Source organism: Oncorhynchus nerka, linkage group LG3 (assembly GCF_034236695.1).
Source record: "Oncorhynchus nerka isolate Pitt River linkage group LG3, Oner_Uvic_2.0, whole genome shotgun sequence".
Taxonomy (NCBI): Eukaryota; Metazoa; Chordata; class Actinopteri; order Salmoniformes; family Salmonidae; genus Oncorhynchus; species Oncorhynchus nerka.
The window spans coordinates 12371807-12515985 of record NC_088398.1 but is presented as its reverse complement, the minus strand read 5'-3'; the positions used below and the strand labels follow the sequence as shown (position 1 = coordinate 12515985).

The following is a 144179-nucleotide window of genomic DNA, read 5'->3' as shown; positions in this document are numbered from 1 at the left end:
GAAAATGTGTAGAATTGCAGAATACTTGCTTTAAAATGGTACCATTTTCTCTACGCCCCATTGTAAAATGTGTAAAATCGCATCATTTTTTTCTCTCTCACTTTGCTGTCTCGAGTGGCCCGCTAAAATATTTTGCTCGCAAGGTGCTGGGGGGGGTATCGATGTGGGTACGCAGACCCACGAGACACTGTGGTCCCATGAGATTAGTTCGGATTTTTTTGTGGCCCCTATCCCAATCAAAGTTGTCCATACCTGCCCTAGATGGATGAAAATGCACACTGGAAGTGACAAAGTGCAGGCTGGCAGGTCAATTAGACACTGGTTGTGACTTCAGATCAATCATTTGCATCAGAGCCAGTGTATTCAGCAATATACTTTAAATTTACTTCTCTCATCATTGTCAATCTCCTTCTGTCATTGCTCCAGATGACAATAGAGGAACCAGACTTGTAGTTGATCCACCATCTTATCTCTCCTGAAGAGTGGCGACCTGTCAATGACCTGTCCACTTATCAGTCTAATCACATCCCCTATCACAAACATACACAGTCACACACATGGGGAGGTGGCTGGTGCTGGTGCTGGTGGTTTCTTCATAAAGGAAACAGTATGTGGTATTACCCAAATGTTTTAGTACATTTCATTACCGGGCCATTTACAGTTACAATCCTAGTCCAGAGATCCATATGTCCACCCCAGTTCAGCTCACTCCCCTCTCTCCTCTTCTCTCTCAGGTCTCAACACTGACGTGACGTGGTGCTGAATGTAAATCAACATGCTGGACGTCTTCCTCATCTTGTGTTCCCTCATAGTCACTTATGGACACACAACTGCATTTGCACACGTGCACAAACACACGTGCACAAACACACACAAACATACACACACAAACACAGACACACACACGCTCAAATAAATCAACATTGAGAAAGATAAAACACAGCTACCTGTGAAACCCTTAATAACTGCAGAGAAGAAAATTCAGCACAACAACGAGAGAGAGAGAGAGAGAAACATTCACCCTGATAAATCCGTACAGCACAAAACATGACTACCTCAAGTAAAGTAACTTTAAGAAAATGTATAATCCAGAAGGAGAACATTCAGAACAAAAACATTGACCTTGAGAAAGAGGTACAGGGACACTTTGATTAGCCAAACCTCATGCATAACTGTTACCTCTTAAAGGGTTGTACCCTTTATTTTCCATTTTCGCCTAAAATGACATACCCAAATCTAACTGCCTGTAGCTCAGAACCTAAAGCAAGGATATGCATATTCTTGATACCATTTGAAAGGAACCACTTTGACGTTTGTGGAAATGTGAAATTAATGTAGGAGAATATAACACATTAGATCTGGTAAAAGATAATATAATCAAAAAAGCATGCGTTTTATTTTTTTGAAATGTAATCTTTGAAATGCAAGAGAAAGGTAATATAATCCGATAGGAGTTTAGGCGCAATTTAGATTTTGGCCACCAGATGGTAGCAAAGTGTGTGTGTGAAAATTTCAGATTGATTCAGTGAAGCATTACATTACTACTATATTTTGTATCAAGTCTGCCAGGAGTTTTTCCAAATGAGCCGAATTGGCCAATTGATACATTTTCAAGTACATAACCACAGAGAACATATAACAATGCTATGGTAAAAGAGACAGCAGCAGAGGTTCAAACTGTAGAACCCAATTCTTACATTTGAATATAAAAACAGATTTTATGAAGTAAAACTATGTTAAATTTTATCTCTGGGACCCCTAGGATGACAAATCAGAGCAAGATTACTGAATGTAAGTACCTCATTTACCTTCAGAGGTGAATGTATCAAATCAGTTGCCATGATAAAAGCTTTTTGTTGTTGTGCGCTCTCCTCAAACATGGTATTTTTTCACTGTAATAGCTTCTGTAAATTGGACAGTGCAGATAGATTAACAACAATTTAAGCTTCCTGTCCATATAAGACATGTCTATGTCCTGGAAAGTTCGCTGTTACTTACAACATGACACGTTTGCAACAATCGTCCCGGTTTAGGGAAACTGACCCCGTAGAGGTTAATGATTTAACTACATGTTTTCATAGAGTTGTCCAAGATAATCTATTAGGGTGACATCATCAACAATACAACAGCAGGCCTCTAGACTAAAGGAACACTTGATCTGTTCTTTCCCACTGCTCCTCTCATCCATAATGCTGTTTGCTGTTGCTCTTGAGAGGAGAGGCTGACCTGTCATTATGTGATCATTGGTATGATTATTAAACAAGGAGATTGTTATGACGATGAAATGACAATCTGCAATGCACTCTGGGAATTACAGCTTTTTCCAACTGCTATCACACAACATCTTTTCAAACGATTTTTGAAACCTCTCACTCAAAGTGCAAAACTACACATCAAATATCCAAAACCATAAGCTATTTCTCAGCCTTTGACTCAGTTGTCAATTGCATAAAAAACTTTTTTCAAAACACTACACACAATTCTCTACCAAGAAATACAAAAATCTAACAGGAAGTAACTTGCTTTCCTTTTCCAAACACAACCAATTAAAATGCTACACTTATTCACTCCTCACATGTGCAAACACTAATAGCTTAACTGATCACTAACCAATCACTGCTTTACTATAGTATAGACCTATAAATAGGTCAAAGGTCAGATTACCTGTTTTGAACAATGGATGCCAACAATGGACAGAGAGCAAGAGGAGTAGTAGGGAGAGGAAGAAGAGACGAGGGCAAAGAAGAGAAGGAAGGAGAGCCATCTCTGATGAGATTAGGGCAACACTTGTTGATCATGTGATCAACCACGGTTTGACCATGAGAGAGGCTGGACTGAGAGTACAGCCCAACTTGAGTCAATTTACAGTGGCGTCCATAATTCGAACCTTCAGAAATGAGAACAGGTATGCAACTATCTAATAACTATTTTAGCATTACAGTAATGTACTGTAAAATATGTATGACTGCATAGTATTGCATAAACATTTGTAACTCTAAGCCATCCATTTACTGCACTGCATTGAATGAATGAGGTTGGTTATCATGCTGTACTACATTTTTTTGTACATTGTTTACAGTTCCTATGCTGAACACATACGGTGTTTGAATTCTGTACAGAGTGGAAAGGCAAAGACATCATGGAGGACGAGGACACTTGTTTACAGATGTACAAGAGACTGCAATTATAAATATGGTTTTGGTCAACAATGCAATTAGGATTTGAGAGATAAGAGAGCATATCTTGAAGAATGACACCATAATTAACAACATCAATGCTGTAAGCCTGTCGACCATACAACGCATCCTCCAACGGCACCGAGTGACGATGAAACAACTTTACAAGGTGCCATTTGAGAGAAACTCTGACAGAGTCAAGAATATGCGACATGACTTTGTAGAGGTATGTATGCAACACTACTTCCAGTACTTCAGACATACCATATTTACTCATCTGTATATCACTTTTGTCTGTTACAGAGAGTATTGGAGCTGGATGCCCATGTAATTCGCCATGAATTTATTTATGTGGATGAGGTTGGCTTCAACCTCACCAAAACCAGGTGCCGCGGAAGAAATGTAATAGGACAGAGGGCAATTACCAATGTCCCTGGACAGCGTGGGGGTAATATAACTATGTGTGCTGCCATCACTCAAAACGGGGTCCTCCATCACAATGCCTCACTGGGTCCGTACAACACCGGCTATATGCTCACTTTTCTGGATGCAATCTACACAATGCTTGTCCCTGATCCAGATCAGGAGCCTGCTAGATTTGTGGTTTTATGGGACAATGTTAGTTTTCACCGGGCTGTTCTGGTCCAAAACTGGTTTGCCACCCATCCACAATTTGTAGTTTTGTACCTACCCCCATATTCACCTTTTCTAAATCCCATAGAGGAATTCTTCTCAGCCTGGCACTGGAAAGTGTATGATCGCCAACCCTATGCCCGCATGCCGCTTCTCCAGGCAATGGAGGACGCATGTGGGGACATAGAGGTTGCCTCTGTCCAAGGTTGGATACGCCATGCTAGGAGATACTTCCCTCGATGTTTGGCAAGAGAAAACGTATCTTGTAATGTGGATGAAGTATTGTGGCCAGACCCAGGCCGGAGAAGAGATGAAGCATAGCTTAGCACTGGTGACTGCCCCCCCCTACCAATTCCTGGACTGACCCCCACACACACAATTGTGTTCTTTACTTTATTCTAAAGAATATACTTTTGGTTTACATATGTTTATGGTTTTGTTGTATGCTACTGTATACAACAGTAATGTTTGGCCTAATAAATATTTTCTGTTTCTACATTGCATTGGTGTTTACAGTGTACTTGTTACCCCTCTCAGCAGATTGCTTTCACTGTAGAACAGTGTATTGAAATGTAGATATAAGCCTATGAAAGACCAAAGAGCTTTAGATTTAGAACAACAGTGTTTACAAGGTATATCCAAAAATGTACTTTAATGAAAGCAGTGTTTGCCATTTGATGCAAATGCTTCATTTTGACATGTGTTTATGGCATTTTGAATACAGTGTTACATTTTGAAGGAGATGAGGCATTTTGCATTTTGTGTGTGCAGTTTTGGGAATTGTGTGGAGTTTGAAAAGTTGTGTGTAGAGTTTTGAAAAAAAGGAGACCGTTTTGAAAACGTGTGTAAGCAGTTGGAAAAAAACTAAAAGGGCAACTGCACTTAAAAAAGACAACACACACAGGGACATCTTTCACGCTGTTTAAAATGGCATATGTTGACCACTATCTGCTGCTACCAACCTTTGGAAGTCTTCCAAATCAAGATAAGCTTTTGATTATACAAATGTATTACCACAGGGCCCACCGGTCTAACTGCTTACCGGCTGTACACTGTACTGCATGATTGTAGTGGGTTTACTAATGTGTTAGTTCTAGTAGCTATGTTGACTATGACGTTACGTTAACTAATATGGTGACAACGCTTTAGACTGTGTAGCAGTTAGAGTTTATGTTATGAAGGTTTAGCTTGGATTCTTTTTTTAGCCTGGTCACAGACAGCTGATGCGCATTGAAGTCCACAAGCGAAGGGAAAGGAGAGGGGAGAGTGCGTATACGTGAGAAGAAATACAACCGGCTGTTTGTATACGGTTGCTATGAAAGTGAACTGTGTTTACGTGTGATCAGGGGTGTATTCATTCCACTGATTCTGTTGAAAAAAAAATCTAAAACGAAAGCAAATTAAATGAAACGGAGATAAACATAACTGAATTCGTCCAACAGAAACTCTCGCTTGCATCTGCTGGACTAATGATTACACCCTAGATGAACTAGATGCAGGCAAGAGTGTGCCCATTTCTCTCGACCTATGTTGTAAACTTTAATTCATAGGCTAGGTTGTAGCAACCTCATGATGTGTATAGGGAAAATGTTTCTTGTAAGTAGCCTAAAGCTATCGATTTTACATTGAGCTGGGTGAATGGAATATGAATGACAGTCATCCAATATGGTGTAAAAGAAATAGGCTCATTACAAAAAATGGTACTGAGCACACTTCCAACCTCACACAATGCCGCTGGTCATCTGGAAGCAACGGGGGAATGAGGGAGAAAGAACATGGGAGGGAATGACTTACTTGACTTAATCGTCTTGGTCTTATTGGGAGCATAGGGCGTCCACGGCTATCAACCTCACTTTTCTCTGTGGGAAGGAATGTGTGACTGTACAGCTTCAGAACTGAGTTGGGCTCATCTGAACACTTAAGGGCCACTATTAGATTCGTGTTAGGTTGAGGCGCTGGAGTGCTGGAGTTCGGTGCAATGACAAAGCTCTCTCTCAGTGTGGTGCTCTCTCTCTCAATATGGCCGCCCATGCATCTATTGAGTTGCTCAGCTGTGGAAGAAGTAGACAGTGAGGAAAAGCAAGTCCAATTAATTGCTTCTTATTCAGGCCATCGATTTCATAAAGTGGTTCGGCTGAAAAGGCCATTTGGGAAAGCAATCCTGACAGTTACTTTGGCTCACCATTTGAAGCAATTTAGGACTGTTTAACATGCATCAATGATAGGCTAAATATATGTTTCTATATGAATTAATTGTGTGTTGTGGGTAGATCAGTATCTGCTTCAATGTGTCGTTTTTGAGTGTGTGTGTGTGTGTGTGTAGAGTCAGAAGACTTCAACACTGTATCAGGCACGCAAATTCATCCTCACATCAAACCTCTTTCTAAATCTCCCTTTTTCAATTACTTTCACACTTCCCTCTCTCTCCCTCTCTCTCCTATTTCTCTCTCTCCTGTTCTCTTTTCCCTGTTTTAAGGAGCAGACCTGAAAGACAATTCCTAGAGTGATTAGAGGCTGTTTAGCAGTGAGAGCTCTGCAGCTGATCTCACTTCATCTCTCTGACACTACTCTGCTTTTATGGACACATCATTATTCTAGAGGTGTTCTCTGGAACCGACGAGTAGAAGGGGAACTGGAGCCCTGAGGTCAGGTATGATGTCTAATCACACTGACAAAGACACTGGGACTACTGCAGTGAGGAGCCGGGGAGGGCCACCTTAACCCAATGGGATAGGCAGCGGCTGTTTGAGAGCTCTCCCTCCCCTTCTCTCTATCTCTCTCTCATTTCCTGCTTCACCATTTATTTGCCGTGCCTCTGTGAAGTGTCTGCCTTTTCCTGCTCCTTAGCCTGACAGTCCAGGAGGGCTATCTGGTACCAGTGTGCACCTTGCCCATCTGTCTAGCAGGAGCACCTGTGCCAGTCTGTGTCAGGCTGGATGAAATCACATCAAACAGAAGCCAGAGAGTAGATCAGGCCAATAAGAGGTTTGTCTGCTGGGGGCCTGACTGGTTAACTGGGGTAGGAAACTGTAGTTAGGGCTGGGTAGTCAGATTGTCAGTCAGTCAGTCAATCAGTCACTCACTCGCTCACTAATTTGTAATATTCTACAGTTGTCTGGAAGTATTTTGTTTGTGCCCTATAACAAAGAATGAGAGGGTAGGAAAGCAGGAGGAAAGAACGAAGGATAGGACAGATAGGAGATGGACCAATACGAGAGGGGGTAAAAAGGAGATAAGAGAAAGTGTGGAGAGTAGTGAGATAGGAAAGAGGGAGAATGACGGGAGGAGGGAGAGAAGTGTGTTTGCTCTTGCTTGCAAAGCTGAGAGAGAGAGAGAGAGAGCGAGAGAGAGAGATATGCTTGCTTGCTTGGAGTCTGTCTGCAAAGCTATATGGTTGTGAGTTGCTTTTAATCAGCAGAGAAATTGCGGCTGAATTGAATAAAACGTTATCTGAGGGGCCGGGAGGTGGAATTTATGGAGCATTATATTCCTTCAATAAACAAGCGCTCTTTGAATTTATTATCACAATACTCATTCATCACTCTACTGCTCAGAACACTCCTTTCTCTTCTAGGGCTCTCTCTGAATGGCCTGGAACACTGCCCAGTTTGATTTGGTCCTGAAATGGTACAGAATGGTTACAGAAGTTTAAAGCGAGGAAAAGCACTGTTCATCATCCAGCCGCCACCTGTTCATTTGGTTTTCTTCCTGTACTACTTCTTTGTACCTTTGTAGTGGTGCAGTTTGTTCAGTTATTGTTCATACACAATGAAAGACATACACACACATGCACACCGATGAACATACAGTGCATTCAGAAAGTGTTCAGACCCCTTTACTTTTTTCACATTTTGTTGCGTTACAGACTTATTCAAAAAATTGATTAAATTGGGGGGTTTTCTCATCAATCTACACACAATACCCATAATGACGAAGCAAAAACAGGTTTTTAGAAAGGTTTGCAAATATATTTAAAATTTAAAAAATCTATATGACATTTACAGAAGTATTCAGACCCTTTACTCAGTACTTTCTTGAAGCATTTTTGGCAGTTATCACAGCCTCGAGTCTTCTTGGGTATGACACAACAACAATTGGCACACCTGGTAGGTAGCCTAGTGGTTAGAGTGTTAGGCCATTAACTGAAAGGTTGCTGGATCAAATCCCTGAGCTGACAAGATAAAAATCTGTCATTCTGCCCCTGAACAAGGTATTTAACCCACTCTTCCCTGGTAGACTGTCATTGTAAAATAATAATTTGTTCTTAAGATTTGCCTGGTTAAATGTAAAAAAAAAATTGGGGTGGGGGTTTCTCCCATTCTTCTCTGCAGATGCTCTCAAGCTCAGTCAGATTGGATGGGGAGTGTTGCTGCACAGCTATTTTTTCAGGTGTTTGATCAGGTTCAAGTCTGGGCTCTGGCTGGGCCACTCAAGGACTTTCAGAGACTTGTCCCAAAGTCACTCCTGCGTTGTCTTGGCTGTGTGCTTAGGGTCATTGTCCTGTTGGAATGTCAACCTTGCCCCAGTCTGAGGTCCTGAGCACTGTACTTTGCTCTGTTCATCTTTTACCTGATCCTGACTAGTCTCCCAGTCCCTGCCGCTGAAAAACATCCCCACAGCATGATGCCATGCTTCACTGTAGGGATGGTGCCAGACAGCGGTGGATTTTGTTGCCCCCAGCGGCATCTTGCTGGGGGCAACATGGGCAGCCGCCCGGGGCGGCATCTTGCTGGGGGCAACATGGGCAGCCGCCCGGGGCGGCATCTTGCTGGGGGCAACATAGGCAGCCGCCCGGGGCGGCATCTTGCTGGGGGCAACATAGGCATCTTGCTGGGGGCGGTGACATGTGCGTGATCGTTTTTTTATCGCTCATTTGCACATCACGTCAATGATATCATGTCACCGTGTGGGACTGTGGGTCAATTAGACAGGCTACTGCCTGGGAAGGTCTCACACTCAGAACTACGAGATGGGGAGGGGGGCAGGGGTCGTTTAACCTCAGGTCTCCCCACTGGAAGCCCGAGGTAGGGGGAGCAATAATTAAGTTGTATTTTTATTTGTATTTATATACTACAACTTGTTTCTATTTGTCTTTGTTACATATTTTTTATATTTGTGAGTCTTATTTTTGTAGATATTTTTATATTTGTATAGTTTTAAATGTAATGATTATTTATTTGTGTTGTTCCAAATGTCTGAATAAAAATTACAGTTAATGGGGGGGGTGAAGGGGGAGGGGGGACTGAAGGGGGGTTCACCCAGGGAGCCATACAAGCTAGAACCGCCGCTGGTGCCAGGTTTCCTCCAGACAAGAAGCTTGGCATTCAGACGAAAGAGTTCAATCTTGGTTTCATCAGACCAGAGAATCTTGTTTCTCATGGACTGAGAGTTCTTTAGGTGCCTTTTAGCAAACTCCAAGCGGACTGTCATGTGCCTTTTACTGAGGAGTGGCTTCTGTCTGGCCACTCTACCATAAAGGCCTGTTTGGTGGAGTGTTGCAGAGATGGTTGTTCTTCTGGGAGGTTCTCCCATCTCCACAGAGGAACTCTGGAGCTCTGTCAGAGAGACCATCAGGTTCTTGATCACCTCCCTGACCAAGGCTCTTCTCCTCCGATTGCTCAGTTTGGCCGGGTGGTCAGCTCTAGGAAGGGTCTTGGTCGTTCCAAACTTCCTCCATTTAAGAATGAAGAAGGCCACTGTGTTCTTGAGAACCTTCAATGCTGCAGACATTTTTGGGACCCATCCCCAGATCTGTGCCTTCGACACAATCCTGTCTCAGAGCTCAGCGGACAATTCCTTCAATCTGGCTTGGTTATTGTTCTGACATGCCCTGTCAACTGTGGAACCTATATTGACAAGCATGTGCCTTTCAAAATCATGTCCAATCAATTGAATGTACCAAATGTGGACTCCAATCAAGTTGTAGAAACATCTTAAGGATGATCAATGGAAACATGATTTATCTGAGCTCAATTTTGAGTCTCATAGCAAACATTACTAAAAACCTGTTTTCACTTTGTCATTATTGGGTATTGTGTGTAGATTGATGAGGATAAAAAAATATTTAATCCATGTTAGGATAAGGCTGTAATGTTACAAAATGTGGAAAAAGTCAAGGGGTCTGAAAACTTTCAGAATGCACTGTACCTGCGTAAAAACACAGACACACACACTTTCGGGTAAATAGGCCACAGTTTCTTAGCAACAAAGTCCACACACCTGTAGCCATTTAAGAAACAAATGTGTGATGCTCACAAGTCTGCAGGTATTGTATTTAACAATAGCTTACACTGGGATGCCTTGGTTCATCGTCATTGGTCAATGATGGCACCTTGGGTCATTCTCATTGGTCATCTGTGGCACCTTAAGACATCCTCAGTTGTCAACCGTGGTACCTTGAGTCATCTTCATTGGACGCCTGGAGCCAGACACATCCTTTCATCCTGTCACTGTCCTTCCAGAAGGGCTGTGGGGCCTCTCTGTGTCTCCTCCTCAACGACAGACAGAGAGCCAATAGAACAGCTAAGTTGCCATTCCCCCAAACCGCCTGCAGTGTCAGTCTCACTCTTATCTGCCTCTCTCTCTTACCCCTGGGAAGGGACCACTGCTTTATTAATGTCTGCATCCTCCATCCTCAACACACCATGTTTGTCTTCACTTCATTTTCCTCCTGTTCTGCCTTTGTTTTCTTTTCTATTTTCAGCCCTGTTTTTGATTTCCTCTGTCTATCAGAGTGGGAAAGGTCACCTCTGTCCAGGGGCCATGTAATACTGGAGGCCCTGCAGTAATTGTGGGAGCAGAAACAAGATGTGGAGATGTGTGGAGGGTTTTTGTAACACAGTAGTGGATGTTCCATCAACAATACAAATAGTTCATGGCACCCAATGTGGGTCTCCCACAATTCATACTCCTTATCTGCTTTTGTTTAATCTTGGCGTCTGGAGATAGAGACTCACCTCTGTGGTTTTAGTCCTTTGACAGACAAAATGTAATATCCCATGGCTAAAGGGCAAACACGCATGCGCACACACACACACACACACACATTTATTTCTCCACTCCCAGGCTGTTATATCCTGAAACCTTTTGGCATAATTTTTGTTCTAAGGCAAGGTTCCGCCCAGAACAAATGGATGCATGCCCCGTGTTGGACAGTAAAATCAGACTCACTTCAGAAAGCAATCGCTTAAACTAATGTTAAAAGTGTGTGGCCTATGTTGAAAGAGGATGGAAAAGACGAGGGGTGTTAAGTCTTGATGGGATTCTTAGATCATTAAACTCACTGGATTTGATTAAGCAAGAGCTTCTGGAACAGACTGCTTTCATCTGCAATCTCCCTCTCATCTGTTATTCACTGCTGATGCAAAGATCTAAAATTGATTTAAGATGCATATTTCACTCTCAATGTGCCCACATAGGGAGAATTGAGTGTGTAGTGGTAGTGTATAGTGTTACGTGTGTGTGTGTGTGTGCGTGCGTGCGTGTGTGTGTGTGTGTGTGCATGCGTGTGTTTGTGTGTGTGTGTGTGCGTGCGTGCGTGTGTGTGTGTGTGTGTCAGCCCAGTCTGAGTACTCAGATCGAGGAAAATGCATGTTTTCAGACAAGACTAATCATTTATTTTCCCAAAAGTAGTGTAGCATTCACAACTCTAAATTCTCTTCATGCAGGCTTCTTAAGATGAGAACATTGTGCAGAGCAGGGTTCCAAAACAGGCGGCCCACAAGAGAAATTCAGCCCAGGGGTGATTTTATTTGGCCCCCCGGGTTTGCTGACAAGAAAAAAGAGTAACATAATTGTTGTTGTTGGATATAAAAGACTGCAAAATCAGCTCAAAGTGATTGTAATTAAGGATATCTGTTCCCAAGTATTCCCACGCACAAATGGAGATTAATATGTGATCGTTTCCCAATGTAATCAAAGTTTGAAATGATTTTGTTTTTGTCAAATAATATATCTGTTATTTGGGCTTCTTGCGGTCAATTTGCAGTGTAGAAATTATTTAGAACTGGGTATGGGCGTGCTGAGATTTTCTTTTGCCGATTTGGGAATGGGGGAATAGGGGACAGAGGGGGTGGGGTCTGAGCTGATACATTTTTTTGTGGCTATTACAGGACTAGTAAAGTGCACTACTTTTGTGAGAGAAAAAAAATATATATATATATACTGCATACATATACAGTGCATTCGAAAAGTATTCAGACCCCTTGACTTTTACCACATTGTCACCTTACAGCTTTATTCTAAAATTGATTCAGTTGTTTTTTCCCGTCGTCAATCTACTCACAATACCCCATAATGACAAGGTAAAAACGGGTTTTTAAGCGGTGAGGGAAAAAAGTATTTGATCCCCTGCTGATTTTGAACGTTTGTCCACTGACAAAGATATGATCAGTCTATCATTTTAATGGTGGGTTTATTTGAACAGTGAGAGACAGAATAACAACAAATAAATCCAGAAAAACGCATGTCAAAAATGTTATAAATTGATTTGCATTTTAATGAGGGAAATAAGTATTTGACCCCCTCTGCAAAACATGACTTAGTGCTTGGTGGCAAAACCCTTGTTGGCAATCACAGAGGTCAGACGTTTCTTGTAGTTGGCCACCAGGTTTGCACACATCTCAGGAGGGATTTTGTCCCACTCCTCCTTGCAGATCTTCTCCAAGTCATTAAGGTTTCGAGGCTGACGTTTGGCAACTCGAACCTTCAGCTCCCTCCACAGATTTTCTATGAGATTAAGGTCTGGAGACTGGCTAGGCCACTCCAGGACCTTAATGTGCTTCTTCTTGAGCCACTCCTTTGTTGCCTTGGCCGTGTGTTTTGGGTCATTGCCATGCTGGAATACCGATCCACGACCCATCTTCAATGCCCTGGCTAAGGGAAGGAGGTTCTCACCCATGATTTGACGGTACATGGCCCCGTCCATCGTCCCTTTGATGCGGTGAAGTTGTCCTGTCCCCTTAGCAGAAAAACACCCCCAAAGCATGTTTCCACCTCCATGTTTGACGATGGTGTTCTTGGGGTCATAGGCAGCATTCCTCCTCCTCCAAACACAGCGAGTTGAGTTGATGCCAAAGAGCTCCATTTTGGTCTCATCTGACCACAACACTTTCACCCAGTTGTCTTCTGAATCAATCATGTCGGTCTTCGCATCCCAGGTTGACATAATTTCTAGCTGCAGACTAGTAATTAGTATCTAAGATTTGATCTTATTCTGTCGGGATCGATAGTCTCAGAGTTGAACCATTTCCCGCTGTGTAGCCAATGCTCCACGTGGTATGGCAAGGAATTCAACAACCATTGAAACCTTAGCTTAGAGGTTTTTGTGGTCTAAAGAGGATTCCCTCAGGAGGGGTTTTGATTCATAACAATAGAAAAGGCAGTTCTATGGCATTCCCACCTTCTCACAAGTGGACACTGTTTCAAATTCCGGAGGTTTAGGAGTTCAGGAATTTATGGCCAGAGAAAACAGAACCTGGGTGTAGGAGAGAGTGAGAGAAAGAGGGGTATGCCATGATCTACACCCAGAAAGGGCCACATCATGGCAGTGTATTTGGGGAGTTTCTCCCATTCTTCTCTAACAGATCCTCTCATGCTCTGTCAGGATGAATGGGGGGCGTTGCTGCAAAGCTATTTTCAGGTCTTTCCAGAGATGTTCGATCGGGTTCAAGTCCGGGCTCTGGCTGGGCCAGTCAAGGATATTCAGAGACTTGTCCCAAAGCCACACTTGCATTGTCTTGGCTGTGTGCTTAGAGTGGTTGTCCTGTTGGAATGTGAACCTTCCCCCCAGTCTGAGGTCCTGAGTGCTCTGGAGCAGGTTTTCATCAAGGATCTCTCTGTAATTCTCACTGAATCTTGTTTCTCATGGTCTGAGAGTCCTTTAGGTGCCTTTTGGCAAACTACAAGCGGGCTGTCATGTGCCTTTTACTGAGGAGTGGCTTCCGTCTGGCCACTATCATAAAGGCCTGTTTGGTGGAGTGCTGCAGAGATGGTTGTCCTTCTGGAATGTTCTCCCATCTCTACAGAGAAACTCTGGAGCTCTGTCAGAGTGACCCTCGGGATCTTGGACACCTCCCTGACCAAGGCCCTTCTCCTCTTATTGCTCAGTTGCTCAGGACCTTCAATACTGAAGAAATGTTTTGGTACCCTTCCCCAGATCTATGCCTCGACACAATCCTGTCTCAAAGCTCATAGCAGGATTTCTGAATAATTACGTACACAAGGTATTTATTTTTTCTTTTTTTTATACATTTGCAAAAATGTCTGCAAACCTATTTTGCAGTTTTTGTGTAGTGCCTGTGAGCACTCCATTACTTCACGTTTCGTTATTGGGGCGGCAGAGTAGCCTAGTGGTTAGAGCGTTGGACTAGTAACCGAAAGGTTGCAAGTTCGAATCCCCGAGCTGACAAGGTACAAATCTGTCGTTCTGCCCCTGAACAGGCAGTTAACCCACTGTTCCTAGGCAGTCATTGAAAATAAGAATTTGTTCTTAACTGACTTGCCTAGTAAAATTAAAAAATTAAAAATTCAATTGTTCTGTATGGTTTTGGTGAGTTTCGTTATTAAACATGTGGAACTCTATGCACGCTGCACCTTGGTCCGATCATCATTATTACCAACAACGTGACACATTATGGGGTATTGTGTGTAGATTTGAGAATTTTTTTTTTTTAATCCATGTTAGAATAAGGCTGTAACGTAACAAAATGTGGAAAAGGGGTCTGAATACTTTCCGAATGCACTGTACCTGCATGCACACACAGACACAAACACACAGTGAAACTATGGGGTCTTTCGGAAACAGGCCGCAGTTTCTTAGCAACAAAGTCCACACACCTGTAGCCATTTAAAAAACAAATGTGTGATGCTCACTAGTCTGCAGGCATTGAAATAATACAATAGCTTACACTGGGATGCCTTGGGTCATCGTCATTGGTCAATGATGGCACTTTGGGTCATTCTCATTCATCCATTTTAGAATAAGGCTGTAACTGGTAAAAATGTGGAAAAAGTCAAGGGGTCTGAATACTTTCCGAATGCACTCCATATTCATTTTTTCATTTTATTCAGATTTTTTAGGGGGTTCAACACCCCTACTTCCTGTGGCTATGGTTAGAACCCTTTTGGTTCCAGGTGGAACCCTTTCCACATAGTGTTCTACATGGAACCAAAAAGGGTTCTCCTATAGGGATGCCAAAGAATCCTTTTGGAACCCTTATTTCAAAGAGTGTAGGCTACAAGAACGGATAACCAGATTGCGTTATTTCCCTCAAACACAGAATTATATATGCATGTTTAATTTGCAATTGGGTCAACTCGTTGTGTCAATTCGTCTTTAGGGATGAACCCATCACATTCAGCAGACTTGCTGGCTGGCGGATCAGTGGAGTAATGTCATGTTTATTTCCCTCTGCTTGCCTGCCTGGATGCCACTGCTGGAGCATGGCTAACACTGTTAGCATGCTGGAGGGCAACGTGGCCCAATGATACTTGCGAGCTACAACACAATAAAGCATGAGTAAATGTGAAATATATATGCACCTATTCCTGGCCCTGACTAGATCTCTGAAGACTTGGGCTTTCTCGTAATAATTAAATAGATACAAGTAGCCTGTCATCATCAAACCCTTACCGAGATGAGTCCAGATTCATAGCTCGGTCCAAAGTGTATTGTAATGCACATTTTATTATAAAAGTAACTGTCACTGTGAATGGGGGAGACTGTATTCTGCTTCTTAATCTTTGGTAATGAAAGTCCAACCCCAATGGGCTTGTAAAGTTATTGTAGTTTTTGTCTCAATTTTGATGTGATTTTATTAACTTCTCTCTTTTCATTATTTGAGGAGCAAATTTTCATAGTGAAATATAGAGCTGCGGTCGACAGGAAAGTCTCTCTGTTTTAGTCCCTATATTATATTGACAATCTCATTACATAGTGGGACCTCCTCCCTTAACTCATAACATTGTGTCTGAGTAAACTAATACAAGTGGTCAGAAACTCCCTGCTGATTCAGATTCCACAGAGAAATGGCTAATGGCCAGGTGACGTCAACACATGTTAATAAAGGATATATGAAATGTAGGGCTTCTAGGCAAGTCAATAGTCTCCAGTTAATGAAGGAATACTGGTAGAACTGTGATGAAATGTCTTACTATGTTTCCAGATAGAGAAGTTACAGCAGTTATTTTTACAACCCTAGCTTAGCTACTTCCCATATTGTAGTAATAGTTTCTCTAAAAACATATTGTAGGTAGTAGTTATTTCCTCTTTTCAGCAACCCCAGGTGTCCTCATCTCAATGCTCAGCTCACAGGAAACTCTCAAACCAAAAACATGTCCATGTGAAGCCTCCTCTTTGTGGCGTAGGTAATTGATACATGATTGGAAGATAAAGTCCTCCACACTTTCTGTTGGAGCACACAGCCAGTTACCCATTAGCTCTCTAAATAATACGACTCTCAGCATTTAATAGTTGTAGAGTTTCTACATGTGGATATAAATTGTGGATAGTGGTCAGTGTTTTCAAATGTATCCTGTTAAGTATGGATAGTAGAGTGAGGTCCATTACTGTAACAACACTGGAGAAGTAGAGCTACCATCACCACAGCTCTGATCAATGGAAAACTCAGGAACAAGATTGAAACGTGCCACTCCTACTCAGAGCCCCTTGTGTCTATATGAGAGTACCAGCTACTTTTATTTCCTGTAATAAACTCCCACTTAGAGCAGCATGGAAATGGCATCCACATTACACAGCTTCCACTTCAGCCATCAGCCCAGAGTGCTGTGGAAAAGCCGGTCCAATTAATCCACCACTCTATATTACAGGGGCTACAGACTCACCTGTGAGAGAGGGAAATGCTCCAGGAACATTGGATAGAGTCGTTTTGTTTAAAGACCTTGGAAAAATTCAACACGTTGAATTGCAAATAATTTAGTTTAGTTTTTTTTAACGTTTCCAGGATATTTCTGATATATTTATTTCTATTTGTAACATTCCATCTATGTCTTTGCTTTGATGACTCACTGTTGTGTTGTCAGATGGTGTTGTGATATTTATTTTATTTTACTTGGAGCTAAACCTAAAAGTGGGACTTAGGGGGTCATGGAACTGTCAATCCAATCTGATGCTGCTCATTACTTTTTGTTCTTGTTGGAGTTTTATATTGTATTTTTACAGACAGTTGATTTCCGCTCTACAAACTAATTCTACCCCTGCTTTGATTGGTAATGTCACTCAGACAGCGTTTGTTTAGCATGTCGTGTAACTGCTCAGTAAGGGCATGTTAGAAAAACAATGAATAACCTTTTCATAATGCATTATAAACATATGTATAACACCTTAAACTATATATAATGCATTATAAATGTATGTTCATGCAATTTTGACAGGGTATTCATAGAAACCTCTACATTGACACTAGACTGAGCTGTGCTGGCAATAAATAGCTATGTAATTGGTGATAATGATTGTGTGTGTGTGTGTGTGTGTGTGTGTGTGTGTGTGTGTGTGTGTGTGTGTGTGTGTGTGTGCGAGTGGAGGTCAATAATTGACGGAGAGGGGGAGGGGGATAAGGAGGGGTGTTGGGGTTGACTGGAGGGTTGCCAGCCATCCAGTCCTGTCGATTTTGTAGATAACACCAATGGGAGAAAACAAAAGCCGGATCTCATTGGGCAGAGCGGGAGGAGAAGGCCATAAAGAGTGAAATGAAGACTAATGGGGATATTATTGGCCCTGGAGATGGGACACAAATGAGAGGCTGCTGGGTGGGGTAAGAGGAGGCCGCGGGGCTGAGAGGAACAGGTAGGGACAGTGTAGGGGACAATGACTAATGACAGTCCTGTCCTATATTCAGGATACCCTCCTCCCTCAGTGAGCTACTGTAGGACGACCTCTCAGTCTGCTCCTCAGCTCGGATGGCCAACCCATCAACCACAGGCTCTACTAGCTTCCACAACAAGGCGGAGCACAAGGAGAAACCTCAGACGCAATGCTGTACACACACACACACATTTTTTACATTTACATTTTAGTCATTTAGCAGATTCTCTTATCCAGAGTGGCTTACAGTTAGTGCATTCATCTTAGCATAGCTAGGTGGGACAACCACATGCAGGCATAGAGAAAGTACATTTGTCCAAAGGTAGCTATCAGCAAAGTCAGAGGTAGTAAGAGGCAAAGTCAAGTGCAAGTGTTAGTTTGAGGGAGGTACTGTGGGATTATTTTAGAGGGTCTTTGCAGTCGGAGGGTATCAGATATTTTCATATGATGGGCAGGGACTCTGCTTTCCTAGCTTCACGCACGCACGCACGCACGCACGCGCACGCACACACACACACACACACACACACACACACACACACACACACACACACACACACACACACACACACACACACACACACACACACCCCTTCAAATAAGTCTGTAGGCACGCAACACACACTCTCTCAGAAATCTGTGGGACTGAAAGTGGGATTGTTTGAGACTGTGGCCTGGTCAGTGAGGACTATTATTGTCAGCTCAGGGTACTAGTCTGTTCTAACACAGAGAACCAGCCAGTGATCAGTACACTGAACACACCTCCACTCGGTCTCTCCAACCCACTGTTTTCATCACACTACTTAATTCTCCCCATCTGATGCAAATGCCCACAGTAAAATACCAACAAATGGATCTGAAATTGAGATTGTACATTTCATTATGCCTTTCTACTCTACATGCAGATGGAAGGGGGTTACAAGGGCAAATGGCACTTATTGTTTTCCAAGCATTCATTCTGTTTTTACTCTTCATTATGGGTATATTTGTTTGAAAGGTACAATTACAGTGTTTGTTTTGAGCGGTATGTGTTTTGGTCTCTGTTCTCACGGTGTCTGTGCTCTGAGGGGAATAAACACACAGAGAGAATGAACTAGGAGTGGCACAGCAATCTGCAGTGAAAACTTGAGGTCATTAGAAGTGGCCCTCATACATAAATTACCTCGTTAATGTACAGCTAATCATCCAGGCAGACTAAGGGCCGGGCCGTGAGGCCGGTGGGGATGAGGATTTGGATACATAAACAATCAGAGTACAGTAATAGAGGTGTCTGTCTCTCAAGAGAGAGAGAGGCTGCCACAGCTGAAGACTGAGAGCTCAAACCAAATGCATGACAATGTACACACTTAAACAACAGGTGATTAAGCACGGACACGCAAACGTATCCACACATAGCACAAACGTGTGCAAACACTCTCTTTTCTTATTCTGTGTACGAACAGGCACAGGGATAAGCGCAGGCAAACGCACAGGCAAACACACACGGGCGCACACACACAATATCCCCACAGGGATAATAGAGTCTTTATATTACACCTCATCATGCAGTGTGTGAATTCAGTGATGTATTCTGGATTCCTTATTGAGGATGACGTGTGCTGTAGATTTAATGTGGACCAATTTTGTTGAGGAAAAACACAGTGTAAATCAAGTGTGCAGGGCAAATTCCCAAAGTGCCTTCCCAACCCGCTGACACTGCAGTAAAGGGATGAGGTGCAGAGAGAGCCACGGGGTGCAGTGAAGGGATGAGGTACAGAGAGAGCCATGGGGTGCAGTGAAGGGATGAGGTACAGAGAGAGCCACGGGGTGCAGTGAAGGGATGAGGTACAGAGAGAGCCCTGGGGTGCAGTGAAGGGATGAGGTACAGAGAGAGCCACGGGGTGCAGTGAAGGGATGAGGTACAGAGAGATCCCCGGGGTGCAGTGAAGGGATGAGGTACAGAGAGAGCCACTGGGTGCAGTGAAGGGATGAGGTACAGAGAGAGCCCCGGGGTGCAGTGAAGGGATGAGGTATGAGGATGGCAGACTGTCAATAGCAGTGTCAAACTCTCTTATAGGGTAGTTTTTCCCACCAATCTGACGCGATGCAGACTCTCAACAGAGGAACTCAAAAGCCCAGATAGATGAGGCAGAGCCACAAAACTGCAACTGTAAATCTCTCACAGCTCTCTCTCTCTCTCTCTCTCTCTCTCTCTCTCTCTCATTCAAATATTTGGTGATTTGGACAATCAGTTGATGTTCACTAAATATGTTTTGGAAGAGATGGTTTCAGAATCACCTACATTTATTCACCTTATGCTTTCTGGTCACATAGTCAGGTAACCTGAGTGAAACACAGGCCTCGGGGTGAATGGGTTGTGTAGAAGCAACATCCAATCACAAAACCAATGTTTCACACAAAAAATGCCATTATGATTCCTCCTCTCTAGACTCTCTTCTCTGAAATGGAGGTTTGATAACATATACACACTCACTCTCATACTCACATAAACACACGCACACACACACACACATACACATACACATTTACACACACATTTTTCAGCGTCTCTCGTCCCATTTCCATGAATTATAATACTTAATACGTCTCTCTACCCATTCATTTAGCCATCCACTCTACCCATCCATTTAGCCATCCATTTATTATTAATCTGCTGTGCCCTCAACTTTGGAAGTATGGTAGGGATAATATATTTCTTATAGGCTATATGATGGTATAGGGAAGCAAATACATGAGAGAGAGAGAGAGAGAGAGAGAGAGAGAGAGAGAGAGAGAGAGAGAGAGAGAGAGAGAGAGGAGACAGAGAGATTAACACTCCATTTTTTTTTATTTTTTTATTTTATTACACCTTTATTTAACCAGGTAGACTAGTGTGACCTGGCCTAGATAAAGCGTAGCAATTCGACACATACAACAACACAGAGTTACACATGGAATAAACCAAACATACAGTCAATAATACAGTAGAACAAAAGAAAACAAAAAGTCTATATACAGTGAGTGCAAATGAGGTGAGTTAAGGAAATAAATAGGCCATGGTGGCGAAGTAATTACAATATAGCAATTAAACACTGGAATGGTAGATCGGCAGAAGATGAATGTGCAAGTAGAGATACTGGGGTGCAAAGGAGCAAAATAAATAAATACCAGTATGGGGATGAGGTAGGTAGATAGATGTTTACAGAGGTACAGGTGCAGTGATCTGTAAAATGCTCTGACAGCTGGTGCTTAAAGCTAGTGAGGGATATGTGAGTCTCCAGCTTCAGAGATTTTTGCAATTCGTTCCAGTCATGGGCAGCAGAGAACTGGAAGGAAAGACGACCAAAGGAGGAATTGGCATTGGGGGTGACCCGTGAGATATACCTGCTGGAGCGCGTGCTACGAGTGGGTGCTACTATGGTGACCAGTGAGCTGAGATAAGGCGGGGCTTTACCTAGCAGAGACTTGTAGATAACCTGTAGCCAGTGGGTTTGGCGACGAGTAGGAAGCGAGGGCCAACCAACGAGAGCGTACAGATCGCAATGGTGGGTAGTGTATGGGGCTTTGGTGACAACACGGAGGGCACTGTGATAGACTGCATCCAGTTTGTTGAGTAGAGTGTTGGAGGCTATTTTATAGATGACATCACTGAAGTCGAGGATCGGTAGGATGGTCAGTTTTACGAGGGTATGTTTGGTAGCATGAGTGAAGGATGCTTTGTTGCGATATAGGAAGCCGATTCTAGATTTAATTTTGGATTGGAGATGCTTAATGTGAGTCTGGAAGGAGAGTTTACAGTCTAACCAGACACCCAGGTATTTGTAGTTGTCCACGTATTCTAAGTCAGAGCCGTCCAGAGTAGTGATGCGGGACGGACGAGCAGGTGTGGGCAGCGATTGATTGAAAATCATGCATTTAGTTTTACTTGCGTTTAAGAGCAGTTGGAGGCCACTGAAGGAGAGTTGTATGGCATTGAAGCTCGTCTGGAGGTTAGTTAACACAGTGTCCAAAGAGGGGCCAGAAGTATACAGAATGGTGTCGTCTGCGTAGAGGTGGATCAGAGAATCACCAGCAGCAAGAGCAACATCATTGATGTATACAGAAAAGAGAGACAGCCCATAGAGGCACACCCATAGAGACTGTCAGAAGTCCAGACAACAGGCCCTCCGATTTGACACACTGAACTCTATCAGAGAAGTAGTTGGTAAACCAGGCGAGGCAATCATTTGAGAAACCAAGGCTGTCGAGTCTGCCAATAAGAATGTTGTGATTGACAGAGTCGAAAGCCTTGGCCAGGTCGATGAATACGGCTGCACAGTAATGTCTCTTATCGATGGCGGTTATGATGTCGTTTAGAACCTTGAGCGTGGCTGAGGTGCACCCATGACCAGCTCTGAAACCAGATTGCATAGCGGAGAAGGTATGGTGGGATTCAAAATGGTCAGTAATCTGTTTGTTACCTTTTTCGAAGACCTTAGTAAGACAGGGTAGGATAGATATAGGTCTGTAGCAGTTTGGGTCTAGAGTGTCACCCTATTTGAAGAGGGGGATGACCGCGGCAGCTTTCCAATCTTTGGGAATCTCAGACGATACAAAAGAGAGGTTGAACAGGCTAGTAATAGGGGTTGCAACAATTTCGGCAGATAATTTTAGAAAGAGAGGGTCCAGATTGTCTAGCCCGGCTGATTTGTAGGGATTTTGGAGCTCTTTCAGAACATCGGCTATCTGGATTTGGGTAAAGGAGAAATGGTGGGGGCTTTGGCGGGTTGCTGTGGAGGGTGCCGGGCAGTTGACCGGGGTAGGGGTAGCGATGTGGAAAGCATGGCCAGCCATAGAGAAATGCTTCTTGAAATTCTCAATTATAGCGGATTTATCGGTGGTGACAATGTTTCCTAGCCTCAGAGCAGTGGGCAGCTGGGAAGAGGTGCTCTTATTCTCCATGGACTTTACAGTGTCCCAGAACTTTTTTGAGTTTATACTACAGGATACAAATTTCTGTTTGAAAAAGCTTGCCTTAGCTTTTCTAACTGCCTGTGTATATTTGTTCCTAACTTCCCTGAAAAGTTGCATATCACAGGGGCTATTCAATGCTAATGCAGAACGACACAGGATGTTTTTGTGCTGGTCAAGGGCAGACAGGTCTGGTGTGAACCAAGGACTATATCTATTCCTAGTTCTACATTTTTTGAGAGGTGCATGCTTATTTAAGATGGCGAGGAATGCACTTTTAACGAACAGCCAGGCATCATCTACTGACGGGATGAGGTCAATGTCATTCCAGGATACCCCGGCCAGGTCGATTAGAAAGGCCTGCTCGCAGAAGTGTTTCAGGGAGCGTTTGACAGTGATGAGGGGTGGTCGGTTGGTCGCAGGCTCATTATGGATGCAGGCAATGAGGCGGTGATCGCTGAGATCTTGATTGAAAACAGCAGAGGTGTATTTGGAGGGCGAATTAGTTAGGATGACATCTATGAGGGTGCCCATGTTTACTGATTTGGGGTTGTACTTGGTAGGTTCATTGATAATTTGTGTGAGATTGAGGGCATCAAGCTTAGTCTGTAGGATGGCCAGGGTGTTAAGCATGTCCCAGTTTAGGTCACCTAGTAGCACGAGCTCAGAAGATAGATGGGGGGCATTCAGTTCACATGTAGTATCTAGGGCACAGCTGGGGGCAGAGGGAGGTCTATAGCAAGCAGCAACAGTGAGAGACTTGTTTCTGGAAAGGTGAATTTTTAGAAGTAGAAGCTCAAATTGTTTGGGTACAGACTTAGAAAGTAATACAGAACTCTGCAGGCTATCTTTGCAGTAAATTGCAACACCGCCCCCTTTGGCAGTTCTATCTTGGCGTGAAACGTTATAGTTAGCAATGGAGATTTCAGGGTTTTTGGTGGTTTTCCTAAGCCAGGATTCAGACACGGCTAAGACATCTGGGTTGGCAGAGTATGCTAAAGCAGTGAGTAAAACAAACTTGGGGAGTAGGCTTCTAATGTTAACATGCATGAAACCAAGGCTTTTACTTTTACAGAAGTCAACAAATGAGAGCACCTGGGGGGTGGGAGTGCAGCTAGGCACTGCAGGACCTGGATTAACCTCCACATCACCAGAGGAACAGAGGAGAAGTAGGATAAGGGTACGGCTAAAGACTATACGAACTGGCCGTCTAGCACGTTTAGAACAGAGAGTAAAAGAAGCAGGTTTCTGGGCACGATAGCGTAGGTTCAAGGCATAGTGTACAGACAAAGGTAAGGTAGGATGTGAGTACATTGGAGGTAAACCTAGGCATTGAGTAATGAAGAGAGATATATAGTCTCTAGAGATGTTTAAACCAGGTGATGTCATCGCATATGTAGGAGGTGGAACAACATGGTTGGTTGAGGCATATTGAGCAGGGCTAGAAGCTCTACAGTAAAATAAGAGAGTAGTCACTAACCAGGACAGTAATGGACAAGGCATATTGATATTAGAGAGAGGCATGCGTAGCCAAGTGAATTTAGCCATCCACTCTACCCATCCATTTAGCCATCCACTCTACCATCCACTCTACCCATCCATTTAGCCATCCACTCTACCCATCCATTTAGCCATCCACTCTACCCATCCATTTAGCCATCCACTCTATCACCCACTCTACCTATCCATTTAGCCATCCACTCTACCCATCCACTCTACCCATCCATTTAGACATCCACTCTACCCATCCACTCTACCCATCCATTTAGCCATCCACTCTATCACCCACTCTACCCATCCACTCTACCTATCCATTTAGCCATCCACTCTACCCATCCATTTAGACATCCACTCTACCCATCCACTCTACCCATCCATTTAGCCATCCACTCTACCCATCCACTCTACCAATCCACTCTAGCCATCCACTCTACCCATCCACTCTACCCATCCATTTAGCCATCCTCTCTACCCATCCATTTAGCCATCCACTCTAGCCATCCACTCTAGCCATCCACTCTAGCCATCCACTCTACCCATCCACTCTACCAATCCACTCTAGCCATCCACTCTAGCCATCCACTCTACCCATCCATTTAGCCATCCTCTCTACCCATCCAATCCACCTATCCATTTAGCCATCCACTCTACCCATCCACTCTACCCATCCATTTAGCCATCCACTCTACCATCCACTCTACCCATCCACTCTACCCATTCACTCTACCCATCCATTTAGCCATCCACTCTACCCATCCACTCTACCCATCCATTTAGCCATCCACTCTACCCATCCATTTAGCCATCCACTCTACCCATCCACTCTACCCATCCATTTAGCCTTCAACTCTATCATCCACTCTACCCATCCACTCTACCATCCACTCTACCCATCCATTTACCCATCCACTCTACCCATCCACTCTACCCATCCATTTAGCCTTCAACTCTATCATCCAGTCTACCCATCCACTCTACCATCCACTCTACCCATCCATTTACCCGTCCACTCTACCCATCCACTCTACCCATCCATTTAGCCATCCACTTTAGCCATCCACTCTACCCTTCCACTCTACCCATCCATTTAGCCATCCACTCTACCATCCACTCTACCCATCCATGTACCCATCCACTCTACCCTTCCACTCTACCCATCCATTTAGCCATCCACTCTACCATCCACTCTACCCATCCATGTACCCATCCACCCTACCCATCCTTTTAGCCATCCACGCTACCATCCACTCTACCCATCCACTGTACCCATCCAATCTACCCATCCATTTACCCATCCACTCTACTCATCCATTTAGCCATCCACTCTACCAATCCACTTAGCCATCCACTCTAGCAATCCACTCTAGCCATCCACTCTACCCATCCATTTAGCCATCCACTCTACTCATCCACTCTGCCCATCCATTTAGCCTTACACTATACCCATCCAATCTACCCATCCATTTACCCATCCACTCTACCCATCCATTTAGCCATACACTGTACCCATCCATTTACCCATCCACTTTACCTATCCACTCTACACATCCACTCTACCCATCCACTCTATCACCCACTCTACACACCCACTCTACCCATCCATTTAGCCATCCACTCTACCCATCCACTGCACCCATCCATTTATCCATCCATTTAGCCATCCACTCTACCCATCCACTCTACCCATCCATTCTACCCATCCACTCTACCCATCCATTTACCCATCCACTCTACCCATCCACTCTACCCATCCACTCTACCCATCCACTCTACCCATCCACTCTACCCATCCATTTACCCATCCACTCTACCCATCCACTCTACCCATCCACTTACCCATCCATTTACCCATCCATTTACCCATCCACTCTACCCATCCACTCTACCCATCCACTCTACCCATCCACTCTACCCATCCATTTACCCATCCACTGCACCCATCCATTTATCCATCCATTTAGCCATCCACTCTACCCATCCACTCTACCCATCCATTTACCCATCCACTATACCCATCCATTTACCCATCCACTCTACCCATCCATTTACCCATCCAATCTACCCATCCATTTACCCATCCACTCTACTCATCCATTTAGCCATCCACTCTACCATCCACTCTACCAATCCACTTAGCCATCCACTCTAGCAATCCACTCTAGCCATCCACTCTACCCATCCACTCTACCCATCCATTTAGCCATCCACTCTACCCATCCACTCCACCTATCCATTTAGCCATCCACTCTACCCATCCATTTAGCCATCCACTCTACTCATCCACTCTGCCCATCCATTTAGCCATACACTATACCCATCCAATCTACCCATCCATTTACCCATCCACTCTACCCATCCATTTAGCCATCCACTCTACCTATCCAATCTACCCATCCATTTACCCATCCACTCTACCCATCCATTTAGCCATACACTGTACCCATCCATTTACCCATCCACTTTACCTATCCACTCTACCCATCCACTCTACCCATCCACTCTATCTATCCACTCTACACACCCACTCTACCCATCCATTTATCCATCCACTCTACCCATCCATTTATCCATCCACTCTACCCATCCACTGCACCCATCCATTTATCCATCAATTTAGCCATCCACTCTACCCATCTACTCTACCCATCCACTCTACCCATCCACTCTACCCATCCACTCTACCCATCCACTCTACCCATCCATTTACCCATCCAATCTACCCATCCATTTACCCATCCACTCTACTCATCCATTTAGCCATCCACTCTACCATCCACTCTACCAATCCACTTAGCCATCCACTCTAGCAATCCACTCTAGCCATCCACTCTAGCCATCCACTCTACCCATCCATTTAGCCATCCACTCTACCCATCCACTCCACCTATCCATTTAGCCATCCACTCTACCCATCCATTTAGCCATCCACTCTACTCATCCACTCTGCCCATCCATTTAGCCATACACTGTACCCATCCAATCTACCCATCCATTTACCCATCCACTCTACCCATCAATTTAGCCATCCATTTACCCATCCACTCTACCAACCACTCTACCTATCCACTCTATCTATCCACTCTACACACCCACTCTACCCATCCATTTAGCCATCCACTCTACCCATCCACTGCACCCATCCATTTATCCATCCATTTAGCCATCCACTCTACCCATCCATTTACCCATCCACTCTACCCATCCATTTACCCATCCACTCTACCCATCCATTTACCCATCCACTCTACCCATCCACTCTACCCATCCATTTACCCATCCACTCTACCCATCCACTCTACCCATCCATTTACCCATCCATTTACCCATCCACTCTACCCATCCATTTAGCCATCCACTCTACCCATCCACTCTACCCATCCATTTAGCCATCCATTTAGCCATCCATTTACCCATCCACTCTACCCATCCACTCTACCCATCCACTCTACCCATCCATTTACCCATCCACTCTACCCATCCACTCTACCCATCCATTTACCCATCCACTCTACCCATCCACTCTACCCATCCACTCTACCCATCCATTTAGCCATCCATTTACCCATCCACTCTACCCATCCACTCTACCCATCCATTTAGCCATCCATTTACCCATCCACTCTACCCATCCACTCTACCCATCCACTCTACCCATCCATTTACCCATCCACTTTACCCATCCACTCTACCCATCCACTCTACCCATCCACTCTACCCATCCATTTACCCATCCATTTACCCATCCATTTAGCCATCCTCTCTACCCATCCACTCTACCCATCCATTTACCCATCCACTCTACCCATCCATTTAGCCATCCATTTACCCATCCACTCTACCCATCCACTCTACCCATCCATTTACCCATCCACTCTACCCATCCACTCTACCCATCCATTTACCCATCCACTCTACCCATCCATTTAGCCATCCTCTCTACCCATCCACTCTACCCATCCTCTCTACCCATCCACTCTACCCATCCATTTAGCCATCCTCTCTACCCATCCACTCTACCCATCCACTCTACCCATCCATTTACCCATCCATTTACCCATCCATTTAGCCATCCTCTCTACCCATCCACTCTACCCATCCATTTACCCATCCACTCTACCCATCCATTTAGCCATCCATTTACCCATCCACTCTACCCATCCACTCTACCCATCCACTCTACCCATCCACTCTACCCATCCACTCTACCCATCCATTTACCCATCCACTCTACCCATCCATTTAGCCATCCTCTCTACCCATCCACTCTACCCATCCACTCTACCCATCCATTTAGCCATCCTCTCTACCCATCCATTTACCCATCCACCCTACCCATCCGTTTAGCCATCTATTTATTATTAATCTGCTGTGCCCTCAACTTTGGAAGTATGGTAGGGATAATATATTTCTTATAGGCTACTGTATATGATAAATGGTATAGGGAAGCAAATACAGGAGAGAGAGAGAGAGAGAGAGAGAGAGAGAGAGAGAGAGAGATCAACACTCATCCATACACACAGTAAAGACATCGGTCGATGTTCCCTTTCATGTTTGTGTCAAAGGAGATTAACACTGGTAGAGAGAGCCTACTATAGCACCCTAAGCCCTGACATTCATTCACACAGCTGCACCGAACGTGTTACATAACATCATCACAAAGTACACCATGTAACTATGTTATTCTATGCTAACATTTAGAGCTCTGTTTCACCATGTCAATATAGCAGAACATCATCTCCTTATTGCAGCCTGCCTGGCTGTCTCCTTCAGAGAACCGCAGCTGATCCAGTGTAGTGATGTGTAACCTAGCAGAGTGGAGAGAGCTAGGCACTGCCTGGAGTCACGTGAACACATTCCATTTGAATCAAAGACAGCTCTAAGCACTGCAGAGCACTGAGCAGCAGCATAGCCTGTTGCCGTGGAGATTCGCTGTGCGGGCCCCTTCACTAGCGGATCAACGCAGAAGGGTAACATGGTTAAAGAAATAAAGAAATAAACACAGCAAAAAGAAACACAATTTTCTGTTAAATCTTTGCAAATGAAATGACCAATGCCTCCCTCTCTGTCCTTCTCCCTCTATGTATCTCTCCCTATTTATCTCTCTCTTCCTCCTTATCCCTCTCCCTCTCTCTACCCTCTCTCTAAGAGAAGCACTTGTTTGTACCGCTGGGATCATTTAAAAGTATAATTTATTGATAATGAAGTGGGGAAAGCTTTGATATCGCAGAGCAAGGCGGATTAAGCAGACAGAGGAGAGCATGCTGTGCCACATTTTCAGCGGCTCCAAGTGTTTACTATACTAAATCTCTCTCTCTCTCCCTCTCTCCCCCTCTCTCTCTCCCTTCTTCACACTCTCACTTCGTCCCTTTGGGATATTCATTCAGCTTTGTGTCAAAATGTAATAATAGAGAGAAACACAAGATATTTAATGAATAAAGCAAACAAGATAGTAATACAATGTCTGCAAGGAGACCATACGTAGATTCCAGTACACAAGGCAATGCAGGTTAGCATGCAGTGATTGCTTCATGTCAGACGTGCTCACTCACCAACCCCAGTCATGTTCTCTGTCCCCAGGGGAAAGTAGAATGCTACTCTGAGCCAGGTTGTTATGTGTTATCCAGTCTCACTGTTATCCACACTAACACATTTGTTTATTAATTAATAAATAAAATGCAAATTAGGAGGCCTATTATCAAGCCAAACAAACACAAATACAAACACGGGGCTGTATAAAACGCGATATTCACAAAGTCAATTCTAATCCCGTAGAATGGTACTTTGCCAGTAGTGTATAATTCCTCCAGTCCTTTGAAGGTGTTAGACAAAATGGAGTATGGCACCTGGAGAATGGGAGTGATTATACAGTAACCGAATGAAATGTCACTCATGAAAACCTGTAATCCACAGAATGGCTTTTTACTCTTTTCATCTATTATAACTGTTATGGAGACAGTCATAGGCCTACAGTACTATACACACTATGCTACTCTGTTTCTACACACTATGCTACTCTGTTTCTACACACTAGGCTACTCTGTTTCTACACACTAGGCTACTCTGTTTCCACACACTAGGCTACTCTGTTTCCACACACTAGGCTATTCTGTTTCTACACACTAGGCTACTCTGTTTCTACACACTAGGCTACTCTGTTTCTACACACTAGGCTACTCTGTTTCCACACACTAGGCTACTCTGTTTCCACACACTAGGCTACTCTGTTTCCACACACTAGGCTACTCTGTTTCCACACACTAGGCTACTCTGTTTCCACACACTAGGCTACTCTGTTTCTACACACTAGGCTACTCTGTTTCTACACACTAGGCTACTCTGTTTCTACACACTAGGCTACTCTGTTTCTACACACTAGGCTACTCTGTTTCTACACACTATGCTACTCTGTTTCTACACACTAGGCTACTCTGTTTCTACACACTAGGCTACTCTGTTTCCACACACTAGGCTACTCTGTTTCCACACACTAGGCTATTCTGTTTCTACACACTAGGCTACTCTGTTTCTACACACTAGGCTACTCTGTTTCTACACACTAGGCTACTCTGTTTCTACACACTAGGCTACTCTGTTTCCACACACTAGGCTACTCTGTTTCCACACACTAGGCTACTCTGTTTCTACACACTAGGCTACTCTGTTTCTACACACTAGGCTACTCTGTTTCTACACACTAGGCTACTCTGTTTCTACACACTAGGCTACTCTGTATCTACACACTAGGCTACTCTGTATCTACACACTAGGCTACTCTGTTTCTACACACTAGGCTACTCTGTATCTACACACTAGGCTACTCTGTTTCTACACACTAGGCTACTCTGTTTCTACACACTAGGCTACTCTGTTTCTACACACTAGGCTACTCTGTTTCTACACACTAGGCTACTCTGTTTCTACACACTAGGCTACTCTGTTTCTACACACTAGGCTACTCTGTATCTACACACTAGGCTACTCTGTATCTACACACTAGGCTACTCTGTTTCTACACACTAGGCTACTCTGTATCTACACACTAGGCTACTCTGTTTCTACACACTAGGCTACTCTGTTTCTACACACTAGGCTACTCTGTTTCTACACACTAGGCTACTCTGTTTCTACACACTAGGCTACTCTGTTTCTACACACTAGGCTACTCTGTTTCTACACACTAGGCTACTCTGTTTCTACACACTAGGCTACTCTGTTTCTACACACTAGGCTACTCTGTATCTACACACTAGGCTACTCTGTTTCTACACACTAGGCTACTCTGTATCTACACACTAGGCTACTCTGTTTCTACACACTAGGCTACTCTGTTTCTACACACTAGGCTACTCTGTTTCTACACACTAGGCTACTCTGTTTCTACACACTAGGCTACTCTGTTTCTACACACTAGGCTACTCTGTTTCTACACACTAGGCTACTCTGTTTCTACACACTAGGCTACTCTGTTTCTACACACTAGGCTACTCTGTATCTACTCTTCTCACTCTCTCTGCGTTAACCCCTTGAGTCCTTTCAAATAGAGGATGTTTATCAGTAGAAGTGAAAGAGGAAGTCCTGTAACGTTTGCGGCTGCATCCTGTGCCTTGATTTTCAACTCTTCTTAATAGATCCGGTTTCAAATGCTATTCGAAATAATTTCAAATATTTTAGATGTGCTTGTGATTGAGCTTGCCTGGCGCAATGGAACCTATAGAGTAGTCGCAAAAGTGCAAACCCTGCTCACCCAGCAATCCAGGCAGGCTTAAGCAAACTCTCATAATATCTGAAAGATTTTAATAGTATTTGAACTAGAGGTTGACCGATTAATCAGAATGGCCGATTAATTAGGGACGATTTCAAGTTTTCATAACAATCGGAAATCTGTATTTTCTTACACCTTTATTTAATCTTTATTTAGCTAGGCAAGTCAGTTAAGAACACTTTCTTATTTTCAATGACCGCCTAGGAAAGGTGGGTTAACTGCCTCGTTCATGGGCACAATGACAGATGTTCACCTTGTCAGCTCGGGGATCCAATCTTGCAACCGTACAGTTTACTAGTCCAGTGCTGTAACCACCTGCCTCTCATTGCACTCCACAAGGAGACTGCCTGTTACGCAAATGCAGTAAGCCAAGGTAAGTTGTTAGCTAGCATTAAACTTATCTTACAAAAAACAAACAATCAATCATAATCACTAGTTAACTACACATGGTTGATGATATTACTAGATTATCTAGCGTGTCCTGCGTTGCATATAATCTGACTGAGTATACAAGCATACAAGCATACAAGTATCTGACTGAACGGTGGTAGGCAGCAGCAGGCTCGTAAGCATTCATTCAAACAGCACTTTCATGCGTTTTGCCAGCAGCTCTTCATTGTGCGTCAAGCATTGAGCTGTTTATGACTTCAAGCCTATCAACTCCCGAGATGAGGCTGGTGTAACCGATGTGAAATGGCTAGCTAGTTAGCGGGGTGCGCGCTAATAGCGTTTGAAAAGTCAGTCGCTCTGAGACTTGGAGTGGTTGTTCCCCTTGCTCTGCATGGGTAACGCTGCTTCGAGGGTGGCTGTTGTTGAGCCCATGGAGGAGCAAGGAAAGGGACGGAAGCTATACTGTTACACTGGCAAAACTAAAGTGCCTATAAGAACATCCAATAGTCAAAGGTGTAAGGGTTTTCTTCTGGTGAAAGAGAGGCGGACCAAAATGCAGCGTGGTGGTTATTCATGTTTTTAATAAAGACAAGTATACATGAACAGACTAAACAAAACAAGAAAAGTGAAAACCTAAACAGTCCTATCTGGTGCAAACACAGAGACAGGAACAATCACCCACCAAACCCAACACAAAACAGGCTACCTAAATATGGTTCCCAATCAGAGACAATGACTAACACCTGCCTCTGATTGAGAACCATATCAGGCCAAACAGAAATAGACAAACCAGACACACAACATAGAATGCCCACCCAGCTCACGTCCTGACCAACACTAAAACAAGGAAAACACATACGAACGATGGTCAGAACGTGACAAAAGGTTAATGAAAAACAAATGGTATAGAGGGAAATAGTCCTATAATTCCTATAATAACTACAACCTAAAACTTCTTACCTGGGAATATTGAAGACTCATGTTAAAAGGAACCACCAGCTTTCATATGTTCTCATGTTCTGAGCAAGGAACTTAAACATTAGCTTTCTTACATGGCACATATTGCACTTTTACTTTCTTCTCCAACACTTTGTTTTTGCGTTATTTAAACCAAATAGAACATGTCTCATTATTTGTTGGAGGCTCATCGGTATCGGCCTTTTTTGGTCCTCCAATAATCGGTATCGGCGTTGAAAAATCATACTCGGTCGACCTCTAATTTGAACCCAGGTCTGCTTCTCATACAGTTAACATATTAATGCACTGTAAACATGAGCCCTGCCTCAAACACTCATGACAGAACCCGGTCTTACTCTGCTACAGTAAGGGTCAGGTGCAACTTTGCAACCAACACAGGCTTGTACCACAGCCTTTGAGCAGAGACCTGCAAGCTAAACCTACAGACTCATCCTATAGTGACATTGCAGGGTAAGGAGATTCTAGTGAACTTACTAGAGCAATAAAGAGATTCTAGTGAACTTACTAGAGCAATAAGGAGATTCTAGTGAACTTACTAGAACAATAAGGAGATTATAGTGAGCTTACTAGAGCAATAAGGAGATTCTAGTGAACTTACTAGAGCAATAAGGAGATTCTAGTGAACTTACTAGAGCAATAAGGAGATTCTAGTGAACTTACTAGAGCAATAAGGAGATTCTAGTGAACTTATTAGAGCAATAAGGAGATTCTAGTAAACTTACTAGAGCAATTGATACATTTTAGTGCTGATTTTAGTGCTGATAATCAAATGTTATCCGTTTTATGTATGATAAGCTGATTTTGTTACAATGTTTAGAAAGAATGTATAATATTTTACATGTAATCACTTGTCATAGATAACCCTTAACTGTTCAGCATGGCCAATCACATCAGTGTCCTGAGATGCATCCTGCTGCTGCTATTGGCCATCGCTCTAACCTCGGCTTTGAGAACATTGGACACGACCAAAGAGCTGGAGGGACCCCACCCCCTCGCCACGGCCTAGAAGTACTCCTCTGTTATGTCCAGACCTGCATCGACAACAACATGGTGTCTCTCTGTGACCCCAGGGAGGGAGCATACAGGTTCCATATGTTCAAGAACTACAAACTGTTACTCCCCAAACTGAAAGACCAGAACCTGTACATCTACTACACCATTGTTAACCTCCATTCCCACGGTGCAGAAAACCTGCCCTATGAAGTGAGGTGGTACTACGACAAGGACAACCTCCTCAGCAACCAGGACAGGGTGTTGGTGAAGTACAACCAGAACAACAATCACATCGACAAGATCTACATCTCAGAGCACTACAAGCAACGCAAGACGTACATGATCGGGCCCAATCTTCTCTCCTCTCTCAGACAGCCCAGCTGGCTTGCATTGATATGATAGTATGAATATCAAATCTGTACATTATGCTATTCACTGTTGTTTTTCTTGCCACAAACCTGATGGCATTACTAAACCTGTAATATGTCAACCTGACTTCATGGGTGATGTGTTTACTGTAACTTTCTGTTTCCTTTACAGACACACTATAGAAATGCATTTTTACAGACAGAACATTGTGATTCTGAGTGCACTGAAATCAAGTTAAATTAGGTCTGCTATAATGCAGGTCAGTTCAGCACATTGGCCAATGTCCTTGTTCAATCATTCCTATTGATGTTGATTCAACTGATGACTTACATGACTATAGAATGTGAACGTAATGTAACAGGGGGTATATTTTTGTTGCTGCTGCTTTCTAAATTGTTTCATACTAGTTCTTTACTTATACAATTGTAGAAGAGTTGATCACAGAGTGACAGTGTTCTCTATGCCAGTGGCGGTCGGTGCCGTTTAAGATGAGGGAGGACAATACTTAATGAGCATGGCCTTATTTCTATTACAGCATATTGAATGACTGTCATTTATATTCCATTCACCCAGCTCAATGTAACATCGGTAGGTTTAGGCTACGTACTACATGATACTCCATTTTTCCTTATACTCATCATGAGGTTGCTACAACCTAGCCTATGAATGAAAGTTTACAACGTAGGTGCACAGGTCGAGAGAAATTTGAATATTCAAGGTGACAGACATTCAATACCGCCTTGCACAATCTTGAGTGCATCTAGCTGATCTAGGGTGTAACCATTAGTCCAACAGTTGCAAATGAGAGTTTCTATTGGACAAATTCAGGTATGTTTATCCCTGTTCAGTTTCGTTTGCTTCCTTTTAAGAAATGTTTTTCAACAGAATCGGCAGAATGAATACGCCCCCGATCACACGCAAAAGCAGTTCACTTTCATAGCAGCCAGATCGTTGTATAAAGATCGTTGTATAATTCCATTTCTCCTCCGCTCACCTTTTCCCTTCTCTTGTGTACTTCAGTGCACAACACATCAGCTGTCTGTGACCAGATGAAAAAGCCTTTCCAAGCCAAACCTTCATATTATAAAAGCTAACCACTACACACAGCCTACATCGTTGTCGCCATATTAGCTAATGTCAAGTCAACACCATAGCTACGAGAACTAATGCATTAGTAAACCCACTACAATCATGAAGTACAGTGTAGCAAGAAGTTTAGCAGTTACATCGGTGGGCCCTGGTGGCAATAAATTAATACAACCAAAAGCTAACCTTGACTTAGCCATAGCCAGCTAGTTAACATAGCATCCTTCTCTGTTTGAGCCAAGTGTTTGAGTAGGCTAATCTAGCTAGCTAGCTGATTTTCTAGCAAACTAAGTGAAAGTGAAAGTGAACAAAAATAATAAATATAGCAATCTCTCTCTCACTTGCTTCTCCTTCATTTTTGAAGGAATTAATTTGTTCAAAACTGTTCAACTATTGTCTTTCTCTCTCCTATGGGGTCAACTACTCACCACATTTTATGCAGTGCAGTGCTAGCTAGCTGTAGCTTATGCTTTTAGTGCTTGATTCATTCTCTGATCCTTTGATTTGGTGAACAACATGTCAGTTCATGCTGAAAAAGCTCTGATAGTTCGGAGGATATCCTCTGGAAGTTGTCATAATTACTGTGTAAGTCTATGGAAGGGGGTGAGAACCACAAGCCTCCTAGGTTTTGTATTGAAGTCAATGTACCCAGAGGAGGACGGAAATTATCTGTCCTCCGGCTACACCATGGTGCTACCCTGCAGAGTGCTGTTGAGGCTACTGTAGTGTTTTAATCAATTATTTGGTGCCGCAAATATATGTAGCATAGTTGTATCTAAAAAGGATGACTTTTTAAATATTTCAGTTTTTATTTTTATGAAATTCACTGAGGACGGCGGTCCCCCCCTTCCTCCTCTGAGGAGCCTCCACTGCTCTGTGCTCACCCAAGCCTGACACCACCCTGAAGGGGAAGTTTTAGTGGTGTTGTCTTTTGCAGTATAATACCAGCTCCTTTGACATATACCACTTAAGTTTAAAATAAACACTTCTCTATTCACCACTTTCTCCACTCGCCCTAAGAATAATGGTCTTTCTCCAACATAGCTTAGAAAATCATCTGAGTGTGGCATTAGTTTATCTGTAGTACAGAGAGAGAGAGAGAGAGAGAGAGAGAGAGATAAGGATATAACAATTACTTGTTTATAGAGGATGAGAAATAGCATGTTTACTGAAATGAATAAGGATAGCAGGAGATACAACCATGAGTAATGGTTTTAGTGTGAGACCACATGTCCATATGACTGTTTTAATGTCCCAGTACACAATATGAAGTGTAATAGTCTACTCAGGTCTGTGGATTGCTATCATAATCTCAGTACAGACCTTTGACCATTATCCAAACAGATGAGTTAAGACATTGGCACAACTCTACATTTAACGTATTTCTGTATTTTACTAATAGACAACATTTGAGTTGTTTCCCAGTGAAGAAAGAAAATGCTATCCTAGTTTTATAGACTGCTATTACACAATACAAGAAAGACTGTAATTTGATAAATTGTAGAAAGAGGGAGAAACAGCCTTCTCTCTCTTGTAACTCTCTCTCTCTCTCTCTCTCCTCCCAAGCTCCCTACACTCCTACAGTGTCTCCAGACCTGAGAAAGCCAAGCTAAGCCAAGCCTCTACTTCTACTCATTCATCTTGAGCTCTGCTCTGTTGCCACAGGGAGGACAGCAATTTTGAAGGTGTACTTTTCCTTCAGGCCAAATTCAGATTTGATTTGATACTCCCACTGAGAATGTTATGGCGCTCCTGAAAAGAGCCATGGGAAAATAAGTCCAGTGTGGCCAGATAAGATAGATTTATAGGGGCTTCAGTGTATACAAAATGTTGAGGTGTTGATGGGGCAGTGTGTGTGTGTGTGTGTGTGTGTGTGTGTGTGTGTGTGTGTGTGTGTGTGTGTGTGTATGCATTGTGAATTATATTTATTGGTGAGATGTAATAGTCCACACCATAAACAAACCCGACAGAATTAAATACACACACACACACACACACACACACACACACACACACACACACACACACACACACACACGAGACAGATCAGTGATGTACTACATATTATATTCTTCTCTCATCGTCCCTGTGCCTCTGTCTCCCTTTTTGTTCTCTCTAAATGAGAATTAAATCAAGTCAGATTAAAGGCAGTGCTTGGAGGAGCTCTGATGTGTCTGTCCGTGCTTAACAGGAGACAGGTTTTTCTCTTTCTGCACTAGCTGCCTGGGCGGATGGGGGGAGTCCGTCTGACTCCGAGCAGCTCTTTGACAGAATTCTAAAGCGACGGAATGAACAGATGTCTCCCAATGATTAATGTGCCTTTCTTCTTCTCCTCTGAAGAGCAGCATGCCCGTGCATCTCTTACCCTCCTCTCTCTTCTCTATCTCCTCCTTCTTATAGTCACTCTGTAAAGCTAGTTTGCTCACTTACTTCTCTCTCTCTTTCTCTGCCCCCCTCTTGCTCTGTCTTTCCCCAAGTTCATCCTTCATAGAACTCTTATGCCTCTCTTTCTCTTAATCTTGTCTCACAGATATGAGGCCTATCAGAGGTGGGGTTATAGGGCCACGGAGTGATATACATGTTTTTTTTAATAGGTTAAATCATGGGTTAGAGTCCTGGAGAGTTAGGAGATGTGTGGTAGGATGATATGAGGTGAGAGAATAACATGGGCTGAGATGGCTGTGGATAGTCATGTAGGTTGAGACTGCTTTGTTGAATAGAAATACACTGGGATGATGGTATGTCAGATCTGCATACATTTCCATAGGAAGGGGTGAATGACATAATGGTGAGAGAGCTATCCCAAAGCTTCCAGAGAGAACAGCACTGGACTGCTTCACTTCATAGATGTAGTTATATGCACATAGCGTGTTGGGGATATGGGGGTAGGCAGGACGTGAAGGACAGAGGATAGGTGAGGGCTCTTGGAATAAGACTGGTTAGTGTGTACTGACGATTACACACGAAATCCAAGAAACAGAAACAAAAGAGGTAAGTCAGGCACTTCTCTCCTCAGAAAATAAAGTGCAGATTACCGGTGCAGGTAGGTTTGATGAGAGAAGTGTAACCCAGTGTAACCCTGTGTAACCCTGTCCCCTACTGATTGTAGAGCAGACCTCCTAGTAATTGGATCGCCATCTCTAAGACAGTTCCCTTTTTCATCTCCACATGAGAACTTTTTCCATTTTACAACCTTTTCCATTTTACAAGATGGCGCTGCAGTAGGACGTGTGTATCTGTCTTTGTCTTATCCCGTGTCGTATCCCATGTAAATAGCCAGTCTTTTTCGTATGTATCTTGTTCTCACTCTCTATCTACAAACTAAATATACTTTCCTGTAACCCGCTTCACCCAATATGGTACGGATCTGCTAATTTTATTCCTTATAACTGGAACTTCCATCAGGAGCTAGCCAGCTAACTAGCTACTAGTTTTTTTAGCCACGGCTAGCGGTCCTCTCCTTTTTCCCCGTCATCAGCCAGCCTTAGCTCGGACAACACCTGCCAGTCTGCACAGCGCGATATCAAGCCAGAGCATATCGGACTGCTTCTCTCTACCATATCACCAGATTCCTGCTGCTCTGGATCATTAGACCGGATCATTACTCCGGATCATCGCAGCTAGCTGCAAACAAGTGGCTACTGTTAGCTAACGCCTCTGTCCTGAAGCAAGCACCAGCTAGCCTCGAGCTAGGCCCATATACCTGCTAATTCTAGAGCTACAATACCTCCTTTGCCAATTGGCCTGGACCCTTTATTGTCGACATGGAGCTCCGCCAATCCATCACGACTGGACTGCTGACTTAATCGTCCGATGTGGTCTCAACAGGCTATTCTGTTACGATGTCGCCGAAGAACCATCTACTAGCCCCGGCCCACTAGCTTTTCTGAATGCTGTGTCCCCTGCTCGTCTTGCGTGGTAGTGACTACCGAACAGCACCCTGACTCACCTATTTCTGCTCTTTTGACCCTATATTCACTCGGCATCACAGCTGATGCCCCCTGGACTGTTTCAATAACACGGTACCTCATTTTGTTTACCTGTCGGCCCCAGCCTTGAACTCATCGCCATTTACCTGTTGTTGTCTTAGCTCTCCTGATCAAATCCATGATTGCTTTTTGCCTCTCTCTAATCTCAATATGCATTGTCTACTGCTGTCTTGGCTAGTTTTTCTGTTTTATTTCACTGTAGAGCCTTTTATTCTCTGTCCCCAACGCACTAGACGACAAGTTCTTATAGCCTTTAGTCATGCCTTTATCCTACTCCTCCTCTGTTCCTCTGCTGATGTAGATGTTAACCCAGGCCCTGAAGCCCCCAGTTCCACTCCTATTCCCCAGGCGCTATCATTTCTTGAATTCTGTAACCGTAAAAGCCTTGGTTTCATGGATGTTATCATCAGAAGCCTCCTCCCTAAGTTTGTTTTATTCACTGCTTTAGCACACTCCACCAACCCTGATGTCCTAGCTGTGTCTAAATCCTGGTTTAGGAAGGCCACCCTGCCTTATCTCAGCTCACTGGTCACCATAGCAGCACCCACCCGTAGCACGCGCTCCAGAAGGTATATTTCACTGGTCATCCCCAAAGCCAAATCCTCCTTTGGCCACCTTTCCTTCCAGTTCTCTGCTGCTAATGACTGGAACGAATTGCAAAAAGCACTGAAGCTGAAGACTTATATCTCCCTCACTAACTTTAAGCATCAGCTGTCAGAGCAGCTTACTGATCATTGCACCTGTTCACAGCCCATCTGTAAATAGCCCACCCTACTACCTCATACCCATATTGTTATTTACTTTTTTGCTCCGTTGCACCCCAGTATCTCTACTTACACATTCATCTTCTGCACATCTATCACTCCAGTGTTTAATAGCTCAATTGTAATTATTTCGCCACTATGGCCTATTTATTGCCTTACCTCCCTAATCTTACTACATTTGCACACACTGTATATAGACTTTTCTATTGTGTTATTGACTGTGCGTTTGTTTATCGTACTGCTTTGCTCTATCTTGGCCAGGTCGCAGTTGTAAATGAGAACTTCTTCTCAACTGGCCTACGTAGTTAAAATAAAGGTCAAATAAAAATAACAATGGAGCATTACTCAAACATGTTCTTTTTTTAAAGGGTTTCAGGCCTATTCAAATATTGTTATAATTTATGAGAGCAAAACACACATAGAGAGACACACACAGAAAGATGCACATATTGTAGCCTATTCTACACTTTACATCTCTCTCTCTTTCTCCCGTCTCACTTTCTATCCATCTCTTTTGAGGCAGGCCTCTCGCAGCAGACATTTGTCTCCCCCTGCAGGTCAGTCTGAGTATGAGAATGTCAACTACACCGTCTCCTGGGGTAAAGACCATTAAAACGCATACTGCTTGGTAATTAATACCAGCCTATGGTAAAGGGCTCACATTAAATATTTATACTGTGGTTAATATTTTATATGTCAATTTTGTATTTAAATTGGATTTAATATTTAATATAAATACAGTGCTAAGTGAGGATGACTATTTTCTAAACATCCGTCCAGACATCCTATATATGGTTGCAGGAGTAAATAGAGGTATGACGGGCATACTGCACAGGGGTGGAACACACACAGACATTCACACACGCACTCACATGGACATACACACACTGTGCAGGTGAGTGAATGTTTTGTTTCACAGTCCACTCGCTTTGAATGAAATGTGCCTATAGACACTGACAGATACATGGCGCCATAAAACAAAGCTCAGCGGTTCCTCAAATATTAAATACTAAGACCGGGTTTTCCGCTCAGAGCTTTCTTCTGGCTCTGTAACAAACAGCGGGAGACAATTGCTAAATCCTTTGATGAGATTCCAAAGACAGTTTTCTTGGAAAATGTACAAATGAGGGTGATTCTAGATATACAGTCGTGGCCGAAAGTTTTGAGAATGAAACAAATATTAGTTTTCACCAAGTCTGCTGCCTCAGTTTGTATGATGGCAATTTGCATATACTCCAGACTTTTATGAAGTGATCAGATGAATTGCAATTAATTGCAAAGTCCCTCTTTGCCATTCAAATGAACTGAATACCAAAAAAACATTTCCACTGCATTTCAGCCTTGCCACATAAGGAACAGCTGACATCATGTCAGTGATTCTCTCTTTAACACAAGTGTGAGTGTTGACGAGGTCAAGGCTGGAGATCACTCCGTCATGCTGATTGAGTTCGAATAACAGACTGGAAGCTTCAAAAGGAGGGTGGTGCTTGGAATCATTCTTCCTCTGTCAACCATGGTTACCTGCAAGGAAACATGTGCAGTCATCATTGCTTTGCACAAAAGGGCTTCACAGGCAAGGATATTGCTGCCAATAAGATTGCACCTAAATCAACCATTTATCGGATCATCAAGAACTTCAAGGAGAGCAGTTCAATTGTTGTGAACAATGCTTCAGGGCACCCAAGAAAGTCCAGCAAGCGCCAGGACCGTCTCCTGAAGTTGATTCAGCTGCGTGATCGGGGCACCACCAGGACAGAGTTTGCTCAGGAATGGCAGCAGGCAGGTGTGAGTGCATCTGCACGCACAGTGAGGCGAAAACTTTTGGAGGATGGCCTGGCTTCAAGAAGGGCAGCAAAGAAGCCACTTCTCTCCAGGAAAAACATCAGGGACAGACTGATATTCTGCAAAAGGTACAGGGATTGAACTGCTGAGGACTGGGGTAAAGTCATTTTCTCAGATGAATCCCCTTTCCGATTGTTTGGGGCATCCGGAAACAAACTTGACCAGAGAAGACAAGGTGAGCTCTACCATCAGTTCTGTGTCATGCCAACAGTAAAGCATCCTGAGACCATTCATGTGTGGGGTTGCTTCCCAGCCAAGGGAGTGGGCTCACTCACAATTTTGCCTAAGAACACAGCCATGAATAAAGAATGGTACCAACACATCCTCTGAGAGCAACTTCTGCCAACCATCCAGGAACAGTTTGGTGATGAACAATGCCTTTTCCAGCATGATGGAGCACCTTGCCATAAGGCAAAAGTGATAACTAAGTGGCTTGGGGAACAAAACATTGATATTTTGGGTCCATGGCCAGGAAACTCCCCAGACCTTAATCCCATTGAGAAATTGTGGTCAATCCTCAAGAGGCGGGTGAACAAACAAAACACCACCAATTCTGACAAACACCAAGCATTTATTATGCAAGAATGGGCTGCCATCAGTCAGGATGTGGACCAGAAGTTCATTGACAGCATGCAAGGGCGGATTGCAGACAGCTTGAAAAAGAAGGGTCAACAATGCAAATATTGACTCTTTGCATCAACTTCATGTAATTGTCAATAATAACATTTGACACTTATGAAATGCTTGTAATTATAGTTCAGTTTTCCATAGTTACATCTGACAAAAATATCTAAAGACACTGAGGCAGCAGACTTTTTGAAAAAGTATATTTGTGTCATTCTCAAAACTTTTGGCCACGACTGTACAGTATAGACTGTAGAGATTAGTACAGATTTATCTGAAGAAAAATGTCAGGACTCCAGAGATTGTCCTGGATTTGTGTGTGTGGCGATGGGGCGATGTGAAGGAGTGAGTAATGTGAGGATCTCTCATCATTACTATGTGGGTTGTAGAGTACAGTAGCAGTGGCTCAAACCTCTCCTCAGAGACCCGAGGACCCCGGAACTAACTCACCTGATTCACCTAGTCAAGGGCTTGATGATTAGTTGACAATTTGTTTCAGGTGTGCTAGCTATGGAATAAGTCAAATATATGGAACAGCTGGTGGTAGATGTTTGAGAACCCCTGCAGTACAGTGCAGGGGCAGGGGACGCCTCCCCTTTTTGATATACAGTAGGTAGGTGTGTGGGGCCCGGGTGTCTCTCCTACGTTTTGACCCTCTGTCATTACAAAGCTGGAGGGAGATCTCCATCTATTTATCACACTGGATCATCAGCCAGTCCTTTGTGTTTTCCTATACCCATCTTCTTCACAGTGATAGCAGTAGGCAGACATTATGCGGTGTGCCCAGAGGGAAAATGATGAAGAGAATCCGCCAGGCTTGAGTGTTCTCTGCCAAAGAGGATGGGCAGAGAGAGCTAATCAATCATGGCTTGTTCAGTTAGAACGAGGATAAAGGAGGTGACGTCTGGAGGGACCGTTAGCCTTCTCACTCTGACGAGGCTCATTACTCCACAGCACATGTGGCGGGTGTCACATGTTCCTCTTCACTCTTTATTTCAAAGCTCTATGTACATTACAATGTGGATACTAACATGCTGGCTTAATGTCTGCCTTCATTTACATTTAACTAGATTCCATGACATTCTGTATAAACCCATCCTGGAGAGTTTGGTTCTGGAATTTTGCTGATATGTTCTCTCTCATACTATGACAGGAGAGCAGATACAGACTTCACATATGGACGTTGTAATCGTGAGTCATTTTAAATGTATCATTCCAACGATGATATGATGGCTGCTATCAATATATGAGGGTTTTGATTTGTTAGAAAACACTTAAACCTCTCTGGGATATGTGGGACGGTAGCGTCCCACTTGGCCAAAAGCCAGAGAAAATGCAGAGTGCCAAATTCAAATCAATTCCTATTAAAATCAAACTTTCATGGAATCACACATGTAAGATGCCAAATTAAAGCTACACGTCTTGTGAATCCAGCCAACATGTCAGATTTCAAAAAGGCTTTTCGGCAAAAGCAAACGATGCTATTATCTGAGGATAGCACCTCCGTAAACAAAAGAGAGAAAACATATTTCAACCCTGAAGGCGCGACACAAAACGCAGAAATAAAATTATAAATCATGCCTTACCTTTGATGAGCTTCTTCTGTTGGCACTCCAATATGTCCCATAAACATCACAAATGGTCCTTTTGTTCGATTAATTCCGTCCATATATATTCAAAATGTCAATTTATTTGGCACGTTTGATCCAGAAAAACACTGGTTCCAACTTACACAACGTGACTACAAAATATCTCAAAAGTTAACTGTAAACTTTGCCAAAACATTTCAAACTACTTTTGTAATACAACGTTAGGTATTTTTTAAAGTAAATAATCAATAAAATTGAAGACGGGATGATCTGTGTTCAATACAGGAAGAAAACAAACTGATGCTAGCTTTCTGGTCATGCGCCTTTATCAAACAGTACACATGAAGTGACCCTCGTTCAAGATGGCAAAGAAATAACCTCAACCAATTTCTAAAGACTGGTGACATCCAGTGGAAGTGGTAGGATCTGCATGCAAGTCCCTTAGAAATCTGGATTCCCAATGAAAATCCATTGAAAAGAGAGTGACCTCAAAAAAAATAATCTGAATGGTTTGTCCTCGGGGTTTCGCCTGCTACATAAATTCTGTTATATACGCACAGACATGATTCAAACAGTTATAGAAACTTCAGAGTGTTGTCTATCCAAATCTACTGATAATATGCATCTTATCTTTTGAGGATGAGTAGCAGGCAGTTGAATTTGGGCATGCTTTTCATCCAAAATTCCAAATACTGCCCCCTATCCTAGAGATGTTTAACAAACAATACAACAAGGTGTGCTTGTATACCTTTGTGGGAGCGGAAGAAAGGAAATCCAATCTGTTTCCCTCTTTCTGGGATGACCACTGCAAAGTCTCTCCCTCTCTCTCTTTGCTCATAGGCGATTCTCACACTATCATTGTCTGGCCAACCTGGGGAAGTAACCAAAAGCCATCTCATTAATCAAATGTGCTCTGACCAGGGACAATCATGCAGGATTGAGGCATTGTAATCTCTCAAACTGCAAAGTTCTGGGGAAGCTAATAGATTCTCTGTGAATTGTAATTCCATAAGACAAAAACAGGAAGTGTGGGTAGAGAAAAATGACACTCTTAAAATGTAAGTGAAGGTCATTCCAATTATCTGTGATGGAACTAGTCCCTTACAACGCCTCACACCCTTCACATCCCCTTATCTAAAGAATCAACAGACTATGTATGAATCAGAATGAATATGGGTGGGGGGCATAGGGTGGCATGAGAGGGCAGTAGAAACGGTTGTGCAGTTAGTAGTGTGTCTCAGAGATGGAGAGAGATCCCAATGTCACCCAGTGACAGGAGAGGACAGCGCCTTCATTAGGGCGGTGAGTTGGCCTCGCATTTACATCAGAACCACGGCAGACAAGAGAGGAGAGCAGCCTCAGTAGTGCGCTAACCAGCATTCCCCTCCTAATCACTCACTCAGTTATCATAGTCAGACAGGTCCGGCGATTGTACTGAAGGCACATGGGATGTCTATGTCTGTGCATTAAGCATTCATTTAACTGACCAGGGGGAGAGTGATGAGCGTCACATACTCGCTTGCATGTTTACTTTCCCCTAATTTCTGGTCCATTCTTTTCTTACCCCTCCCTCTCAGTATTTATCAGGGCTGTCACGCAGCAGAGATGGCATGGCTGACGAGCGGGCTGAGAGGGAGGGACATGCCATGCGTCTCTGATTGCCTCCGGGGTTGCTAAGGTCATGTGTTATTGCATTGTTACCATAATATCATCTCTAATGTGACTCCCGGCCCCAGCATCTATAGTGAGACTCATCATTCAGGGCCACTTGATATTTCCACTCATGTCTATAGCCAAAGAGCAATATTATGACCTGATTCAAGTGCTGAAGCTTGAGTACCATCCTGTAAATCAACCATGTCACTTAAGCATTAATATGTCCCTTTAATAGGGACAAAAAAATAACATAGATCACACGCTATATACCTCTATTATACTAAATAAACCACTCCTAAGACTCTTTAGTTCTCTCCTCCTCAGAGTCCTGATATTGAGCACTGAGTTATCTCATCTACATGCAGAGACAGTATCCCCATCCCCAAAACCTTGCAATTCAAAGGCCCCAACTGCACTTAGCAATTTTAATTAAAAGTTATTTAATCCTTTCGGGACGTAATCACCTCAAATTAAGCTCTGTTTTTCTTTGTCTGAAATTGTCTTTGTCTCTGTTGGGTTGAGCAGTGAGAATACTTTGCCTCAGTAGAAGTATGTGTCAGTGAACCGTGGTGGGAGGGGAGGTGTTCCTGCCTTGCTCTCAGAAGACCTGTGTGTTAAGCATGGAAATGTCACTGAAACTAGAACAGGAAACGTGAAGGTTAGCATTTGCTATGGAATGACACATGTCATCCTGAAACACAACACCTGGTATCCTTGACAAAAGCAGAGAGAGAGAGAGAGAGAGAGAGAGAGAGAGAGAGAGAGAGAGAGAGAGAGAGAGAGAGAGAGAGAGAGAGAGAGAGATTAAATGGATCTGTCCTGACCTCTGAGAGAGAAAGGATAGTGAGGAGAGGAGGAAGGTGAGAACAGAGTTTAAATGGATCTGTCCTGACCTCTAAGGGAGTCTATTAGATTACCACTGATCTCTCATGGCGACAGCCCAGCCCATTCACAACTTCAGAGGACACACAGAGAAGTATTCACAGCTCAACACTGCCCTCCAATGGAGTGAACTAAGATCAAATACCTGGAAACATAGTAGGCCTTTTTCCCCCACTGACAATTAGGCTGGACTGCAATTTAGTCATCACTTTTCATTTATGATGCCAATTTACAATAGAGATTTACTTACCAGAGATTTGATTTAAAAAGTTCAACTCTATCCATTAATGCCTTGTTTCCAGGACAAATTTAATTCAGAATAGTCATCAAATATAATGTTTGTTGCTCCAACATACCTGTATCGGTGAGTTGCGTTTCATTGCTTTGGTTAATTGTTTGCCAGTGTCTGTTTGGCCTTTGGTTCTTAAAGATTCAGACATGTTCTTAGATGCCACTGTTGAAATGGATGCTGTTTGCCGTTCATATTGTAGCGACCTTAACCCAACACCTAGCAACCTCATCAAGAAATGCAGACCTCTTGCCGTAATGGTTAAGGTGTTGGTTTGACAGTTGTTAGACTAGGGTTCAAGTCCCATTTGGGGCTACCTCTGAATTTGCTATATTGGTGTTAGAAGTGGGATGGTGCAATTGAGGTGTAGAATTGGTATAGAGAAGTGTGCGGACACGCTCTCCCGGAGGAAAGTGGGTAATGTAGCGACCAACAACTAGCAACCTCGTCAAGGGGTTTGGACTTCTTGGCGTAACGGAAGTTGCATTGACAGTCGCTCTACCCAGGTTTGAGAGTCCAGGTCTGGGCTACCCCCCAAATCCGCTATAATGTTGTGTGTTATTAAGTACATTTTAGGAGTTTAACCAGGTGGAAGAATTGGCAGAGACCAAACAAACTGCCGCCAAAAATTTGCTGCAGCCATACCGGGAGAATTTTTTTTTTTTAATTGCCCGGAGACTGTAAAATAGCCATGCATCCAAATTACTATTTGAGCCAATCAGTGTTGTGACAGGGTAGGGTTGGTATACAAAAGATATCCCTATTTGACAAAAGACCAAGTCCATATTATGGCAAGAACAGCTCAAATAAGCAAAGAGAAATTACGGTCCATCATTACTTTAACACATGTAGATCAGTCAATCCGGAACATTTTAAGAAAAAATAACCATCAAACGCTATGATGAAACTGGCTGTCATGAGGAACGCCAAAGGAAAGGAAGACCCAGAGTTAGCTCTGCTGCAGAAGAAAATTTCATTAGAGTGACCAGCCTCAGAAAATGCAACCCAAATGCTTCACAGAGTTCAAGTAACAGACACATCTCAACATCAACTGTTCAGAGAAGACTGAGTGAATCAGTCCTTCTTGGTCGAATTGCTGCAAAGAAGCCACTACTAAAGGACACCAATAATAAGAAGAGACTTGCTTGGGCCAAGAAAAACGAGCAACGGACATTAGACCGGGGGAAATCTGTCATTTGGTCTGATGATTTTGGTCTGAGATTTTTGGTTCCAACTGCCGTGTCTTTGTGAGAAGCAGAGTAGGTGGACGGATGATCTCCACGTGTGTGGTTCCCATCGTGAAGCATGGAGGAGGAAGTGGGATGGTGTGGGGGTGCCTTGCTAGTGACTGTCAGTGATTTATTTAGAATTGAAGGCTTACTTAACCAGCATGGCTACCACAGCATTCTGCAGAGATACGCCATCCCATCTGGTTTGAGCTTAGTGGGACAATCAATTGTTTTTCTGCTGTATCAGAGGACCTGGCCTCCACAGTCACCTGATCTCAACCCAATTGAGATGGTTTGGGATTAATTGGACCGCAGAGTGAAGGAAAAGCAAGTGCATATATATATAGAGAGTGTGTATATACATACATTTTCCTTAATAATGTTACTGTCCCCACTACACCAACAAATGCTTTTCTATGCCTCTTAGCTAGCTAGCTATTAATGTGCTAGCCTATAACGTGGCTAGCAATTAACCAACGCCCCCCTCCTTTGCCAACCATGACACTGTTTTACTCAATGCGCATGCAAGAGCTGTCAAAGATAACAGTGACGGATGTACATCGTCTGGCTAAGACAAGTAGCAAAGCACCGACCTCCAAGTTGGAAAAAGAATTCAAACTTTGTCTCCAGTTACCTTTTCAACTATGAAGGTAGGCTACTTGGCTATACCTATCAGACCAGACAAGGACGTTTACTCAAAGCTGTAACGTAGTTTAAGACATGCTTTTTACAGTAGTTAGCTGACATTATGATTGCTCATTCTTTTTATTCCAAGCAGTTTCGAACAGGGACAAAGTGACAGGAGAAGTAAGCATAAGGGCTTGCTCCTACAGGTCCATGAGGAAAAATTAGAAACCACACAGTTTGAGTGTAGGGTGAAAAGTCAGCTGTTTGTGACACTACATGCTGGTTACACAGTCAGAGATGAAGCCTAGTCTACATTGACAAGGAGTTCCTGTCAATGTAGATCTGCATTAAGAGCCATTGCTTAGTCTAGGACAAGGCTTAACCCATGTCTATGAAACTGTTCTTAGTGTAGTATTTGTAGACATACTGAGGTGCAAAATAGCAAAAACATAAATAACAATATAGGGATGAAGTAGTTGGGTGTGCTATTTACAGATGGGCTGTGTATATGGACAGTGATCGGTAAGCTGCTCTGACAGCTGGTGCTTAAAGTTAGTGAGGGAGATATGAGTCTCAGCCTCCTGAGGTTGAAGAGGTGCTGCTGCACCTTCTTCACCATGCTGTCTGTGTGGGTGGACCATTTCAGTTTGTCCGTGATGTGTACGCAGAGGAACTTAAAATTTTCCACCTTCTCATCTACTGTTCCCTCGATGTTGATAGGTGGCTGCTCCCTCTGCTGTTTCCTGAAGTCCACGATCATCTCCTTTGTTTTGTTGACATTGAGTGTGAGGTTATTTTCCTGACACCACACTCTGAGGGCCCTCACCTCCTCCCTGTAGGCTGTCCCGTCGTTGTTGGTAATCAAGCCTACCACTGTAGTGTCGTCTGCAAACTTGATGATTGAGTTGGAGGCGTGCATGGCCACACGGTCATGGGTGAACAGGGAGTACAGGAGAGGGCTGAGAACGCACCCTTGTGGGGCCCCAGTGTTGAGGATCAGGGGGTGGAGTTGTTACCTACCCTCACCACCTGGGGGCGGCCCATAAGGAAGTCCAGGACCCAGTTGCACAGGGCGGGGTCAAGACCCAGGGTCTCAAGCTTAATGACGAGTTTGGAGGGTACTATGGTGTTAAATGAGCTGTAGTCGATGAACAGCATTCTCACATAGGTATTCCTCTTGTCCAGATGGGTTAGGGCAGTGTGCAGTGTGGTTGCGATTGCATTGTGGACCTATTTGGGCGGTAAGCAAATTGGAGTGGGTCTAGGGTGTCAGGTAGGGTGGAGGTGATATGGTCCTTGACTAGTCTCTCAAAGCACTTCATGATGACGGAAGTGAGTGCTACTGGGCGGTAGTCGTTTAGCTCAGTTACCTTAGCTTTCTTGGGAACAGGGACAATGGTGGCCCTCTTGAAGCATGTGGGAACAGCAGACTGGGATAAGGATTGATTGAATATGTCTGTAAACACACCAGCCAGCTGGTCTGCGCATGCTCCGAGGACGTGGCTGGGGATGCCGTCTGGGCTGGCAACCTTGCGAGGGTTAAGACGTTTACTCACGTTGGCTGCAGTGAAGGAGAGCCTGCAGGTTTTGGTTGCAGGCCGTGTCATTGGCACTGTGTTGTCCTCAAAGCGAGCAAAGAAGTTGTTTAGTTCGTCTGGGAGCAAGACATTGTGGTCCGCAACGGGGCTGGTTTTCCTTTTGTAGTCCGTGATTGACTGTAGACCCTGCCACATACCTCTCGTGTCTGAGCCGTTGAATTGCGACTCTCCTTTGTCTCTATACTGACACTTAGCTTGATTGATTGCCTTGCGGAGGGAATAGCTACACTGTTGTATTCGGTCATGTTTCTGATCACCTTGCCTTGATTAAAGGCAGTGGTTCGTGCTTTCAGTTTTGCGCGAAAGCTGCCATCAATCCACTGTTTCTGGTTGGGGAATGTTTTAATAGACGCTGTGGGTACAACATCACCGATGCACTTGCTAATAAACTCGCTCACCGAATCAGCGTATTCATCAATGTTATTGTCCGACGCTATGCGGAACATATCCCAGTCCACGTGATCGAAGCAATCTTGAAGCGTGGAATCCGATTGGTTGGACCAGCGATGAACAGACCTGAGCACAGACGCTTCCTGTTTTAGTTTCTGTCTATAGGCTGGGAGCAACGAAATGGAGTCGTGGTCAGATTTTCCGAAAGGAGGGTGGGGGAGGGCTTTATATGCATCGCGGAAGTTAGAATAACAATGATCCAGGGTTTTGCCAGCCCAGGTCACGCATTCAATATGCTGATAAGATTTTGGGAGCCTTGTTTTCAGATTAGGTCTATAATAGTTTTGGTCTAGTGTCTCCCGCTTTGAAGAGGGAGATTGCGGCAGCTGCATGGGTGGGCAATTTGCTGCGTGGGTGCAGAGCTGTTGGCCGGAGTAGGGGTAGCCAGGTGGAAAGCATAGCCAGCCGTAGAAAAATGCTTAATTTAAATTCTCGATTATCGTAGATTTATTGGTGGTGACTGTTTCCTAGCCTCAGTGCAGTCGGCAGCTGGGAGGAGGTATTCTTATTCTCCATGGACTTTAGTGTCCCAAAACATTTTGGAATTTGTTTATGTAATCACTGTTATGTTGGACGCATTAGATCACATTTAAACAAGGGCATATACCCTTAATAGAAAAGTTTAAACCCGTACTGCTGTAATGAAATGAGTTGCTGTTGCGCCAGTAACTTCTGTTTGCCGGTCATGATACATGTTGAGTGATTTTATAGTCTAATCATTTTCTTTTTATATCCCCATGTAGGTTGTAATGAAGCCCTCTGAGCCAGTAACAATTACACAACATCACTGTTCATGTGTTGATGGCAGTGCATTACTATTCCAGTCTGCACACTATTCCAAGATGGGAACACCAATCGTCCCACCTGTGCCCAGCTGGACAGATACCAAGCAGCAGTGGCATGCAGCCATGGACTAGGTTATGTTTATATAACTATACCACATATCAACATCATATGGTTATAATCACATCATAAAGCTAATAAATGATTTAATGAAAACTTAAATCGTCTCATGATTAGATTTAGATTAGTGCCCTTGTACTGTCTTTTTACAGGGTCTCCAACCTGGGCCCATAGGCAAAATGACCATCACCAAGCCCACCAAAGAGTGTATGGCAGAAATAGGGATTAGTTGAGTATTCCCTAATAGCCAGTATAGTAGGTGGTCTTGTCCTATTACACTTTGACTATATACAATTATTTAATTTCAGGTGGTGTCAAGTATTGTTTAGATTTGCTAACCACAGCGGCTGCTTTGCAGAAGTACACTCTACAGTGCCCTTCTTGGAACGTTCCCTAACCTCTCAGTTCTCCAGATAGAAGAGGCATACAAGAACTTTGACCCTCTATCCAAGCCATTGATCTGCTTTTAGTCAACTCCCACTTTGGAAAGGTACAGGTGGGGAGCCTCCTGTCTTACCAGCAGCCTCCAATCACTACGTGACCATAGTTCACCATAAGGAGACACCACCATTCCCTTCACTGCCCCTGGATGGCTACAGACTGGAGAGCAACTTTAAAGGCTGCACATTTGTGCTCAGTGAAGACCAGCTTCACAGTCTCTTCAGGTGAGAGAATACATAGAGACCCAGTGGTGTTCTCACTCATTAGAGAAGGGTGACTGGTACTACTTTTGTGTACATGCTAAATAAAGTTCTTAGGCAGGAAAGACTAAATAACAAGGGACAGGCTCCTTTATCTTTCAATTAATTTAAGAGAAACAAACTAATATCTGTCTTTGCAATTAATTAATCATTTAAAATATTCAGTTACATTTTTCTCTTCTCTTGTCACTGTAAATAAGAACTAACATTTTGTTTGGAGGATAAGCAGAGGTGTTTTATCAATAAATGGACTACAGGGTGTTAGACAATGTGGATGGTCACAGCAACAAAAAAAAAGGACAGAATCATTGCAGTAGTAGCTCATTGCTCCTTTGCCCATGCCTTCACAAGAGGCCCAGATGCAGTTGATGCTTCCCATCAGTGACATGAGGATCTCCTTGACATGGTAATATTCCACTGGAATAGCAAAGGTACTGCTCCCTTCTTCAGACGTCGAAGCCCACTAGAAGGTTCAATGAAATCTTATTTTCCTAACTTTCAATACAGATGCCGCACCAACTAATAACGTTAACGTCGTTAGCACTAACTTTTGCTAGCGAGCTAGCTAAAGAGACATAACACAATCGAATTACAAAAATCACTAACTGAACGGATAAACTGAATTTTCTACAAGAATGATAAACGCTATATAAATATGATTATATTAATATACTGAGGTAATGATAAAAACGAGGCTAGTACTGTACGGCTACAATCAGGCTTACAGGAAGCTATGTATCGGGTAGGAAGTTGAGCGGATGTGGGCGTTGCTACCTTGTTCAAAAGGTCTATTAGTTTAAACTTATATGTCTGCATATTAATGTTTTGCTCATTATCCTTCAGAAGGAACAAACTTTCAGATTGACAAAGCATTCCCGCGCTAAATAATAACTTTTCTGATGCGTTAATTAATTATGAATGGACGGATTTTAAAGGGGAAATCGATATACGAGCGATCAGAAGGATAATGGTGATTGGTCATTCCGTTGCGTCTCTGAATAGCCAACCAATGGGCTTAGAGGTCTCACCCGGTTGTTGTCGCGGGAACTTTATGGAGCTATGAACACAAAACACTTGTTAGCTGCTACTGTAGTATAACAGTTTGTAAACCACCAGCCATGCATGTGTAGCTAGTTATACATGCATCACACTGACTAAATATGTCGGTGGAGTGCAGATAAGATCGCTAGCTAGAAGACACTGTTGCCAGCTATAGCTAGGTGGCTTACGCTTACTTAACTAAAGCCAGCTAGCTAGCTAGCTAGGTGGCTAACGCTAACTAAAGCCAGTTAGCTAATCAGCTTAGATAGCTAGTTACCATGCTAGCTAGCTACAACCAAATCCTTTTTATAACTGCTACAACTGTCAAGGCTAGCTACCTAGCGAAATACACTAGCTAAATAAGCAAGCTCGACAATATTGTGAAAAACTACATCCATGTTGGTTGCCTAGGTAACTAGCTAGTTAGGAAGTTAATTAAAGGTTTAATCGCAAACGTCTCACTATTATTATCCTGCCACTGTTATCCTCCCATTTTTTTGAGGCAAGATACAGGTAGCTATCCTAGCTACTTACAGGTAGCTAGCTAGTTACCTATCATCTTTGACTGGAATCATGGCACATCGACTGACGAAAGATGAGCTTGATGAACAGTTCGAGCAGTTTTTGAAAGAGGTGAGTTTAAAGTTACTGCAGACACGATAGCAGCACTATGTCTGCAATTCTGTGTGTTCATAGCTAAAGTTACTCACTAATGACGGACCTTTATGGCCACACCAAAGATGCTGATAACCAGCCTTTTCATCTGTGCCCATACTACTATGTATTCACCCAACCAACTAGCTAGATGGCTACTTTAACCTAGTCACCATTGAATTATATTCAGTCTGTCTCAGATGACTCAGTGGATTTGGGTGGCAGTGCTATGCGCCCTAGTGTTCTGGACAGCTTGGGCAGAGCCTCTCAGAAACCACCACCAAAGAAGACATCAGCTGCCCCTGTGCCGTGGTGGCAGGAGGATGACAGCGAAGAGACACCTGGCAGAGGTAAGCAAAGCCAGGGATGTGTAGGTTGATGTGCTTCAGTTTAGTTAGGATTCTCTCTCTCTCTGTGCGTGTGTGCGTGTCATTGGTTCATTCTCTGTGTATGTGTCTTTGTGCTTGAGTGTTTCATGACATGCTGAAAGGTTATATCTTTAGAGGGACACTGTGACTATGTGCTGATTTCTCATCTGCTCTGTAATTCCTGGAACATCTGTTGCATTTAATTTCAGCATCATAACATGTCCATCATAACCTGTTCCCTGCTGCTACTCCCCTGATATTTATGGTTTGACCCCTTTCATGAGTTCATCTTTGATTGGTTTACATCAGTCGACTCTTCATGACGCATTTGTATATCAGTCTTGTTGTTCTCCAGCTGTCCCCCCCCCCCCCCCACCTTCTTCTCTCCTTTCTCTTACATCTCCTATTTCCTTCCACCTGTCCCCAGCAGAGGCTGCCAAACGCAGGTTCACTAAACCCAAAAAGCCCCAGCAGCAGGCTGTGGTGAAAACTCAGGAGGATGAGAGTGAGAGCAGCCCAATGAAAAGCACCCCTCAGGGTATAGGAATCACTACTGTAACCCCCTAGTTTCTTAGGGCCACCCAATGGCACATTGTCTCCCCATCATTGGTGTTAGTACAGTGACATGCTGCCAACCATCACTTTCTCTCATTAGCTTTAGTCCTGCCCTCTAACCTCTCCTTTGCTATATATATATATATATTTTTTTTTTTTTTTTTTGCCTTAGATCTTCTCTTCCTCCAAGCTAACCCTTAAATATTTCTAGCTCACATTTAGTAGTTCTCTCCTTTTGCCCACCTACTCTTTGAGGGTGTCCCTTTCACTGAGATCCTTTTATTTGTGTGTACAGAACATGATTCCTTTCCATGATCTACTCTCTTATCTTCCATTGGTTAGCTGTCACAGTGGAAGCCCCCACAAGGCCCACCCCCAAACCTCGCAGCAAAACTCTGGATAGGCTCAGTCAGCTGGACCTGGTCCCTGGAGCCAATCAGGATGCTTCTTCTCACATTGCTGCGGGGACGGAAAATAACAGCCCAGAACACGACTCCTCCCACTCTGCCAGGCAGGGGAGCCCTCCCATGAACGAGAGCTCCCTTAATGCATCAGGAGAGAGGAGTCCTGAGGAGAGTACCTCTCTCCGCGACACACCAGTGGACAGTCACAGCAGTGATAGTGACTCACAGAGTCTTGAAGAGGGTAAAGTCGTAGCAGCTAGACTAGATACAAATCCCCAAAACCCTGGTAGACTAGTAGTTAGACTAGTATGGTATAATGATAGTAGCTAGAGACAGATCCAAACCTGCTGCCCTGGCAGACTAGAAAGTAGAAGCTAGAAGTGGATATTCAACATCATATGACTGTAGTCTCGTGTTGCCACACTTCCCAGACCTGTATCCACATTACAAAGGTGGAAATCAAGGTTTTTATGACATTATCCATGATTTTTGTGTAATATGAATTTAAATAATTCTCTTTACTCTCTTTGTCTCCTTGTCACTCATTTTCATATTTATTCATTTTGTTTTCCTCTGCTAAGGGAACAGTGTAAATTAACAAATTAAATGCATAGCTTTGGAAAAAAATAAAGAACTTTCTGGACCTCAAGGGCAGGTGTTATGGTTACTGGTGCTAAATCCGGTCGTGTTCTGTCACCGCCAGACAATTCAGTGTGTCGAGGCGAGCTGTGAGCAAAGTATTTTACTGTTAGTTTCAGCGCTTCATTTGGGCAAATTCTTTCACTAGTAAAATGACTCCCAACTGCTTTTACTAGTCTAACTCTGGAGAGCCTGACATTAGCTCTTGTTTTTTTTGTTTTTACCATAACCAGCTCTTGTTTTCCATTCTGTAAATGTCACGATGATCATTCAGTGCTGAAATGGAAAAGTTAGGCATGTTTTGCCATGGTGAGACTTAGGAAAAGCTTCTTTTTTTTTTATCTTGACAGCTATTTGTATTCCAAAACCATTTGAATATTTATGAGGATATGGAGCTTTTCTATAGTACCCTCCCTCCAGTAGACTGACAGCAAGTGGTTGTGGAGCTGAGATCAAAGTTAGCTCTACTGCTCTGTCTTCTCTCTTCTGTGTGTGCTGTTCCCCTCTTAAATGGACTGCATGGCCTTTGAGGGGCTCTGCAGGCCTCTATACCCCAGGAAGTCAATCTCCTGTGAATGATAAAAGACAGAGCTAATGAGCTACATTACCATAGTGGAGTTTCAAACGGCCTGGAATATTGACAGCTTGGTGTCCACATGGATGGACTCCTTTTTTCTTTTCTTTTTAGCTCTTTAAAAAAATATATATTAGCTGTCTGCTGAGCTGTCTGACCACAATAAGGCCAATACAACAACCACAGGTCCTCTTTCAATTCAGGAAGTAGCCTAAAGCAAGAGCAATTTCTGTTTCCTGTAATTACCTGAATTGAATGGTCCATTATTTTGTTGTTTTCCAGGATTGCTGAGATCTGAGAAGACGTTCTGTAAGTCTCTGAGAAGATCCCAGCCCATCCAGGAGGAGGAAGAGGAGCTGCAGCATCAGGGAGTAGAGAGGGGTTCGGAGGAGGAGGAGGGGGCAGAGCCTGTCATCTTCAGCAGAGACAGTCTGGAGCCTGAGGGTGAGTCTGCTCAGGAGGGATAGATAGATACTCTCTCTATGATGTCACCAGATCTAGCTCAATCCATTGCTAATCTGACATCAGGGTAGTGACATGAAAGCAGCTGTACGTGCCAGCTTTAAAATATTTTACTTTAAACTCTTTGAAAGTAGCAATGGTTGAAACATGTTTGTCTGTGTCTGCCCGTGATTGTGTCTACCCAGACTCTGTGATGGCGTCCGGACCAGGTCAGAACGCTGCAGTGGGTCTTGGTCTGGGCATGGACAGCCTGGAGGAGGAAGAGGAGAAGGCCCGCTTCTTTGCCCACCTGGAGGGAGGTGTGTCCTCCACCATAGACTACTCCAGACTCAACAAAGATCTGGATTCCACCAGCGCCTCCACCACCGCTACCACCCTCAGGTATCTACCACACTCCACCGCGCTCAGGGGGATGTTGTCTCACAATGGTCTCAGATTGGTTTTGCGTTTCCACTTTCGAGTGGTTAAGGTTAGGACTTTGTGAAGACAAGCTGATCCTAGATCTGTAACTAGGGGCATCTTCACTCCGGAGCATGACGCTCCGAGTCGCCCCAGGCCTAGCTGTAGCTGCCTTTTGAAGCCACTGCTGGGGTTGTCCCAAGGAGACCCTCAGTGTTGCAGACAGTGGCTGGGTAAGGTCATTACTGTCACTCCCAGCGTGTGATCTGTGAATGACACTTGTTCTGCTGTTTCTCCAGGAAGGCGGCCGTGGCGGGGGTCGGTCAGAGAGAGGAGGAGAGAGCTATGGAGTCTGACCGACTCTCCCCAGGTAGGACAGATGATGCACTCATAGAATTAGGAATTATAATAATAATTTAATAGGATCTCTATGCTCACAGTACTCCAGACCTTGCTTGGTTCAATAGGTTTTGTTTTCTTTCAAATACTTTGAAGTTGGGGGGGGGGTTGCGCTTTTGGGACGATTCCATTGGTTCAATTGCAACATGCAAGCTCAATCAATTGCCGTTAAGGTATTTGAAAGGAAACAAATCCTATTTGAACCCAGGTCTGTTGTCATTTACAGTGGCACTCTGTCAGACAAGTACTTGCACATACCTCATCTGCATGATTGTAGCTCATCAGTGAATCTGTTATTCTGTCTGTGCCTGCTGCAGCCTCCCCCCACTACAGTGAGGATGAGGACTTTGAAGATGAGGTCATTGAGGAGGTGAGACTAGGTTTTCTGCGAGTCTGATTTGAAAATTGAGTCATTTAGTTCTAATAACGCTTTGTAAGGGAGTGATTTGAACCAGAGGTTTAAAGTTGGTTGTAATTGCATCATTTAGAATTGCCCCGTGATGAGTTGTAAGCAGGAGTCGTTTGTGCTGCTCACATGCTAATCACTCTGGGTTTATAAAGGTAATAAGGCATTCAGCAGTTATCCCAGCTCTCTCTCAAGAGGTAGAGTGAGAAGAAGGGGTCTTTAATGGCGGGTGTGCCAGGCCTTGTCTGTGATTGGCTGAATATGTGGTGAGTGACTGACTGCATGGCTCTTCTGTTTTGCTCATCTCGTTTGTTCTCTCTCCCTTTTTCTTTCAGGAGCCTAAAAGGCCTGCCATGCTCACCAAAGGTATTATAAACCAACATCAATTTTTCTTTTCTGGGTCAGAGTGGGTTTTTAATTCAGCACGAGTATGTGTTTCATGTTTTATTAGCCCTATGTACTGCATACACATGGTTTACACCGTCCAACTAAATGTTTACTTGCAGTTATCTTCTCGACAATGCAGCAACAATAATAAAATAGAAAAATATGAACCTAAAGTAAATGGCTCTGTAGAATAGAATGAACATTTTAGCATAAGTATAATACAGGAAGGCACAATATAGTCCAGTATTTACATGTGTTTGGGGGCAAGGGCCAATTGGGAAGCAAGTCTTTAGTGTGTGTGTGTGTGTTAGTGCTGCACGATATACGAAACTTCGGTACTTTTTCGATACTAGAATTCTTGTTACTTTCGGTACTTCTGTCAAATGTGTCTCACGACGTCTACTGATTGAAAGAGGAAAGTCTGTTCCTATCAGCACAGCCGATGATCCCTTGTAGCGCGAGAGCACTGTCCCTGCTCCTCTTACTCATTGCTAGCCTGTCCTGAGGAATCACTGCACTTACGCTGCACAGAAGGTAACACTTAAGTAATGCAACAAGGAGTTAACACTCAAATAATTTCAGTGTTGAAACGGTTAATTACTGTTCACAAAACAATGTCCATTACAGGCTAGAACACTTTTCAATGCAAGAAGATACCGGTAGCTTTCAGCTTTGTAGGCTAACTTGCCTTGCTAGCTTACAGCTGACGCTAACATCAATTCACTACCCTGGTACCTTGTTTGTGATATGAAAATATTGCTGGCTTCAAAGCTGATTCTCCCCAAAACGATCCATTCACGTCGTCTTCCCCACCTCACGTCTCTCCCAGTCAAGATCATTTTTGCTCGAGCCTTATGGAAAGCCTTCTGTGTCTTTGCGTGTCAAAAAAGATACACGTCAGATTTTGACACGCATTGACCCAAATGCCGTTCCATAGAGCCTCGAACTGACTGTGTGTGTGTGAATGACGTCATGGGTCTTAAAAGAGACAGCCCACACTTTTCTAAAAGAAATGCAAATGTTGTTGATCAGTACAATAAAATAAATCCCAAATGGAAGGGAAACGGATTGTTTTTCATCTGTAGCCCCATGAAATCAGCCAAAACAAGTTCAAATAACTTAATACATGCACACACACTTATTGCTTCATCTTATTGCTTATCCAGTTTAGTTTTCTGTGACTGGCTAATACGCCTTCTGTTTTTGCTGTGGTATCGACTATCGTGATTGTATCGAGCATTGTGATACTAGACCTTGTATCGTGACAAAACTAGTGTGTGTTGTGTACAGAGTATGTATATACAATGTCTCTGGTTCCTCTAACAGTACCCCTGTTTCGCAGGCATGTGATTTATTCCTGATGAATCATTTCCTGCTTTTATGACACCGTCCTCTGTTCATTCAGTATTGAAACTGACCTACCCCTAAAATCAATATTCTATTTGTCCTGATCACATAATTTCCTGGTGTAAGTGTCCCTCCATGATTCTCTGGACTCGACCGGTGAACTCCTGCCCCCTGGAGCGGACAGTGACACCAACGAGGAACCAGGGAGGAACCAGGGAGCAGAGTCCATCGAGACGGCACTACCAGGTGAGACCAGACTAGACAGACTATCAGTCAGGTCCTACTGGATGTAGCTATGTACCCCTAGACACTTATGTGGATTAGGTTTCATCTGTGTCAGTTTGGTGGTGGCGGATGATGGTGAACCTGGTGGTGTTCCTGTGTGGTCTGTGTAGCCCAGTCGTATGGCCAGAGTGGGGCCAGTGAGATGGAGGCTCTACAGGAGGCCTACAGACAGATCAGTGGCTCTCTGGAGGACTCAGACCATCATCACCACCCTTCATCATCAGTCAGGAGGGAGAGGAGGAGGAAGAGTAACCCTGTTCCTGTCTCTCCCTCTGTACCTGAACTCTCCAGAGGAACACTACTAGCACCAGTCTCCACCACAGAGTCAGGTTGGTCGGGTCTCCACCACAGTCAGGTTGGTCGGGTCTCCACCACAGTCAGGTTGGTCGGGTCTCCGCCACAGAGTCGGGTTGGTCGGGTCTCCGCCACAGAGTCGGGTTGGTCGGGTCTCCGCCACAGAGTCGGGTTGGTCGGGTCTCCGCCACAGAGTCGGGTTGGTCGGGTCCCCGCCACAGAGTCGGGTTGGTCGGGTCCCCGCCACAGAGTCGGGTTGGTCGGGTCCCCGCCACAGAGTCGGGTTGGTCGGGTCCCCGCCACAGAGTCGGGTTGGTCGGGTCCCCGCCACAGAGTCGGGTTGGTCGGGTCCCCGCCACAGAGTCGGGTTGGTCGGGTCCCCGCCACAGAGTCGGGTTGGTCGGGTCCCGCCACAGAGTCGGGTTGGTCGGGTCCCCGCCACAGAGTCGGGTTGGTCGGGTCCCCGCCACAGAGTCGGGTTGGTCGGGTCCCCGCCACAGAGTCGGGTTGGTCGGGTCCCCGCCACAGAGTCGGGTTGGTCGGGTCTCCGCCACAGAGTCGGGTTGGTCGGTTCTCCGCCACAGAGTCGGGTTGGTCGGTTCTCCGCCACAGAGTCGGGTTGGTCGGTTCTCCGCCACAGAGTCGGGTTGGTCGGTTCTCCGCCACAGAGTCGGGTTGGTCGGGTCTCCGCCACAGAGTCGGGTTGGTCGGGTCTCCGCCACAGAGTCGGGTTGGTCGGGTCTCCGCCACAGAGTCGGGTTGGTCGGGTCTCCGCCACAGAGTCGGGTTGGTCGGGTCTCCGCCACAGAGTCGGGTTGGTCGGGTCTCCGCCACAGAGTCGGGTTGGTCGGTCTCAAACACTGTCTGTGGTGAACCTATCAAGTAAATAGAATATGGTTTTCAATCGTAACTAACTGCAGATCCACACATGTCCATCCTTATTCATATCTGACATGATGGTACATTTGAAGTTGTAAGATTGTGTTGAGGTGTTACAAATGGACTTGAATTTCTGATTGATTCATGATTGATTGATTGATTAACTTCAGTGTGTTTTCTCAGAGCTGCCCACTGCAGAGGAGCTGATGCGTCCCATCCGACCAGACAGCATGGACGACACAAGAGGCTTCACTCTGCAACCTGCTAGGTGAGTCTACAGCTGTCTGTCACAGGGCTGTAGTAGGGAAGGACAACCGACACTCTCTGGAAGGTACAGAATGGAGTGGATAGACGTTAACATGAGCTGTGTGTTCACAGTGGGACCCAGTTCACCTCAGAGAAGACTGGCCAGTCCTTATGCCATAGATCCCGTGAGTCAAGCCCAAGACCCTCAGCAGAGCCAGACACTCCTCCGGCCTCCCCAGGCCCTCGTCCCAGAAGCATCAGAGAGGAGGTACAGAGGCTGATGAAGCAGGATCAGGACAGCTCCTCCCCTGACCTGACTTCCACTAACCCCAGCAACAAGAGAAGCCGGCAGGTAAGGGACAGGAACTGAACCCTTGTTAATAAGCACTAAACCCTACCATACATAACCACACTGATTCAGGCGTTCACACCTACCTGAACTGTTTCCACATTACATAGCCATTGCTCCAACATTGCTCATCCTAATATTTTATATATTTCTTAATTCCATTCTTTTACTTTTAGATTTGTGAATTGTTAGTGACTACTACACTGTTAGGAAGACAAGAATTTCACTACACCCGCAGTAACATCTGTTAAATATGTATATGTGACCAATAACATTTGATTTGCATCAAAGGTGATTATCATTTACAATGTAGACGGTGACATGGCAATGATTTGTATATTGACAATATATTTTGCATAGGTTCCTGGACGCTCTACGGTACCTGGTCCCTTCACATCCTCGTTCAGGAAGCCTTATGTTGCCCCTGGCAGAGGTAGAGTGGAGAGTAAACCATCAGCCGTGGCCACCAAGACCTCTGGAGCAAGGAAATCTGGTCCTACCAGACCTGGGGCTGTAGCCAAGCCCCCCTCTCCTCTAACCCAGAGGAAGCCTCTCAGCCAGACAACATACCAGAGCCTCAGCCCCCTCCTCTCAGAGACAGATAAAGGTAGGAGAAAAATAACTCCTCACACATTGACAACCAAAGCTAGTAGGTGTAGTGTAAGTGTGCTTAAAAAAAGATCTGTTGTAGAGTTAGAACTATATCTAAGTAGTATAGCACATAACAGTACTACAGTATAATACATAACACTAACATTTACCACATGTTGCTGTGTGGTTGTACTCCTGATCCAGACTAATGTTGCTGTGTGGTTGTACTCCTGATCCAGACTAATGTTGCTTTGTGGTTGTACTCCTGATCCAGACTAATGTTGCTGTGTGGTTGAACTCCTGATCCAGACTAATGTTGCTGTGTGGTTGTACTCCTGATCCAGACTAATGTTGCTGTGTGGTTGTACTCCTGATCCAGACTAATGTTGCTGTGTGGTTGTACTGCTGATCCAGACTAATGTTGCTGTGTGGTTGTACTGCTGATCCAGACTAATGTTGCTGTGTGGTTGTACTCGTGATCCAGACTAATGTTGCTGTGTGGTTGTACTCGTGATCCAGACTAATGTTGCTGTGAGGTTGTACTCGTGATCCAGACTTAATGTTGCTGTGAGGTTGTACTCGTGATCCAGACTTAATGTTGCTGTGTGGTTGTACTCCTGATCCAGACTAATGTTGCTGTGTGGTTGAACTCCTGATCCAGACTAATGTTGCTGTGTGGTTGAACTCCTGATCCAGACTAATGTTGCTGTGTGGTTGTACTCCTGATCCAGACTAATGTTGCTGTGTGGTTGTACTCGTGATCCAGACTAATGTTGCTGTGTGGTTGTACTCCTGATCCAGACTAATGTTGCTGTGTGGTTGTACTCGTGATCCAGACTAATGTTGCTGTGTGGTTGTACTCGTGATCCAGACTAATGTTGCTGTGTGGTTGTACTCGTGATCCAGACTAATGTTGCTGTGAGGTTGTACTCGTGATCCAGACTTAATGTTGCTGTGTGGTTGTACTCCTGATCCAGACTAATGTTGCTGTGTGGTTGAACTCCTGATCCAGACTAATGTTGCTGTGTGGTTGAACTCCTGATCCAGACTAATGTTGCTGTGTGGTTGTACTCTGATCCAGACTAATGTTGCTGTGTGGTTGTACTCCTGATCCAGACTAATGTTGCTGTGTGGTTGTACTCCTGATCCAGACTAATGTTGCTGTGTGGTTGTTGTAGACTAATGTTGCTGTGTGGTTGTACTCCTGATCCAGACTAATGTTGCTGTGTGGTTGTACTCGTGATCCAGACTAATGTTGCTGTGTGGTTGTACTCCTGATACAGACTAATGTTGCTGTGTGGTTGTACTCGTGATCCAGACTTAATGTTGCTGTGTGGTTGTACTCCTGATCCAGACTAATGTTGCTGTGTGGTTGTACTCCTGATCCAGACTAATGTTGATGTGTGGTTGTACTCCTGATCCAGACTGTGGTGGTCTGAGGGTGAGCAGTGAGCTGGTGGCAGGGGTTCAGTCCTTCGCTGCCTTCCTCCAGCAACAACATCGGATGGAGACGAGAGGTCGCCAGGATACCAGTCACACGGTCTCCTGGGAAACTAAAGGTCAACAGGAAGCCAGCCAGACTCAGACTGAGTGTCCATCAGAGAGGAAAGTAAGTCAACATACTGGAGTAGTTTTTCAGTCTGTGGTGCATCAGTGTGCTGCAATTTCTTTTCAGGTAAGTAGGGTATTTTTCTCCATTCACCTGATCATATGATAGGGGTGTGACTTCTACTTTGTTACGTTATCTAACTCAGCTGATTGCTGATTGCTCCTTGCTCTATCATAAGTCTGACTGATTTCAGTTTGGATCTTATGTAGTGTGTTCATACCTGGATGAATATAGCAGTCAATTTCTGTTGCCTTCTTGGTGCCGAATTTCACAACATCTTTGTTTGTGCAATATTTTGTCCTTCAATACACATTCAAGTGCTAGCAACTATCCATTATAAAAGACTCTGACCATGTGTTACCCCTCTGTCTGTCAGAGTGAGCCCAGGGAGGAGGGCAGGTCTGGGGAGGTGGAGGAGAGCCCCATAGTGTCCAGGCTGAGACTGCAGCTAGCCCAGAGGGGGAGAGAGCTCCACACCAGAGAGGAAGAGCTACTGCTGCAGCATGACACAGAGGTCAGCTCACTGAGACAGGAGAACTACCTCCTGCAGAGCAAGGTAGAGGGACACACACACACACACACACATTACATTCACATGGACAGTCATATCTCTAAAGAGCATAGTTCCATCTGTTTGGCCACTTGTGACTTCCTACATCCTTCTATTGTAACAGAAAATAACATGTTCTCCATGACTGTCGGAACAGTTTAAAACCCCTACGTCAGCACTCCTGTTGCTATGGCACTGCTCATTTTATTTAGCTGCTTTGTGTGTCTGGCTTTTGTAAGACTGTTATTCAAGCTATTGAATAAAGCAGTTTTGAAGGACCCAGCTGACACAGGAGCAAAATAAAATATTCCATTAAACAATAGCATGTTATCTAAGATATCTCTGCCATCCACTGAAGGCCAGTTAAATTAGCTCAAACTGTATTTTGTGAACTCAACTGTAGTAGATGCATACATCAGTCGTGTGTTATTTGTGATGTGTACTTGTGAGTCTTGTCCCTTGTGTTTCAGCTGCACAGTACAGAGGAGGCCAACAGCAGGAAGAAGGGCCGGTTGGGTCGCGGTCTGGACGGGCCCTTGGACCCCCTCACGGAGGACAAACTCAGACTGATAGAGAAGGAGGTGAAGGAACAGGAGACCATCATCCAGGGATACCAGCAGGTCTGTACACGTCTGTCTACTCTGTGATTGCTTGGCCGTCTCTCTTGGTCTTTACTCTTCCAGTCTGTGTTTTAAGGAAACAACACTTAAATGCACTGCATTTGTTCAGAGCCAAGCTGGCGGTGACTCATTGGCTTTGAATCCATCCCAATTACCCGGAGTCTCTGTGACTGCAGAGGTTATATGTATACAGGCCACTGTTCAGGGTAATGGAATTCCTCTGTTCACTGACTTAATTCCAGGAGGGGGTGTGGGTTTGTAGCAGGCAGCACAGTTTTTTCCTCCAGATTGTGACCAGCTTAGAGATGTGACACTGTGTGACAATAACACTGTCTGATAACCTCTCATAATCACAGAGCCTACAGCCAAGCTCCTAGAATCAGTGGCTACAGTACACACACCACCAAGGTGGAACTGTAGCCGTTCTTAATTAGGCATGCTGAATGCATTCCCTCATCTCACAGCTTCTAGTCATATTCCTTTCTAGTTTGATCTTATGTCGGTTAAATGCGTAGAACCGGTATTTCTGATCAAACTAATTTACCCAGATGGGCCTATAGTTGAGACAATGTGATTCTCTCTCCTTGCGGTGTGTGTCGGTAACAGGAGAATGAGAAGTTGTACCTGCAGATGAAGGCTCTTCAGGCTCAGAGTAAACTCAATGAAGAGTCCATGTTCACAGAGAACCAGAGGCTGTTAAACGAACTGGCCCTTACCAAGTGAGTTGACACATACATATGCACAGACACGTACCTATCCACGTCATTGAATGTTAACACTGACGCTTATTTATGCCCAGGGAGCAGATGAGCAACTCGCCGAGGACTGTGGGTAATGTAGGCTGTGTGGCCCATATTCAGCGCATCACACAGCTGCTGGGCCAGATGCAGGCAGCACAGGTGAGTGTTTAGTCACGTCACACAACCACCTCTAAAAGGAAGGCCTTGATGTTGCTTTGGAGATTAAACAATCAACTCATCTTAAAAGGGAAAGACCAGTCTCACCTGTGTGTGTGTGTGTGTGTGTGTGTGTGTGTGTGTGTGTGTGTGTGTGTGTGTGTGTGTGTGTGTGTGTGTGTGTGTGTGTGTGTGTGCGCGCACGCACAGAGGACTGAAGAGAGACTGGTGGAGGAGACACACAGGCTGAAGCAGGAGAAACAGGCCCTGGAGGTGGACCTTGAAATGATGAGGAAAGAGAGAGACCTGGCCAAAGCGCAGGTGGTCTACACCTCAGGTTAGTGCGTGAGAGACATGGAGGCTTGACTGGAATCAAACCTCTTGTTTCTACTCCCATAGGACAATGTTCCATGTTTCAAATCCAGTGACTTTTCCAGACGTGTGGTTTAAACCTCCTTTAAAACTTCCCATTGTTGTGGTTGACAGTCAAGTGGAGCTCTGACATGCTGTATTGTCCTTGTCTCTGCCAGGGGATAAGAGCTTTGAGCTGCAGGTGGCAGAGGACAGGCATAAGGAGGAGGTGTGTGGTCTGAAGAAGAGGCTCCAGTGGTATGCTGAGAACCAGGAGCTGCTGGACAGAGACTCTGCCAGACTGAGGGCTGCCACCGCAGACACACACAAACTCACAGAGCAGGTAGGACCCCAAAGCACAGAGCAGGTAGGACCCCAAAGCACAGAGCAGGTAGGACCCCAATCGCACAGAGCAGGTAGGACCCCAATCGCACAGAGCAGGTAGGACCCCAATCGCACAGAGCAGGTAGGACCCCAATCGCACAGAGCAGGTAGGACCAACTTGACCTTATTTGAGAGTGTGTATTGTATTACTGTCATTTCCTGTAGGTCAGTATTTTGAATGAACCGTTTGCTCCTCCAATCAGGTGGAAAAGCTGAAGATGGAGGTGGGGAAGAGAGCCAATCAGAGTAAGACTAAAGAGAGAGCTGGAGACGCTAAGAGGATACAGGACCTAGAACGACAGGTGAGTCAGTTGAGAAATATTTCCTGTGTGTGTGTGCGCATGCACGTATCCCTGAATAGCGGCCTACCTCTCCTTTCTCTCGTGACTCATGCCATATTTCTGTTCCCCCTCTCCCAGGTGAAGGAGATGGAGAAGATTCTCAGACAGAGGAACCCTAACTCCCTCCCAGCGCTCATCTACGCTGCAGCCAACGCACCTGCGGTGGATGAGGATGGAGGGGCCAAGAGCTCCCCGCCCACTCAGACCAGGGCCCTATTGGAGCGGCGCATCCAGAGGCTGGAGGCGGAGCTAGAGAGCCGTGACGACGAGGCCAAACGCAGCCTCCGAGCCATGGAACAGCAGTACCAGCGGATTAAGGTCTGTTCATACTCTCAGCTGAGTGGCATTGTTATGTACTCATACAACCTTGTGTTACCATTCCCTGTCACTAGCCCTCAGTTCTGTACCAATTAGCACTCTACACATACTTACAACGACTTAGTCACAACCGCTTCAAACTGCCACTTAGAACTACCTGAAGATGTTCATCCTCAACACAAAACACTCTGAATGTCCTCTCTCACACAAAGGAAAGGTAAGAACAGGGTGATCCTTGCTGTTCCCCCAGTTATCTTCATGTCTTTTCAGAGAGGGGTCAGAGGGCAAGTTCCAACAGCCTTGTACAACACTTGAATTGACAGTTCTGTCCAACTCACGGTGGAGACCTTGGGGATGTCAGTGATTCATCCTCCGTATAATAGTTGTCATCATTTCCAAATGTGTGATGTCATTAGTCTTAATGTTTCATTAGACCAACACTGACCAGGGGGGGGAGAAGATTTTTCTCAGGAGATGTGTTGTGAGATCAATAAATTGTATCAATGGAAATAAATCCCCTAAATATAAAAGTATACTAATTTACTGTGTGTGGTTGTAGCTCCAGTATGAGCAGCAGATCAGTGATCTGGAGCAGCGGTTAACCCAGAAACACCCGGTCCAGACCGGGTCACCTGGGGTCTGGCAGGCCCAGGTCTGCTCCCTGCAGCAGGAACTGGAGCTCCTGAAGGAGAACCATCAGAGTAGAGGGAGAACCCTACAGGCTGAGGTCCACTCCCTACAGGAGCAGCTCACACAACAGGCACAGGTAGGTCTACCTCTCTCTTGTCTACCTGCCTTCTTGTCTACTTAGCCCACCTAAGAGGAAATAAGTCTCAGTAATTCATCCTGGGTAATTGTTTTACATGTATGTAATGTTACCTGGAGCAGGTGTATTTTATTTAAATAAATCAATTAATCAGTCTACCACCGAGCCAGAGAGAGCCCCCCAACGCAGCCCGTCCCGACATCAGCGCCAAGCAGAGACGGCCCTGGGGGTCCGGATAGAGAGACTCAACCAGGAGCTGTCAGCCAAGACCCGCAGCGTCCAGGAGCTGAGCCGCACCGTGGAGAGACTCCAGAGGGAGAGGAAGACCATGCTGTGTGGCCCTGGCCCCAGATCAGAGGGCCGTGTTGGGCCTGGGGAGGCCAGGCGGCAGGCGGCCGGATCTAAAGGACCCATGGTGGTGGTGGTGGCTACCCCAGGGGAGAGGGGAGGCACGGTGGGAGAGACCGCAACGTTCCCTCCCACTCAGGATGAGAAGGACTACCAGCCCACAGCGTTCTCTGGGAGCCACATCTCAGAGGTGCTGCAGGAGAGCGAGGGGTTAAGGCTGCGTCTGGAGGAGCTGGAGCTGCAGAGGGACAAGGAGAGGGTGGTACTGCAAGCTGCAGCCGCACAGGCCCAGGCCGAGCTGCGCAGGTATGTAGACACACACACACACTCATTTTGAATGATTTATTTAGACCCACAATAAAACCTTTCAGTAAAAAGGAGTCCAGTAGTTCAGTGGTTGTACAGGTGCCTGACTCATTGGTAGAATGTTGTTCATTGATGGAGCTTCTATAAGGCTTTTCACAATTGTGTACGGACACAGTTTCCTCCATACAGACATACTGGAATATTCCTGCACAGCTTACAGCCATGTGCTCATTGTTGATCTTTGTAATATGAAGAAATAAAACTTGATAACGTTTTAAGCTAAACGGTCTGATCCGTTTCATCAGCCTCATTGCTTTTTAAATTATGTGCAGCGGTTGTATTTATTTTGGATCTATCTTACATTTCTGTCTGATACACTATGGTAAAGAAGGATGGTAATACATTTTGTTTTGTCAAGTAAAATGGTGTTACAGAGAGAAATTGGGGGGACAAGTAACCTAAGCTTTTGGACAAGTAAAAACATCTGTCTCACTTGTCCAAAGGACAAATGGCAAAAAAAGTTAATGTCAAGCCCTGCACCTAATGATCTGTTTTTCTCTGGCCGCCCTGCTGCAATCTGCAACCCACACTAATGCACTTGTCCGAGACCACCAAAAATAAACTCCCAAAAAGGGCTTTCTGATCCGAGGCTGGTGGTCATTTATAGCCGAAGCCTAAATATATAATTGCAACACACTCATGCACTCAGAGAGATTTCAACATGATTCTCAATCCCAAATAGACCCCTAATCCCTACACCCTAGGCATGCATTTGATACATGCTTTTGATGCCGTCCCATTCATCCATCCATTACATTGAAATAGTCCTCCGATTTTAAAGTCACACCAGCCTCCGCTGGTATGTAATATGCAACAGTGTATGGTGGTGTTTACAGGGGCCTCATTTTATAAACGTTGCTTTAATTTCGCAAGCCATTTCTGAAAAGAATGCGTACGTATACAAATATATATATATATATATACAAATATTGCGATTCATGATCTTGGCATAAGCCATACATACATACACATGCTTCCCAATAGAAATCAGACCAATCCTAAAACTGAACGCGTCGTGAACAAGCATTATAACTCTGCCTGGAAAACGCCAATCATTCACCTATTATGGTGACAATAACAGCCTTATTGTTCCAGTTCATTTGGAACTGTTGGAATTAGCCTAAAGTGGTTTCTAATAGAAATGGCAAACGTTTTGCATCTTATTATACTTTCCTGTTTTTTTTGTTTTTTTTTATGAGTGAGTGTCATCCCTTATTTGCATAAAATATTACTTGCCTCCTTGCAATGCATTACTTCAACCACTATAAATTGTGTGTACGCATGGTCTAAAGTTTACGAGGAGGTAAGCTCATTCTCACGTCAACTTTAATTTTGTAAATGGCAACTTTTTGTCTGAATGCATGTTTTGTGTTTTGTTGTAAATAAGGCCACAGGTGTGCTGACCACCAGAGGATTAGGGTTAGATGATATGTGAGGGTGTGTCATGTTTCTACCTATCCTGCAGGGATACTACATACCTGGTTTCAGGAGTTTGTGAGGTGACTTGTGTGAACTCAGGATAACCTGTACTGTGAATGTGGCCAGGTCCATTTCTAACGAACCTGCTCCAAGGCATTTATCCTGAATGAAGTGTCTGAGCCACGAGTTGAGGATGAATTCATTCAGATTCCCAACCTCTCGCAAAGAATACGTCATCCCCTTCGTTTGAGGAAGACGACTGATTAATCAAATATTTAATCCATGTTTTTTGTTTAAAATGCTTCACATTACACATTTAGTAATGACAGAATGCATTTGAAACTTCATGCACAGTACAAAAGTTGGTGATGCAATGATTTTATCAATAGGAGTGGGGGGGGTGCTCATGCATTGACAAGCACACCAAAGACGACATTAACGATAAATAATCAAATAAAGAAGGCACTTCTAAAAGGGTCCTACTAATCACCCCAAAACAACCCAAACGTGCCTGAAACCGCTCTGGTCAAAAGCCATGCACATTAAAGGGAATAGGTTGCCATTCAGAACACAGACAGCGTCCCTGGCCATTCAGAACACAGACAGCGTCCCTGGCCATTCAGAACACAGACAGCGTCCCTGGCCATTCAGAACACAGACAGCGTCCCTGGCCATTCAGAACACAGACAGCGTCCCTGGCCATTCAGAACACAGACAGCGTCCCTGGTCATTCAGAACACAGACAGCGTCCCTGGCCATTCAGAACACAGACAGCGTCCCTGGTCATTCAGAACACAGACAGCGTCCCTGGCCATTCAGAACACAGACAGCGTCCCTGGTCATCTGGTGTTGGCAGCACCTTGTACCAACATCTGTATGCGCCAACAGACAGGACACACTGATCTACATACTAATCACAGGTAATCTCATTGAAGGAGGATAATTGTTTCAGCTGGGTCGCAGAATTCGCATTATACAAGCTGAATTAAATGTAAAAGGCTTTGAAAATAAAATGTTTGGTATCTGCTCAGTGCTCTGTTGACGTTTTAGAGAGATGCTTGTTTTTGTGAGAGATCTGAGAACAGGATTTTCACATTTAATATGAAAAGCCTATACTAAAACGTGAAAATACTACATGTCATGTCTCAATCTATATCCATCTTACCTCCTATATTGTTTGATGTCCTGTGGATTTGAGAAAAAAAGATGACGAGTTCAATGGGAAAGTGTGTGTGTGTGTGTGTGTGTGTGTTACTGTTAGTAGGTCGTAGTGAATATGAAACCAGTTGTATTGTGCTGTATTGTGTTTAATGAGGAAGGGCAGCAGAGGTTTAGTAGCAGCTTGGCCTGGCTGTTTCATGACATCACCATATGAATTATAATCAGCGTCACTAAAATACAGTCGACCAAGCCATTATTGACATCGAAACGTGAACCTGAACTGATCATTTGGGTGGTTTTGTGTTGTTTTGGCTGCCAGTTTGTTGTTTTTGTGTATTTTTGGGTACCTGTTTGTGGTTGTTTTGTCTGATCGCATGTTTGTGGTAATTAGTAGCACCATTCTAAAAGCCTGTTTTACACCATATCCTGATGAATTTAGTTTCATTTTGATCTCTGCATAAATCAAATGTGGCACTGACTCGCCCATGGATTGATGTTTCAGCATTGTCTCAATGAAGAGTTCAGCGTTTGGCTAGCCACGTGCAATATGCACACAGTTACAAGCCTGCTAGAGTTGGTGGCAGGCGGACGAGCAATATTCGTCATACGGATTAATCAAATCAAATTATATAGCCCTTCTTACATCAGCTGATATCTCAAAGTGCTGTACAGAAACCCAGCCTAAAACCCCAAACATCAAGCAATGCAGGTGTAGAAGCACGGTGGCTAGGAAAAACTCCCCAGGAAGAGAGGAACCAGGCTATGAGGGGTGGTCAGTCCTCTTCTGGCTGTGCCGGGTGACGATTATAACAGAACATGGCCAAGATGTTCAAATGTTCATAAATGACCAGCATGGTCAAATAATAATAATCACAGTGGTTGTCGAGGGTGCAACAAGTCAGCACCTCAGGAGTAAATGTCAGTTGGCTTTTCATAGCCGATCATTAGGAGTATCTCTACCGCTCCTGCTGTCTCTAGAGAGTTGAAAACAGCAGGTCTGGGACAAGTAGCACATCCGGTGAACAGGTCAGGGTTCCATAGCCGCAGGCAGAACAGTTGAAACTGGAGCAGCAGCACGGCCAGGTGGACTGGGGACAGCAAGGAGTCATCATGCCAGGAAGCCTGAGCTGGAATGTGAAGCTGGCGAGCTTTAGAAAACCCTGAGTAAATCTAGCTAACATAGTAGTTACCCCTCTGGCGCGCTGGGTTAGAGGATGCTAGATGATTCATGGTGGTGTATCTACCTGTCCTGCAGGGTACAGCAGCATTCAGCAGAGCAGGTGTCCTCGCTCAGGGCTGACCATCAGAGGGAGCTGGAGAGCCTGCTTACCGGCCACGCCCTCGCCCACTCCTCCTCTAAAGTGGCCGAACTGACCAATCAGGTGACCGCGCAGGAGGTAAAGGCTCACAATGGACCAATCACATGTCAACTGAAAGTTATTGGTGGTGTTCCAGGTATAACGTATCAACTGGATAAATGGGTTTGTTTTTATGAACCTTCAGATCATGGTTCAGCATCTGCGTGACCAGGTGAAGGAACTGCAGGGGACCAAGGATGCTCTGGCTGTGTCCAAGCTGAGGGAGGACACCCTACAGAACCAGGTACTTGTGATAACATTTATCGTCCTCAACTTCATCAACACACTAGTGTTGTCACAATACTCATTATCACAGTACTTGAAGTGTCATAGCAAGGAAACAACACAAGGTGACTATTTCCTGGGGAAAGCACAACATTAATGCTTGTTTCATCTCTTTATAGCTGACAAGGCTGTTGGAGGAGCTGAAGCAGGCCAAGGAGTGCCACAGCCCAGCGCTCCGACACTTCACTAGCCTGGAGAGAAAGATCCACAGCATGGAGCTACGACACACTCAGAGGGAGAAAGAGCTCCAGCAGGTGAACACACACATATATACACACACACAGGGGAAAAAAGAGCTCCAGCAGGTGAACACACATACACAGAGGAAGAAAGAGCTCCAGCAGGTGAACACATATACACACACACACAGAGGAAGAAGGAGCTCCAGCAGGTGAACACATATACACACATACACAGAGGAAGAAAGAGCTCCAGCAGGTGAACACATATACACACATACACAGAGGAAGAAAGAGCTCCAGCAGGTGAACACATATACACACACACACAGAGGAAGAAGGAGCTCCAGCAGGTGAACACGCATACACAGAGGAAGAAAGAGCTCCAGCAGGTGAACACACATACACACAGAGGAAGAAGAGCTCCAGCAGGTGAACACACACACACACACACAGAGGAAGAAAGAGCTCCAGCAGGTGAACACACACACACACACACAGAGGAAGAAAGAGCTCCAGCAGGTGAACACACACACACACAGAGGAAGAAAGAGCTCCAGCAGGTGAACACACACACACACAGAGGAAGAAAGAGCTCCAGCAGGTGAACACACACACACACACACACACACAGAGGAAGAAAGAGCTCCAGCAGGTGAACACACACACACACACACAGAGGAAGAAAGAGCTCCAGCAGGTGAACACACACACACACACACAGAGGAAGAAAGAGCTCCAGCAGGTGAACACACACACACACACACAGAGGAAGAAAGAGCTCCAGCAGGTGAACACACACACACACACACACACAGAGGAAGAAAGAGCTCCAGCAGGTGAACACACACACAGAGGAAGAAAGAGCTCCAGCAGGTGAACACACACACACACACACAGAGGAAGAAAGAGCTCCAGCAGGTGAACACACACACACACAGAGGAAGAAAGAGCTCCAGCAGGTGAACACACACACACACACACAGAGGAAGAAAGAGCTCCAGCAGGTGAACACACACACACACACACACACACACACAGAGGAAGAAAGAGCTCCAGCAGGTGAACACACACACACACAGAGGAAGAAAGAGCCGCTGCAGGTAAATCCACCCACAGAAAGAACATTGAATAACACACAATGACCAAACACTGAACATTAACACATATGCCCACGGTGCCATCCTGCAGGTGATGGGTCAGACTCGGCTGGTGGTGGAGGCTGAGCAGCAGTCTGAGGTGGAGCGTTGGAGGAGGCTGGCTCAGGGGAAGACCCGGGAGCTGGAGGTCTTCCGTCTGGAACTGGACTCTATCCTGGACGTCTTGAGAGAACTTCAGAGACAGGGAGTGGTCATCCCTGCTCCGGACCAGGCTTCTGCTGTACCTTTCAGCTGGAGGACCTGAAACATGGGACATGCTCTTTCTAATTACTTACAAATCTGTCCTCATCTTGTCTGATCTGAAAGAATTGACTAGGCGAAAGCCAGCTTAATGATGAGCTTCCACTATTTAAGTTTTTTTTTGTTCAGTGCAGATAAAGGGGAGAGGGGGGATTTGTAAGCAATTGAGAGCCAACTCACACATCCTTTAGGAGAACCCATCATTGTGCTGAACAATCAGGTTATTTCTTTTTGTAGATTTGTATTTTTATACTTGATGATTTTAAATGTATTAAGTTATTCAATGTGTGTTACAAAATATTTTTCTATTTTGTATAATTTCTTCCTGTGTGTTTTGAATTTGTAACAAGTAAAGCACAAAGATAAAACATCTCAAAGGAGACTAACAAATTATTCAAATTCACACTTTGAAATTGGCCTATTGGCCTTTTTCCCCAAGATGACTGTTATTGGTGACTCCAATAACATGTATTACCATAAAATCTGACAAGAAATAGGTGGCTGTAGTTATTCATGGCAGCGAAGCATTTTGTTAACCCAGCCCAGGTGTCACAATAATGTTAGGTTTATTCTTCCCTGGTCGAATCCTTAAAATTAGAGGATTGAAACAGCATCAAACACATCAGGGATTTGAAAGTTCTATTCAAGTTTATTTTTCACCTGGAGAATCATGTCAGGATGAGCCTGCAGGAAGGGTACCACATGAGGGAGGATAATGTCTTCCCTGTAACATACAGCGTTAAGATTGTCTGCAATGACAACAAGCTCAGTCCGATGATGCTGTAACACACCGCCACAGACCATGACGGACCCTCTACCTCCAAATCGATCCCGCTCCAGAGTACAGGCCTCAGTGTAACGCTCATTCCTTCGACGATAAACGCAAATCTGACCATCACCCTTTTTTAATTTTTTTATTTCACCTTTATTTAACCAGGTAGGCTAGTTGAGAACAAGTTCTCATTTGCAACTGCGACCTGGCCAAGATAAAGCATAGCAGTGTGAACAGACAACACAGACAACACACATGGAGTAAACAATTAACAAGTCAATAATACAGTAGAAAAAAGGAGAATCTATATACATTGTGTGCAAAAGGCATGAGGTAGGCGAATAATTACAATTTTGCAGATTAACACTGGAGTGATAAATGATCAGATGGTCATGTACAGGTAGAGATATTGGTGTGCAAAAGAGCAGAAAATAAAATAAATAAAAACAGTATGGGGATGAGGTAGGTAAAAATGGGTGGGCTATTTACCGATAGACTATGTACAGCGGCAGCGATCGGTTAGCTGCTCAGATAGCAGATGTTTGACACAAAACCTCAACTCGTCAGTGAAGAGCACTTTTTGCCAGTCCTGTCTGGTCCAGGGACAGTGGGTTTGTGCCCATAGGTGACGTTGTTGCTGGTGATGTCTGGTGAGGACCTGCCTCAGAACAGGCCTACATTCCCTCAGTCCAGCCTCTCTCAGCCTATTGTGGACAGTCTGAGCACTGATGGAGGGATTGTGCGTTCCTGGTATAACTCGGGCAGTTGTTGTTAACAGTTGTTACCTATCCCGAAGGTGTGATGTTCGGATGTACCAATCCTGTGCAGGTGTTGTTACACGTGGTCTGCCACTACGAGGACGATCATCTGTCCATCCTGTCTCCCTGTAGTGCTGTCTTCTGCGTCTCACGGACATTGCAATTTATTGCCCTAGCCACATCTGCAGTTCTCATGCCTCCTTGCAGCAAGCCTAAGGCACGTTCACGCAGATGAGCAGGGACCCTGGGCATCTTTCTTTTGGTGCTTTTCAAAGTTAGTAGAAAGGCCTCTTTAGTGTCCCAAGTTTTCATAACTGTGACCTTAATTGCCTATCGTCTGTAAGCTGTTAGTGTCTTAAAACCTTTTATAACTAGGGGGCAGTATTTTCATTTTTGGATAAAAAAACGTTCCCGTTTTAAACGACAAGATGCTCGACTATGCATATAATTGACTGCTTTGGATAGAAAACACTGACGTTTCCAAAACTGAAAAGATATGGTCTGTGAGTGCAACAGAACTAATGTTACAGGTGAAATCCAGATAAAAATCCAACCAGGAAGTGCCCCATATTTTGAAAGCCCTGCATGCCAATGACTCCTTATATGGCTGTGAATGGGCTACGAATGAGCTTATGTTTTCTACGTATTCCCCAAGGTGTCTACAGCATTGTGACGTCTTTTTACGCATTTATGTTGAAGAATAGCCGTAAGGGACCACATTGAGCAAGTGGTCACATGATGGCTCCCGCAGAAAATCTTGCGTAAAGTACTGAGGTAGCCATTATTCCAATCGCTTCTAATGAGAAACCAATTGTCCTGACGGATATATTATCGAATAGATATGTGAGAAACACCTTGAGGATTGATTCTAAACAACGTTTGCCATGTTTATGTCGATATTATGGAGCTAATTTGGAAAAATATTCGGTGTTGTAGTGACCGCATTTTCCGGTCGATTTCTCAGCCAAACCGTGAAGAACAAACGGGAGCTATTTCGCCTACAAAAATAATATTTTTGGAAAAAAGGAACATTTGCTATCTAACTGGGAGTCTCCTGAGTGAAAACATCCGAAGTTCTTCAAAGGTAAATGATTTAATTTGATTGCTTTTCTTATTTTCGTGAAAATGTTGCCTGTTGCTAGCAGAGCCTAGCATAGCATTATGCCATGATACACAAATGCTTGTCTAGCGTTGGCAGTAAAGCATATTTTGAAAATCTGAGATGACAGTGTGATTAACAAAAGGCTAAGCTGTGTCTCAATATATTTCATTTGTGATTTTCATGAATAGGAAAATATTCTAGGGGTATTTATGTCCGCTGCGTTATGCTAATTAGTTTGAGGCGATGATCACGCTCCCGCATGCGGGATGGGTAGTATCAAGACGTTTAACGACCGTTCCACAGGTGCATGTTCATTAATTGTTTAAAGTTCATTGAACAAACATGGGTAACAGTGTTTAAACCCTTTACAATGAAGATCTGTGAGGTTATTTGGATTTTTACGAATTATCTTTGCTGAGTTTACTTTTATTTAGTCACAACCTTCTATAGACTTGGCAGATGAGACTGATGTGACATGTAGGTAAAGCATTGACAGGAGCAACACATGGTATATAAAATGATGTCTATGACAGTTTATAGTGAGGAACAAGTGTGCTACAATTAGTACTGAACAAGGACAACATTCAGACTGCTGTTGAATTGAAAACCCAAGAGAAGAGTCTTGCCTTTCTGGTGCATTTTGGTTGTTGTATCAAATTCTCCTTACCTCTTCTGTTGTCTCCATCCCTTTATCTGATTCCTGCAAGGCCTCCACCACTATACGGGGGGACCAAGTGGCACAGTGGTCTAAGGCACTGCATTGCAGTACTAGAGGCGTCACTACAGTTCCGGGTTCAATCCCGGGATGTATCACAACAGGCTGTCATCGGGGGTCCCATAGAGCGGCGCACAATTGGCCCAGCGTTGTCCGGGTTAGGGGAGGATTTGGCCGGGGTAGGCTGTCATTGTAAATAATATTTCTTTCTTAACTCACCTCCTAGTTAAATTTAAAAAATATTAAAACATTCTAATCAACTTGATGAAGCTGAACTTCCAGTTTAGCGTTGAGATGTGACGTCACGTTCTGGCTCTGCGTAGGCAACCTTGTTGACATAAAGATTATAAAAGTAGCGCATATCACATATGTATATTTAACATTAAATGTTTATATATTTTGACTGTACAGTATTTTAGCCTGAACCAAATCTGAACAGAATGAAAATGTCAGGAGGTACAGTTACACAGTGGAGATGGTGTGGGAAGCTGGAACCACAGCCTAATTAGGAGAGCTTGCACTGTACATGACTGGCACAACACAGAATATTAGATTAGGACTTATTTGAACCTCCATGAATTCGGATGACACGACTCTATATAAGGCCGTTGAGTCCTGTGATGTCCTCATAATTATCTATAATGTCCTAACGGAGGTGGGTGTGAGAAGTAAGCAGGACCATAGTCTATTGTGTGATAGACAGGACAGTCCATCTTCTGAAGGGCACTACATGGTCGATGACACTCCCCCTCTAGGATGATTGGTGGTTCCCCAGGAAGTAGAGGGGACCTTAGTCCACCATGTGATGTGCGCTGTGGGGCCGATGACACTCCCCCTCCATGATGATTGGCGGCTCCCCCAGCAGCAGATCGTCCACCCCCAGGGTGGAGCTGTGCTCGGAGTTCACAACGTTAGGGATGTTGAAGTGGGACAGGGACATTGCCTCTCTGTGGTCAGTCCGGATCCCCCCCGACATGGCAGCCCCTTGCAGGGCACAGCTGACACCTACTTCCATCCCCACCACTACCCCCTCCTCTGGGCTGCCTGACCTGCCTCGCCCCGGCCCCTGGACCAGACCTCCTCTGGGTGCTCCCACAGCTCCTGCCCCAGCTCCAGGCCTGGACACCCCCTGGGCCTGTTCCTCATTGATGTAGCAGTGGAAGAGGGAGCGGCTGAGAGAGGAGTCCAGTTGTAGGCATGGCCGGTTGTCAGGGTCTGCAGGGGAGCGGAGGTCCTCCACACAGCTGGTCAGACGAACACGCTTCTTACAGGGCTCAGCTCCTCTAGATGGGGGACATTTGAGGACCAGGAGTGTATTAGAAGAGAAATAGGTGTGACTACCTCACAATTAAAAGTGAAAAATAAGATGCCTTAATCAGAATCAAGGAGGATAGGGAGAGGGAAGAAAGAGACATGGATGGTAGGTAAGGGAGGAGAGGGAAGAAAGGACAGGGAGAGGGAAGAAAGAGACATTTTTTAATATTTTTTTAACCTTTATTTAACTAGGCAAGTCAGTTAAGAACAAATTCTTATTTACAATGACGGCCTAGGAACAGTGTGTCAACTGCCTGTTCAGGGGCAGAACGACAGATTTGTACCTTGTCAGCTCGGGGGTTTGAACTTGCAACCTTCCGGTTCCTAGTCCAACGCTCTAACCACTAGGCTACCCTGCCGCCCCCAACATGGCATGGATGGTAGGTAAGAGAGGATAGGGAAGAAAGAGACATGGGGAAAGGGAAGAAAGAGACATGGATGGTAGGTAAGAGAGGACAGGGAAAGGGAAGAAAGAGACATGGATGGTAGCTAAGAGAGGATAGGGAGAGGGAAGAAAGAGCCATGGATGGTAGGTAAGAGAGGACAGGGAGAGGGAAGAAAGAGATAGGGAGAGGGAAGAAAGAGACATGGATGGTAGCTAAGAGAGGATAGGGAGAGGGAAGAAAGAGCCATGGATGGTAGGTAAGAGAGGACAGGGAGAGGGAAGAAAGAGACATGGATGTAGGTAAGAGAGGATAGGGAGAGGGAAGAAAGAGACATGGATGTAGGTAAGAGAGGATAGGGAGAGGGAAGAAAGAGACATGGATGGTAGGTAAGAGAGGACAGGGAGAGGGAAGAAAGAGACATGGATGGTAGGTAGATGGTATCATGTATTCCCTTTTGGGGCGTATGACTCTTCATTCATGCTTAAACAAACAAGTCTGGATTGAATAATCAGTGCATGTTTGGAAAGAGCTGTGTGTTGCGTGTCCGTGCGCTAATTCTGTGTATGTTGGCGCTCCTGTGTATATTGGCTCAACACTATATTCCTATCCCCTTAGCGGGTGTCTTTATTTTTTGGCTTTAGCTAAGCTCAGTATATAGCTGCATTGAAGCAGGCAGAGAGAGAGAGAGAGAGAGAGAAAGCAGAGTAAATGGATGTCATGGCGTTGGACTAGAGCAGTGGAGCGCTGTGGTCAGCAGACCTGGGAGTTTAACAGGCTTGGCCCTGGTGGGGCCCCTTGAGGCCCCCTGACCTCCATTACTGAACACAGCAAGACAATTAGCTCCTCTACTCAGCAGCCAGCACTCATCAGCTCTCACATTCACTTAGGACCTAATAGGCTATGTTTAGACAGGCAGCCCAATTCAAACATTTTGCCCCAGTTATTGGCCTTTTGACCAATTATATCAGATCATTTCACATCAGATCTTATTCAGAGCTGGTCTAAATGATACAACTACCAATTAGTGAAAATAAGATCTCTCTGGCAGCAAATGAGAGAGCTGTGACAGCTGCCACGCACACAGTCACAGGGATAAGGGTGGTTCAGAGAGCAGCATAAAATGTTCACAGGGGAAAACTGAGCTTAAAGAGTCAGCTTAGAGAGAGTTGAAAAGGGAGAGTGGTAAGAGAGAGAGGGGATGAAGCTCCAAGAGAAATAGAACTCAGACACCGCATGCAAACAGACTGTATCATCAAATTGCCGTACGATAATTTCTATGCAATTGTTGCAATCTATGCACGGCATCACCACAATCAGAATCACACACCATGGAAGTGTTATTCATTATCTTCCAGCCACATGTCAGGTGTGTGTAACAACAGGCTACATCCCACAACTGTATTATAAATCAAATCACCAATAGCAATATAATACATAAAACATGATAGGTAACACTTTATTTGACACCCAGAGTCATAACAGGTTATGACAAGGTCATAACCATGTCATAATATGTAATAACAGCTGACATAACTTGTCATAACCTGGTATAATATGATCATAACACTGTCATGACAAAATGTATATAGACCTGTTGTGTTATTTTATGGCTGGTTATGACACATACACAAGAGTGTCAAAACCCACTAAACCTACCACACAAGGCAAAACATTCCATTATACCATATGCTACTTGTCAACAGTGTTTTTATGTTATATATACAGTACAGTACCAGTCAAAAGTTTGGACACACGTACTCATTCAAGGGTTTTTCTTTATTTTTACATTGTAGAATAATAGTGAAGACATCAAAACTATGAAATAACACATATGAATCATGTAGTAACCAAAAAAAATGTTTTACAAATCTAAATATATTTATATTTGAGATTCTTCAAAGTAGCCACCCTTTGCCTTGACAGCTTTGCACACTCTTGGCATTCTCTCAACCAGCTTCACCTGGAATGCTTTTCAAAGAGTCTTGAATGAGTTCCCACATATGCTGAGCACTTATTGGCTGCCTTTCCTTCACTCTGCAGTCCAACTCCTCCCAAACCATCTCAATTGGGATGAGGTTGGGTGATTGTGGAGTCCAGGTCATCTGATGCAGTACTCCATCACTCTCCTTGGTCAAATAGCCCTTACACAGCCTGGAGGTGTGTTGGGTCATTGTCCTGCTGAAAAACAAAATGATAGACCCACTAAGCGCAAAGCAGATGGGATGGCGTATTGCTGCAGAATGCTGTGGTAGCCATGCTGGTTAAGTGTGCCTTGCATTCTAAAGAAATCACTTACAGTGTCACCAGTAAAGCACCCCCACACCATCACACCTCCCCCTCCATGCTTCACGATGGGAACCACACATGCAAAGATCATCAGTCCACCTACTCTGCATCCCACAAAGACCAAAAATCACAAATTTGGACTCATCAGACCAAAGGACAGATTTCCACCGGTCTAATGTCCATTGCTCGTATTTCTTTGCCCAAGCAAGTCTCTTCTTCTTATTGGTGTCCTTTAGTAGTGGTTTCTTTGTAGCAATTGAACCATGAAGGCCTGATTCACGCAATCTCCTCTGAACAGTTGACATTGAGATGTGTCTGTTACTTGAACTCTGTGAAGCATTTATTTGGGCTGCAATTTGGGGTGCAGTTAACTCTAATGAACTTATCCTCTGCAGTAGAGGTAACTCTGGGTTTTACTTTCTTGTGGCGATCCTCATTATAGCCAGTTTCATCATAGCACTTGATGGTTTTTGCGACTGCTTTGAAGAAACTTTCAAAGTTCTTGAAATATTCCGGATTGTCGTTTCTCTTTGCTTATTTGAGCTGTTCTTGCCATAATATTATGGATGTGGTCTTTTACCAAATAGGGCTCTCTTCTGTATACCCCCCTAACTTGTCACAACATAACTGGCTCAAACGCATTAAGAAGGAAAGAAATTCCACAAATGAACTTTTAAGAAGGCACACCTGTTAATTGAATTGTATTCCAGTGACTACCTCATGAAGCTGGTTGAGAGAATGCCAAGTGTGTGCAAAGCTGTCATCAAGGAATAGGGTGGCAACTTTGAAGAATCTCAAATATAAAATATATTTGGATTTGTTTAACACTTTTTTGTTTACTACATGATTCCATATGTGTTTTTCATAGTTTTGATATCTTCACTATTATTCTACAATGTAGAAATTTGTAAAAAATAAATAAATAAAGAAAAACTCTTGAATGAGTAGGTGTATCCAAACTTTTGACTGGTACTGTATATAAATTTATTTCTTAACGTTGTTAAATTATTATTGTAATTGCACACACATTGATGTCAGACATGCACCTACCCCAATGCTCTGTTGTTGACAGGGATGAATGCAGGAGCAGATTTCAGGAGCAGGACAAGACACCCTCTTTTGGACTGATGACTGATATAAGGGCCTGTAAGTGATAGTCTTATCTGGCTTATATGACAATGATGATCATAATGCTTCTTGACTTTGTCGTAAAGTGTATTGTCTTAGTCCATGTAAAGTGACACAGGATGGTCATAATGCTTCATGACAGAGTCATAAAGTGTATTGTCTTAGTCCATGTAAAGTGACACAGGATGGTCATAATGCTTCATGACAGAGTCATAAAGTGTAGTGTCTTAGTCCATGTAAAGTGACACAGGATGGTCATAATGCTTCTTGACTTTGTCATAAAGTGTATTGTCTTAGTCCATGTAAAGTGACACAGGATGGTCATAATGCTTCATGACAGAGTCATAAAGTGTATTGTCTTAGTCCATGTAAAGTGACACAGGATGGTCATAATGCTTCTTGACAGAGTCATAAAGTGTATTTTCTACAAGTTATTTAAAATATGATGAAAAAAACATAACTGTAAAGAATTAATTACAACAAAAACAAAGGATATAAGAGACAAACTTTCAAATGAAAGGAAACTTTTTGGCAGGAAAAAAAACGAATTTGAATAAATGTAGGTTTTCACACTATTATGTAGGTGTCATAACCAGCCATAAAAAAACACAATATGTCACAACAGGTGTAAATATATGGGTCATGACAGTGGGCGTTACCACATAATTGCATAAATGTATAAACATCCTAAACTTTGATCTTGTAGTTTTTCAAGTAAATGTATTGACCTGTCAAAAAATGTCTTGATGCTTCCCATAAACACATAGTTGAAAGCTCTTGTTCTACAGATGAGCTGCAGCGGTGCGGCTCGCCTACCATTGAAATGATTGGACTTCCACCGGAACGCATACAGTTTACCGCAGTTTGTTTGCACAAGGCTAGAGAGAGAAACAGGGCTTTGTGGGAGGGGGACGAGAGGGAGGGACCACCAAGGGAGAGATCTCTGACTGAAAAGGAGAAGGAAAGAAGGATCAAAGCAGAGCAGAGCATAGCAGGAGAGAGAGAGAGAAAAACAAAAAAAGAGGGCTGCTGATAATTAGAATCCTTTACTAAGAAGTCATCAAACATCAGAGTGCACTGAGACTGGGAGGGATAATTGTCTCCTTTACATAGAGGAAAACCAAGAGACACTCTGAACCAGGCGCTCTCTGTGGTGCTGAAGAAGAACTAACCACAGCCTGTGTAAGGCTCTGCCACTAACATGCCTGGTGCTGTCCATGGTGCTGAAAAGAAAGTACCACAAAACTTGGAATATGAACAGCCACACTGCCAATGTTATTTGCCTGGTGTGATAAATAATTGTGCATGCTAAGAAACTGTCCATGCTGCTGAACCACCACTAATAAGCATGGTGCTATTCATGGTCCTAAAAGCACCAAAAAACTTGGAAACTTGGAACATGGACCAGTCACACTGTCTGCCATTTACCTACTGTGGAAAATAATTGTGCACATGTTAAGAGGCACTGGAAGTTGGTGGATTGCTAAGTAATTCATTTGATTGACATGTGATGGCTGGTTGATAAGGAGACTCACTCGGGATGTGGAGCTCCGGTCTTGGTGAGAAGCGTCAGGACAAAGAACATGAAGATGACAAAGACAGCCAGGCCCACCCAGAAGCCTATCACGATGGAGTCTGCAACACAACAAGACTTGATTGACAGCTCAAATATTTTTTTTTGTTCCAATGTATAGTAGGTCATTATATCAACAGCATGACAAAAACAACATTATTTTAAGCACAATGAGATGGAGAGGAGGGGGAGAGAGAGAGGGGAAGGCTATGAAAATGTATTATGTCTAGACGGGGTGACATTGATTGGTGTATGTTATTGTAGAGGAAAAATAAAGTTATTGATTGTGTATGTGTCTAATATTAAAAGGCTGACACACATACAGGCCTAAACACAGAACCCCCTTACTTAGACACTCAGCACTGACATGCTTATACTACTACTCTGCAGGGTTTACAGTCCAAGGCAGTTCCCCCCACCTCTCTCTCTCTATAGCTCTCATAAACCACACACACCCTCTACCTATTTGTCATTATGAAGAATATCTGCTATACTTAACTTTAACTTCTAGCCAGAAATATGAATATGATGCAATGAGCCATGACAATTCTCACGTACAAATACATGCACACATGATTTAATCACAGTTCACTTCTACAATAAAGTAATAGATGCGTAACGCAGAGAAGATGGGTGAAAGGGTGGAGGGGCAGCACAGGACTGTAAACTGAGATCCTGTACTTACATCGGTGCGCTTTCAGTCCCTCGAACGAAACAGGCTCATCATCGTCGTAATATTCATACGTCCACTTGTAGTCCGGGTCCGGAGCGTTTCCGCCTGATAGATTTGAGTGGTTAAACTCAGACATCTCCAAATAGATCAAAGAGCGCAGGCGGACTAAAGAAAAACAAAAAAGGTGAACGTTAAGTGAGACAGTTTTAATCCCCAACACCAATAAAATAAAATAAATCTCGCGAAGTAGGGGAGGATTTCTGGAATTGACTCTCCGTTCAATAACACGGTTATTATATGAGGCATAATAAACTTCACCACACGCAGCTATGTGTTTACACGGTGCGCGCTCTCTCTCTCTCTCTCTCTCTCTGGATTCGGAAGGAGGGTGCGCCTGTCCATTGACATCATCTTGAATTGCTTTCGGACTCGTGCGCTTGGCTTGAATGCGCAGAGCAATAATGAGTTGGAGGACGGTGAAATGGAGAGCGGTAGGTAGGATATGTGGCCTACACTTTTTTTTAGAAAAAAGGGACTGCGATGTGGAGTGATCTTATCCATCAATGAAAATATTTATGCAAAGGCACTAGTGGCTTTAAAGATGTTCTGGATCTGTGTTTTGGAATACTGTCAATAATCCATCATGTTCAAAGGTCAAACATATGCAATGTTATTGTCACGAAGCCAGAGTGAAATTAAAGCAGCAGAATCCAGGCTATTACTCATCTAAGGTGCAGCAGTTAATTAATCAGTGGATGTTTGAAAGGGATGATTTCAGAAGAGACATTTAATTCATCACTATTTGTTTATCATTGTCTTATTTAGGGATTAAATATTCCCCAGGCAGTGAAGTGCATCAATTCAGTTCATCAATACACTATACAAGCAAGGGCTTTTGGAGATATTAAGCTGAATATCTTGAGCTGAAAATGGAACAATCACTTTAACATTGGTGTGGGCCTATCATTGAAGCGCATGTAAAAGATGCACACAAAAAAATACAATTTGAAAAAGATCAATGTTGAAGAAAATCTGTTTACACTGGGTGAACTCACATGCAGTTACAGTAAGATAGCAATGTTCATTTTGAATGCTGAACCATAATGGCCTTGGGCTGATCATTATAGTACATTCTTAACCCTGGGGCAACTTGTCCATGCCTCTAGAGGGTCAAGACTAAAGAGAAATCCCTGTCTGAAATGATCAACAGCCTACATAAGCAACTTCTCAAAGATAATGAGGAGACATTTATCAAAGCAGCCACATATACAAACAGTTACTGTAGGCAACATGAAAGACACTTAGTAAATGATCCGGTCCCCTTTTAGAGTTCAAATATGCCAGCAGATTATAGACTATATCTGCCTAGCACGGCTATACTGGCTATTCTGTATGTGTGTAACCCTGTGTGATCTGCTGGTCAGGTGTGCTATTCTATTGAGTCATCCTTCCAGACCTGCAGGCCAGTGTTTAGCTCTTATTAACCAGAGCTCAGGGAACACAACACACACACACACACACACACTCTGCTACAGCTAATTGGACCACAGGACAACAGTCAGCCAGCCGACTTCAACTGGGTAAAGCCAGACACTCCATACCTTCCCTCGCATCTTATCTGCCAGGAAGTCATACTTTTGCTTCTTGTGCTGGTATGCTTCCACACACCTCTCTGAGGGCACTGTGAGTTCCACAGTCACCGGCTTTTTCTCCTTCACCGCCCATATGATGATGTCTGGACGGAGAGTGGTGACAACCATGTCAGGGAGGAAGATCAGCTTTCTGTCTAGGTCAGCACGCATCTACCACGATCTTGCATCTCCCACATTCTGGCTTGTTCCAGAATGCCGTCCTTCCTGGGTGTGGCTACTTCTGCTTCCCGTGGCCTGACTAAGTTGATGTGGTGGCCTTTGTTGGTGGGAGTCCTATTTTCCCTCTGTTGATTCTCGAGGATCATGGCCAGTTCCCTTAACTTGGTCGTGCCTCCATCTGAATTTGCCTAGGGAGAGGGCAAGAGTGCACTATGTTAAAACATTCTCCATGGTGCCAAGTTTGTTGCAGAGAGAGAGGTTTGGGTTTTCAGCGAGGCCCCACCTGTGTAAGTTAGTGAGGGACGGGAGCACGTCATAGACAGATCTGAACAGGATTCTGTCAGGATCCATCCTCCACAGCTCACCCAAAGAGACTCCAGGCTCCCAACCTCACTGCTTTGGCCCTTCTCTGATCCTTCATTTGCCTGACTTCCTGCTGCACCAGGTGCCTCCTTTCAGTGGTGTTGGCTTTGGCCCAGCATGTGGTCTTCGTTGTTTCAAGGCCCTGTCTATATCGGAAGATATTCCCCTCTTTTTGCCAGCAGCACACCACCTTGCATCCCACTGCTGGCTTGCCTCTGTAGCTAAGCAGGGTTGGTCCTGGCTGCAAGACCAGATGCTGGTGGAAGTGGTGTTGGAGGGCCAGTACGAGGCACTCTTTCCTCTTGTCTATTAAAATATCCCAATGTCTCTGGGCAGTGATTGGGGACATTGCCCTGTGTAGGGTGCAGTCTTTCGGATGGGACGTTAATCAAGTGTCCTGACTCACTAAAGATCCCATGGCACTCATTGTAAGAGAAGGGGTGTTAACCCCGGTGTCCTGGGTAAATTCCCAATCTGACCCTCATACCATCATGGCCACCTAATCATCCCCAGCTTCCAATTGGCTCATTCATCCCAGTAACTATTCCCCAGGGCATTGCTGTAAATGAGAATGTGTTCTCAGTCAACATACCTGGTAAAATAAGGGTTCAAAAAAAATACTACACAAATGTCACCGTGCTTCAGCCTGTTTGACGGCTTTGGTGGCAGACCACTTTCTTTGTGTCCTGAACTCAATAATGGCCCCTTGTATCTTCAGGTCTTTGGAGTCCCTGAGGATCATCACCAGTCGGTCTTTACCACTTTGAATTCTACCAGTGATGAGAGTGGTAGTTGTAGCTTTGCTATTCTACTGTACAGGCCCACACATGAGAAGCTGGGGGGCACGCCAAGCCATCTGCGTAGGTCTCAGTTCGCAATTCTCTCTAGTGCCTGTTGCTGATGAGGTGACCTCATACAGGGTTAGCGGCCAGGTAATTCGGGGGAGGACACTGTGCTGGTACATCCAGCACAGTGTACATGTGGTTCTTCTGTCCATTAGGGTCTAGTCAAATAACTTTCCCAGGCACTTGATGGGGTTATTGACGAATGATGGATTTTTTTCTCTCTCTGGATCGTCATGCTGAACCTGTCTGTCACCTTTCCTTATCACCATGCTTCTCGAATTGCAAGGTTTATTAATCAAAATTAAAACATTACATTTAGTAAAATATTTTAAGCATTCAGCGTAGTTAAACATGATTACTGTCAGTTGTGAATCATTCTTTGCAACACGATACATTCAATAAACTGTTGAAATGAGATTAATTTTGTTACTCAGGGTTCCTTTGTTTCTCTGCTACAGGAAGAACAACAGGAAAACCTGCTTTAGCTATAGACCCATCATTTTAAGTGTTCAGCAAAGCCTCTCTCCCTCTCCCGCTGGTCACAACTCCACTAAGCCAGAGGGGGAGTCATGTCATCAAAGACCTAACTCAGTGGGATGAGGCCTCAGGTGTAAACCTTTCTTGTCTCCTCTGATAAAAGCCACTTCTTTTGAAGATGAGGATGTGTACTGGGGCTAGGCTGCTGTTTTGTGGAACTCACACATGGAGGGGATTGCAATTAAAAGACAAATGAAGCAGGGATCAATCTCCACATCACTGGGGAGTGGTGGTCGTGTACTTCAAAATGATGAATAATTCTGTGTGTAAGAGCTCACATGAACTCATGTCCAAAGTGGATCAGACATCTCATTAAAGGAAGCAGCTCAATAAAACATGCATCTGGTCTAATGGATTCTCTCTAAAGATACTCTTCTCCACTATGTCACGTCAGCTGTACGTTGGAGTGGACGGATCTGGGGAGCACTAAGCTGAATGTTAAGCGGCCAGTATTGATTGATTGGCCAGTATTGATTGATTGATTTTCTCCATAACAAACTTCTCTCTAACCCAGAAAAACATATATAATTCACCATTTAAGTACCAGCCATACCAAAAGCTATATTTACATGTTCTTTGCTACATTGTTTCCACATTGCAGCAGCAGACAATGAGCCTACAAGGTTGACGCCTGGAGAAGTGATAAAAACACATTTTATATAAATTAGTTCTGAAAAATAAATTAGTCAAATTAAATAAAAAGGATATGAAGCACATAAAACAAAAAAGATGGCATATATAGGATATTGATAGGATATGTAGGATATTGATAGGATATATAGGATATTAATAGGATATGTAGGATATTGATAGGATATTGATAAGATACAGTGGGACAAAAAAGTATTTAGTCAGCCACCAATTGTGCAAGTTCTCCCACTTAAAAAGATGAGAGAGGCCTGTAATTTTCATCATAGGTACACTTCAACTATGACAGAGAAAATAAGATGAAAAAAAATCCAGAAAATCACATTGTAGGATTTTTAATGAATTTATTTGCAAATTATGGTGGGAAATAAGTATTTGGTCACCTACAAACAAGCAAGATTTCTGGCTCTCACAGACCTGTAACTTCTTCTTTAAGAGGCTCCTCTGTCCTCCACTCGTTACCTGTATTAATGGCACCTGTTTGAACTTGTTGTCAGTATAAAATACTTTCCACACCCTCAAACAGTCACACTCCAAACTCCACTATGGCCAAGACCAAAGAGCTGTCAAAGGACACCAGAAACAAAATTGTAAACCTGCACCAGGCTGGGAAGACTGAATCTGCAATAGGTAAGCAGCTTGGTTTGAAGAAATCAACTGTGGGAGCAATTATTAGGAAATGGAAGACATACAAGACCACTGATAATCTCCCTCGATCTGGGGCTCCACGCAAGATCTCACCCCGTGGGGTCAAAATGATCACAAGAACGGTGAGCAAAAATCCCAGAACCACACGGGGGGACCTAGTGAATGACCTGCAGAGAGCTGGGACCAAAGTAACAAAGCCTTCCATCAGTAACACACTATGCCGCCAGGGACTCAAATCCTGCAGTGCCAGACGTGTCCCCCTGCTTAAGCCAGTACATGTCCAGGCCCGTCTGAAGTTGGCTAGAAAGCATTTGGATGATCCAGAAGAAGATTGGGAGAATGTCATATGGTCAGATGAAACCAAAATATAACATTTTGGTAAAAACTCAACTCGTCATGTTTGGAGGACAAAGAATGCTGAGTTGCATCCAAAGAACACCATACCCACTGTGAAGCATGGTGGTGGAAACAAAATGCTTTGTGGCTGTTTTTCTGCAAAGGGACCAGGACGACTGATCCGTGTAAAGGAAAGAATGAATGGGGCCATGTATCGTGAGATTTTGAGTGAAAACCTCCTTCCATCAGCAAGGGCATTGAAGATGAAACGTGGCTGGGTCTTTCAGCATGACAATGATCCCAAACACACCGTCCGGGCAACGAAGGAGTGGCTTCGAAAGAAGCATTTCAAGGTCCTGGAGTGGCCTAGCCAGTCTCCAGATCTCAACCCCATAGAAAATCTTTGGAGGGAGTTGAAAGTCTGTGTTGCCCAGCAACAGCCCCAAAACATCACTGCTCTAGAGGAGATCTGCATGGAGGAATGGGCCAAAATACCAGCAACAGTGTGTGAAAACCTTGTGAAGACTTACAGAAAACGTTTGACCTCTGTCATTGCCAACAAAGGGTATATGACAAAGTATTGAGATAAACTTTTGTTATTGAACAAATACTTATTTTCCACCATAATTTGCAAATAAATTCATAAATCCTACAATGTGATTTTCTGGATTTTCTTTTCTAATTTTGTCTGTCATAGTTGAAGGGGCGGCAAGGTAGCCTATTGGTTAGAGTGTTGGACTAGTAACCGAAAGGTTGCAAGTTCAAATCCCCGAGCTGACAAGGAACAAATCTGTCGTTCTGCCCCTGAACAGGCAGTTAACCCACTGTTCCTAGGCCGTCATTGAAAATAAGAATTTGTTCTTAACTGACTTGCCTAGTTAAATAAAGGTAAAATAAATAAAAATAAAGTGTACCTATGATGAAAATTACAGGCCTTTCTCATCTTTTTAAGTGGGAGAACTTTTTTTGCCCCACTGTATATAGGATATTGATAGGATATGCAGGATACTGATAGGATATGCAGGATATGAATCAACAGACTCATTTGTATTTTCTTTCACCTTGTAATGCCCAAGCCAGATCAAGCTATGCAGCAGCAGCAGGTATTAGAGGTGGTGATGGTGAGTAATGTTAGTGGTGGAGGTGGCAGACGACAGATAGTGAGTGCCACTCCAGTCTCAAGCACCACTCTGTGTGTCAGGTACTGGTACTCCCCTCACCCCTACACAATTCTCCTCAGCTTTCAGTCAATCATAGAGCTGCTGCTGCCAGACTGGATAGGGGCTTTCTCACCTGTCTGGAACAACATGCTATTTGCACTACATATGTCATATAAGTAACACCAAATTCACTGAAATGTATCAGTAATGCCATTATAACAGATGTAGATAATGTGACCTCCTCTCTCCATTATTTCCCTTGAAAGCAGCATAGAACATGCCCTCGCCCTGCGAAGCAACTTCCCCTCCAATGATGCCAACTAGTCAGTCCACTTATAATCAAACTCTAAAGAGAATTCCTAATGCCAAAGCTATTACACTCCCATTGACAGACTCGCTCTCTACACCCCCTCCTGAAGGTAGATACCGTAAAGCTCATTGAGAATCAGAGCCAAACACAGTGTTTTTCATCTATGGTGACCTTTGATTTTCCATCTGCCAAGACATGCAATTTCATCGGATTGCCTTGTGGGTGGGGAACCTTTACTCCTATGGGGAAGGACTGGCCACCAACATGATGCCATTTCCTAAGATAACACTGTGTGTGTGTATATAGTCGGTCCGGAGTGCAGATGGGGGGGGGGGGGGGGGGGGGACAGACAGACACAGAGAGTGACTGCAAGGTTTTTTTCCTTGGATAATTACAGCTTTGCATATATATGTCTTTAATATCATATACTTCCTGGTGTGGTTGTGATATCGTTCCCTTGTACATTTGAATTGCCTCTTCCCTAAGGTGAAGTATTAATTAATGAACTGTAGTACATTTCAGCCAGAAACAACTGAACACAATACAACCAGGGCTCTGAATCTAAACACAACAAAAATGTTTAGTGCATCTTTTAATTTGCTTCAGGACAGCTCATATAACTGACATGTTACTTATAATGTGAATGATGTACAAAGCTGCATATGCATTCAAATAAGATGTGGTTAGATCAACATTAGATGAGCTACAAAACCAAGTGAAGCTCAATTTCTTTAAAAACCAGAACCCAACACATTTCAGTCATTGTTTCACCGGTCAAAAACAAACGGGTACTTTCATCAAGTACTTTTGATCCATAGAAGCTTGACTTATAGTATTGCACGTAGCATGGCATGTGTGTTACATTGACAGGTGTGATCTTTGAAATGGTTATGTTCAGTGGTAAGAAATGCTGAAATTCATTTTGTGTGAAAAAGGAACAAAATGACCATGACATGATGTACTTTGATGTTATTAAAAAGTAAATGCCACGCAGGGTTTGGTTTTTAAATGGCACCTTCCATACGATCTAGAGAGTACAAATTAGAGAAAAAAAACAGTGAAAAGTCCAAGATCGCATACATCTTTTCTAGATACCAATGTCCAATATAAAAGATTCTTCCTCCAAAACGACATTTCATGAAAATACAACTTCAATTTCATGGGACATTTTGTTCCTTTTTGACCCAGATTGAGTCAGTAATGACGTCTGAAAGGATACATCTAAAGAGGCAGATGGACTGACTGCAGCTGGAAACGGCCAGATGAGAGCCCCTCTTATTAGGTTAATAGAGGAGCTACATCAGAGGGAGCACTCATAGCATAAAACAACTCTGCAGGATTGACATAGTTCGGTCTGGCAGTTTGATGTTCCACGAGGAGAAATCACGACAGTTGGTGCCTTTACCAACCTCATGTATTTCACAAGAGTGAGAAAGAGTCAAGGACGCACGGTCAGGGTTCCCGGATGCAGTTTAGAATCATTTAACTGCATCAAACATCAAGCACTTAAAACAGATCACTGTGGGCTTGAGGTATTAATGAATTAAATACATGAATAAAATGATATTTTTATTATATTGAATACATTTACGTAGGTGTGTTATGTATTGTGTAATGTATTCCCATTGGTATTCGTCACCTACTGTGAGTACTACAACAACATCAACCTGTGAGAGAGAGTGGGGAGAAAGAGAGATAAAAGAGATAGATATAGATGGAGAAAGAGAGACTGTGAAGGTACTGAAGACTGGTCTGCTTAACTATCAGTCTCTCTGAAACAGAACCACAGGCTGCAGAACATACCAGATATAGCAGCAGCACAGCCAAAACAACTATCTGAATAATAATAACTCTCTGTAGGAGGGTATATGCCAACAGCAGGTTGGAAATTCTCATTACTTCTTCAACAAAAGAAAGATGTAATGATCAGAACTAAAAAATGAAACGCTCACAAATTCCTGCTTTTTGGGGTGGGGTGGGGGGGGGGGAGCGACAGCAAAAATAACATCACAATGTAGCGGATGTGTGGGACTGTGCAATAGATTGATATACAGTATGTAAGACATGGTAGTGACCTCTCATAAACAACCCCAGACCCCCCTCTCTCTCTCTCTCGTCAGAGCAGAGGAGAGCACAAGGACAGGACAGTTCAAAGAGTTCTGATACAGAGAGAGACAGACAGTGAGCTGATGATGTTGACCTGAGGGTTCAGTGCTGCTGGGTGACTGGCCATTCATCCTTTGTGTGTGATTCACCAGCAGTCACGTCCTTGGCGTCCAGAGAATGACTGTCCACCCATGTTTCAAAGCACCAGAGAGAGTAAGACGGAGACACACAGAAATAGAGAGAGACAGAGCTGCTAACCACAGAAGTCCATCAGTTCAGTCTACAGTGCATAGAAAGACATTGTTCCAAAAAACACATTGGCCGGCAGCCTAATAACATCTCTTCTCTCCCACACTCTCTCACAAATTGTGTCTCCTTTCTCTCAAACACACACACTTCTCTCTCTCACACACACACACACTTCTCTCTCTCTCTCACACACACACACACACACACACACGTTGTTCTCTCAATGTCCCGTTGGCACCTCAGGCTGTAATTTCTGAGACTGACACTCAGCCCTGGAAAACATGAATCTCCTCTTCACTGAAACAATGCTGTCTCACCAACCTGAGAAAGAGAGGAGGAAGGTGAGAAACAAGGAGAAGGTGAGAGGGGGAGTCAGACAAAGCCTAAATGTGGGAAAAGTTATCCAATGTTATACAAGTTAACTTCCTTGCACTACATAGCTTCAATCTACTAAATTAACATGAACATAAAAACATACAGCATGGCTTCTATATTTAGAAATGTTTTTCTATTTAACTGGGCAAGTCAGTTAAGAACAAATTCTTATTTTCAATGATGGCCTAGGAACAGTGGGTTAACTGCCTTGTTCAGGGGCAGAATGACAGATTTTTACCTTGTCAGCTCGGGGACTCGTTCTTGCAATCTTTCGGTTACTAGTCCAACACTCTAACCACTAGGCTACCTGCCGCCCGGCTAAATGCCTAACTGGAGTGTGTAGAGGGGTGTGGAGTGTCACTCACCCCACAGTCAGCTCGGTGAAGGCTGAGGGGCCACACACACACACAAAGACCTTTGACCCCTCAGGCCTAACCAGGAAGTCAGTCAGCATGGAGGCCTCAACCCGCCCCTTCCTGCCTGTCCACCCATCACACGGCTCTGACAGAATATACTCCACCTGGAACCTGGAACCATAGATTAGAGCAGAACAGAACCCATCACACGGCTCTGACAGAATATACTCCACTTGGAACGTGGAACCATAGATTAGAGCAGAACAGAACCCATCACACAGCTCTGACAGAATATACTCCACCTGGAACCGTAACAAACGAATGCATCTTCTGCCTTACCAATTGACAGACGGATCATCAGAACACACTGTACACTGAGTGAGCATAGAGATCAAGAGAGTGAACATTCTCTGTCTGCCTAGCAGCAAGACGACATGTCCAGTAACATGTATGTGTTAATGCTGCTTCACAGGTAATGGTTCACATGAGAATCTAGTCAATATGGTAATGATGGGGAGTGTTCACACACCATGAAGACATGCAATAATAGACATCTGAAGCGAGCAAGAACACACACACACACACGATCAGATTCACCACAGAGGGTGCGTCTTGCTGACATTAATGCAGCCAGCCTCATAACGACCACCCTCAATATGAATACACAGTAAAACACACACACACCTCTCATCTTCAGTTGCGAGGCCGTCAAGTTCAGAGTGCCACAGGATGTCTCTTTCCTGTCTGTTGAAGAACATCAGCTTGGTTTTCCTAGAACACACAAAGATCTAACGCCATCAGAATAACCTTGTCCTTTACAATGTATTCACATCCTCAGGAAGAGAACAATGACAGCCTTGTCCTTTACAATGTATTCACATCCTCAGAAAGAGAACAATGACAGCCTTGTCCTTTACAATGTATTCACATCCTCAGAAAGAGAACAATGACAGCCTTGTCCTTTACAATGTATTCACATCCTCAGGAAGAGAACAATGACAGCCTTGTCCTTTACAATGTATTCACATCCTCAGGAAGAGAACAATGACAGCCTTGTCCTTTACAATGTATCCACATCCTCAGGAAGAGAACAATGACAGCCTTGTCCTTTACAATGTATTCACATCCTCAGGAAGAGAGCAATGACAGCCTTGTCCTTTACAATGTATTCACATCCTCAGGAAGAGAACAATGACAGCCTTGTCCTTTACAATGTATTCACATCCTCAGAAAGAGAACAATGACAGCCTTGTCCTTTACAATGTATTCACATCCTCAGGAAGAGAACAATGACAGCCTTGTCCTTTACAATGTATTCACATCCTCAGGAAGAGAACAATGACAGCCTTGTCCTTTACAATGTATTCACATCCTCAGGAAGAGAACAATGACAGCCTTGTCCTTTACAGTGTATTCACATCCTCAGAAAGAGAACAATTACAGCCTTGTCCTTTACAATGTATACACATCCTCAGAAAGAGAACAATGACATCCTTGCAATAGCACAGCAGTCAGAGTACAGCCTCCTTCAGTTTCTATTCAGTCAAAAGTAGAAAGGAAATACTCTGCATGACATATCTGAAAGAATGGGATCAACAATACAGCAATATATTTGATTTGATAGGCAGAATATTTTCCATGCTGCTTATACCTATCCAAGCCTTTCATACATTGGGGCAAAAATGTATTTAGTCAGCCCCCAATTGTGCAAGTTCTCCCAATTAAAACGATGAGAGAGGCCTGTAATTGTCATCATAGGTACACTTCAACTATGACAGACAAAATGAGAAAAAATAATCCAGGAAATCACATTGTAGGATTTTTAATGAATTTATTTGCAAATTATGGTGGAAAATAAGTATTTGGTCAATAACAAAAGTTTATCTCAATACTTTGTTATATACCCTTTGTTGGCAATGACAAAGGTTTTCACACACTGTTGCTGGTATTTTGGCCCATTCCTCCATGCAGATCTCCTCTAGAGCAGTGATGTTTTGGGGCTGTTGCTGGGCAACACAGACTTTCAACTCCCCCCAAAGATTTTCTATGGGGTTGAGATCTGGAGACTGGCTAGGCCACTCCAGGACCTTGAAATGCTTCTTACGAAGCCACTACTTCGTTGCCCGGGCGGTGTGTTTGGGATCATTGTCATGCTGAAAGACCCAGCCACGTTTCATCTTCAATGCCCTTGCTGATGGAAGGAGGTTTTCACTCAAAATCTCACGATACATGGCCCCATTCATTCTTTCCTTTACACGGATCAGTCGTCCTGGTCCCTTTGCAGAAAAACAGCCCCAAAGCATGATGTTTCCACCCCCATGCTTCACAGTAGGTATGTTGTTCTTTGAATGCAAATCAGCATTCTTTGTCCTCCAAACACGACGAGTTGAGTTTTTACCAAAAAGTTATATTTTGGTTTCATCTGACCATATGACATTCTCCCAATCTTCTTCTGGATCATCCAAATGCTCTCTAGCAAACTTCAGACGGGCCTGGACATGTACTGGCTTAAGCAGGGGGACACGTCTGGCACTGCAGGATTTGAGTCCCTGGCGGCGTAGTGTGTTACTGATGGTAGGCTTTGTTACTTTGGTACCAGCTCTCTGCAGGTCATTCACTAGGTCCCCCCGTGTGGTTCTGGGATTTTTGCTCACCGCTCTTGTGATCATTTTGACCCCACGGGGTGAGATCTTGCGTGGAGCCCCAGATCGAGGGAGATTATCAGTGGTCTTGTATGTCTTCCATTTCCTAATAATTGCTCCCACAGTTGATTTCTTCAAGCCAAGCTGCTTACCTATTGCAGATTCAGTCTTCCCAGCCTGGTGCAGGTTTACAATTTTGTTTCTGGTGTCCTTTGACAGCTCTTTGGTCTTGGCCATAGTGGAGTTTGGAGTGTGACTGTTTGAGGTTGTGGACAGGTGTCTTTTATACTGATAACACGTTCAAACAGGTGCCATTAATACAGGTAACGACTGGAGGACAGAGGAGCCTCTTAAAGAAGAAGTTACAGGTCTGTGAGAGCCAGAAATCTTGCTTGTTTGTAGGTGACCAAATACTTATTTTCCACCATAATTTGCAAATAAATTCATTAAAAATCCTACAATCTAATTTTCTGGATTTAATTTTCTCATTTTCTCTGTCATAGTTGAAGTGTACCTATGATGAAAATTACAGGCCTCTCTCATCTTTTTAAGTGGGAGAACTTGCACAATTGATGGCTGACTAAAAACTTTTTTGCCCCACTGTATCTACATGAAGTGCTTAGGGGGAAGGGGCTGTACTAGGAGTTGTTTCTGGGTGGATCCATGACAGTGTATTTCACCTGAGTGAGCCCAGGTCCTGGAGAGCCAATCGGATCACCCGAGCCATCGGCGTGAACCCCGTGCCGGCTGCTAACAGGTAGAGGTGAGTGACCTCGCGCAGGAGGCGGAGACTGAACGGACCATCTGGGCTGCTGACAGACAGGTAGTCACCTAGGCAACCAGGGAAGAGGAGAGAAGAAAACCCATTAAGCTGATAAACCACAAACACAAAAATAAGCAAAAACAGATAATACATTAAAAAGACTTCATTATTCAAGCTATCCTGATTTGTAAACAGAACATTTCCTACCATCAGCTATCCATTTCCTCTTTCATGACGTTTCTCTTTGTACTGTACAGCTAGTCTTCGTTGTAAAGGAGAATGTTTTTCTTCTTTAACTGACTGACTGGGAAATAAACATCCTCCATCTGTCCCAATGTTGCAGCTGGGCCAGCATCGCCAGGCAACCACACACATCACTCAACACTAGCATATATTCAGGTAATGGGGGCCAGATGAGGACAATTACATAGCCTGAAGCCCTGTCAGTGAGCATAGTTTACACAGAAAGATAAAGAAAGAAGCCTCTATATTTCCTGTCCACTTCTGTGCAGATCGACTGGTAGGACAATTACTTTTCCAGGAAGAAGGTGATTCCACTGTTAAGAGGACAAGACACAAGACAAAGGCCAGGGAATCTGATTCATTGGAGGTAGAAAGGAAAGAAGGGTTATATTCTGGCACCCTGACTATGTAGAAGGCTGGACTCTGAGAAGAGGGGTCGAGATGATAGATGGGATAAAACAACCTGTTTATGAGCTTTTAAATAGAAACTAATTACACCATCAATCCTGTTTGGGGGCTGAGCAATCTCCCCCTGTAATTGATTTATCTGAATAGTGCCTGCTTCTGCTGATGTATGAATAAGAGAGGAGAGAGAGAGAGAGGCGAGAGAGAGCAAGAGAGGGGAGAGAAAGAGCGAGAGAGAGGAGAGAGAAAAGAGAAAGGGAGGTGACGAAATGATACAGGATGAGAGAGAGATGAGGAGAAAAGATAGGGTCTAACTAGGGCTGTGACGATTATAGAATTTTAGGTAACGAGTAATTGTCATGCAAATGACCACAGTTATTGTCATAATTGTCTTTTTTGTTGAAAAATGTTTTGAACTTGTACCGTATCTTTGAAAATGAGACTTACCTACTAAATACAACAGCATTGGTGACACCCCTATCTCAAAAACGAATGGTTTGGAAATACTGACGGTCATGTAAATGCAGTACCCGATCATAATCACAATCAATGCTTGTGTACTGCATTTTAAAGAATAAATGTTGTTAAAGGTTTTTTTACATTTTAATCGACACACAGTAATCAAGAACTTTGGTCACCCAGTCTACTTGTGTACGCAGCAGAAAAACATGTAAATGAGTTTATAGTAAACAAAAGGTCATCTAATCAATCCTGGTTGGAAGAAAAATAACCTTCCCTCTGGTTTCTGATGTGCTATTTTTTTCCTTCATGTTGTTGCCTACCTTGCTCACTTACCTGAGATATTAATATTCCACAGGGTGGCTAAACCACCTACAGACTGACGTATGCTGCTGTACATCTCACAAGCAAGCAGTGAAAAAAGAAAAGTTACGCCCATTGATTTTGTGTACCGCCTACGTCTACACATGGCGAGGTTGAAGTAGGAGCACGTTATAAAACAAATACAGTTGACCTCTACATATGAATATTCCACTTACATATGAACACACAGCACATGAACACACACGTACATTTACACACACAAAACGCACACAACCTACTCACTAACAACCTTACATTTCTTTACTTTACTCTTATTATTATATATCCGAATGCCGAGTCACTTTACTCTGCCTTCATGTATATATCAACCTCAAGTAGCTCGTACCTCTAAACATTGATGTGGTACTCCCTGTATATAGCTCCACATTGATGTGGTACTCCCTGTATATAGCTCCACATTGATGTGGTACTCCCTGTATATAGCTCCACATTGATGTGGTACTCCCTGTATATAGCTCCACATTGATGTGGTACTCCCTGTATATAGCTCCACATTGATGTGGTACTCCCTGTATATAGCTCCACATTGATGTAGTACTCCCTGTATATAGCTCCACATTGATGTGGTACTCCCTGTATATAGCTCCACATTGATGTGGTACTCCCTGTATATAGCTCCACATTGATGTGGTACTCCCTGTATATACCTCTCCACATTGATGTGATACTCCCTGTTTATAGCTCCACATTGATGTGGTAGTCCCTGTATATAGCTCCACATTGATGTGGTACTACCTGTATATAGCTCCACATTGATGTGGTAGTCCCTGTATATAGCTCCACATTGATGTGGTACTCCCTGTATATAGCTCCACATTGATGTGGTACTCCCTGTATATAGCTCCACATTGATGTCGTACTCCCTGTATATAGCTCCACATTGATGGTGGTACTCCCTGTAAGTCGCTCTGGATAAGAGCGTCTGCTAAATGACTTAAATGTAAATGTAAATATAGCTCCACATTGATGTGGTACTCCCTGTATATAGCTCCACATTGATCTGGTACTCCCTGTATATAGCTCCACATTGATGTGGTACTCCCTGTATATAGCTCCACATTGATGTCGTACTCCCTGTATATAGCTCCACATTGATGATGGTACTCCCTGTAAGTCGCTCTGGATAAGAGCGTCTGCTAAATGACTTAAATGTAAATGTAAATATAGCTCCACATTGATGTGGTACTCCCTGTATATAGCTCCACATTGATGTGGTACTCCCTGTATATAGCTCCACATTGATGTGGTACTACCTGTATATAGCTCCACATTGATGTGGTACTACCTGTATATAGCTCCACATTGATGTGGTACTCCCTGTATATAGCTCCACATTGATGTGGTACTCCCTGTATATAGCTCCACATTGATGTGGTACTCCCTGTATATAGCTCCACATTGATGTGGTACTCCCTGTATATAGCTCCACATTGATGTGGTACTCCCTGTATATAGCTCCACATTGATGTGGTACTCCCTGTATATAGCTCCACATTGATGTGGTACTCCCTGTATATAGCTCCACATTGATGTGGTACTCCCTGTATATAGCTCCACATTGATGTGGTACTCCCTGTATATAGCTCCACATTGATGTGGTACTCCCTGTATATAGCTCCACATTGATGTGGTACTCCCTGTATATAGCTCCACATTGATGTGGTACTACCTGTATATAGCTCCACATTGATCTGGTACTCCCTGTATATAGCTCCACATTGATGTGGTACTCCCTGTATATAGCTCCACATTGATGTCGTACTCCCTGTATATAGCTCCACATTGATGGTGTCCCTGTAAGTCGCTCTGGATAAGAGCGTCTGCTAAATGACTTAAATGTAAATGTAAATATAGCTCCACATTGATGTGGTACTCCCTGTATATAGCTCCACATTGATGTGGTACTCCCTGTACACATCTCCACATTGATGTGGTACTCCCTGTATATAGCGCTAAACATTGATGTGGTACTCCCTGTACATAGCTCCACATTGATGTGGTACTCCCTGTACACATCTCCACATTGATGTGGTACTCCCTGTATATAGCGCTAAACATTGATGTGGTACTACCTGTATATAGCTCCACATTGATGTGGTACTCCCTGTATATAGCTCTACACATTGATGTGGTACTCCCTGTATATAGCTCCACATTGATGTGGTACTCCCTGTATATAGCTCCACATTGATGTGGTATAGCTCCACATTGATGTGGTACTCCCTGTATATAGCTCCACATTGATGTGGTACTCCCTGTATATAGCTCCACATTGATGTGGTACTCCCTGTATATAGCTCCACATTGATGTGGTACTCCCTGTATATAGCTCCACATTGATGTGGTACTCCCTGTATATAGCTCCACATTGATGTGGTACTCCACACATTGATGTGGTACTCCTGTTATATAGCTCCACATTGATGTGGTACTCCCTGTATATAGCTCCACATTGATGTGGTACTCCCTGTATATAGCTCCACATTGATGTGGTACTCCTGTATATAGCTCCACATAGTGGTACTCTCCACATTGATGTGGTACTCCTGTATATAGCTCCACATTGATGTGGTACTCCTGTATATAGCTCCACATTGATGTGGTACTCCTGTATATAGCTCCACATTGATGTAGTACTCCTGTATATAGCTCCACATTGATGTGGTACTACCTGTATATAGCTCCACATTGATGTGGTACTCCCTGTTTATAGCTCCACATTGATGTGGTACTCCCTGTTTATAGCTCCACATTGATGTGGTACTCCCTGTATATAGCTCCACATTGATGTGGTACTACCTGTATATAGCTCCACATTGATGTGGTATTCCCTGTATATAGCTCCACATTGATCTAGTACTCCCTGTATATAGCTCCACATTGATGTGGTATTCCCTGTATATAGCTCCACATTGATGTGGTACTCCCTGTTTATAGCTCCACATTGATGTGGTACTCCCTGTATATAGCTCCACATTGATGTGGTACTCCCTGTATATAGCTCCACATTGATGTGGTACTACCTGTATATAGCTCCACATTGATGTGGTACTCCCTGTATATAGCTCCACATTGATGTGGTACTACCTGTATATAGCTCCACATTGATGTGGTACTCCCTGTTTATAGCTCCACATTGATGTGGTACTCCCTGTATATAGCTCCACATTGATGTGGTACTACCTGTATATAGCTCCACATTGATGTGGTACTCCCTGTATATAGCTCCACATTGATGTGGTACTCCCTGTTTATAGCTCCACATTGATGTGGTACTCCCTGTATATAGCTCCACATTGATGTGGTACTCCCTGTATATAGCTCCACATTGATGTGGTACTCCCTGTTTATAGCTCCACATTGATGTGGTACTCCCTGTATATAGCGCTAAACATTGATGTGGTACTCCCTGTATATAGCTCCACATTGATGTGGTACTACCTGTAAATAGCTCCACATTGATGTGGTACTCCCTGTTTATAGCTCCACATTGATGTGGTACTCCCTGTATATAGCTCCACATTGATGTGGTACTACCTGTATATAGCTCCACATTGATGTGGTACTCCCTGTTTATAGCTCTAAACATTGATGTGGTACTACCTGTATATAGCTCTAAACATTGATGTGGTACTACCTGTATATAGCTCCACATTGATGTGGTACTCCCTGTATATAGCTCCACATTGATGTGGTACTCCCTGTATATAGCTCTAAACATTGATGTGGTACTACCTGTATATAGCTCCACATTGATGTGGTACTCCCTGTATATAGCTCCACATTGATGTGGTACTCCCTGTATATAGCTCCACATTGATGTGGTACTCCCTGTATATAGCTCCACATTGATGTGGTACTACCTGTATATAGCTCCACATTGATGTGGTACTCCCTGTTTATAGCTCCACATTGATGTGGTACTACCTGTATATAGCTCCACATTGATGTGGTACTCCCTGTATATAGCTCCACATTGATGTGGTACTCCCTGTATATAGCTCCACATTGATGTGGTACTACCTGTATATAGCTCCACATTGATGTGGTACTCCCTGTATATAGCTCCACATTGATGTGGTACTACCTGTATATAGCTCTAAACATTGATGTGGTGCTACCTGTATATAGCTCCACATTGATGTGGTACTACCTGTATATAGCTCCACATTGATGTGGTACTACCTGTATATAGCTCCACATTGATGTGGTACTCCCTTTATATAGCTCCACATTGATGTGGTACTCCCTTTATATAGCTCCACATTGATGTGGTACTCCCTTTATATAGCTCCACATTGATGTGGTACTCCCTGTTTATAGCTCCACATTGATGTGGTACTCCCTGTATATAGCTCCACATTGATGTGGTACTCCCTGTATATACCTCTCCACATTGATGTGGTACTCCCTGTATATAGCTCCACATTGATGTGGTACTCCCTGTATATAGCTCCACATTGATGTGGTACTCCCTGTATATACCTCTCCACATTGATGTGGTACTCCCTGTATATAGCTCCACATTGATGTGGTACTCCCTGTATATAGCTCCACATTGATGTGGTACTCCCTGTATATAGCTCCACATTGATGTGGTACTCCCTGTATATAGCTCCACATTGATGTGGTACTCCCTGTATATAGCTCCACATTGATGTGGTACTCCCTGTATATAGCTCCACATTGATGTAGTACTCCCTGTATATAGCTCCACATTGATGTGGTACTCCCTGTTTATAGCTCCACATTGATGTGGTACTCCCTGTATATAGCTCCACATTGATGTGGTACTCCCTGTTTATAGCTCCACATTGATGTGGTACTCCCTGTTTATAGCTCCACATTGATGTGGTACTCCCTGTTTATAGCTCCATTCTTGCGTATTTTATTTTATTCGTCTTTTGATCGTTACTATTTAAAAACGATATCTATATATATAATAATAATTCAACTCTGCATCTTTGGAAATGGTTCAGAATGTCAATGTAAAGTCTACACCCGCTGTTATTTATCACATACACCGAATACATCTGAACAACCCACTTAGCTGTAACAGTGAGGTTTACTGGGGGCCTCAGACTTACCGATGTTGAGGTTGTTTAGGTGTGGAGTCAACACTCCATCTGGGTAGACTTTGATCATGAGGAAGATGTCCGTGGCTGCAGTCCCCTGTGTGGAGTCCAGTGTAGCTGGTACCAGTGTTTCCTCGACTGGCGTGTAGGGCTTCACCACCTCACTGTCTACACATATAGCATTAACATTAGCAATGAATTACATGGGATGCTATGTCTACACATTTCATAAGGCTTGTTTTTCTCTGGAGGCCAGGAAGGAGCTGGTACCATGTACATTACTGGCGGTTTTAGATTTTAGTGATGTTATATATATGCAGGCCTCAGCCACTACCCTGAGAGCAACTGATTCAGTGTAGCCTGCGGCCCTCAGGTTCATTAATAATCAGAAATGACTAACACATCATTGTGATCTCTACAGTGCTGTTGGCTGGTCGTCATTGACCTTGCGTAGACTTAAACACTGGTATACACTGATTTATAAGGCCATATTGTAGGCTTAAACACTGGTATACACTGATTTATAAGGCCATATTGTAGGCTTAGACACTGGTATACACTGATTTATAAGGCCATATTGGGTAAAATGCCATTTTATCTCTGTTCTTTTTAAAAAATCAGATCAGTTATGGTCCCATTCTCATTTGCTTTTAACAGTACCAAGAATTAGAACAGGTCATGGTAGAAGTTAGTAGTTAGTTTTTGTTACTCAGCTCTGTGGTCCTGGAATTCTCTCCTGAACATTTAACCATTTGATGATCTAGTCACGTTGGTGGAGTTTAAACACTTGGTCGATGTAAATATCATAGAAGCGTGTAATTGTCTTTAGAACGGCTGGTTTTTAGTTGCGACATTTGTGTTTCTTTACGTAATAGTTGTACTGTATATGTGTCTATAGTTTAGTTCAATGTTGTTTTGTCTGAAACGTTGTTCCCCCTGCTGCTGTTGGACCAGATCTCTCTTGAAAAATAGATTTTTATCTCAATGAGAAAAACCTGTATAAATAAAGGTTAAATAAAAAAATTAAATGTAGCATAGCATAAGCACGAGCAATGGACCGCATGGGCTGCTTTGGGATTAGCGCTTGCCTAGATGTAGCGTTAGCATTAGCATGGATCTAAAGGCTCGGCCTTACCTTGGATGAGGGACTTGAGGTAGATGTGTTTCCCAACCGGCACGTGCATGAGCGTCCCTAGAGGGAGTTGTAACCGGAACACCCAGGTGTCGTGTGTGACTGCTGTCTTAGAAACTAACACACACTCTCTGTAGAAGATGGCTACAGAGAGAGAGAGAGAGAGTGAATAACTAACATGTGATTTTGGTTAATAGGGGAATGTAATAAAATCAATTCAGAAGATAAGACAAATGGATAAACATCTCTTTGGATGTGTCTGAAATGGCATTCTGGCTCTTTCATGACTTCCTCTCTCCTTGCCTCCTCAAAACGCATTGGAGGTGAAAGTCCAAGGTCCATCCCCTCTTACATACTCCTCCAAAGCGTTTTGAGAAGAAGGTGAGGAGTGAGGCTGTGAGGAATCAAGGAAAGACATATTGGAAAAGAGCCCCTATTCATACCTCGATCTTTCTTCCTGAAAAGAGAATCATGGAATTCCAGTGGTTCACCAAGCTCCTCCCACTTTCCTTTGGCCGCTTTACGCATGCTGACCTGAATCTTCCCCACAGCACATGCTGTGTGGACTGTACCAGCATAGTGAGTGAGTGAGTGAGTGAGTGAGTGAGTGAGTGAGTGAGTGAGTGAGTGAGTGAGTGAGTGAGTGAAAGATGGGGAGGGAGGGATCGAGGGAGGGAGTTGGTAAACGTTAACAGTTAGTCCACTTTAGCTTATGAAAAGACACAGACCATAAATGTTCTCCTTACCAGCAACGCTTCCATCTACTTCTTGGGCTAGACCTGAAAAAGAGAGACGCCTAGTGAATTGTTTACCAGAAATGTATAGAAATCAAATTCATCACCCCATTTACAGAGATAGAGAAGGAAAGGGAGAGAGTAAGAGAGAGACAGATAGAGGGTTTAGTGGAACTGGGCACAGTGTTTATTTCCTCTGGTTGACACAGTCAATATTTCCCTCCAACATTAATAAGCCAGTGATAAACACTGGATACTAATTGTGTCAAGTCCTCCAGGCTGGAACACAGATGGAGAAATCAGCTCTGAAAGCACTCAATAATATAATTACAGCCGATAATGGACTAGGTCTGTGATGGTCATGGAATTCTGGATGACGATAATTGGCCAGTCAAAATGACCATGGTCACAGTAACAACCGTTCGAATAGCAAACAATAATAAGAAAAAACATTTTGACACACATTTTCTCCTACTCATCTCCGCTCCTGACTGTACATGCTGTGTAGTGCTGGGGGGTCATTGCCTAGGCAACCGAAGACTCATTTGCTACAACACCTTGCTTGTTTCAGCAAGGAGCAACAATGTTTCAACACGTTAATAGTCCATGTTACACCAGAAATGGACTCAACCGCACAAATGTCCGATCTTCTTTCAGCTGTTCGTCAACACCACAACAAAAAAATGTAATAGAAATGGTACATATATTTTTTAAGGGGGTCTACATCCGTTAAAGGGTAAAGGTAATTGTGCCAGCCCTAACTAGGGTACAGGATAGATAGCATTGTGACAAATGTCACAACAAAAACTGTAAAAAAAAATATATATATAAAAAAAAATATATATAAAAAAATTATATATATATATATAGTTTAAACGATAAGAGAAAATAAAATAATAAAACTATTCACAACGCAGATATGGTACTGCGTATGGCCGCTAGGGGGAAATGCAGTTCAAACTAACGCAGTCATGGCAACCCATGACCCATCTGACTTCACCCCATTGTTTCCTATGAGAATGCTCAGTGGCGTATTTGAAGATCAGGAAGTGTATTTTCAGCAAGTCACCATCTTGCTGGAGGTCTGACGAAGATGGCGGCTTGAACAGATGCTTTTTTTACCGAGCTCCGTACCAAACTTCAGAAAGATTGTGGAAAAAAAACAAGTTTACAGTCATTACCATTTTTATTTGATATAAGAACTTTCCTGTTACTGGAATAATAATTGGATCATTTATTTTGCTATGTCCATGCAAAGTCGTGACAAAAAAAGAAAGGAAGAAGTTACTCGTTCTATTGCTAATCAACAAGAGAGAAACGTGCTTATAGACAACTGCCGTAACTACGCTTGGCATATGGATAATATCATGCTTTCAAATGCTGTTGAAGATGGTGAATTCCCCTCTTTACCGGTTACTCCGTGCAAACCTCCACCCTCCAAAAAACCCAACATGAACTCTTGACATCGTGGCTACCCTCTCCTTACTCATCAACTCCAGGTCTGACGCCATTGACAAAATGGTAGGCGCGAACACCAAGGCTTGAAAAAGACTGGAGTTTGAATGTGGTGAAATCAAGGATGTGAAAACGAGAGTGGCAAAAGTTGAAAAAAGGTGGAAAAGAATAACGATGTCTCTACCATAGACGTCTCACTGATCTGGAACAATACACAAGAAGATGGAACCTGAGACTCTACGGCTTGCCAGAGGTGGAGAATGAAGATGGAACCTGAGACTCTACGGCTTGCCAGAGGTGGAGAATGAAGATGGAACCTGAGACTCTACGGCTTGCCAGAGGTGGAGAATGAAGATGGAACCTGAGACTCTACGGCTTGCCAGAGGTGGAGAATGAAGATGGAACCTGAGACTCTACGGCTTGCCAGAGGTGGAGAATGAAGATGGAACCTGAGACTCTACGGCTTGCCAGAGGTGGAGAATGAAGATGGAACCTGAGACTCTACGGCTTGCCAGAGGTGGAGAATGAAGATGGAACCTGAGACTCTACGGCTTGCCAGAGGTGGAGAATGAAGATGGAACCTGAGACTCTACGGCTTGCCAGAGGTGGAGAATGAAGATGTGTGAGGAGTGGCTATCCGCATCTGCCAAGAAGTTATGCCTGCAGAGAAGAACAAAGTTGGTGATGCCATCGACGTTGTGCATCGCCTCGGCAAGAACCAACAGCAAAACGATTCAAGACCAAGGGGTATCATCATCCTCTTCACTGCCAGATTCTACAGGGATGCTGTCTGGAAAGCTGCTAGGAAGAACTCCTTCCTCCAGAGCCATGGTATGTGTTTCGCCGAGCATCTCAGCCCAGAGGACATAGAAAGAAGGAAGAGGTTGTGGCCAACGATCAAGATGGCACGAAATGAGGGAAAGGCTGCTTACTTCGTCAGAGGACGAGGCTTCATCAACGGAAATCCATATTCCTCCCTAAAATCTCACCAGAAGGAACAGGTTGATGGTTTCAGCCATGGTATTCTCATTTTCCTTATGTTGTTTACCTAACAAGCATCAGGTGACTATTTTTCAAGGAATACTCAGGTACTTCAATTTATTAGTTTGTTCTTGTATGACCAGAAGACCTATTTTGTTTACAAACTTACGAAGAAGACTGAAAACAGTATTTATTTTGTATGTATACAGTAACTAAGATACTGTTTTAAAGGGCATACAGGTCTGCTCTGACTTTACACGGTTATTGTTCTATTTAGTTATTAATACTTATTTCCAAAAAAGGTCTTAGGAACATGAATATGTAAAATATTTTTAATTCAATTTTTTATGTTCAGTTTTCATATGCACTTAAAATAGTAGGTACCCTTTTATTTAAATTATTAATTTGTATTTTATTTCTCAGAATACTTCCTGATTACACTAAAGAGTGTTTTTATTCTCTCTTACTACAAGAACCCTTGGTTTGGTCTTGAACATAATGTTCAGTTGAGTTTCATTTCAAACCCGGATAACGTCTAGCTCAATGTTTATGGAATAAGCTATTTTCACTTTAAATTGACTTAAATGGTGCAGATCTCGGTTCCTTATCGTTTACTGCTCCTACGTCTTTGACTCGTCCTACTACAGTTTATACTTTTATATAATCTTTGTTGTTTTGTCTTTGTCTATCGTTTCTCTTAATGCTAGGGGGTTACAAAACAATGTGAAGCGCAAGGCCTTATTTTTATTTGCTAAACAATTTTGAACAGATTTTTGCTTTTTTCAAGAGTCTCACTCAATTTCGGGTGATGCCAACATCTGGAGGTCACAGTGGGGCAACGATATTTGGCTTTCCCATGGATCTGAACGCTCCGCTGGGGTCACTACAATGAAAAATACCTTTTGGTGGTAATATTCTACACTCGGAATGTGACCCCTTTGGTCACTTTATTTGTCTTGTGATCAGTTACAATGACATTACGCTCATTACTGTAAACTTCTACTGGTACAACACCAAACATGAGAATGATGAGTTGCTTGGATCTATAGAGAAACATATACTTCATTGGATTTGTTATTATTGATAGGAGGGGACTTTAACATTACTATAGATAATTCAACTGATAGATGGCCCCCAGGTAGGCCAACCAATCAGAATTTGGGTTTAATACTTTTTATGGAAAAGTTTGATGTTACTGATATATGGAGAGAGAGGTTTCCGGCCGACAGATCATTCACTTGGAGTAACAAAACGGGTTCAAGACAACCCAGAATAGATTTTTGGCTTATATCCAAATGTATTGATAGTGAGTGTGTTACTACAAATATTTGTACTACTCTCCTCACAGACCATAGGGCCATTTACATTGATATCAAAATATTTACCCCTGATACTAACCTTGGTAGAGCATCCTACTGAAAGCTAAATAGCTCATTATTAAATAATGATCTGTTCTCACACTTTTGGGAAAGAGCTTGTGAAGAAAAATCTTATTGCAAGAACTGGGAGCTCTTTAATCTGGAGGTGTCCAAATACCTTAGAAAATATGGTAGTAATCTTGCTAAGACCAGAAGAGCTGAGGAGGAAAACTTCCCTTTCTCAGAGGTCCCCAGCCGACCTCACGGGGGAGGAGAAGATGGAACTGATTGAGTTACAAATAAACTGGATAATATATATAAATTAAAAGCAGAAGGAGCCTTTATTAGATCTAGGAAACAATTGATTGAGGGAGAACAGAATTAATCCTATTTCTTTAGACTTGAGAAATTTCACTCTAAAAATAACATTATCCATAAGTTAAACATTGATGGTGTTATTACAGATGACCAAAAATGAATCACTAAATACTGTAGCAATTTTGACAGAAAATTGTATAGCTCTACGTACTGTCAGGAATCCACAGACATGTTTTTTAACTCACTGAATAATGTTCACTCTATCAGTGATATAGAATCTAAACAGTGTGATGAACCCATCAAAGTTGAAGAGATAGAGTCTATCAAACATCTAAAGAACAATAAATCACCAGGTGTTGATGGAATTACATTAGAATTTGACAAATTATTTTCTGAACAAGTAGCTCCCTTCCTATTTGAAGTCTTTTTAGAGAGTATTAAAAACAATGTTCTCCCTCCTACAATGACTCAGGGGTATTAGCCTTACTACTTGCAAAAATAATTAAAGAAGTCCTGGATGCAATCATTGATGAAACACAGTCTGGCTTCATGAGGAACAGATATATTTCTAACAATGTCAGACCTAATAGTATTAGTAGTAGTATTAGACATACTTGACTACTCACACCTAATAACCGAGAATAGCTTCATATTATTTTTAGATTTTTATAAAGCATTTGACACTGTAGAGCATCAGTTTCTCTTCCACTCCCTTGAGAGACTTGGCTTTTGGGGATTTTTTCTGTAAGGCTATTAAGACTCTCTATACAAATGGTAACAGCTCTATCAAATTGAATTATGGCACCTCACATAGATTTGAATTAAAGAAAGGAATTAGGCAAAGTTGTCCTCTCTCTCCATACCTGTTTTTATTAATCACCCAACTTCTTGCAAATTCTTTAAATAACAGTCCTGTACAAGGTATTTCCATAGCTGGTAAAGAAATTATTATAAGCCAGCTGGCTGATGATCCTACACTTTTTCTGAAAGACGCGAACCAAATTCCCATATCGATCAATGTGATACAATCCTTTTCCAAAGCGTCTGGTCTATATCTTAACATTAATAAATGTGAACTCATAGCTGTCAAAGATTGTGTGGCACCTTCATATTATGGTATTCCAGTAAAAGAAGAACTTACATATTTAGGCATAACCATTACAAAGGATCAGAAGTTTAGAGGCTTACTAAATGTTAACCCTCTTATTAAAAACCCCCAGAAGAAGCTAAATCAATGGCTACAGAGGGACTTATCTTTAAAAGGTAGAGTCCTAATAACCAAGGCTGAAGGTTTCTTTAGACTAACATATGGCGCTCTATCTTTATATCTTGACAGTAAAATAAGCAAGGAGATAGACCAGATGCTTTTCAACTTTCTGTGGAGAAACCGCACCCATTATATTAGGAAAACTGTTGTAATGAACACTTATGAGAATGGTGGGCTGAATTTTCTGGACTTTACTACTTTAAATAATAATTAAGATCAATTGGATAAAACAATTCCTAAGAAGACCCACTTCTATCTGGAATTTTCTACTTTTGGTGGCCTTAACTTCATTTTGTTTTGCAATTATAATATTGACAAAATTCCAGTGAAACTTTCTGCTTTTCCATCAGCAGGTTTTCTAGACATGGTCCTTAATTTATAAACACAATTTTTCTCCACACAGATATTACATATGGAATAATCGGGATATATTGTATAAAAATACTTCTTTATTTTTAGAATATTGGTTCCGAAATAATATCCTATTGGTGAGCCAACTGGTAAATGCAGAGGGTCTTTTACTCAGTTATAAGGAATTCTTATCACTTTACAAGGTCCCTGTAACACCTAAAGATTTTGCAATTGTTTTAGACGCCATTCCCTCAGATGCTGCTCTGTTATTCAGGAACGTGTCAAGACCTGATCCTCAGAACCTACCTTCTATTGACCCTGTTGACTCATCAGTAGGAAAGATTGGTTTCTCTTTTGGTCCATTCAACAACAGAGCGATACGAACCTTGTTTCAGCAGGATGTTGTATCTATACTTTATGTCATTCCTTATTGGAATGGATTTATTGATAATATCAGTTGGAAAAAAGTTTGGATGTTGCCACACACATACCTACTTGTTAACTAAATTAAGGGAGTTTCCTTTAAAATTATTCATAAATATTATCCTGCCAACCACTATATGAAGAAGTTTAAGGAAAACATAAACTCAAATTGCTCCTTTTGTAATGACCACCCAGAAACAGTGTTGCATCTTTTTTGGCATTGTATGCATGTAATAAAACTGTGGAAATATAATTGAACACATTTATGAAGATTTTACACTATTGTGGAGAGAATAACTGCTTGGATTCTTTACATACGATAGAAATAAGCTGAAACATTTTTATGTAATTAATTTCATTATTCTTTTGGCCAAATTTCATATACACAAATGTAAATTTACAAACAAAAAAACATTTACTTACCCGACAAAAAGAAATTGAACTGTATTTTAAGAGAGTTAAATAATCAACTAACAAAAAAGCTGTTAGAATTGTAAGCGTATGTATGTCCCTTAAGGTCCTTGTGTAATTGTAATGTGATATTGTACCCCCTAGCTCGATTGTCCATTGTTAATAATTTAAATATACTTGTGTTCCTTCATGTACTTTCTGTATTGATTTGTTGTTAATAAAAATAAAAAACGTTAAAAAAACATCTTGCTTCATGGAGGAGTTTTTGGAAACATAGCCTGCAACGTCAACTGCGCAATGCAATCTCAATGCTGCCTCCTCTCAATAAGTATCTCAAGTTGAAGGCGGCCAATAGCAACTAAATTATCCTTCTAACTAGTCTGTGTGCAATTTTAAAGTAATCGGTTCAAGGACATACATCTGGTGAAATAGAAGCAATTATTGGTACCATGGTCGTGTTTTATATTTTTATAACCATGAAAAATGACCAGAAAGATCGCCATTTTCCCATTCACTATAATGGGGATACTGTTTTCTGGAAACAATGCCTACAGTAGTATCGCGGTCGGCCTTTAACATGAAATCCTCAATGCGAGGGGGCCTCCCCTGTGGCTACCAGACAGCCCTCACCTTACTGCTGCACCCACTCAGCAGTGGTAGTAGTTTATGCCATTTGTAGGTTCTCTGCTGTGTGCCTCCATGTTCTCAGTAGTCAGTACATGGGGCTTCATTTCAGGGCTGGGCGATATGGCCAAAATATCATATCACATTTGACGGTACGCAGTTATTTTATGTTTGTGAATAATACAAATTGTAAATATGCTTTATGAATAGTTCCTAGGGTGGCAACACAAATGATAAGTGATTCAATGGGTCTTTCTCCATTCTGAATGTTTTATACTGTTCAATGCAACTTCAAACAAAAATAATGTTCAGCTTTTTCATACATTTCTGCATTTCCTGCACTTTTGTTATAATTTCCACACTGTGCCATGCAAGGCTGCATTATATGGGCAAAACAATATAGACCTAGTTAATTGGTGAACTCCTGGAATAGAATGATGATAGTTGAAATTAGAGGTCGACTGATTAATCGGAATGGCCGATTAATTAGGGCCAATTTCAAGTTTTCATAACAATTGGAAATCGGTAATTTTGGACGCCAATTTTTTTATTTATTTTTTTACACCTTTATTTAACCTTTATTTAACTAGGCAAGTCAGTTAAGAACACATTCTTATTTTCAATGACGGCCTAGGAACAGTGGGTTAACTGCCTTGTTCAGAGGCAGAACAACAGATTTTTACCTTGTCAGCTCAGGGATTCAATCTTGCAACCTTACGGTTAACTAGTCCAACGCTCTTAACCACCTGCCTCACGAGGAGCCTGCCTGTTACCCGAATGCAGTAAGAAGCCAAGGTAAGTTGCTAGCTAGCATTAAACTTAATCAATCATAATCACTAGTTATAACTACACATGGTTGATGATATTTATTACTAGTTTATCTAGCGTGTCCTGCGTTGTATATAATCGATGCAGTGCGCATTCGCGAAAAAGGACTGTCGTTGCTCCAATGTGTACCTAACCATAAACACCAATGCCCTTCTTAAAATCAATAGACAGAAGTATATATTTTTAAACCTGCATTTTTAGCGAAAAGAAATCCAGGTTAGCAGGCAATATAACAAGGTGAAATTGTGTCATTTCTCTTGCGTTCCTTGCACGCAGTCAGGGTATATGCAACAGTTTGAGCCGTCTGGCTCATTGCGAACTAATTTGCCAGAATGTTACGTAATTATGACATAACATTGAAGGTTGTACAATGTAACAGGAATATTTAGACTGATGGATGCCACCCGTCAGATAAAATATGGAACAGTTCCGTACTTCACTGAAAGAATAGACGTCTCGTTTTCAAGATGATAGTTTCCGTATTCCACCATATTAATGGTTTTGCCAGCAGGTCTGCTGTTTATGACTTCAAGCCTATCAACACCCGCGATTAGGCTGGTGTAACGATGTGATGTGAAATGGCTAGCTAGTTAACGGGGTGTGCGCTAATAGCGTTTCAAACGTCACTCGCTCTGAGACTTGGAGTAGTTGTTCCCCTTGCTCTGCATGGGTAATGCTGCTTCGAGGGTGGCTGTTGTCGTTGTGTTCCTGGTTCGAGCCCAGGTAGGAGCGAGGAGAGGTACGGAAGCTATACTGTTACACTGGCAATACAAAAGTGCCTATAAGAACATCCAATAGTCAAAGGTATATGAAATAGCAAGAAAGTGTTTGTGACTCATGTGGTCGAGCAACTGCTCTCTCCTTGACTGACAGGGGTCAGGGCTTGGTGTGGGAAGCGGCATGTATCAGGAGGGAGAAAAATGGCTCAAGTAGAAAACGATCAAAACTGACAGTACACGCGCCAGAGTTTCCCATCACATTTAAAAAACCAAACACTGAAATACCGTTATAGAAGGTAAAGTAAAAAATCCAAACCGGTCCGTGCATATGGTATACCGCCCATCCCTACCTTATGTCCCACTTCTCATCAACGTGGTGTTTCATTTCAGTGATGATGTAAGACAGCGTGTTCATACAGTAGATGTCCAACAATGTATTTCGCTGCGCCTGTGATAACTTCTGCAAATCTGTGTACGCGACCAATACACTTTGATTTGATATTGTTAATGCCACGGTTAATGCCACGTATGAGGTGTTTGACTTTGAGAGCTTGCGTTTTGTACTTGCAGAGCAATCATTGTACAATTTCTCCATCTGAGCCATCACAGTTGTTCGATATGGCATCTTGTAGTCTGGTTCTAGATATGCCATTAGTGCATTGAAGCCGATATCCTCTACCATTGAAAACGGCTGCATATCAACTTCAATCATTTCTGTAATCAGCGCTGTGATTTTCTCACTCCGTCCAATATCGCACTTCTTTCGTGTGAAGACTGAAGAGCCTGTCTAATGACTGTTGTTTGGGGCCTGCGCTGCTGCTGCCAGCAACGGTTCGGGTGTTAATTGGCGCACCGATCCCTTTAGCGGGATCATTTTCGTCAACATCCGCTGAATTGCAGAGCGCCAAATTCAAATTAAATTACTAGCTTTTTCAATAGGAGAGAGAGAGAAAAGTTCTGCTCCAAGCTGCTCGCGCATGCAAAACTCTGGGGACACACAGCTATCCACTGACGCGATGTGATCATTCTCGCTCATTTTTCAGAATAAAAGACTGAAACTATGTCTAAAGACTGTTCACACCATGTGGAAGCCACAGGGAAAGGAATCTGGTTGATATCCCTTAAAATGGAGGGTAGTCATGCAATGGAACAAAGAGATTTCAGAATAACAGCACTTCCTGGTTAGATTTTCCTCAGGTTTTCTTTCACCTGCAATATCAGTTCTGTTATACTCACAGACAATATTTTGACAGTTTTGGAAACTTTAGAGTGTTTTCTATCCTAATCTGCAATGTATATGCATATTCTAGCTTCTGGGCCTGAGAAATAGGCAGTTTCATTTGGGCACGGTTTTCATCCAAAAATCAAAATACTGCCCCCTAGTCTCAAGAGGTTTTAAGGTGCCTCCCTTTCAGACGGTTAAGCATTGCACCTGTACTGCCACTGTTGCTCAATTCCACCTCGCAAAGTTTGCATTTCATCACCTTCTCAAAGTATTGCCAAACAGGACTTTGCTGCTGTCACATCCCTGTCATTTTTCCAACTGTTAACGACGATGAAGTTCAGAGCGCTTTATATCCGTGGCAAATCATTTGAAAGATGCATCTCCACCTTCTAACATTACAGCATTTTTGCGTTAGGTATGTTCCCTTTATGATGATGATCGGGAGCTGTTAGTGCTAGGTGTGATAACTGCACTGTGATTTACATTTTATGGGAGGAAATAAGAAAAATCTATAATAATAAACATAGTTTTTCAGTTAACAATGCCAATTTGGTTTAAACGTTCACACCCCTAGTACAGGATGGTTAGGGAGAAAGAGAGAGAGTATGGCTGTAATAGATGGATAAAAGAAAGGAGATTGAAAGAGGCGGCTACGATAACGCATGTCAGAAAACAGCTCCCTGGCATAGTGGACAGTCACAATGTTGTATCAAAGGAAGCTGTGACTTACGTTGACGCAGTATGTAGGACATTTTCCCCAGAAGAACTTCCACCCGTAGAACACCATCTTGCAGGTCAACTATGGTACAGCCAGAGCTGGGGAGCTGCGAGAGGAGAGAACATAAGGGAGAAGAAGGAAAGAGGGGGGAGAAAAGAGGGGGGGGGGTTAAAGAACAACTACTGCCCATTCTGGCTCACATTTCACTCAAATCTTGGCATTTTAAAATTGCAAAGTGGGGATGTTTACCTTCCGTTTGGTGTAAACCACAATATTGACTGTGACATCAGTTTGAAACCAGTCATACCTAAAAACAAATATATGTACAGATACAGTATGTTCATTACCTTCTCACATCTATCTATCATACCTCACATCATCCAGTCTGTCACCATTCTCAATATCATAACAGTTGTTCTTGTTGTTTTGTGAGTGTACCTGGGCCGGGCATCTTTGGGTTGGGTTGGTGGCGGGGCGGCTGAGGGTTGCAGTGATGAGGAGGGTGAGGGAGGGGTAAGGAAAGCAGGAGGGAGCATGGAGGTGGGCGGAGGAGGGGGGGCTAGACCTGAGGAGAGAGAGAGACTAGAGTAAAGACTCTGATTTCAGCCACACGGGATATAGAACACTCACACACAAACACCAGACAGTACAGAACAATTGTGGGGGGGTTTCTGCACTATTCTTATTGTTATTTTGTACATTACCATTTAAATGAGTGATGCTGTCCTTTATCACAGACTGAGCTGTGGAGACAAATTAGAAAGGGTCAAAAAAACATCCTGCATGAAAGAGAGACTACGGTGCATTCAAGTCCTGAGACAGAGGGATTGTGTGTTACTGTACCTTTGAGAGCAGTGCTGACCTTCAGAGCCATCCTCCCTACCAGACACTCCTTTAACATGGACTCATAGTTCACCCACCGGTGGACCTGCTCATATGGCCACAGATTCAGGGACAAAGGGAGAAAGTGAGCAAAAGAGCTTAGACACGCACGGCATCATAACACACATGTGCGTTAATGTTTTGAACTTGTGTGTTTTAACATGTGAACTTCCCAGGTAGTCCTTTAACTCGGGAGAGTCCAATGAGAGCTGACCTGGTCAAAAAGGTCTGTTCCGTCTATCCCAGCTGCCTTCATCAGTTCCTCTTCTCCTCCAGGGTGGAAATCCATGTAGGGGCTCACATTATAAACCATGCCTGAGACACACACAGGAAATAACAGTATTTATTCACTAAATACTCACAAAGGGCAAAAAAAATAGCTAACTCGTGTAAGAAATTACCAGCATTGGAGGGATGGTGGCTCCCAAAAGTCTTCACCCAAAAGCCTAACTGAAGTATAAGATGTAATACTGTAAGAGGTGTGACAAGTTAGCGCCCTCTGCTGACAGAAACTAATGTCCAGTCTTATACATGGAGTATACCAAACATTAGGAACACCTTCCTTAAATTGAGTTGCAACATTTTGCCCTCAGCACAGCCTCAATTTGTCGGGGCATGGACTCTAGAAGGTGTCGAAAGCGTTCCACAGGGATGCTGGCCCATGTTGACTCCAATGCTTCCCACAGTTGTGTCAAGTTGGCTGGATGTCCTTTGGGTGGTGGACCATTCTTGATACACACGGAAACTGTTGAGCGTGAAAAATCCAGCAGCGTTGCAGTTCTTGGCACAAACCGGTGCGCCTGGCACTGACTACCATAACCAGTTCAAAGGCACTTACATTTTTTGTATTTTCCATTTAACCTCAATGGCACAAAGACAGTCCATGTCTCAATCGTCTCAAGGCTTAAAAATCCTTCTTTAACCTGTCTCCCCTTTATCTACACCGATTGAAGTGGTTTTACAAGTGACATCCATAAGGGATCATAGCTGTCACCTGGTCAGTCTATGTCATGGAAAGAGCAGGTGTTCTTAATGTTTTGTATACTCAGTGTACAGTCAGTCTACATGTATGTGGGCCCACTCACAACGACAAATATAACAGTGAATTCAGCCAATACATTCAAATAAATGGTTATGAATGATTAAACTATGATTGAACACTTCAACACATTGTAATGTATGGTGTTGAGGGGGAGTTGAAGGCTGTGCCCAGCCTCCAATTCTTTCTATAGAAAGCCTTCTCACAACAAAGACACATACCCTACTCAAAGACATTATCCCAACAAACACAACATTATCCCAACAAACACAACAGTATCCCAACAAACACAACATTATCCTCTCAACAAAAAGTCATTATCCCACCAAATACAACATTATCATCCCCAACAGAGACATTATCCCAACAAACACAGCACTATCCTCCCAACACAAAGACATGGCCACGCTGTAGCTGGGTGACTTACTGACCCTGAAAAAAGAAAGGGTGGCAGGGAAACACTGTGTATGAGAGGAGAAGGTATGTACACCACAGGGAACCTTCATTTGTGTATACAATCGCCAATAACTGTCTTATAGCCTACTGATGTTAAATTGGTTAGCTAATGCCTTCATCACACATCCCTATGGGAGTGCTGATGAGTGCGATCAACAAATCTGAAAACATGAATAATAATGAGGCATGATGATAATGTTATCAGCATACGGTTGTGTAATTACATATTTCTTCTCTACAACCTAATGCTGCTGCTGGGTGTTGTCATTTGTTTGTCAACTAAGTCCAAAAAGGTTCTTCCTGTGTATCAAGCATATGTGGGTGTATGGGTTTGGGTAAGAGAGAGAGGTATAGGGAGGGAAGAGAGAAAGAGAGGCACACAAAGGGAGGGAGGGCACCCCTGTTCTGCTCTGAATAAGAAGAAGTGGACAGAGTCCTAGACACTAAAGCCTGCATAATCTTCCTTCATAGCAAATGCAATTAAGCTTTATTACTCAATGTCCTTGGACAAATGAACCCACTCCATGACTACCAATGAGTGCATTTAATCTCAATGACGCACATGTGGAAACGAGAGGATGAAATGTGTTAGATTCCTTACGAAAGTGATTCCTCACGAAACCCAGACAAAAGAAGACCATGATTTGGGGGATTTTCACTCTATGTAATCCATATACAGTGCCTTCGGAAAGTATTCAGACCCCTTGAGTTATTCCACATTTTGGTACGTTACAGCCTTGTTCTAAAATGGATTACATGTTTTTTTTCCCTCATCAATCTACACACAATACCAGATAATTACAAAAACAGGTTTGTAGAAATGTTTGCAAATGTATTACAAATAAAAAACTGAAATATAACATTTACATAAGTATTCAGACCCTTTACTCAGTACTTTGTTGTAGAACCTTTGGCAGCGATTACAGCCTCGAGTCTTCTTGGGTATGACACTACAAGCTTGGCACACCTGTATTTGGGGGGTTTCTCAAGCTCTGTCTGTCAGGTTGGATGTGGAGCAACGATGCACAGCTATTTTCAGGTCTTTCCAGAGATGTTTGATCGGGTTCAAGTCCGGGCTCTGGCTGGGCCACTCAAGGACAGTCAGAGACTGTCCACGTCTGCATTGTCTTGGCTGTGTGCTTAGGGTCTTTGTCCTGTTGGAAGGTCAACCTTCGCCGCAGTCTGAAGTCCTGAGCGCTCTGAAGTCCTGAGTGACCATCAGGTTCTTGTCATCTCCCGGACCAAGGCCCTTCTCCTCCGATTGCTTAGTTTGGCCGGACGGTCAGCTGTAGGAAGAGTCTTGGTGGTTCCAAACTTCTTCTATTTAAGAATGATGGAGGCCACTGTGTTCTTAGGGAACTTTAATGCTGCAGATTGTTTTTGGTACCAATCCTCAGATCTGTGCCTCGACACAATCCTGTCTCGGAGCTTCACAGACAATTCCCTTCGACCTCATGGCTTAGTTTTTGCTCTGACATGCACTGTCAACAGTGGGACCTTATATAGACAGGTGTGTGCCTTTCCAAATCATGTCCAATCAATTGAATTTACCACAGGTGGACTCCAATCAAGTTGTAGAAACATCTCAAGGATGATCAATGGTAACAGGATGCACCCAAGCTCAATTTTGAGACTCATAGGAAAGGGTCTGAATACTTACGTAAATAAGATCTGTTTTTTGTTATTTTTTATAAATTTGCAAACATTTCTACAAACCTATTTTCACTTTGTCATTATAGGGCATTGTGTGTAGATTGATGAGGGGGAAAAAACAATGTAATCCATTCTAGAATAAGGCTGTAACGTAACAAAACACACTGTAATAGTTCTTTGGAGGAAGAATTGTTGACATATATTTGACATTTGTATTTAAAACCATAATTGAGAAATGATTTATTAAAGTTGGCATATTATGACATTTTGTCCTAACTTAGGCTTCCTTTAAGACTCCATAATGTTACTTCTGTAGGTGCTACAAAGCAAAAATTGATGTCATATGAAGCTATACTGCCTTCTCTGTAAAATTAGTAGTATTTTTATTTCAATAACTTTTTCTTTACATTAACTTATGAATATTGAAAAATATAAACATGATATTGAAATTGGCACATGTTTTAATATATGGTTGAACATTATATACTCTACAGACTTAGCAAAGTTCCAGAGTGGGACCTCTGCTACTAGTTATGACCCAGGGCGGCAGGGTAGCCTAGTGGTTAGAGCGTTGGACTAGTAACCAAAAGGTTGCAAGTTCAAGTTCAAATCCCCGAGCTGACAAGGTACAAATCTGTCGTTCTGCCCCTGAACAGGCAGTTAAGTTAACCCACTGTTCCTAGGCCGTCATTGAAAATAAGAATTTGTTCTTAACTGACCTGCCTAGATAATTTTTTAAATTTTTTTTTAATTAATTTTTTTTAAGCATTAACAAAAGAGTGAATGTGAAGATTTGATTCAAAATAGTGAATTGCAGAATGTGCAATGATACAAGTAGAAGGAGGGCTGTGATTGGTTACATTGCTGAACTATGCCAATTTAAAAAAGGGGCCATAACTTTAAAACTTGCAGAGATCCCAGTCTGGAACTTTGATAAGCCCGTAGAGTATATAATAATATATTGCATTTTTAAACATGTTTTCTATATTCATGTTGTGTGATTAAATATTCATAAATTAATGTAAGACATTTTTTGTGAAATCAAAATACTACTTATATTACAGAGCAAGTGGTAAAGCCTCATATGAAACACATTTTTGCTTTGTATTGCAGCATCTACAGGTTAAACATTATTGGCTATTAAAGGAGGCCTAGGTAAGGCAAAATGTAATAAATATGCCACCTTTGATGAACTATTTCTCAATTATGCTTTTAGATACAAATATCAAATACAATCTTTCCCTGAAAGGACTATTCTATGGATTACATTTAATGAAAATCCCCAAAATCATGTCATTTGTTTTGACTGGGTATCGTGGGGAATCACTCAATTAGGACTAGGGAAGGTGGAGAGAAGAATTGTGTACAGATAGTATGCGGCTATTGTGTGTATGTGTACTTTTCACATTTATTTCCCTGAACAATTTAAGTAATACCACAGTTTCTCCAACTCTAGCCCTGGAAAGGCATTGAGCCCTTGACTAGTTAAATCTAGTGTGTTAGTACTGGGCTGAAACAAAAACCTGAAAAACGCCAGGACCAGTATTGTGTGTGTGTACAGTATAGGGCTAACTTGTGTAACCTCGTATGCAGGTCCAGCAGTCATCACGTGTGTTGTGTTTTTGCAGCTCCTCCTCCGTGACGTCTATAAGTCTGCCTCTCAGCCCTGTCAGGTCCCGGCCACTCTTAGCCACACGGATCCAGTCCATCAGACTGTGGCCAGGCTTCAATGCTACCTGAAACAATATGGAAGAACAGCCCTCACTGTCAGAAAAGGTGGTATCATGATAACACAGCCTTACACTTACAGTTCAGTAAAGTGGTGTCAAAGGGTGTGGCATGATGACAATCAATTTAAGGTTGACTTTGCATACAGGGTCTTCTAACTCAATATAAAATTGGACTACAGAACGTTCACATGGTAAGACCACAATAGTCTAATCCATTGATGGAACATCAACATTATGTATGATATATAGGCATGACTCTCACACAACAATCATGTCGTCAACTACCGGTACAGTACCTTGTTCCTGCCGGACTGACCGGCTGGAGCAACACGCTGCTGAGAGCTGGCTGCAGGGAACGACTGGGATGGGACGTTCAGCATCGCGACTCTTCGAAAGCAGGCCAAATTCCGGAGGAATCCTGTATAAGACGGGTCTTCGATTAACACGACAATAAAGGACCAACTCTTGGAGGTGTGAACCACTGTGAAATTAGGTTTCCGTTGTGTCACAAGAAACACATTTCCCTGAAGTGACACTAGTTGAGTAATTTAGCTAACTATCTAGCTGACTGGCTAGCACCCCGGAAGAGCAAATTCACAACAAAACGCCCAAATATGTCCATAATATCAGACGTATGAAATAACCGGTGACCTAGATCTCGACCGAACCAAATGACACTTCCAAAACATTGTTCGTTCAAAAATATTTGACTATGTAAACAACACCTATTTGGCGTTGTCACTGTTAAAAACTACATTCCCCCGGTAGCTGCAGATGGTGTCGCAATATGATGACGAAATTGTTAAAACACTTAAAGTAAAACTATCCAAAATACCTAGAGCGCCATCTACTGTAAGGATAAATCTCAACAGTCGCTCTGATACGGTACAAAGCGCTCTGAAAAATTCGGAAGACGATGTAAATAAAGGTAAAATAGGACTCATATTTATGTTTTATAGGGTATATTTTTGGCAATATAAATGTGAGTATTTGGAAATGCTAAATTATAACTTAGTACACGTAGCCTACCTGGTATGAAACCAGAGAAAAAAATGGTCACATTAGAAACATATTTCGCTCTTCCTCCATCTCCCTCCTCCTCGTCCTCTTCTGAATCTTCGTTGGAATGATTTAACATTCCAATATGTTAATCATTTCCATAGGACTACAGTTATTTTGTCACAATTCAGAAATGTGACTATCCCATGTATCACATGAGCCTTGTACGTACAATGGCCTACTGAAAAACAATATAAAAAGACGGTTTGAATGTATTTCTATGACCAACCAGCGTCAGTGCAGGGATAGTTCTATGTCCCTACATAATCTGATTAGTCAAATCTCACTAAGAGGATTCCTAGATGGGAATAGTTTCTTCTTGACACGTGACTTCAAAATAAAAGCGCTGTGGGTTATAGGTTTGATGTGCGTCAGAAATTCAACAACCTGCATAATAATCAATCTCAGATTAAAAATGTATTGTGGCAACCATGAGCGAGAAAGTTAATCTGGGAAACAGGCCTGTGTTTGATCATCTTCAACAATGTGTGAGCTGCTCCCATCACTTAACAGCCTGATACAATCATTCATAGCTGACCACGGTGTGTTGTGCTCAAAGCTCCAAACACAAACACACACACACACACACACACATTCGGTAGATGCGTGAGAGAGCTGCTGAATGGCCAGTTGGGCAGTAATGGAGGGAAGCTTGTGCTGACGAGAGCAACACCTGGACACAGCAGGAGTTCAGGAAGGACGGACATGGGATGGGTAACAGACAGACTCGGCCAGGCCAACCGAAACCAGTTTCTCACACACACACACACACACACACACACACACACACACACACACACACACACACACACACACACACACAAACAAACACATGCAAGCTTGCTGTGCCTTTTGTCAGGTTTTATATAGTTAATACATTTTAGTTTATAGTTAATAGACTGTTCATTTTGGGTAAGAAGTGTAGCTAATAGGTACGCTGTGCATACTTTTTTATTAGTGGTAGTTGGCTAATATTAAACCATGGCCATAGTAATCCATAAGGTGGCAGTGCAACCATGAGCCTGAGTCTCTCTGCTGGTACACTGTTCTGTAATGTGTTCTGTAGGTGGCAGTGCAACCATGAGCCTGAGTCTCTCTGCTGGTACACTGTTCTGTAAGGTGTTCTCTAGGTGGCAGTAGATACTCACAGTGACAGGACACTATGGTTGACTAGCTGTTATGAAATCCTTTTCCTTTTTGTCACAAACATCTTGTTCTGAACATGAACATTCCGACAATATTCAGCTAAAGCAGATGACTTGATTTGGTGTAGGCCTAAAGGAGCAGTTGAGTTCTGTTTTTAGGTATTTTCCCAGGTAAAGGCCTATAGCATAAAACATTGTTGCTTAAAGAGAATGTGGTTTCAGATGGTTTCATCAGATACTGTAATCTCCGATTAGGACATGTCCATGTTTGCACCACGAATACACTTTTTACCCAGCCAGTGCAATATCTTTACCCATGATCCTCTCCTAAATTACATGATGCTCTTAGACTGTAAATGCTCTTGATTGGACAAATAAACTCCCCACTAGAGATGACAGACGGAGAGACACCTGAGAGTATAAGTGCAAAGTAGAGGTGATTGTGATAGGTATTTATTTGTCTGCTTCAAATGTGCCACAGTATTTTTCTGTTCCACCCCTTCTCTGTCTCTGTCTCTGTCTCCCTGTCTCCCTGTCTCTCTGTCTCCCTGTCTCCCTGTCTCTCTGTCTCTCTGTCTCTGTCTCACTGTCTCTCTGCCTCTGTCTCTGTCTCTGTCCCTCTCCCTCTCTCTCTCTCTCTCTCTCTCTCTCTCTCTCTCTCTCTCTGTCTCTCTGTCTCCCTGTCTCTCTGTCTCTCTGTCTCTCTGTCTCTGTCTCTGTCTCTGTCTCTGTCTCTCTCTCTCTCTCTCTCTCTCTCTCTCTCTCTCTCTCTCTCTCTCTCTCTCTCTCTCTCTCTCTCTCTCTCTCCCACCCCATCCCCCACACCCGTCTCTGTCTCTACCACCCAGACCCGACCCAAGCGTAGCATCACAGGGCAGATAATTACAATTTCAAAACCATTAGCCAGATCATTACCAGCTAATCCCCTGTTTGGTCTGATGAGTCACGCATTACATTTTCGACCATGCAGGCTGGACAGACAGCTTAGGGTCTCTCTCTCCCCAACATGGGCCCTTCGCGTGTCTGTCTGTCTTCCGGGCCCTTTGCTAAGAGGCCAAAGGGTCAAGGGTCCTCAGAGACACAGACAGGGAACCTAGAGCTAGATCTACAAGAATTAACATTCAAACTGTGAAAACCCCACCATACAAAATGATGTTTCCCTCTTCATTGGTTCATTCTCCTCTATTGAACATACTAATGTATGTTGTTGAGCAACAAAGACGTGCCATGCTATATGGTAGAATATATACAGCAGCAGGCAGTTAGCAGAAAGCCTAGCGATGCACCCATCAGACCGTGTGGTGCCATCATCAGCAACGGGACCCAGCTAGCTAGTGCCGAGACTAGGGTTTCCATGGCAACACTGCCAAGTGACCGAGGTGGATTTCCAAGATTGGCGGCTGCTTTGCGCCAGTGTCCAAATATGGATAAACATACTGTCACTCATTGCTTCATTGTCTTTATCTGGTGAAAGGTGAAAAACAGATCACTTTTTCCCCCTATGTGTTCTGACTGTACGATGTCATTCTCAATCTAACGCTGTCATTGATATTTGCAAACTATCGTAAGCATTGACGGTGATGTGTGAAGGGTACATTTCAGTGTGGGGAAAGATGTGGCTGTATGAGAAGACAGCACTGTTTCGTTAGATAGGTTAACACAGCATTGTAGTCGTATAATTACACATAGAATCCTGGGATTTCTATGATTGCAGTTCACTGATTTTGATGAGAAATGTCTCCTTTCTGACAGTGGTGTTAATGTGGCAGAGTGAAGGGGTGAGAGCAGAATCTTCATTTGATATTGGATTAACCTGTTCTACCTGTAAATCTACCTAAAATGTATTTATATAGACAACTGGGTAGCTCTTTTTGTATAGTACAGAAATTCACAAGTATTCACTAAAAAAATACTTGTTAAAATGTTAATGACATTTCCCAACAGAAACAATCAGAAACAAATATACTATATGACATAGAGCAGTGATTCCCAAACTTTTTATAGTCCCGTACCCCTTCAAACATTCAACCTCCAGCTGCGTACCCCCTCTAGCACCAGGGTCAGCACACTCTCAAATGTTGTTTTTTGCCATCATTGTGAGCCTGCCACACACACACACGATACAATATATTTATTAAACATAAGAATGAGTGTGAGTTTTTGTCACAACCCGGCTCATGGGAAGTGACAAAGTGCTCTTATAGGACCAGTGCACAAATAATAATAATATAATAATAATAATATCATAATATATAATTTTTTTCTTTATTTAGCAATCTTGCATATAAAACTTTATTTTGTTCATCGAAAATTGTGAATAACTCACCACAGGTTAATGAGAAGGGTGTGCTTGAAATGATGCACATACCTTTGCAATGTTGGGTTGTATTGGAGAAGGTCTCAGTCATAAATCATTTTCCACACACAGTCTGTGCCTGTATTTAGTTTTCATGCTAGTGAGGGCCGAGAATCCACTCTCACATAGGTACGTGGTTGCAAAGGGCATCCGTGTCTTAACAGCGCGATTTGCCAAGGCAGTGGCAGTGGCTTCTGATTAAATAACATTTTCACAAAACCGCTTGTTGCAATTTCTACGAGACTCTCTTGTTCAGATATTGGTAAGTGGGCTGGAGGAAAGGCATGAAAGGGATAACGAGGGCCTCCCGAGTGGCGCAGTGGTCTAAGGCACTGCATCGCAGTACTCGTCGTGCCACTAGATATTCTGGGTTTGAGTCCAGGCTCTTTCGCAGCAGGCTGTGACTGAGTTAGGGGAGGGTTTGGCCGGCAGGGATGTCCTTGTCCCATTGAGCACTAGCAATTCCTGTGGCGGGCCGGGCGCAGTGCACGCTGACACGGACACCAGGTGTACGGTGTTTCCTCCGACACATTGGTGTGGCTGGCTTCCGGGTTAAGTGGGCATTGTGTCAAGAAGCAGTATGGCTTGGTTGGGTCGTGTTTCAGATGAATCATGGCTCTTGACCTTCGCCTCTCCCGAGTCCGTATGCGAGTTGCAGTGATGAGACAAGACTGTAACTACCAATTGGATACCACGTAATTGGGGAGAAAAAGGGGTAAAAAAAGATTAAAACAGAAAGGGATAATGAAACCAGCTGTTTGTGTCATCCGTTTCGGGAAAGTACCTGCATAATTGTGCACCCAACTCACTCAGGTGCTTCGCTGTATCAAATTTGAGATTGTCCGTAAGCTTGAGCTCATTTGAACACAAAAAAATCATACCATGATGGAAAGACCTGTGTGTTGTCCTTGTTAATGCAGACAGAGAAGAGCTCCAACTTCTTAATCATAGCCTTAATTTTGTCCCGCACATTGAATATAGTTGCAGAGAGTCCCTGTAATCCTATACTCAGATCATTCAGGTGAGAAAAAACATCACCCAGATAGGCCAGTGATGTGAGAAACTTGTCATCATGCAAGTGGCCAGACAAGTGAAAATTATGGTCAGTAAAGAAAACAGCAAGAGCCTCTCGGTGGATGCTGCAGTGTACCCAAGAGCCTCTCGGTGGATGCTGCAGTGCACCCAAGAGCCTCTCGGTGGATGCTGCAGTGTACCCAAGAGCCTCTCGGTGGATGCTGCAGTGTACCCAAGAGCCTCTCGGTGGATGCTGCAGTGTACCCAAGAGCCTCTCGGTGGATGCTGCAGTGGACCCAAGAGCCTCTCGTTGGATGCTGCAGTGGACCCAAGAGCCTCTCGGTGGATGCTGCAGTGGACCCAAGAGCCTCTCGGTGGATGCTGCAGTGTACCCAAGAGCCTCTCGGTGGATGCTGCAGTGGACCCAAGAGCCTCCCGGTGGATGCTGCAGTGTACCCAAGAGCCTCTCGGTGGATGCTGCAGTGTACCCAAGAGCCTCTCGGTGGATGCTGCAGTGGACCCAATAGCCTCTCGGTGGATGCTGCAGTGGACCCAAGAGCCTCTCGGTGGATGCTGCAGTGGACCCAAGAGCCTCTCGGTGGATGCTGCAGTGTACCCAAGAGCCTCTCGGTGGATGCTGCAGTGGACCCAATAGCCTCTCGGTGGATGCTGCAGTGGACCCAAGAGCCTCTCGGTGGATGCTGCAGTGTACCCAAGAGCCTCTCGGTGGATGCTGCAGTGGACCCAATAGCCTCTCGGTGGATGCTGCAGTGTACCCAAGAGCCTCTCGGTGGATGCTGCAGTGTACCCAAGAGCCTCTCGGTGGATGCTGAAGTGGACCCAAGAGCCTCCCGGTGGATGCTGCAGTGGACCCAAGAGCCTCCCGGTGGATGCTGCAGTGTACCCAAGAGCCTCTCGGTGGATGCTGCAGTGGACCCAAGAGCCTCTCGGTGGATGCTGCAGTGGACCCAATAGCCTCTCGGTGGATGCTGCAGTGTACCCAAGAGCCTCCCGGTGGATGCTGCAGTGGACCCAAGAGCCTCCCGGTGGATGCTGCAGTGTATCCAAGAGCCTCTCGGTGGATGCTGCAGTGGACCCAAGAGCCTCTCGGTGGATGCTGCAGTGGACCCAATAGCCTCTCGGTGGATGCTGCAGTGGACCCAAAAGCCTCCCGGTGGATGCTGCAGTGGACCCAAGTGGTGTCGGGAGCAACTGCTTGTACGTGTGTTACCACTCCACTATGTCTCCCCGTCATGGCTTTTGCACCATCAGTACAGATACCAAAACATCTTGACCACCAAAGTCTGATGAATTTGATGTCACAAAGCTGTCCAGTACTTTAAATATATCCTCTCCTGTTGTCCTGGTTTCCAGTGGTTTGCAGAAGGTGATGTCTTCCTTAATTTAGCCCCCATAAACGTAACAGACATATACCAGGAGCTGTGCCAGGCCAGCCACATCTGTTGACTCATCCAGCTGTAACGCATAGAATTCACTAGCTTGTATGCGAAGCAGTAATTGTTTCAAAACATCTCCTGCCATGTCACTGAAGCGTCGTGAAACAGTGTTGTTTGATGAAGACATTGTCTGACTAGTTTTTTGAGCCTTTTCTCCCAGAATTGTCCCAGCCATATCCGGGGAAGCAGGAAGAATTAAGTCCACAATAGTATGGGGCTTGCCTGTCCTAGCCACTCGGTAGCTCACCATATAAGACGCTTCTAGCCCCTTCTTATTAATGGTATCTGTTGATTTTATACATGTCTTACTACTCAAAGTCGTTTTAATTGTTGCTCAAAAAACTCCCACGGCTTATTTTTAAAATTGGCATGTTTTGTTTCCAAATGTCTGTGCAAGAGTGAAGGTTTCATTGAGTTGTGAGATAGTTATTTTGCACATATAACACACTGTGGCTGAGGAAAGGCACCACTCCAAATATAAATCCCAAATCAATATAGTTTACATTTACATTTACATTTAAGTCATTTAGCATTTGCACCTCTTTGATGGTCCAATGTCCCTGTTTGTTGTTTGGTGCTTTCCCGGGTTAGGGGACGGTAGCTCTTCGGCTGCATCAGATTCACAACTGTCAGTGTCCATGCTAGCTGGGCTAACAACAAATGTAGAATTACTGATGCTAGCATTGGATGTGTTCGTGGAAGCAGAACAACTTGTGTTGTCAACAGGTGCAGAACTGCTGGTAGTAACAGTACTACCAGTAGAGCTGGTATGTGTCTCTATGGACGCAGGCCTTACTTTTTTTGAACCATTTATCAGTTTTCAAGGAAATTGAATGAGCAGCAGCTAAGTTTGGCTACATACAGTACGGACCGTTAGTGTAATTCCCGCAAGAGAGTAACGGTTAATGTGACTGGATGTTAATTATTTGACAAGGCTACCTGTATTTGACAATTGTGTTATTTCGCTGAACACTAGATGGTTTAATTTTATTTTGGGCAGAGAAACGAGGCTACTCAGGTGAGATATAAACCCTCAGCCAAATGTATAGCCTGTTGGAAAATATAAATGGACTGTTTGAATTTTTTTTAAACATTTTTAATCACATTTTTATTTGGTGTATCCCCGACGGCATTGCGCGTACATGGGAATACCTGACCTAGAGGATATGCATAGTGAGAAATACTGAAAAATGTTGATTTCTCTTTTGATAGATCTCTCAGAGCCAGAAACCTGTCCGGATGTTTCATTGGCTCTCCTGTGCCCTGACTCTGATGGACTGCTGGCTGACTAGAACCTTTGAAGTGATTGTGTTCAGTCTGATTGGCCGATTGGCCATGTCCAACATGGATTCATGGTTACACCAGGTCAACTCTCCATGAATCATCTCACAGAGTCGCGACCTATGACCTTCCACTGCCCAGCCAATGGCTTTGACCACAGCCCACTTAATCAGTTGCCATTCATTTATACATACATTTCTATTCATCCGATATGTGGGTTTTATGTGTGGCTAAATCATGTCTTTGGTTATTTGTGTTGTTTGGCAGTGTTAGAATGACTATCTGTCAATGGAAATTAAGGTTCACTTTGTTTTTTTGTGTTTTTTTTCTTTTTTTTCTTTTGTAACAGTGTTTTTATTGGAATTTCACAATTTTCACCCATACAGATACAACAACAGAGACAAAGCACACAATTTTTAAAAATTTTTAAAACAGCACTCACTTACACATACCTATGCATATATATATATATATACATACACACACATACATATACATACACACATGCATATACACATATATACACGTACACACATACATACACATACATACATACCACACACACCCATACATACGTACACCATTTTCCTCTTCCCGCTCGGTGCTTCTCTCACCCCATCCCCATCATTGCGTCTCTCAATACATACAAGGTTCACTTTGTTAATAAACCATATTTGTCACGTATGAATGTTCAAGTTTCTTAAAAAAAAAACATGAACATTCATATGTTCACGTTCCATTTACCAGTCAAACAGAATCCCAAGGCCAGGAAGGAATGCATCTCACCATTGCTCCAGGGACCCAGTGATGTCACAGTGTCCTAATTGGCTTGACAATCCTCGTCCATCTTAGTAGGCCGAGGGGGAGTGGGGGAGGGAGAGAGTGAGAGAGAGTGAGGGGAGGAAAGAAAGAAAAAAGAAAGACAGAAAGAAAGAGAAGAAATGCCCCATGTCAGGATCCAGGACTGACAGAACAGAAACATCCCCCTGAGAAAGACTTGGTTGGACTAAACCAACTGAGACCCCCATACCTACTCCATTCCACATCTAATGTTTGGTGTCTACCAGTGGGAGGGCTAGGGCCTGTCAGTCAAAACATTGAGGACATGCCGCTGTTTCAAAACATGTGCTTAAAGGGTGTGAAGTTTAACTGCAGTGGGGCTGGATGCAGCAGTAAAAGTCTCCTTGAAATTTAAGAGACAGACCTGCATCTAGCCCCCTCTCCTCTCTGGTACTGCAGGGGGCTGGATGTTTCTAATAGACAGACCTGCATCTAGCCCCCTCTCCTCTCTGGTACTGCAGGGGGCTGGATGTTTATAATAGACAGACCTGCATCTAGCCCCCTCTCCTCTCTGGTACTGCAGGGGGCTGGATGTTTATAATAGACAGACCTGCATCTAGCCCCATCTCCTCTCTGGTACTGCAGGGGGCTGGATGTTTCTAATAGACAGACCTGCATCTAGCCCCCTCTCCTCTCTGGTACTGCAGGGGGCTGGATGTTTCTAATAGACAGACCTGCATCTAGCCCCCTCTCCTCTCTGGTACTGCAGGGGGCTGGATGTTTGTAAAAGACAGACATGCATCTAGCCCTCTCTCCTCTCTGGTACTGCAGGGGGCTGGATGTTTGTAAGAGACAGACATGCATCTAGCCCTCTCTACTCTCTGGTACTGCAGGGGGCTGGATGTTTATAAGAGACAGACATGCATCTAGCCCTCTCTCCTCTCTGGTACTGCAGGGGGTTGGATGTTTCCGCTGTCATGTGTCACATCACATCAGCAACGCCATGTGACAGTTATGAGTGATACAAACTAGTGCAGCAGAAAACAGTTAGGATGGTCTTCTACTGTGTTCTGTCTACATTCATCATTATATAACTGCATGAGATTGTTTTTGCCTAACAGACCAGATTGTCAGATAAAAAGGGTGAACACACACACACGCATTCAAGCACACACACACATTTACACATACATGAACACACACACAAACACACACACACACACACAGTCTGTAGCCTTTAGGATGTGTGTGATGGGTTGAATAAACTGTTTTGTTTTGTCCTAATCCCTATAACCCAGGCTTGTGTCTGCTGGCTCTGTGGAGATGAGAGATGTCACTCACTGCTGTAAGCTTCCTCTATCCTCTGACGCCACATGATCCTATCTTTAATGTACCTTATTTTTCTGTGTGTGTGTGTGTGTGTGTGTGTGTGTGTGTGTGTGTGTGTGTGTGTGTGTGTGTGTGTGTGTGTGTGTGTGTGTGTGTGTGTGTGTGTGTGTGCACACGTGTCTATGTCTGTGTTCATATAGCGAGTGTTTTTTGGCTGTACAGTGTCTTTGGTGAGATTGAAATGAGTATTGAACACAAGTTATGCACGTTGGTCATGTCTAACAGCCTTTTACAGGTGCTGGGATATACTCAGCTCTGCTTAATGGTGCATTTAGCAGCTACAATAATTAACTCGGTGGAGGGACTGGATGATAAAGCACAAACTGTGAGACACACACAAACACATGTACGCACGTGCACACACACACACACACACACACATGCATAAGTGAACACAAATACACACACACACAATAAAGCACAAATGCACGCACACATATACAGCGGCTTGCGAAGTTATTCACCCCCCTTGGCATTTTTCCTATTTTGTTGCCTTAAAACCTGGAATTAAAATGGATTTTTGGGGGGGTTTGTATCATGTGATTTACACAACATGCCTACCACTTTGAAGTTGCATTTTTTTTTATTGCGAAACAAACAAGAAATAAGACCAAAAAAATGTAAACTTGAGTGTGCATAACGTTCTCCCCCCAAAAGGCAATACTTTGTAGAGCCACCTTTTGCAGCAATTACAGCTGCAAGTCTCTTGGGGTATGTCTCTATAAACTTGCCACATCTACCCATTGGGATTTTTGCCCATTCTTCAAGGCAAAACTGCTCCAGCTCCTTCAAGTTGGATGGGTTCCGCTGGTATACAGATTCTCAATTGGCTTGAGGTCTGGGCTTTGACTAGGCCATTCCAAGACATTTAAATGTTTCCCCTTAAGCCACTCGAGTGTTGCTTTAGCAGTATGCTTAGGGTCATTGTCCTGCTTGAAGGTGAACCTCCATCCCAGTCTCAAATCTCTGTAAAACTGAAACAGGTTTCCCTCAAGAATTTCTCTGTATTTAGCGCCATCCATCCTTCCTTCAATTCTGACCAGTTTCCCAGTCCCTGCCAATAAAAAACATCCCCACAGCATGATGCTGCCACCACTATGCTTCACTGTAGGGATGGCGTTCTCGGGGTGATGAGAGGTGTTGGGTTTGCCCCAGACATAGCGTTTTCCTTGATGGCCAAAAATCTCAATTTTAGTCTCTTTCGACCAGAGTACCTTCTTCCATATGGTTGGGTAGTACTTGCCTTTTGGCGAACACCAAACGCGTTTGCTTATTTTTTCTTTAAGCAATGGCTTTTTTTCTGGCCACTCTTCCGTAAAGCCCAGCTCTGTGACCTCACCCTCTCACCTTCCCCCCCTACTCACAAGGCAGGCAATACGCTCGACCTCATCTTTACTAGATGCTGTTCCTCCACTAACCTCATTGCAACTCCCCTCCAAGTCTCCGACCACTACCTTGTATCCTTTTCCCTCTCGCTCTCATCCAACACTTCCCACACTGCCCCTACTCGGATGGTATCGCGCCGTCCCAACCTTCGCTCTCTCTCCCCCGCTACTCTCTCCTCTTCCATCCTATCATCTCTTCCCTCTGCTCAAACCTTCTCCCAACCTATCTCCTGATTCTGCCTCCTCAACCCTCCTCTCCTCCCTTTCTGCATCCTTTGACTCTCTATGTCCCCTATCCTCCAGGCCGGCTCGGTCCTCCCCTCCCGCTCCGTGGCTCGACGACTCATTGCGAGCTCACAGAACAGGGCTCCGGGCAGCCGAGCGGAAATGGAGGAAAACTCGCCTCCCTGCGGACCTGGCATCCTTTCACTCCCTCCTCTCTACATTTTCCTCCTCTGTCTCTGCTGCTAAAGCCACTTTCTACCACTCTAAATTCCAAGCATCTGCCTCTAACCCTAGGAAGCTCTTTGCAACCTTCTCCTCCCTCTTGAATCCTCCTCCCCCTCCCCCTCCTCCCTCTCTGCAGATGACTTCGTCAACCATTTTGAAAAGAAGGTCGACGACATCCGATCCTCGTTTGCTAAGTCAAACGACACCGCTGGTTCTGCTCACACTGCCCTACCCTGTGCTCTGACCTCTTTCTCCCCTTTCTCTCCAGATGACATCTCGCGTCTTGTGACGGCCGGCCGCCCAACAACCTGCCCGCTTGACCCTATCCCCTCCTCTCTTCTCCAGACCATCTCCGGTGACCTTCTCCCTTACCTCACCTCGCTCATCAACTCATCCCTGACCGCTGGCTACGTCCCTCCCGTCTTCAAGAGAGCGAGAGTTGCACCCCTTCTGAAAAAACCTACACTCGATCCCTCCGATGTCAACAACTACAGACCAGTATCCCTTCTTTCTTTTCTCTCCAAAACTCTTGAACGTGCCGTCCTTGGCCAGCTCTCCCCGCTATCTCTCTCAGAATGACCTTCTTGATCCAAATCAGTCAGGTTTCAAGACTAGTCATTCAACTGAGACTGCTCTTCTCTGTATCACGGAGGCGCTCCGCACTGCTAAAGCTAACTCTCTCTCCTCTGCTCTCATCCTTCTAGACCTATCGGCTGCCTTCGATACTGTGAACCATCAGATCCTCCTCTCCACCCTCTCCGAGTTGGGCATCTCCGGCGCGGCCCACGCTTGGATTGCGTCCTACCTGACAGGTCGCTCCTACCAGGTGGCGTGGCGAGAATCCGTCTCCTCACCACGTGCTCTCACCACTGGTGTCCCCCAGGGCTCTGTTCTAGGCCCTCTCCTCTCGCTATACACCAAGTCACTTGGCTCTGTCATAACCTCACATGGTCTCTCCTATCATTGCTATGCAGACGACACACAATTAATCTTCTCCTTTCCCCCTTCTGACGACCAGGTGGCGAATCGCATCTCTGCATGTCTGGCAGACATATCAGTGTGGATGACGGATCATCACCTCAAGCTGAACCTCAGCAAGACGGAGCTGCTCTTCCTCCCAGCGCAGGTCCTAATCCAGGCACTTGTCATCTCCCGTCTGGATTACTGCAACTCGCTGTTGGCTGGGCTCCCTGCCTGTGCCATTAAACCCCTACAACTCATCCAGAACGCCGCAGCCCGTCTGGTGTTCAACCTTCCCAAGTTCTCTCACGTCACCCCGCTCCTCCGCTCTCTCCACTGGCTTCCAGTTGAAGCTCGCATCCGCTACAAGACCATGGTGCTTGCCTACGGAGCTGTGAGGGGAACGGCACCTCAGTACCTCCAGGCTCTGATCAGGCCCTACACCCAAACAAGGGCACTGCGTTCATCCACCTCTGGCCTGCTCGCCTCCCTACCACTGAGGAAGTACAGTTCCCGCTCAGCCCAGTCAAAACTGTTCGCTGCTCTGGCCCCCCAATGGTGGAACAAACTCCCTCACGACGCCAGGACAGCGGAGTCAATCACCACCTTCCGGAGACACCTGAAACCCCACCTCTTTAAGGAATACCTAGGATAGGATAAAGTAATCCTTCTCACCCCCTTAAAAGACCTAGATGCACTATTGTAAAGTGGCTGTTCCACTGGATGTCATAAGGTGAAAGCACCAATTTGTAAGTCGCTCTGGATAAGAGCGTCTGCTAAATGACTTAAATGTAAATGTAAATGTATGGCTTAAAGTGGTCCTATGGACAGACACTCCAATCTCCACTGTGGAGTTTTGCAGCTCCTTCAGGGTTATCTTTGGTCTCTTTGTTGCCTCTCTAATTAATGCCCTCCTTGCCTGGTCCATGAGTTTTGGTGGGCGGCCCTCTCTTGGCAGGTCTGTTGTGGTGCCACATTCTTGACATTTTTTAATAATGGATTTAATGGTGCTCTGTGGGATGTTCAAAGTTTCTGATATTTTTTTATAACCCAACCCTGATCTGTATTTCTCCACAACTTTGTCTCTGACCTGTTTGGAGAGCTCCTTGGTCTTCATGGTGCCACTTGCTTGGTGGTGCCCCTTGCTTAATGGTGTTGCAGACTCAGGCCTTTCAGAACTGGTGTATATATACTGAGATCATGTGACACTTGGATTGCACACAGATGGACTTTATTTAACTAAATATGTGACTTCTGAAGGTTATTGTTTGCACCAGATCTTATTTATATGCTTCATAGCAGAGGGGGTGAATACATGTGCACTCTTTCCATGTATTACATTTTAAGTTATTTTTTTTTCATTTTCACTTCACAAATTTTGACCATTTTGTGTATGTCCATTACATGAAATCCAAATAAAAATCAATTTAAATTACAGGTTGTAACGCAACAAAATAGGAAAACGCCAAGGGGGATGAAAACTTTTTCAAGGCATTGTACACACTGTGAAACTACATATTGTCTGACAAGTATTTTTCTCCGCTCATACAGGAGTAATAAAGGCCTAGTAAACTAATTTGGTGGGGATTTATCAGGGGGTGCTGCAGCACCCTCTGCACCTCTACTACCCACGGTTATGTCTTCATTAGTCTTAGATGTGGCGTGGACAATTACAGGCTATTAAAATATCCAACATGACAAGTGAAACTTTTATATTTATGTTTCTTTCATTTGCAGCATAAAAACTTTTTTTTATTTTTTATTATTTATTATTTAATTTTACCTTAATTATCCTTTTGTTTCAAGGACTTAGTCTAAAATTACACCATCGGTTATTTTTCCTTGACAGTGTTCTCATTAATGACCAACAACAAGTGATTAAAGATATTATGTACGTGATATAGGGAACACTAATAATCAGTCCAGTAGGATAGCAGATAGGCTTAACCTTTTCATATTTTTATTCAATTCAACACTTTCGGCTAATTCATGTATTTGGATCAGACCCAGCTGTGTGAAGGGGATCGTGCCTGGGCTCTGATATCCCTCATAAAGACCATATGACCTAATAATTACCCTGCTAATGATATCATCATCCATCCCCCGCTCCACTCCCTCCTCCACGCACCGCTATTCTCCTTCAAAAACAGAGAGAGATACCATGTACTGTGTCAAATCACCTCAGGTAAATTATGTCTCGTTAAAATAACTCAGGGCCGAGGGTAGAACTAAGTGGACCACAACCAGTAAAGACAATTGTTTGACCTCAGTAGTTTTCAAATTGGATTCCTGTAGAGAAAATGAAACTTTGGATTCAACTTTTGTTCGTTTAACTGGAAACCTTGTGAAGCCTTTTGTTTTTGTAACTCCTTTGACTTGAAGCTCTGTGCGGCCTGCTGTACGTGGCTAAAGCCTAGTTAATTAAGCTTCATGAGTTAGTTGGGAGCCTAAAACAGCAGTTCCAGCTGTGATGGTTCACCACATTACAGAGCCCCACGGACCTCTTCTGCTGTGATTAATTACTAAAATAATGATTCACTTAGTAGCCCCTGCTCCCACTCAGCTCAAATGATTCCCCACTGGAGCCAATCCCCACATAACGTTCTGTCAGAAGTTTGAGTCAAATGTAAAATCATTTGCATGTAAATGCATCAAATGTCTGCAGCTGGAAGTGCTTGCATGTGTTGTTCAACCAGATCAGATCCTCTAGACTAGGTCACCATTTTGGATCTTCTTTTACAATGTGTGTGTGCATATGTGTGTGTGGCATCATAGTTTCTCCTACCTCTCCTCGGCACAGTGAGTAACATGACCACTCAGGTATGTCTGGTTCTCACCTTCGTGTTTAATCTTAGCAGACACATCCTAAATACATCTCTACTATCCCTAAAGACACACTCTCTTCTCACAGCCCATCACTTCTCCCCTCTCTTAAAGAAGACAGTTGTATTATGTCAGCCGGTAATAAAGTCTCTGATAAGTACATGGCTTGTGTTTACTAACAAGTAAAGGTGAAATTTAACACCTATCTCTAAAGTAAATATGCACACTCCTGCTCCCACACATTACATACTGTATCTCAGAGAGAGGGGGGGGGACTGATAGAGAGTGGGAGGGAGGGAGAGAGAGAGAGAGAGAGGGGGGGACTGATAGAGTGGGAATGAGGGAGAGAGAGAGGGGGACTGATAGAGAGTGGGAGTGAGGGAGAGGGAGAGAGAGAGAGAGGGGGACTGATAGAGAGTGGGAGGGGGAGAGAGGGGGACTGATATAGAGTGGGAGGGAGGGGGAAAGAGAGAGGGGGACTGATGGAGAGTGGGAGAGAGAGAGAGCGAGAGAGAGAGAGAGAGAGGGGACTAATAGAGAGTGGGAGGGAGGGAGAACGAGAGAGGGGGACTGATATAGAATGGGAGAGAGAGAGAGAGAGGGAGAGAGAGAGAGAGAGAGAGAGAGAGAGAGAGAGAGAGAGAGAGAGAGAGGACTGATAGAGAGTGGGAGGGAGAGAGAAAGAGAGAGGGGGGACTGATAGAGAATGGGAGAGAGAGAGAGAGAGAGAGAGAGAGAGAGAGAGAGAGAGAGAGAGAGTGGGAGGGAGGGAGAAAGAGAGAGAGAGGTGGACAGGCTCAGGTTGTGAATGCGGGGTAAACATGCTGACAGTGTGAGCACAGCTGGGAGTGCTTAACTCACACTACCTCCCTGCATAGAGCCCTGCATTGTTCCACAGGCGCCTCTGGCTCTTTTCCTCCTGATAATTACACCTTATTTCACTTAAAACAAGCCTCCAACAAACCAACACAAAAACACTTGCCTTTTATCTCCTCTCGCCTGTTACATTGCCTTCATTTTCTCTCCTCTGCATCTCCCTCTCTGTAAATCTATGCAAGAGAAGAGTGTTTAATCTATGTAAGATTGTATGTTCATGAGCTAACATGTCCAAACTCAGGTATGCTGTGCCACAAGACATTTTTTTAACCGGCTGAGCTAAAGCCTTGGTATTAGCTCTGGGTGCAAATGCAAGGTTACTCATCACACATCACACACAGTTTGATGTATTTGATACCATTCCACTAATTCTGCTGCATCCTCCCTAATTAAGCTGCCACCACCTTCCTGTGTCACACAGGCTCGGCTCCCAACCATCTATGCTACACTTACACCCCTTCCCCCGCCTATAGATATATACAACACTAAATATATCTTACACATCACCTTCAGTAGACTATCACTGTCTCTTAGTTTGGAACTAGCAACAAAGCAGCATGACTCCATCAATGTCCAGACAGAGTGAATGAATAGTTGAATCCCCCATAGAGACAACCTGTTGTCCCTCTCATAACCACAACACACACATGGCCTCGGCTCACAGGTCACCAAATTGGATGACATAGCTTAAATCAGCTCATCAAACTGAGGGAAATGAGGCCAGTCTCCATGGTATCATATATTGACTGAATGACACCATCAGCGCTTAAAATGTCTTCGCTCTTTACTCGAAACATCATGCCACCACCACCAGTGAGAAGTGGGAGGAGGTACAGTATTTTGACAGAGATTATTTTGATTGCAAGCCAATATCAGTCAGGCCTCCGTATTGTTTATTATGCATATATCATGTAACCAGAGTTAAAGAGGAGACCCAGGTGTTGACGGAAAGATACCTGTATTTTAAAATGTGTTGATGGACACCAGTGTGCCAGGCTGGCACAGAGCCAACATGCCAATGCCATCTGTCTCCTCTTCTTCTTCCCTCTCTTCCTCATCCTCATCCTCCTCTCCAATCATCTCCTGGCCAATAAATGTCAATATGAGACAGGCAGACAGATTAATCCCATACACACAAACACATGAACACACACACACACACACACACACACACACACACACACACACACACACACACACACACACACACACACACACACACACACACACACACACACACACACACACACACACACACACACACACACACACACACACACCTCAGCTCAACAGCAAACACATGCTTTGCTAATCAGCTTAGCATTTAAAACTGACTCTCTCTTTCTCCTTTCCCCCCACCCCCTTCTTTCTCCATCTCGCTTTCTCTCTCTTCCTCTCTTCCCACTCAATCTCTCCCTCTCCCCTTTCTCCCCCTTCCCCATATCTATCAGCCCCAATCAACTACACTTTCTCTCTCTTTCTATCTCCTTCTGCCCCCTTCTCTCTCAGCCCTCCCTCCTCCCCATCCCTTGGAGGAGGATTGATATCTAATTATGTCAGGTCACTCGTCCAGATGGACCCATCGCCCGTCCTTTTGTATCCCCCCTCACCACTCCCACAGGCCCTCTGACCTCCTACAGCATCGCCCTGGAAACCAACCTGTCTGAGCTAGCTAGGTCCCCATGGGCAGAGTGTGAGGGGGAGGGGGGATGAGACCCTTGGGTTTACTCAGGGAAGAGATGCAGAGAAGGGTGGATAGGGGGAGAGGAGGAGAGGAATACTTGGTATTCCAGGCCAATCTCACGGCTGGTTAAGCTGCATGAATAGATGTAGCTGGCAGGGAGGGTGGCCATGGATGTGTCTCTCTCTCTATCTCTCTCTTGATCTCTCTCTTGCTCAATCTCCATCTCTCTCTCTCTTCATCGTCATCTCTCTCTTTCTCCTTAGGTCTCTCTCTCTTTATTTTCTCTCTCTTCCTCTTTCTCTCTTTTCTCTGCTCTGGTGCCAGACAGATGGTTCAGTACACAGACAACAAGCATTTGTTTGAAGAGCTTCAATAACTCCACTAATGTGAAAGAGAATAAAGCGATAGTGAATAGGACATTATGTAGGACATCATATTGCAGGGTTGGGAATATGTCTGTCTCTGTGGTGATGTTTTAAACAACCGCCCCCAACCAAGACACATATAGTACAGTGAAGACTGTTATATATTTGATTTGTTGATAGTATAACCTTGATGCCTTGATTTTATTGAAACGGGTAGATGTATGATTTTCTTTATGGTTTTCAGATCTTCCAAAGGTCTAGGACTTTCAAACTAACATTGACTCTCCACTAATTGTGTTCTCCCCTGAGACACTGAAACACAGCAATCTATTTTAGGGCAGTAACCACTTGTCATATGCATTCAATTACCCCTTAAAGAATTGAGTATCGAAGTTGTAATTTGTAGGGCAGCATACTGATCTCCCACACTGCACTGGGCTAATCATACCCTGACTGACCTCCCACACTGCACTGGGCTAATCATACCCTGGCTGATATCCCAGGGTGCATTTGTGCTGATGTTTGGCTGTCCATGCCAGTCCAGACTGCCAGCTATAGTTGGGAACCGTTGTGTACCAAAAAACTAATTTTCCAGCAACCAAATTTCCAAGTTAGAGTTTCAGTGGTTAACCACTTAAGGTTTGTCATTGATGTCATTGTAGAGTAAACTACATTTTGTCATTGATGTCATTGTTGAGTAAGCTCCATTTTGGCCTTGATGTTTAGTTAAAGCACACCTTTCAGAAAGATGAATTGTCACCTGACATGAAAAATGAAATGTCTTTACTATTAGGATGCTGTACGTATTTATAGCACACTTCAGCTGTTGGTTTGTTTTTCAAGCCCTTCATGGATCGTTATTGATGTGTATATCAGTCTGGGTAAGAGAGATGCCAGAGTCATAAATTAAAGCCAACCAACAATCTCAGAGCCAGGAAGGAGGGCAGAAATCAGAGAGCAAAACGTTACCCAACTCATCGCAGCACTTAGTGTGTCCACTCTGATGCAATCACGTCTA

The 144179-nt window shown here is 43.6% G+C and overlaps 3 protein-coding genes across 6 annotated transcripts; 1 reads left to right on the top strand and 2 right to left on the bottom strand.

The window, feature by feature from the left end:
- The first annotated feature begins 52678 nt into the window (after positions 1–52678).
- On the top strand, positions 52679–75788 carry cep162 (centrosomal protein 162). Of its 3 annotated transcripts, none has more exons than XM_029622492.2 (27): positions 52679–54455; positions 54667–54826; positions 57299–57460; positions 57664–57859; positions 58177–58247; positions 58594–58646; positions 59018–59048; positions 60543–60662; positions 60812–61030; positions 62058–62142; positions 62253–62472; positions 62830–63076; positions 64485–64669; positions 65046–65225; positions 65690–65839; positions 66446–66558; positions 66639–66738; positions 66946–67072; positions 67266–67429; positions 67674–67772; positions 67890–68129; positions 68689–68895; positions 69050–69549; positions 73445–73586; positions 73693–73791; positions 73952–74086; positions 75203–75788. In XM_029622492.2, the coding sequence occupies exons 1-27, from the start codon at positions 54396–54398 to the stop codon at positions 75413–75415; spliced, it is 4278 nt and encodes a 1425-aa protein (XP_029478352.1). In that variant the 5' UTR covers positions 52679–54395; the 3' UTR covers positions 75416–75788. The 3 variants fall into 3 exon arrangements, with proteins under 3 accessions (XP_029478352.1, XP_029478360.1, XP_029478370.1); XM_029622500.2 differs by having other exon boundaries at positions 52680–54455; positions 54702–54826; XM_029622510.1 differs by lacking the exon at positions 60812–61030 and having other exon boundaries at positions 52681–54455.
- Positions 75789–78291: 2503 nt separating this feature from the next.
- On the bottom strand, positions 78292–86793 carry LOC115114465 (melanocortin-2 receptor accessory protein 2A-like). Its single transcript, XM_029642716.2, has 3 exons — positions 86131–86793; positions 85408–85507; positions 78292–80041 (listed from the first exon to the last, which is right to left on the bottom strand). The coding sequence occupies exons 1-3, from the start codon at positions 86252–86254 to the stop codon at positions 79549–79551; spliced, it is 717 nt and encodes a 238-aa protein (XP_029498576.1). The 5' UTR covers positions 86255–86793; the 3' UTR covers positions 78292–79548.
- Positions 86794–93351: 6558 nt separating this feature from the next.
- LOC115102498 (cytochrome b5 reductase 4) lies at positions 93352–124914 on the bottom strand. Of its 2 annotated transcripts, none has more exons than XM_029622533.2 (16): positions 124434–124914; positions 123990–124143; positions 119474–119574; positions 119221–119305; positions 119082–119120; positions 118816–118942; positions 118627–118684; positions 118390–118483; positions 107712–107744; positions 107409–107531; positions 106969–107109; positions 105846–106001; positions 99185–99335; positions 96547–96633; positions 95872–96033; positions 93352–95452 (listed from the first exon to the last, which is right to left on the bottom strand). In XM_029622533.2, exons 1-16 carry the CDS (start codon positions 124515–124517, stop codon positions 95398–95400), a joined length of 1650 nt encoding a protein of 549 aa, XP_029478393.1. In that variant the 5' UTR covers positions 124518–124914; the 3' UTR covers positions 93352–95397. The 2 variants fall into 2 exon arrangements, with proteins under 2 accessions (XP_029478393.1, XP_029478383.1); XM_029622523.2 differs by having other exon boundaries at positions 95872–96172; positions 96548–96633.
- Between the last annotated feature and the right edge of the window lie 19265 nt (positions 124915–144179).

What these genes read in the sequence shown, in the direction of transcription:
- cep162 (XM_029622492.2), top strand. Translation starts at nt 54,396, where the DNA reads ATGGCACATCGACTGACGAAAGATGAGCTTGATGAACAGTTCGAGCAG. An exon ending in GCCAGATGCAGGCAGCACAG is followed by an intron (nt 66,739 to 66,945) that starts GTGAGTGTTTAG and finishes GCGCACGCACAG; the next exon opens with AGGACTGAAGAGAGACTGGT. An exon ending in CACACAAACTCACAGAGCAG is followed by an intron (nt 67,430 to 67,673) that starts GTAGGACCCCAA and finishes TCCTCCAATCAG; the next exon opens with GTGGAAAAGCTGAAGATGGA.
- LOC115102498 (XM_029622523.2), bottom strand. Translation starts at nt 124,517, where the DNA reads ATGCTGAACGTCCCATCCCAGTCGTTCCCTGCAGCCAGCTCTCAGCAG. An exon ending in GTCCTACATACTGCGTCAAC is followed by an intron (nt 107,745 to 118,389) that starts GTAAGTCACAGC and finishes TCTCTTTTTCAG; the next exon opens with GTCTAGCCCAAGAAGTAGAT. An exon ending in CCTCAAGTCCCTCATCCAAG is followed by an intron (nt 106,002 to 106,968) that starts GTAAGGCCGAGC and finishes CTATATGTGTAG; the next exon opens with ACAGTGAGGTGGTGAAGCCC.
- LOC115114465 (XM_029642716.2), bottom strand. Translation starts at nt 86,254, where the DNA reads ATGTCTGAGTTTAACCACTCAAATCTATCAGGCGGAAACGCTCCGGAC. An exon ending in GGGACTGAAAGCGCACCGAT is followed by an intron (nt 85,508 to 86,130) that starts GTAAGTACAGGA and finishes GTTGTGTTGCAG; the next exon opens with ACTCCATCGTGATAGGCTTC. An exon ending in ACCGGAGCTCCACATCCCGA is followed by an intron (nt 80,042 to 85,407) that starts GTGAGTCTCCTT and finishes TCCCCCATCTAG; the next exon opens with AGGAGCTGAGCCCTGTAAGA.